The following is a 144179-nucleotide window of genomic DNA, read 5'->3' on the forward strand; positions in this document are numbered from 1 at the left end:
AAATCCGCGCTGAAATCCTCTGCCGATGACGTGTCGCGCCGTCGCCGCTATTATGACGCGGCGACGGGCGCGACGCTGTCATATAAGGAATTCCACGCATGCGTCAAATCATTACGACGCGTGCGGGGAATCCCTTTAGACGGATGGATCCGGTAAGTCTGTACAGACGAGCGGATCCATCCGTTGGAATGGATTCCAGCAGATGGATTTGTTGTGCATGTCAGCAAATATCCATCTGCTGGAAATCCATCCCAGGGGAGATTTCTCTGCGGATAAATATCCGTTGGCGTGTACACACCATAGGATCTATCCGCAGAAACCCATTTGATGGGATTTATCTGCGGATAGATTCTATGGTGTGTATGGGGCCTTATAGATATTAGTCCATAAAAAAATGCATCAACAATTTGGTTATTGTATGCTTCCTAGACCCTATTAAATGTATAAATCTTGGGACGCTAAACAGTTATTGATTTAGACGATTTTTGGCTGATTAGTGGAATGTTGCTTATTGATGAAGCTTAAATGAATCTTTGGTCTTCATATTGATTCAATTACCAATGCACATACATTACAGACCAAAAGTTTGGACACACCTTCTCAATCAAAGAGTTTTCTTTATTTTCATGACTATGAAAATTGTAGATTCACACTGAAGGCATCAAAACTATGAAATAACACATGTGGAATTATACATAACAAAAAAGTGTGAAACAACTGAAAATAAATTTCATATTCTAGGTTCTTCAAAGTAGCCACCTTTTGCAGCAGACACATCTCTATAACTGGTAAGAGGAGACTGTCTGAATCAGGCCTTCATGGTAGAATATCTGCTAGGAAACCACTGCTAAAGAAAGGCAACAAGCAGAAGAGACTTGTTTGGAATAAAGAACACAAGGAATGGACATTAGACCAGTGGAAATCTGTGCTTTGGTCTGATGAGTCCAAACTTGAGATCTTTGGTTCCAACCCCTGTGTCTTTGTGCGACGCAGAAAAGGTGAACGGATGGACTCTACATGCCTGGTTCCCACCGTGAAGCATGGAGGAGGAGGTGTGATGGTGTGGGGGTGCTTTGCTGGTGACACTGTTGGGGATTTAATCAAAATTGAAGGCATACTGAACCAGCATGGCTACCACAGCATCTTGCAGTGGCATGCTATTCCATCCGGTTTGCTTTTAGTTGGACCATCATTTATTTTTCAAGAGGACAATGACCCCAAACACACCTCCAGGCTGTGTAAGGGCTATTTGACCAAGAAGGAGAGTGATGGGGTGATGCGCCAGGTGACTACCTCTTGAAGCTCATCAAGAGAATGCTAAGAGTGTGCCAAGCAGTAATCAAAGCAAAAGGTGGCTACTTTGAAGAACCTAGAATATGAAATATATTTTATTTATTTTTATATTTAGTTTTGATGCCTTTAATGTGAATCTACAATTTTCATAGTCATGAAAATAAAGAAAACTCTTTGAATGAGAAGGTGTGTCAAAACTTTTGGTCTGTACTGTATGTGAATGTATGCTTCTCATTTTAGACTTAAATGTTTGGGGTTTGTCTTATACCATGGAAAAAAGTGAATGGAATTGTATTTTTTTTTTGGCCTCTGTGCCACATTTAATCTCGATCTTCTCTTTATCTCCTGCGTCTTTCATGTACTTGAGCAATAATCTCCTGGCCTTTATTGACACCCCAAAAGGACCTTGCAACTCCACTGTTATGACCAACACATAAACTGCATATGTAAACCATTTGGAAATAAGATGACACTTGGAAAGTTTTAATTTGTGTTGACATTTTTTAATCAGATCTAAGATAAAGCTAAGAAATGTTCCTTTAAAAAAAGAGTGTCTCAAACATCCATAACTGTAATTTTCATAAATGTGATAGCATGACTGAAATAAAAAATAAATGTATTATGATTGCCAAGAAAGAATACATTTGCTTATAAAAAGATAAAATAATTGATATCTTGGGGCACACAGTAAAAAAACCTGGACACATGCCTTGGGTGTCAAGGTCTAGTAACTCCCCTGGTCATCACTTCCTATATTTCTTCTATATTACCTTTCTTCTCAAACGTTCTTGAACTATTTTATGAAGAGCTTGTCTAATCTCATGGTTTCTCAGGCTATATATTATGGGATTCACCAACGGGTTCACTACAGTGTACAACAAAGAACTGTACTTGTTTACGGAAGGTGACTTCTCATCGTCTGGAGTCACGTAAATAGTGATTATGGACCCATAATATGCAGCCACAGAGATCAGGTGGGCACTACATGTAGAAAAAGCTTTTTTCCTGCCAGCGGAGGATGAAATTTTGAGAATGATAATAAAAATGTAGATGTATGTCCCAATGATAAATGTAAGAGCACCAAAAAAGAAAAGGATAGAGCATGTAAGGTCAAACCATTGTAACACAGATGTGTCCGATGTAGACAATTTCACAATTGGACCTACATCACAAAAGAAGTAATCAATGTCTCTGAGGCCACAGAATTCAAACTGTGCTACTAAAATAATTTCAATTGTGGATAGAGTCCACGTTATTGCCCAAGAACCCAAACCCAACAGGAAGCAGATTCTGTGGTCCATAATTAAAATGTAATTTAAGGGATTAGAAATAGCGACATATCGATCGTAAGACATTATAGCAAGGATGAAACATTGCACAAAACCAAAGTTCAAAAAGGAGTACAGCTGCAGGATACAGCCGTCAACAGACATTTCTCTCTTTGTCTTTAATATAACCTCTGCCATCAGTGGTATGACGCACGTGGCAAGGAGGACATCTGCGAGAGCTAAGTGCTGAAGGAAGACGAACATTGGAATTTTGAGATTACTATTGGTGGACACTAGAAGGATGATTAGAATGTTTCCAGTCGCTATTGCAATGTAAATTAGAAGTAAAAGAGCAAAGAATAGAGGTTTGAAGTTTTCGAGACCTTGGAATCCAAGAAGATAGATCTCTGAGACTTGTGTTTGATTATCTTGACACATTTTAAGGAGCTTGACCCATCAGGAAAAATAATAACAAAAATAAGTATATGGATAATATAAGAAGATAATGTCTAAGACACAAGTTCTAAATCAATCACTGAATTCTCCCCTTATTATATTACAAGTATGTTTACCTCAGAAGTTTATTTTAAGAAGTTTACTCAATTAACCATAAGCCAAAGTTTTACATATCATACATTGTAGCTCAATTAGCCAGACCCCTAACATATCTTCTTGGAGAGTCCTCTGTTCCTTCTGTGCTGTGTAGCCTGGATCTCAATGGACTTCAGAGGGTGACACATGGATCTTTAAAACAACTGATCTGCATTTTCTCTTGTTCAGATTCACTGCAATTTGGAAAAAAGGGTGTTATCAAGAATTACATTGAAAAGGTAGACCATGAACAAGACAAAGACCATTAAAAACTATCTGTTGTTAATCTCTGAAATAGAGAAATGAACAAAGCGCATCACACTTTATGCCACGTACACACGATCGGTCCATCCGATGAGAACGGTCTGATGGACCGTTTTCATCGGTTAGCCGATGAAGCTGACTGATGGTCAGTCGTGCCTACACACAATTGGTTAAAAAAACGATCGTGTCAGAACGTGGTGACGTAAAACACAACTACGTGCTGAAAAAAACGAATGCGTCGACTTGATTTTGAGCATGCCTGGATTTTTAACCGATGGACGTGCCTACAAACAATCGGTTTTGTTCTATCGGTTAGGTATCCATCGGTTAAATTTAAAACAAGATTGCTTTTTTTTTTAACCTATGGATAAATAAACGTCGGAGCCCACACACGGTCAGTTTGGTCCGATGAAAACGGTCCATCAGACCGTTCTCATCGGTTTGACCGATCGTGTGTACGCGGCATTAGTGTGTACTAGCCTCAATCCAAACCACCTAGTGTAATTCTTCTCTCATCTCTCCCCCCTCTTCTATCTGCATGAGTCTCTTCTGATAGGTTGGCACTAGTCCTCCTCCAGCACAGAAAATGTGATTGACAGATTCAGTTGTGCACGTTTCCCTATGAGACTGTGTAGAGGAGGGTACGACATCAGATTCCAACCTTCTGCCTATCCGGAGCTGAGAAATAGTCTTTGATCTTTGACTTTGAACAGCGGGGAGGAGGGCTGCAGATACCTTTCTTCAAATTCTCTGTAGCCAGCGATCTGAAATTATTGTTGGGATGGAGCAGCCATTGGGACCAACCATTTCTAGTGCCATGGGAAGAAACGCAGTCCTAGTCTTTTGGGCCACACATGCACAATGTGTACTCTCTCCCGATGATAAGCTCAGCAACTGTGTCAGCAGAGAGTTCACACTGCCCCTGTGAAGCCCAAAATAACAGGATGGGGCTCCCTCCAATGGCATTTGGGGGTGCTGATTCTATTGGCTACACTTTGCCTGCATTAACTTGGAATGGAGCCACCATTGGCTGCTGGGAATTTGACTCAACTAGCTGTCTCAACTCTCCCAGGCCTATGGACATGGAACCTGTCCTCCAGCATGGAGTACTGTCTCTTGAGCAGAGTATGCTTGTTTCCTAATGGGAGCCCACACATGTCCACTGATTGGGTACTCTTGTCCCCTGGATGGAGCACATACCTGTCTCCTGGAGGGGCCTCCCTTATAATAAGTACTAGCACACTCACGCAGCCTGCAGGTCTCCAGTAAAACTTGGCACGTGATTGGAGGCTTCTTTTCACCCAAAACTCTTTGAAGCCCCCGAAAAAAAATAGACCCTGATCCAGGATAACAAAACCCAGAGAAAATTGCAAACCCAGCCTCCTTTGCTCAGACACAACACTCCAGAGCCCCTCAAGCTGTATCTTTGAGAACCCTGTCTTTAATATTGATTGGACCCTGGGCGAACAGCTAAATACATGGACAAAATATGTATAATGGAATAATGGAGCTGTTTTACCTTCTTAGGAATAATATTTCTGTCCATCCAGTCGAGTCCCGAAAATAACATGGCGCAGCCCTATGGGATAGGGACAAAGACAAGATTTTTCTCTGCTGCAGTTAAGTAATACATTTAAGTCTTGTTTCCCTCGCCACAAACAAACAGCCCACCACCCCAGCTAATGGCTGGACAGTAAACAGTAAAGCAGTACATTGCTTAGCTCAACTCTCTCTCATGCTCCTTCTATCAGTATGCTCCTTGCAAGCATGGCAGCACATTTTATTGGCTCATTGTGCTGCTTCTTCCTTCCCTATCTGAGTTCTGCTGTACATGGACTGTAAAAGACTGATCTCAGATCAAATGCAGGTACTGCTTTTAATGCCTGTGTTAAAAAATACATTTAACAATTAATTAATAAATACAGCCTTGCATTAATGTGTGCCTTTCTGGGCGGCCTGGAATCCCTTTATATCTGCCTGGTTGGTATAAAGCTGTAAAGAGCTACTTACCTTCTTGGCTTAATGGAAATAAAAAAAATGATCAAGCATGAAGATGCACACTCTGCGATCTTGAATTATGTTCGTTGCTTTGATCTTTTTATAGTTAAGGAATAAATTATTGAGTCTGATGGGATTGCTATCAAAGGTCCTTCCGTGCGTCATATTATCAGCTGGGACTTCATCTCTAAAGCTGTGCAATTACCAGTAATGAGAGTTAAACACAATTCCATAGAAGTCAATGGAGTTTATAGGATAAAACACATTGGGTTTGATTTACTAAAACCAGAGGGCCAGATTCACAGCTGAAATACGCCGGCGTATCTACTGATACGCCGGCGTATTTTCAAATTTGCCGCGTCGTATCTTTAGTTTGAATCCTCAAACCAAGATACGACGGCTTCTGGCTTCGATCCGACAGGCGTACGGCTTCGTATGCCTTCGGATCGTAGGTGTAATACTTTGGCGCCTGCTGGGTGGAGTTTGCGTAGTTTTCCGCGTCGGGTATGCTAATTAGCTGTTTACGGCGATCCACAAAGTTACGCGCGGTCGTCGCATTCTCTTACGTCGTCGCTAGTCGGCTTATATTTAGACTAGCCATGTTAAAGTATGGCTGTCTTTCCCGCATCGAATTTTAATTTTTTTTTTTCGTAAGTTGTCCTTGAATAGGAAAGGACGTAACGCACGTCGCCGTTCAAAAAATTACGTTGGTGCGACGTCATTTCGCGCAAAGCACGGCGGAAAATTTCAAAACGGAGCATGCGCAGTACGTTCGGCGCGGGAACGCGCCTTATTTAAATGATACACGCCCCATTTGAATTAGGCGGGCTTGCGCCGGACGGATTTACGCTACGCCGCCACAAGTTTACAGGCAAGTGCTTTGTGAATCAAGCACTTGCCCGTAAAACTTACGGCGGTGTAACGTAAATGCAATATGTTACGCCGCCGGAATTCTACCTGAATCTGGCCCAGAGTGTGCAAAATCTCGGGCAACATAGAAACCAATCAGCTTCCAGTTTTATTTTTGTCAAAGCTTAATTAACCGCTTCAGCCCTGGAAGGTTTTACCCCATTCCTGACCAGAGCACTTTTTGCCATTCGGCACTGCGCCGCTTTAACTGAAAATTAAGCGGTCGTGCGACGTTGTACACAAACGAAATTTGCATATTTTTTCCCACAAATAGAGCTTTCTTTTGGTGGTATTTTTTTTCTTCTTTTTTCTTTTTTTAATTTTCTTTATAAATTTCTTTATTACATTTTTTTCAACATTACAAACAAATAAATAAATACACGTTATACAAACATACATACACAGTCTCAGTATAACTCCTTCATAAAATCTAACTGGTGTCTATATTATTTATAAGTTATACAGTAGTTACATTTTGGTGGTATTTGATCATCTCTGGATTTTTTTTTTTTTTTTGAGCTATAAACAAAAGAAGAGCGACAAATTTGAAAAAAATAATGCAATATTTTTTACTCTTTACTATAATAAATAACCCCAAAAAATATATATAACATTTTTTTCCCTCTGTTTAAGCCGATACGTCGTATTCTACATATTTTTGGTAAAAAAATAAATAAAATTACAATAAGCATATATTGATTGGTTTGCGCAAAAGTTATAGCGTCTACAAAATAGGGGATAGTTTTATGGCATTTTTATTATTATTATTTTTTTTTACTAGTAATTGCAGTGATCTGCGATTTTTATCCTGACTGTGACATTATGATGGACACATCGGACACTTTTAACTCCATTTTGGGACCATTGTCATTTATACAGCGAGCTATAAAAATGCACTGATCTCTGTGTAAACAACACTGGCAGGGAATAGGTTAACCACTAGGGGACGAGGAAGGGGTTAAGTGTGTACTAGGGAGTGATTCTAACTGTGGGGAGATGGGCTACAAGTGACACGACAGTGATCACTGCTCCCGATGACAGGGAGCAGAAGATCAGTGCCCTGTCACTAGGCAGAACAGGGAAATGCCTTGTTTACATCTCCCCGTTCTGCCTCTCCATGACACGATAGCGGGCCGTTGGCAAACATCGAGTTCGCAGAGCCCACGAGCACACGCGTGGTTTCCTAAAGGGGACGTACAGGTACGTCCATTTGCCCACCGCTGCCATTCTGCCGATGCATATGGGCATACAGCGGTCGGCAAGTGGTTAATTAAAAAAGCTGAGGTTAGAAGCTGATTGGCTACCATACACATCTGCATAAGATTTTGCACTCTGCAATTTCAGGAAATCTGCCCCAATATTCAATATTGACAAGTAAATGCAATAGTTAGTTACATAGTAAGTTGGTTAAAATAAAATAAAAAAAGAGAGACAAAAAAGTGCATCCAGTTCAACCAATAGAAAAAAATATATATATATATAAAAAAAAATACATAGAATATATACATAGAAAATAATAGAAAACCTCCAGAAACAGAACTCTATACCCACAACTAGAGTTGAGCGGACACCTGGATGTTCAGGTTCGGCCGAACTTTGGAAAAAAGTCCGGGTTCGGGACCCGAACTTGACCCGAACTTGACCCCGAACCCGAACCCCATTGATGTCAATGGGGACCCGGACTTTTGACTACTAAAATGTCTCTAAAAAACGAATGGAAAGGGCTAGAGGGCTGCAAATGGCAGCAAAATCTCGGTAAGAGCATGGCAAGTACTCTACAAATAAATATGGAACGGGAAATAACTTAACATAACATAAAAAATAAAAAAAATCTTGACCTAGGAGGACGAGGTCCATATGGAGTAGGAGGTCGAGGGTTAGGGTTAGGGTTGGGGTAAGGGGGTTAGGGTTAGGGGTTAGGGTTGGCTAGAGGGCTGCAAATTTCAGCAAAATGTCAGGAAGTGCATGGCAATCTAATTCTCTACCTATAAGAACAAGCAGGAACCTTGCCCTAAACTATCTAATGCAGAGTATCTCACAGAAAGAAATGCAGTGCTGGTGCAATATGCAGAGTATCTCACAGAAAGAAATGCAGTGCTGCTGCAATATGCAGAGTATCTCACAGGAACAGATGCAGTGCAGCTGCAATTTCATTTGTGAACCAGGACTGACTCCTATATAATTCTCTCCCTATAAGAACAAGCAGGAACCTTGCCCTAAACTATTTAATGCAGAGTATCTCACAGAAAGAAACGTTGCTGGTGTAGATTTCTGAAGCAGGATAGTCCTATCTAAATCTCTCCCTCAGATCAGCTGCAGCCTTTCCCTACCCTAGCTAAAGCAGAGTGACGAGCTGTGCTATGTGCCTCTAGCTTATATAGAGGCTGGGTCACATGCTGCACTGGCCAATCACAGCCATGCCAATAGTAGGCATGGCTGTGATGGCTTCTAGGTAAAACAAGTAAAACAAATAGTGATTGGCTGCCCTGCAGCGCACCATTACATTGCCGAACACCGGACCCAAACCCGAACTTTCAGCAAAATGTTTGGGTTTGGGTCCGGGTACAAAAAAAACCAAAGTCCGTACCGAACCCGAACTTTACAGTTCGGGTTCGCTCAACCCTACCCACAACTAATCCAGAGGAAGGAAAGAAAATCTTAAAAACCATGGTCCAATTTGCTCCTGGGGGAAAAAAATATTTTTCCTGATTGCCAGAAGGCAATCATATAATCCTGGGATCAACAATCGTTGGTGTTATCACCTATAAACGTTAATAGCCAATCATAGGTGTGCGCAGCCTATTGCATTAGGGCGTGTACCCCAAAGCTCAAACACACACTACCGATCGCTCCCAATCTTCATTTAGAAAGGGAAGGGGCCAGTAAATTACATATTTACTGGCCCCTTCCCCCACTCATTATAAAACATCCCCACAGCAACAACCGGCGGGAGAGGAGAGGAGGGAAGCTGGAAGCGCTGTGATGGAGGAAGGGGAGGAGCTAGGGCAGTAGGGGGAATTTGTGCTGCACAGGGTGATTAGGGTGTGCCTGGGCACACCCGGCACACCCTGTGTGCACACCTATGTAGCCAATAACATTTTATGCATTTAGGAACAATTTCTTGAGGGAGCCCATTTCACACGGTCCTTTCCATGGTTGGCCCAGTGTGGTTTTGCAATAACAGTGCCCTGTCGCTGTGTAAAGTGCACACACTCACATTTACATTTGCAAGCATTAGGGCTGATTTACAATAGTAGTTCAGCACGTTCACTTTGCACATTGAATTTTCACTAAGCTTAGGGTTTGGGTTAAACAAATGAATACAAAAAACATTTTTTTGCTTGCATATGATTGGACTTCAGGTTACTGCAATGGTTGATACCCTGTGTGCATTCTTTGCACAGGCATCTCAGGGACAAAAAGTGAGGGGAACATTTCTGGGCAAAAGCCTCTTTCAATCACCCATGCGTTTTAGCCCTATTTATTCCTCTAGATCAGCCAGTTCTCAACCTTTTCAACACAGAGGAACCGCTGAAATAACTTTCTGGCCTCAGGAAACCCCTGCTAAACATTACAATATGTACACCTCCATATACATTAGTGTGATGTAGCTGACAATTCCACAGTCTACAACGTGGTACCCAAACAATTGGTGTCCTCCCCCCCCTCCCCCACAAATAGAGCTTTCTTTTGGTGGTATTTGATCATTTTTTGCGTTTTTTATTTTTTGCGCTAGAAACAAAAAAAGAGCGTAAATTTTGAAAAAAAAAAAAACACAATATTTTGTACTTTTTGCTAGAACAAATATCCCCAATTAAAAAAAAAAACAAATGTCTTCATCAGTTTAAACTAGGGTTTTCCCGATACCGATACTAGTACTTGTACTTTACCGATACTTTTTTTTTTCGAGAACGGGTGGAGAGGGGGCGGAGAGCGGAGCAGAGCAGTCCTTGTATGGAGGAGAGGAGAGCTGCTTCCGCTGCCGCCTAGTCCCCTAAGAGAAAGCCAAGTCCCCCTCCCTCCGCCACTGCCGATATCTAGTTGATTTGCGCTTGGGGAACATAACAGCTTTCATTTGAATAGCTGTGTGTTCCCCGCTGCACCTCGTCATGTATAGCCCCTCCCCCTTGTCCGGAAACTTTTATAGACAGATCACCCGTCCCAGGATTGGACGGGTGATCTGTCTATCAAAGAGCCGGGCAAGGGGGAGCTATTTAAATTAAAGCTGTTATGTTCCCCCAGCGCAAATCAACTAGATGTCGGCAGAGGTGGAGACTTGGCTTTCTCTTTGGGGACACAAGGCTGAATTTAGGGACATGGCTGCATTAGGGACATGGCTGCATTAGGGACATGGCTGTATTAGGGACATGGCTGAATTTAGGGACATGGCTAAATTTAGGGACATGGCTGAAATTAGGGACATGGCTGCATTAGGGACATGGCTGCATTAGGGACATGGCTGAATTTAGGGACAAGGCTGAATTTAGGGACAAAGCTGAATTTAGGGACATGGCTGAATTTAGGGACAAAGCTGAATTTAGGGACATGGCTGCATTAAGGACATGGCTGATTTTAGGGACATGGGCGAATTTAGGGACAATGCTGAATTTAGGGACATGGCTGCATTTAGGGACATGGCTGCATTAGGGACAATGCTGCATTTAGGGACAAGGCTGAATTTAGGGACAAGGCTGCATTTAGGGACAAGGCTGCATTTGGGGACACAAGGCTGCATTTTTTAAAAAGTATCGGTAATCGGTATTGGCGAGTACATGAAAAAAAGTATTGGTACTTGTACTCGGTCCTAAAAAAGTGCTATCGGGACAACCCTAGTTTAAACCGATATGTATTCTTCTACATATTTTTGGTAATAAAAATCGCAATAAGCGTTTATTGATTGGTTTGCCCAAAAGTTATAGCGCCTACAAAATAGGGGATAGTTTTATGGCATTTTTATTATTATTATTATTTTTACTAGTAATGGCGTTGATCAGCGATTTTTATCGGGACTGTGACATTGCGGTGGACAGATCAGACACATTTGTGGGACCATAGCATACTAGCTCATTATGATTGACTTACCTGAGATCCAAACCCTGAAGTTCTCCTCCGTGCCCTCCGCCACCGCTGCCATGTCTCCTCCGATCTTCTTCCTGTTATCTCCGCTCTGGCGCTGTGATTGGCCGGAGCAGCGATGACGTCACTAGTGGTCAAAAGGCAATAGCTACGACAGTTTGCTCAGGGGAGCCAACCTGCCGCAGTATAACTGGGAAGGGGTTAAAGGCCACACTTTCCCTGACAACATGCTTCTGGCAAACGTCCCCGATCCTTAAACCGAATAAAGATCGCACCCTTCCACAAAATTATCGCTCTATCTCAGTTATCAACTATGATCTTACATATTTTCGCCATCTTTTAGCAGATAGGCTTTCCTCGATTATAACAAACCCTGATTTTCCCAGACCAGACAGGCTTTATACCATCTAGACCAGGCATGTCCAAAGTCCGGCCTGTGGGCCAATCGTGGCCCGCATTCTGGTTTTGAACGGCCCGCCGGGTTATTTAGACATATATATCTTTTGTGGGGCCCAACGATCTCCCAGCACTGGGGCCACAAAAGATGTATATGCCTTGGAACGGGACAGGGAGGAGGCAGGACGAGCGCCGCCGCCGCGGTACACACATAGGAGTATTTCCTGTTTACGTGCGGCCTCTGTAATAGGAAGTCCCGCGCTGCCACTGTTCTGTCCATCAAAGGAGGCGGGACTTTCTATTAACCATTTAAGGACCCCTTCACACCGATTTCCGTCGGCAGAATGGCATTCTGACATTGAATAGAAAGAAAAGAGGACCAGGGGACCCAGATAAAGGTATATCTTTCAGAAGAGTCTCTTGCGATGTGGGGGAGTTCTTCCATGAGACTAACTTCAGAGACCTTTTGTAGCCAGGATTTAGCCTTGAATATTATTTAGGATGCTGACTTTTTTTTCCACGCAAAGCGCTTTTATTAAGTCTTGACATCCATAAGGGTTTTTTTTTTTAATTCAATCGTTTTTATTTATTTTCATCAAAAGTGAAAAACAATACAACAGTGCAATAATTCGCAGATACAGTAGTAATATTAATCAGAATATGACCATGTGAGATATCAACTTACATTAGTTAGTCACAGTTCAAATGTTTCGATAGTAACCACCATAAGGGTGACCTATAATCAATTGTTGAACGCGACCAATAGTAGGAATTGATAATAGCAGGACATCAACCGAAGCGTCCAGTTCACACCTGAGGGTGTTGGCTCGCTAGTTACCGGTAGATTGGATCACCACTCTCCCCTGAGGCCCCTCACGGGAACTTACTTCCCCCGGTGGGGAGTGGTTCTCCTCCATTGAAACAAGAAGAGGCTAATAGTCCCCCTACAGGTTTATAATACAGGAAATTCCTTACTAATGGCAAACCAAGTCAACCATGGAGACCACAGAGCTTTAACTTTTGTGAAATGTCCTTGTGAGGACGCCAGGAGTAGTTCATGAGTGCAATGCAGGTTAGTCAAGTCTATTACCTCAGTGATCGTCGGAGGAAGGGGGTTCTTCCACTTCCTTGTTATTGATAAGCGAGTTGCTAGAAAAAGGTTGATGACCACATGACGTAGGTCAGTCGGGATTAGCTCTATCCCTAGGGAAAGTATTGCAAGTGCCGGGTCTGGCGTGATCTTGGTTCCCATCATTGTAGAGACAATGTGGAACACGTGTCCCCAGTATCTTTGAAGTTTGGGGCAGCTCCAAAGTGTGTGGACGAGATCCCCACTCCAGCCGCATTGCCTCCAGCAGGAATTAGGGATTTGGGCCTTAAACCTGGATATCACCGCTGGTGTATAATACCACATCCATAAGGCTTTTGATAGCCTATTAAGGCCTTATTTAGAAAACATTTTGACAAAATTCGGATTCCAAGGTACTTTTGTGCATGGCTTCAGAGCTCTTTAGCACCATCCATGCACACGTATTTAACAGCTAGGTTGCAACTCTGAGGCCTCGTACACACGACCAAGGAACTCGTCGTAAATTAAACATAACTTTCCTCGACGAGTTCCTTGTTAGGCTTGTCGAGAATCTTGACAAGCTTTCTTTGCATACACAGCGTCAAGACAAAATCTCGTCATTCTCAAACACGGTGACATACATCACATACGACGGCACTATAAAGGGGAAGTTTGATTCCACTGGCGCCACCCTGGTGGCTGCTTTTGCTAATCTCATGTTACTGCGTGTTAAGTAAAAGTTTGGTAAGAGACGATTCGCTCTTTTCAGTCTGTTACAGCGTAACGAATGTGCTATCTCCATTACAAACGCTACTTTTACCGAAGGTATGCTCCCATCTCATACTTTATTCTGAGCATGTGCGGGTTTCTAAGCATACACACAAACGTGTTTCTCTTCGTAAACCAGCCCGACGAGAAACGCGACAAGGAAATTGAAACTCCCGTCGAGGAAAAAGAGAACTTGTTCTCTTTTTTTCTCGTCGAGTTCCTCTACAGTTTTCTCGATGAAAAACATACACACGACCGTTTTCCTCGGCAAAAAAGCTCTGCCACCAAGTTTCTTGATGGATTCTGTCGAGGAAAACGGTCGAGTGTAAGAGGCCTAAGTACTTCACTCTTGGCCTTGGAATGAGGCATAAAAATGCCATAAAACTATCCCCTATTTTGTAGATGCTCTAACTTTTGCCCAAACCAATCAATATATGCTTATTGCGATTTGTTTTTTACCAAAAACATGTAGAAGATTACGTATTGGCCTAAACTGATGAACACATTTTTTTGAGCGATATCTATTATAGCAAAAAGTAAAAAAAAAAAAAATATATATATATATATTTTTTTTTATAGCGAAAAAAAGAAAAACCGCTGAGGAGATCAAATACCACCAAAAGAAAGCTCTATTTGTGGAAAAAAAAAGGACAATCCACACTTTATTCTAGATTCCCATACTATTGTCTTGCGTGGCATATTTGCCGATCACTTAGGCCATATTCGGTTCTGTTCTTATTAAGAAAATTAATAAAAAAACAAATGCACAAGCTCATTAACCACTTGCATACTGGGCACATATACCCCCCCTCCTGCCCAGGTGAAATTTCAGCTTCCGACACTGCGTCGCTTTAACTGACAATTGCACAGTCGTGCGACGTGGCTCCCAAACAAAATTGACGTCCTTTTTTCCCCACAAGTAGAGCTTTCTTTTTGTGGTATTTGATCACCTCCGCGGTTTTTATTTTTTGCGCTATAAACAAAAAAATAGCGACAATTTTGAAAAAAAAAACAATATTTTTTACTTGTTGCTTTAATAAATAGCCCAATTAAAAAAAATATATATATATATATATATATATATATATATATATATATATATATATATTTTTTTTTTTTTTATTTATTTTTTTTCTCAGTCTAGGCCGATACGTATTCTTCTACATATTTTTGGTAAAAAAATAAAATAATTATTATTATTTTTTTATTTTTATTTTACTAGTAATGGCGGCAATCTTCGATTTTTATTGGGTCTGTGACATTATGGCGGACACATCGGACACTTTTGATACATTTTTGGCGCCATTCATATTTATACTGCGATCAGTGCTATAAATATGCACTAATTACTGTATAAATGTGACTGGCAGGGAAGGGGTTAACACTAGGGGGTCAGGAATGGGGTTAAATGTGTACCCTGCATAGTTTTTCTAACTGTGTGGGGAAGAGGATTGACTGGGGGAGTGGACCGATTTGTGTCCCTATGTACAAGGGTCACAGATCGGTCTCCTCTCTCCCTGACAGGACGTGGATCTGTGTGTTTACACACACAGATCCACGTCCTTGTCTGTGTAACCGCCGAACGCGGGTGCCTGGCGGACATCACGGCCGCCAGGCACGTGCATCGGCATCTCGGCAATTGCCATTCACACTGCGGCCGTACAAAGTCATACGACCGGCAGGAAGTGGTTAAAGGATTTGTAAAGAAAAAAAAATCACCTTAATGCAATCTATGCAAAAAAAGACGTGGATCGGGGCCACTCTGTGCAAAACGAACTGCACAGTGGAGGTAAGTATGACATGTTTGTTATATTAAAGATTTTTTTTTCCTTTATTAACCCTTTAATTAAGCATGGTATTGTTCACTTTTACCACTAGGTGGAGCCCAAGACAAGTTAAAAGGGTAAGCAACAAACTATTGTATATAGCATATATGTATGTTTGCGGCATGACAGTGGCTCTTCAAGAGTTTGCACAGGCATCTTGAACCCTTTTTTGACTGGATGCCTAGATATCCAGGTCAAATTTAGCAGTGTTAGTATGCATTGATTAACTTGATGACAATTCTATTACAAATGTACATATCTAAATTGTTTCCCATTTTTATGAACATGTAAGGCTTTTCTTTGATACAGTTTCACTGTCATCTATAAATCACTTAAAGGGGTTGTAAAGGTAATTTTTTCCCTAAATATCTTCCTTTACCTTAGTGCAGTCCTCCTTCACTTACCTCATCCTTCCATTTTGCTTTTAAATGTCCTTATTTCTTCTGAGAAATGCTCACTTCCTGTTCTTCTGTCCGTAACACAGTAATGCGAGGCTTTCTCCCTGGTGTGGAGTGTCGTGCTCGCCCCCTCCCTTGGACTACAGGAGAGTCAGGACGCCCACACGCAGCTCCTTTCTCTATCTGCAACATAGAGAGCTTCCTGACTCTCCTGTAGTCCAAGGGAGGGGGCGAGCACGACACTCCACACCAGGGAGAAAGCCTTGCATTACTGTGTGGAGTTACAGACAGAAGAACAGGAAGTGAGGATTTCTCAGAAGAAATAAGGACATTTAAAAGCAAAATGGAAGGATGAGGTAAGTGAAGGAGGACTGCACTAAGGTAAAGGAAGCTATTTAAGAAAAAAAATGTACCTTTACAACCCCTTCAAAGGGGTTGTAAAGGTAAAAAAATGTTCACATTAATGCATTCAATGAATTAAGTTGAAAAAACATCCAGCCCCCCGTTATACTTACCTGACCCCTCAAAAGTCCAGCGCTCGCCCCCGACATCCTCTTTGCCGCTCAGCCTGGCCGTTGATTGGTTACAGTGGATGGATTGAAAGCAGTGCAGCCATTGGCTCACACTACTGTCAATAACAGGGGGCGGGGCCGAGTGATACAGTGAGCGGCTATGGCCGCCGTCTGTATCATGGGAGAGCGCCCGCAAGAACTTACCACCATGCAAGCATGCTCACATGAGGGTGTTGATACCTTGCAGGAGGAGCCGAGACAGAAGACCGGGTTCGGTGCCACTCTGTGCAAAATAAGCTGCACAGTGGAGGTAAGTATAACATGTTTGTTATTTAAAATAATATATATATATATCTTTAGTGATCCTTTAACCTTTTCCCTACCAGCCCATAGTCATATGAAGTCCACAGATGGGATCTCCCATCCTGGGTGGACGTCATATGACGTCCTGGGTTTCCCGGCCGTCTAGGGGGCGCGCACCCGCGGCATCGCTCGGGACCCAGTGTGCGTGCCCGGTGGCCGCGATGTCTGCCGGGCACCAGCGATTGCCCGCAATCACAGCAGGACCGTGGATCTGTGTGTGTAAAACACACAGATCCATGTCCTTTCAGAGGTTTGCAGACCGATGTGTGTTCCCAGTACAGAGGAACACACATCTGTCTCCTCCCCTTGTGAGTCCCCTCCCCCTACAGTTAGAATCACTCCCTAGGGAACACATTTAACCCCTTGATCGCCCCCTAGTGTTAACCCCTTCCCTGCCAGTCACATTCATACAGTAATCAGTGCAGTTTTATAGCACTAATCGCTGTATACATGCCAATGGTCCCAAAAAGGTGTCAAAGGTGTCTGATGTGTCCACCACCATGTCACGATCACAATAAAAAAATCGCAGATCGCCGCCATTACTAGTAAAAAAAAAAATGCAATAAATTTTGTAGACACTATAACGTTTGCGCAAACCAATCAATATACACTTATTGCAATTTTTTTTACCAAAAATATGTAGAAGAATACGTATCGGCCTAAACTGAGGAAAAATATGTTTTTTTTTTAATAGATTTTTTGGGGGATATTTATTATAGCAAAAAGTAAAAAATATTGAATTTTTTTCAAAATTGTCGCTCTATTTTTGTTTATAGCGCAAAAAATAAAAACCGCCGATTTGATCAAATACCACCAAAAGAAAGCACTATTTGTGGGAAAAAAAGGACGTCAATTTTGTTTGGGAGCCACGTCGCACGACCGCGCAATTGTCAGTTAAAGCAACGCAGGGCCGAATCGCTAAAAAGTGCTCTGGTAAGTAAGGGGGTAAATTCTTCCGGGGCTGAAGTGGTTAAGAGGGAAAATCTCTTGGGGCTGAAGTGGGTAAGCTTGGTACAATATAGTCTGGCATCTATCAGTTCAACAAAAAAAAAAAGACTGACATTAGACATGTGCATTCGTTTTCGTCCGAATGCATTTTCGTCCGAGTTTTAATGTATTTTCGTTATTGTAACAAATTTAACCAACGATAACGAAAGCGCAGAATCCGAAAACCGAAAGATCCGACATAAACAAATGCTTTATTTTCGTTTTCGTTGCTACAACAATTCGATATAGATATAGATTTAACATGATGGTGACAACAGCAATCTGAGGCCCCGTACACACGACCAGTTTCATCGGCAGAATTCAGCTTCCGACCGAGTTTCTGGCTGAATTCTGCCGAGAAACCCGGCCGTGTATAAATTCGCAGAGGAAGCCGACGAGGAGCTCGACGAGGAAATAGAGAACATGTTCTCTATTTCCTCGTTGTTCTATGGGAGCTCTCGGCCCGCCGAGCTCCTCGGCGGCTTCAGGGCTGAACTGGCCGAGGAACTCGATGTGTTTGGCACGTCGAGTTCCTCGGCCGTGTGTACGGGGCCTGTGTCTATTGAACCTGTGGCTGAATGTGCCGGACCTTAACTCTATTAGTCCGAGATTATTCTACATAGTGAGAAAAGATTCAACATAGAGAGAAAAGATTTGACATTATAGAGAGAAAAAAATTGACATTATAGAGAGAAAAGATTCGACATTATAGAGAGAAAAGATTCGACATTATAGAGAGAAAATATTTGACATTATAGAGAGAAAATATTTGACATTATAGAGAGAAAAGTTTCGATATTATAGAGAGAAAAGATTTGACATTATAGAGAGAAAAGATTTGACATTATAGAGAGAAAAGATTTGACATTATAGAGAGAAAAGATTTGACATTATAGAGAGAAAAGATTTGACATTATAGAGAGAAAAGATTTGACATTATAGAGAGAAAAAGATTCAACATTATAGAGAGAAAAGATTCGACATTATAGAGAGAAAAGATTCGACATTATAGAGAGAAAAGATTCAACATTATAGAGAGAAAAGATTCGACATTATAGAGAGAAAAGATTTGACATTATAGAGAGAAAAGATTTGACATTATAGAGAGAAAAGATTTGACATTATAGAGAGAAAAGATTCAACATTATAGACAGAAAAGATTAAGCATTATAGAGAGAAAAGATTCGACATTATAGAGAGAAAAGATTCGACATTATAGAGAGAAAAGATTCAACATTATAGAGAGAAAAGATTAAACATTATAGAGAGAAAAGATTCAACATTTTTGAGAGAAAAGATTCGACATTATAGAGAGAAAAGATTTGACATTATAGAGAGAAAAGATTCGACATTATAGAGAGAAAATATTCAATATTATAGAGAGAAAAGATTCGACATTATAGAGAGAAAAGATTCAACATTATAGAGAGAAAAGATTCAACATTATAGAGAGAAAAGATTTGACATTATGGAGAGAAAAGATTTGACATTATAGAGAGAAAAGATTCGTACAATTTAGCTGCTCCGTCGAATCTTCTTTGAACATCCGACAGACACCATAAGCCTTCGACCAATTAATTCGGATTTTCGGATGAATGCAATTTTTAACAAAATAGTTAAAAACAAATTTCGGGAGTAACTAAATAAATGTATTTTTTGTACAAAAACAAAATTCCGAAAAAAAATATTTCAGTGTGCACATGTCTAGCTGACGTGCGCCATTTGAGCATACCAGCCTGCCAAAAGGCCAACTTCTGTCGAACAGACATGCTGGAAAAACAGCATCGGATCAGCATCCAATCAGTGCTGGCAGGCAAGGGCTGCGAGCGATGAACGGTGCGTTCTGGCGGGGGGACTAGGGTGACCACATTTCCAAACTACCATTCAGGGACACCCTCCTTCCCAAAAATCAGCTTGTGCTGTAACAAATCAAAGCACAGTGATTGGACACAAGAGGCGGGATTTATGATTTCTCCAATCACAAGCAAGGGGCAAGGATTGTGCTCCTCCAGGCATAACCGGACAGGACAAGTACTGTCAGTGAGTAAAGCGGTGATGTGGTGGCCATTTTTGAGGGCATCAGATTTGCCCGGGGGGTGGCTGTGTCAGTTTCATTCCAGGACACTGTATTGTCCTGGAATGAATGTGCATGGGACAGACCTGCAAAATACGGGACTGTCCCAGGCAATCCGGGACACGTGGTCACCCTAGGGGAAACACGCTGTCAGAACACAATTTCTCAGTGGGGAGATCTCTGTACTAACATCAGATGGTTAGTACAGTTAGCTCCTCCAGAGCTCCTCAGTTTTTTTTTTCCTTCAGCCCGCTGGGTTGTGTATATCGGGCTTTAGGAGCTAATAACTGACAAAGCCTATAAAACAGTAAGAATTTTCTTTATCATTTCAAAGGACATGAATTATGCGTATATGAGTTATGGGTGTAGTATATAGCCACCTTGTAAATTCCACAGAGTTAAGTTATCAGATAAGTCTAATACAAGAAGAGAACAAAGTAAAACGCTCTTCCAGCACTAAAACTATGACGGCAGCAAAGTTGCTCTTGAAAAATAATTGAATCTCTCATGCCCCGTACACACGATCGGAATTTCTGATAGATTTTCCGATCGTGTGTAGTCCCATCTGAGTTTTTTCATCGAAAATTCCGATGAATTCCATCAGAGTTTAGATATAGAACATGTTCTGTTGTTTTCCGATGGAATTCTGATGTGATTTGGCCGGGCAAAAGCCCGACCGTGTGTACGCGGCATTAGGCTTCGTGTACACAGGACGTCTTTACAACCTCTCCTGATTGATTTAACTTGACAGAAAGCAACCCACGTTTAACCACTTAAGACCCGGACCAATATGCAGGTTAAGGACCTTGCCCCTTTTTGCGATTCGGCACTGCGTCGCTTTAACTGACAATTGCGCGGTCGTGCGACGTGGCTCCCAAACAAAATCGGCGCCCCTTTTTTTCCCACAAATAGAACTTTCTTTTGGTGGTATTTGATCACCTCTGCGTTTTTTATTTTTTGTGCTATAAACAAAAATAGAGCAACAATTTAGAAAAAATTCTATATTTTTTACTTTTTGCTATAATAAATATCCCAAAAAAAGATATAAAAAAACAATTTCCTCAGTTTAGGCCGATACGTATTCTTTTACATATTTTTGGTAAAAAAAAAACGCAATTAGCGTTTAATTGATTGGTTCGTGCAAAAGTTATAGGCCCGGATTCACAAAGCACTTACGCCGACGTATAACAAGTTACGCCGACGTAAGTGCAAATGTGCGCCGTCGTATCTGTGCGCAAGACCCACAAACAGAGATGCGCCTAAAAACAGGCTACACCTCGCCAACGTATCTTGCTTACGTCGGCGTAGAGTGGGCGCACATTTAGGCTGGGAGCATGGTGCCGCTCCCATTGATTAGTCATTCAAACATGCAAATGAGGGAAATATGGCGATTCACGAACCTGCGTGCGCCCGACGCAGGCTACGCGAGGTGCGCGTAAGTTGTACGTCCGGCGTAAAGTTAAGCCCCCATAAAGGAGGTGTATCCCAGCAGTAGACATGGTCTGCACCAGGGAACACAACCCGGCCAAGCCAGCGTATTTTACATTGGACGTGTGTCTGGCTGGGCGTAGGTTACGTTCATGGCGTATGCAGTGATCCGGCGTATCTTAGGCAGTTGTTCCGACGTGGTTGTGAGCATGCGCAGAGGGATGCGTCCGCGTCCCGGCAAATGCGCAATTCGTGATACGTATCTGTCTGGCGCTCGGACCATCATTTGCATGGGGTCACGCCTCATTTGCATGGCTCAGGCCCACTTCCACCTACGCCGGCATACGCCTTCGAAACCCAGCGCAGTTTTGGGAGCACTGGCTTTGTGAATTCAATGCTTGCCTCTCTGCGCTGCGTCGGCGTAGCATATATTATTTGTGCTACGGCGGTGTAATGTGCACCAGCTCTCTGTGAATCTGGGCCATAGTGTCTACAAAATAGGGGATAGATTTATGGCATTTTTATTAATAATTTTTTTTTTACTACTAATGGCGGCGATCATCGATTTTTTTCGTGACTGCGACATTATGGCGGACACATTGGAAAATTTTGACACATTTTTGGGACCATTGTCATTTTCACAGCAAAAAGTGCTATAAAAATGCATTGTTTATTGTGAAAATGACAATTGCAGTTTAGGAGTTAACCACTAGGGGGCACTGTAGAGGTTAAGTGTGACCTCATATGTGTTTCTCACTGTAGGGGGGCGGGGCTGGACATGTGACGTCATTGATCGTTTTTCCCTATACCAGGGAACAGACGATCAATGACGCTGCCACTGTGAAGAACAGGGAAGGTGTGTTTACACACACCCCTCCCTGTTGTTCAGCTCCTGTGACCGATCGCGGGACACCAGCGGCGATCGGGTTGGCGGGTCCCACGGCCACGGTCACGGTGCTTTGCCGTCACGAAGGCACGCACAACCCACGGCTGGGCTCTTGAAGGCGACGTACCTGTACGTGCCTGTGCCCAGCCGTGTCATTCTGCCGACGTATATGTGCAGGAGGCGGTAAGTGGTTAAAGACCGGCTCAATACGTCGGGAGAATGGCACGGCTGGGCAAAGTGACGTATGTTTACATCACTTTGAATTTCCTGCCCCTGCCGCAAGCTCCGTGACCGTGCCCGCGGGACCAGCAGACTCGATGCCCGCCGGTGTCCTGCGATCGGGTCACAGAGCTGCAGAACAGGGAGAGGCCAGTGTAAACACAACATCTCCCCGTTCTTCCTAGTGACATGTTACTGATTGTCTGTTCCCTCTCATTGGGAGCAGCAATCAGTGACATGTGTTTACCAATAATATGTAGAAGAATACATATCGGCCTAAACTGAGAAAAATAATATTTTTTTATATATATATTTTTTGGGGATATTTATTATCGCAAAAAGTAAAAAATATGAATATTTTTTTCAAAATTGTCGCTCTATTTTTGTTTATAGCGCAAAAAATAAAAACCGCAGAGTCGATCAAATACCACCAAAATAAATCTGTATTTGTGGGGAAAAAAAGAACATCAATTTTGTTTCGGAGCCACATCGCATGACCGCGCAATTGTCAGTTAAAGCGACGCAGTCATGAATCGCAAAAAGTGGCCTAGTCTTTGGCCAGCGAAATGGTCTGGGGCTGAAGTGGTTAAAATGTCCATTTACATGCCGCGCTTAGCGGTGTTCTGCTGCATTTGCGTTTAGAAGCGTTTCTAAAAAATTAAAAAAATTAGCAAAAAAGAATAACTATTGTAAACGAAACACGGCTAAACGCGGGTTACCGCGTTTAGCGGCGTTTAGAAGCATTTGGCACTTGAAATGCCTCTAAACTCAGCATCTGAACTTATTTTTTTTTTCCAAAAAAAGCCTCTAAAGTCAACTGCCTAGAAATGACTGTAAACGACCCTGTGTACATGTACTGATAAGATAACATAGAGGAGAGGTCAGGGGCAGCTAAAAAAATGCCCAACTGCTTCTAAAAGTCAGTTTACCAGCAGCAGTGTGAATCCTCGTGTCATCTTCCACCATAAAGATGTGACCAAACAATGAAGCAAGATCAGTATGCCCTTATGGAGTGGTCCTTTAAGGCTCCATGCACACAAGCTTAACCACTTGACCGTCAAAAAGATTTACCCTCCCCTTCATGGCCAGGCTATTTTTTGCCATACCGCACTGCGTTTCTTTAACTGACAATTGCGCGACCTGTACCCAAATAAAAATGTATGTCCTTTGTGCTTTCTTTTGGTGATATTTAATCACCCCTGAGTTTTTAAACAACAATTAAAAAAAAAAAACACAACCTTTTTTTTTCTGCTATCAAATGTTGAATAAAAAAAAAAAAAAAAAATTCATAAAATTTAGGCCAATATGTATTCTGCAGAAAGTAGACTATAACGTTTTTTTTTCAATAGTTTTTCTTTTTTTGCTTATGTTGCTAAAAATAAAAACCCCAACGGTGAATAAATACCACCAAAAGAAAGCTTTAATAAATGATAAAACAATCAAATGGGTGCAGCTGAGAAAATTGTAATTTAAAGCAGAGTTTCACCCACAAATGGGACTTCTGCTGTCCAGATCCCCCCCCCCCTGTGTCACATTTGGCACCTTTCAGGGGGAGGGGGGAACAGATGCATGTCTAATCCTGGTATTTGCTCCCACTTCCAGCAAAAGATCGCTGCAGTATCAGCGGCGATCTACGCCATGTCCCGCCCCTCCTCCGCCCCCCCCCACTGTCATCTGGAAGACACACAGGTCCCAGAAGATAGCAGGGACCACTTGGAACATGCAACGGAACTCGCGCATGCGCAGTAGGGAACCAGGCTGTGAAGCCGCGAGGTTTCACTTCCTGATTCCCTTACTTTAAGCAGATTTACACCCAAAAATGGATCTTCCACTTTAAGTGAAGGTGACCCCCTTACATACCACATTTGGCATGTCATGTTCCAGCTCCCACTTCCTCCCGGGGCTCCGTGGCCCTGGAAGGAAGTTCAACTATGCCCCCTCCCTCCATGCAATCTTCCAGGGACACTTCACAGGTCCCAGAAGATTGCCTGGCCAATCACAGCGCGCGGCTCGCACATGAGCAGTGCATGCCCAGGTGTGAACCCACAGCCGGGTTCCCACAGTCAGAATGTCGGCACCGCGGAGAGGAGGGGGAGAGGAGCGGGGCTTCGTTCGCCCCCATCGCTGGACCGTGGGATAGGTGAGTGTCTTATTATTATAAGTCAGTAGCTACACTTTAAGATGCCGTCGCCTCCATCCGGGAGTCAAGGGACGGTTTGGCTTCAAGTGAGAACATTGCGGGCTCCCTGGACAAGTAAGTGTCCTTATTTTAAAAGTCAGCAGCTGCAGTTTTTGTAGCTGCTTACTTAATTTTTTTTCAGGTGGACCTCCGCTTTAAAGTGTGAAGCCTCGTACACACGGCCGAGGAACTCGACGTGCCAAACACATCGAGTTCCTCGGCCAGTTCAGCACTGAAGCCGCCGAGGAGCTCGGCGGGACGAGAGCTCCCATAGAACAACGAGGAAATAGAGAACATGTTCTCTATTTCCTCGTCGAGCTCCTCGTCGGCTTCCTCGGCTGAAAGTGTACACACGACCAGTTTCCTCGGCAGAATTCAGCCAGAAACTCGGTCGGAAGCTGAATTCTGCCGAGGAAACTGGTCGTGTGTACGGGGCCTCAGAGCGCTGAAAGCTGAAAACAGGTCTGGGCAGGAAGGGGGTGAAAGTGCCCTGTATTGAAGTGGTTAATAAAGCCCCTTTTCAGGCTGGGTTCACATTGTGTGGGGACAGCAGGGTATGGTGCAGCCCTGTTCTCCATTTCAGGGACAAATCAGGTCCAAATTTTATTGCATGGGGAAGACACATGGCGTGAGTGATATAGGTGCTGCCGCCCCAAGTGGATTACAAAATGGGAAGGGTCCCCCAGTGGGGTATTGACGCAGCAAAATTCACAACTTAAAAAGAGTAGTTAAGAAAAATGTCTTTATTGAAAAAAAAAAATCACAATATGGAATGAGGCTCTAATTGGCTTCAAGAAAGGGTTGGCTTGGGGGGGGGGGGCAGAGCACTGCGCCCTGAGCCCACTTAGTTGTGTGAAAATAGCCAATTAATGTTCAATATTGTTTTACTGCTTTTCCTCCTAGCCAATCAAGAAGCGGGTTTTAAGACCCGATTGGCTGAGAGGAGAAGTGATTGTATTTGCCAGGAGCAGGGGGAGAGGTGCCAAGGAAGAGACGCAGGAGAAGCCGCCAAAGCCTCCTGTGGCCTGGATGGGGGAAGTGTGGGGCTGATGGGCAGACAGAGAGACAGGCGACGGGGGCTGTGGGGAGTTTGACTGATCGACCTAATGAGCAATGGGGGGTTTTGACCGAACAAAAGTGTGTGGGGGGTGGTTTGTTTGCTCCACTCCCCCCCAAAAAAAGGTTGACATATAAGAATGGATAATATAAGGGCTTGTATGCCTGGAGGGAGTGCATCTTCCAAAAGCAGGCTATACACAGGTCGAATTCTGAACAAATTTTCTTTCGAAAATCAGAAATTTCGAATTTCGAATGGCTGATCGCCTCCATGCCACGCCACATTGATGCAGTCATTCATGCAAAAGAAGCCCAACCAAGTATTGAGTGCATAATATACTGTACATGGATATGCTTTTCAGTAAGACACCATGGCCCGGATTCACAAAGCACTTACGCCAACGTATCTCGAGATACGCCGCGTAAGTGCAAATATGCGTCGTCTTATCTGTGCGCCGTGCCCACAAAACTAAGATACGCCTAAAAACAGGCTTCATCCCACCGACGTAACCTGCCTACGCCGGCATAGAGTGGGCGCATATTTACGCTGGACGCATTTGTCGCTCCCATTGATTTCCTATACAAATATGCAAATGAGGGAGATACGCCGATTCACGAACATACGTACGCCCGACGCAGTGCGCGTAAAGTCCTACGTCCGGCGTAAAGTTATGCCCCATAAAGGAGGTGTAACTCAGCAGCAGACATGCAAAGGTCTGCACCAGGGAACTCAAGCCGATGTATTTTACGTAGTTTACATCGGACGTGAACATGACTAGGCATAGGTTACGTTCACACCGTAGGCAGTGATCCAGCGTATCTTAGGCAGTTGTTCCGACGTGATTGTGAGCATGCGCACTGGGATGCGTCCACGGGACGGCGCAAATGTGCCATTCGTTATACGTATCTGTCTGGCGCTCGGCCCATCATTTGCATGGGGTCACACCTCATTTGCATGGCTCACACCCACTTTCACTTACACCGACTTACGCCTTGGAAACCCAGCGCAGATTTGGGAGCATTGGCTTTGTGAATTCAATGCTTGCCTCTCTGCGCTGCGTCGACATAGCGCAAAGAAGATACGCTACGGTGGCATAAATATGCGCCAGTGTCTGTAAATCCGGGCCCATTTCTGTATTAAAAATCCTTTTTTTATCGTTTTTTGTTTTAAATACAAATTTTCGGAGATACAGAATTTTGGGTTGTCACTATCTGTAAGCCATAATCATCAAAATTAAACGAAAAAAAAAAATGCTTGAAATGTATGACTCTGTGTAATGCATCTATATACAATACATGAGTTTCACTTTTTGAATTAAATTACTGAAATAAATTAACTTTTTGAGAATATTTTAATTTTATGTGTATATTGTATTGCATTTGAGTATTTACCTACATAGTGGAGTTTAGCTTCAAATTACTGTTCTACTCACCGCTTATGATGTGATATATTAACAACAAATTATTTCTATTTCTCAGAACTTGCAAATTATTATTCCCACAGGGAATTTGGTTGACATTTGTTTTTCTTTTGGGAATTGCTCTAATCACTCTATACATACTATATATAACTCTTGGATTTGATTCTTTTAGCAATGTTGCTCAAGTCTGCAGATAGTCTGCCTGCACAGCCAGTATTATCAAGGAGATGCTTTGGAACATCTGTTAATGGTATAGTCATGATTTCATTTTTATCTTAATTGTTTTTATTATTAATTGCATACAGGATTAAATTATATAATAGGGCAAAATTCAATAGTTTGCAAGAGTTCCCTTTTCCCTTCCATTCAGTAATATAGCCTGGGAGGACACTAGCATGTGGTTAAAGCTGAACTTCTGTCACATATAAAAGTCAAAAATTCATACATTTTTCATCGTTAAATTCGTTTTTTTAACCACTTCAATTGCTCAGGACAATTTTCAGCTTTCAGCACTGTTACACTTTGAATGACAATTGCACGGTCATGCTACACTGTACCCAAACTACATTTTTATAATTTTCTTCCCACAAATAGAGCTTTCTTTTGGTGGTATTTGATCACCTCTGGGGTGCTAAACAAACTAAAAAAGACCAAAAAAAAACCAAAAACGTTTTTCTTAGTTTCTGTCATAAAATTGTGTTTTCCCCTTCACTGACGGGCACTGATGAGTTGGCACTGATGAGGCGGCACTGATAGTCACTGATGAGTTGGCACTGATGGGCATTGATGAGGAGGCTCTAATATGTAGAATTGATGGGCACTGACAGGCAGCAATGATGGGCACTGACAGGCGGCTGTGATGGGCACTGACAGGTGGCACTGATTGGCACTGACAGGTGGCACTGATGGACAGTGCCGATGATGAGGTACTCATTCGTTATTGACAGGTTTTACTGCTGGGCACTGATTGGCACTGTGGTGGGCTCTGGTAGACTTTATTATGGGGGCATTGCTGGGCTGTGCTTATAATCAATGTGCTGATTATCAGCACAGACCCCCCCTCTGACAGGGAGAGCCGCCGATCGGCTCTCCCTGTCAACATGAACTGAGGAATGCCATTTACGTCACTTCCTGGTTCATGCGATGATCAGCTGTGATTGGTCACAGTTGATCACGTGGTAAGAAGCCTCTGACTGAGGCTCCCTATCGCGATTGGAGATGCGGTGTGTCAGACTGACACGCCGCGATCGCCACGCTGCGTGCCCCCACAGGCGCGAGCCGGCTTGTTATCCTGATGGACATCATATGAATCCCAATCAGGATAACAGAACCACTTTCCGGCCGTCAATCTGCTATAGGCCCAGGCAGGAAGTGGTTAAGTAAGCAATGTGTGTCGCTGAAATTGATCTGGCACAAGGGTGAGGTTTGGGTGAGGAATCTCCTTGGGTTTGAAGTGGATCTCACAATTTCATTGTTCTGGGAAACTCCAAATTTATGGAAAAAATGTGCACCTGAACCCATGATTCAATGCATAACCTTTGTCTCTGTTCAAAGTAGCCCTGTGAGTCAATAATCTGTAAGAATGGACAAGTCTACCATCTTCCTTTTAAAGCAGGGGTCTCCAAACTTTCTTAACAACATGCAAGTTTACTGTCCTTCAGACTTTAGGGGAGGCTGGACTTTGACCATCGGGAGTACAACACGTCCCATCATTGGTGTCATTGGAAGGAATTGTGCCTCATCATTGGTGTCATTGGGCCCCATTGTTGGTGTCATTGGGAGAACTGTACTACATTATTGATGTCATTGGTAGGAATCATGCCCCATTGTTGATGTCATTGGGAGGAATTCAGCCCTTCATTGATGTCAGTGAATTAAATAATGCCCCAAGAGCCAGATAAAAGCAAGCTAAGAGCCACATCCAGCCCTCAGGCCGCAGTTTGGAGACCACTGCTTTAGGCTCCCAGCAGGTACAGTATCTCACAAAAGTGAGTACACCCCTCACATTTTTGTAAATATTTTATTTTATCTTTTCATGTGACAACACTGAAGAAATGACACTTTGCTACAATGTAAAGTATTGAGTGTACAGCTTGTATAACAGTGTAAATTTGCTGTCCCCTCAAAATAACTCAACACACAGCCATTAATGTCTAAACCACTGGCAACAAAAGCGAGTACACCCCTAAGTGAAAATGTCCAAATTGGGCCCAAAGTGTTAATATTTTGTGTGGCCACCATTATTTTCCAGCACTGCCTTAACCCTCTTGGGCATGGAGTTCACCAGAGATCACAGGTTGTCACTGGAGTCCTCTTCCCCTCCTCCATGACGACATCACAGAGCTGGTGGATGTTAGAGACCTTGCGCTCCTCCACCTTCCGTTTGAGGATGCCCTACAGATGCTTAATATGGTTTAGGTCTGGAGACATGTTTGGCCAGCCCATCACCTTTACCCTCAGCTTCTTTAGCAAGGCAGTGGTCATCTTGGAGGTGTGTTTGGGGTCTTATGTTAGAATACTGCCCTGCGGCCCAATCTCTGAAGGGAGGGAATCATGCTCTGCTTCAGTATGTCACAGTACATGTTGGCATTCATGGTTCCCTCAATGAACTGTATCTCCCCAGTGCCGGCAGCACTCATGCAGCCCCAGGAGGTGAGCAAACCAGGGTCCAGTAGCAGATATAACAGGTAGGGATCAAGCAGAAGCATAGTCAGTAAAAAAGTCAATTATTGATGTAGCGCCTGGTTACTTCCAAGTACCGGTGCAATTGAAATTTAGAGGGTGATCAGAGTATTAGTAGACTCTGATCCAAATTGTTATGTTCAAAACAGGGTCTCTGTCTCAGCTTGGCTGTGCTGTGGGCTCATTCTGTCATTGCTGGGGTGATGTTCCACCCCAGGACGATAGGTGGCAGCAGTGGAGTCGAGACTTGGGTGCTTTTTCCCAGCAGCCAATCAGGAGGGAGTTTCCTCGCTGGGCATGCTGGGAGAGGGTATTTATGGGACAGGCGCCATTGAGTCTGGGTCTTCTTTGTCCAGTGTGGCACCCACCTATAGGGTGGCCACATCAAAACGCCCCAGCGTTATGGCCTTCCTGGTTCTGGGACCATGTTGGTCCGTAACATTTGAGCAGTTGCGGGGACCCAGTGATCGACTGGGTTCCCATTTCTTGAAGGTCCCAAGCGGTATTAGCTGTTCAGTGGGGAGTCCATCAGTGGAGAGCCAATTAGAGGCTGATTATCCAAAAGGATTACAACAAACCACCAGGGATCAAGGTAGCCGGACACTGAAGGATTGATCACCTGTCAGTCGGTACCTGGGTGACTATAAGAAGGAGATCCCTACGTAATTCTTCAAGGAGGATTGTCTCCGTAATTGCAATCAGTGAGAGCCTGTGGCAGAGGTTTCTCCCAGAGTCCATTTCAGAAGGGTCTGTGGCAGAGACTTCTCCTCAAGTTCAAGTTCATACCAGGAGGGTCTGTGGCAGAGACTTTTCCCAGAAAAGGTTTGAGTGATACTCTGGCTGCCAGGTCAGTGAGAAAGGCCTGGAGGCAGGAGTGGTGCAGAAAGTGTTCATATGGGAGCAGGACAGTTTCCAAATACTACGCCTGAATCTGCTGTTCTTCTTCCTTCAACTCTATCCTTTCATCACCAGTTTATTGTTTTTATCCGGCTGGGTAATAAAGAGCACAGAAAAGACACCTGTTGTGGACATTCCTTTAGTACTGCTATATGCATCATACACCCATAGGAATTCAGAGAGCCACGAGGTAAATGTGCCACCCAAAACAAACCAGCAGCTCCCCCCGGGGGTAGTGCTACATTGATAACAAGTGGTTGCAGGTAGGGATCAAGTGGAAGTATAGTCGATGAACAAGCCAAGGTCAGTAATGAGTATTAGTGAAGATACTGACAGCAGCTAAGGAGACAAGAGAGTGAGGGCACGCTAATCTGGCAAACAGGAAGTGCAAAGGTGTGACTTAAAGTGGTTGGATACCCCACTTTTTTACTTTTACCTACAGGTAAGCTTATAATAAGGCTTACCTGTAGGTATAAAGAATATCTCCTAAACCTGTACGGTTTAGGAGATTTTTCCCCCACAATGCGCCGCAGATTGCAGCAGCCAATTCGCAGTGGGGATCCTAGGCTAAAGGGCCGGCAGGTGCCGGACCTTGCCGATTTGAAGTCTCCCGCGCGCATGCGCGGGAGTGACGTCATCGCCGCTCCAGCCAATCACAGCGCTGGAGCGGCGATACCCGGAAGACACGCCGGAGCAAGATGACATCTCGCTTGGCGTGGACCAGGTAATTTCTCTTCACCTCGTTTTAAGGTAAGTATTTCATAATGAGCTAGTATGCGGTGCATACTAGCTCATTATGGATTTTCCTTTACAGGTGTACAAAAAAATAAAAAAAATAACAGGGTATACAACCGCTTTAAATAGGAAGTTATTGGGAGGAGCAAGGAGTTCATGGTTCACGAAAAACAAACATGAGGCAGCATCGTCCAATAGATAAAAACAGGGTATCTCAGATGGCTCAGCAAGAAGAGATACTGCCAGATGCAGCAGAGGTTGTGGTTTCCGATCCCGGTCCTGACAGCTCCTCATACACAGCCAGCATGAGTAGGACACTGTCAACTACCACTGTGGAGGGGAGGTATCACTTTTTCTCAATGTCCCTCTCATTCTGGCTATGACATTGGAGACTCACATAGGACTAAATGGGGAATATATTTTTTACAGGTTACCAGTTTAGAGTTACAGACGAGGTCTAGTGCTAGAATTGTTGCTCTTGCTCCAACGCACGCAGCGATACCTCACATATGTGGTTTGAACGGTGTTTACATATGTGGACGGGACTTACATGTGCGTTCGCTTGAGTCCAAGCTACCGGGGACATGGGTGTTTTAAAGCATTTTTTTTACCTTTTTTTTTTTACACTTTTTTTTTATTTTTTATTAAATTTTTTTATCGCTTTTATTCCTATTACAAGGAATGTAAACATCCCTTTTAATAGGAATGGTGTGTGACAGGTCCTCTTTATGGAGAGATGCGGGGTCAATAAGACCCCGCATCTCTCCTCCAGGCTGGAAAGCATCTCATGCTTACTAGCCACAATCACGGCTTTGTTTACTTCCGGGTACCTGGGAGTGAAGTCATCACATCGTGCCCGGGCCTCCGACAGTCATAGAGATGACTGGTGACCATCTGGTCACCAGTCATCTCTATGCTTCCCATCCCGCGCCGGACAATTCTTTCTCCAGGCCCCCGATGGCACGGGAGAGCCCGGAGAAGCCCCCACCCGCCACCTATAAGATGTCCCCTCCCGCCACCTATAAGAAAGATCAAGCGGTGGAACTGCCGCTATGATTATTCTTATCATGCACAGAATCGCGGGCACAAAAGAATGATATCTTAATGATGCCTCTCGCTGCAGGCATCATTCAGATATCCCCTCACAAAGCCTAGGACGTCATATGACGTCCACCCAGGATGGGAGATCCCATCTGTGGACGTCATATTACAATGGGCCGATAATCAAGTGGTTAAGGCCGATACACACGATCAGACTTTTTGACAACAACGGTCCAAAAGACGTGTTTTATCCGACAATCCAACCGTCTGTATGCTCCATCGGACAATTGTGTTCGGTTTTTAATCGGACAAATGTTCGCTGTGAATGCTCTCAAACATTCTGGCAACATTTGTCCGATGGAGGATCATCCAATCATGTGTACACAAGTCCATCGGACTAAAGTCCAAAGTATAAACACACATGCTCAGAACCAATGCTAAACATCAGACAATAGCAGAAGTTGCCCAAAGGGTGGCGGTAAAGAGCAGAAAAAACCTGTAGTACGTCTGTTACGTCACTACGTTCGTGTTTGTTGCCGTGTGTATGCATACCAAGTTCACGGACAATGCCCTTAGGAGCAAAATCCACGTAAAAGTCTGATGGAAGTCCAATCGTATGTATGAGGCTTAAGATTCATCAGTCGGCAATAACTGCTTTCTATTACAGGACCTGTGAAACGATTTCTCCGGTAATATGTATGGTCAAAATCAGACAAGAATTGCTGAAGTTCTGCTTCTAGGTTTCCAGAACACTCATCATCTGAAAGTTTTGCTCTTCGTTATCTTTCTTCTGATCTACATGGTGACAATAACGGGGAATTTTCTGATTGTAGTATTGGTGTCCGTTAATAGCCGACTGCACACTCCTATGTATTTCTTCCTCAGCCTTCTGTCTTCTTCTGAAGTCATTTCCACCACCAACATTGTGCCCAAAATGCTTTCCGTCATCATGAAAGATGGTGGCTCAATGTCTTTTTCTGCTTGTTTGACTCAGTTTTACATCTTCTCAGCTTCAACCAACTCTGAATGTTTTCTTCTCACCGTAATGTCTTTTGACCGATACTTGGCCATTTGTAACCCATTGAGATACGTCTCCATCATGGACTTCAAGCTTCAATTCAACTTGGCATTATGGCCTTGGTTAACCGGCCTCCTGGTAACTTTACTTATCACCATTCTGGTTTATAACTTGCAGTTCTGTGGACCCAATGTAATAGATCACTTCTTCTGTGATCTGTCCCCCATATTACAGCTTTCTTGTTCGGACACGACCACGGTAAAAGCCCAGGCCTTCATATTTTCAGTTCCTGTCATTGTCTTGCCATTTATTTTCATTGTTGCCACCTATGTCTTCATATCTTTTGCCATCTTGAGGATAGCATCACACAACATGCGTCAGAAAGCCTTCTCCACATGCAGTTCCCACCTGGCTGTTGTCTGTATGTATTATGGGACTCTAATGAGTGTTTACCTTTTCCCATCAACAGGTCATTCTCCAAGTGTGAGCAAAGTTCTCTCTTTACTATACGTAATAGTGACCCCACTTTTTAACCCAATCATATACAGTTTAAGGAATCGGGATATCCTAGTAGCTCTGAGGACCTCAATATGTAAGACAACATATGACATAAATGAAGGTATACAGTAACTCTACGGCCCCGTACACACGACCAAACATGTATGCTGAAACTGGTCCGCGGGCCAGTTTCAGCATACATGTTTGGTCATGTGTAGGCGCGGGCCTTTTTCCAGCGGGCAAATATTCCTGGACGTGTTTTAAAACCGTCCGCTGGAATCCTGCCCGCTCGGACATGTACGGTCGTCAGTACAGACCTACCATACATGTCCGAGCGCCCGCCGTCCCTCGCATGCGTCGAATGACTTTGACGAATGCGTGGAAGCCTTTAAATGGCAGGCCCACCCACGTCGCCGCGTCATCGCCGCGTCATCGTCGCGGCGATGACGCGGACACGCCCCGCGTAGTGTTTACGCGCGGACTTCTGTACCATGGTTAGTACAACCATCGTACAGAAGCCCTCTGGCAGGCATGTACGGTGAAAACGGTCCGACGGACCGCTTTCATCGTACATGTTTGCTCGTGTGTACCGGGCCTTACTGTTCTCCAGGCCAAGTTTAACCATTTCAATACCGGACATATTTACCCCCTTCCTGCCAGGGCCGATCCTAGGGTCACAGACGCCTGGGTGCAGAAATATTTCTGGCGCCCCCACATGAATGTGGTCATCTTACCAACTCCTCCCCTGTACAAGTGTTTCTATGGCAACGACTCAAACACAGAGCTGCTCCCCTAACACGGACAAGGAGAACACATCAGGCACGGACTGCCCCCCCCCCCCCCAGTGACGTCACTGCATGGCTGGTCTCTCTCACAGAGACAGCAGCTGCTTCGCTCTCCTCCTCTGACAGAAGGAGGGAGGGGGGACGGGCTTGGGCAGGAAACACAGTGGCGGCGGCGGTGACTGGCTGAGAGAGCCGCCTCTGGACACGGACAAGGAAAGGAGGAGCAGGAGGGAGGGGAGCACTCTTATGCTTCAGTCCCCCCACCTCTGTGGCACCTGGGTGCACTGCACCCCACGCACCTGCCTAGGATCAGCCCTGCTTCCTGCCCAGGCCAATTTTCAGCTTACCGCCCTGTCGCACTTTGAATGACAATTGTGCGGTCATGCAACGCTGTACCCAAACTAAATTATTTATTATTTTGATTACGCAACTAGAGCTTTCTCTTTGTGGTAATAAAATCACCATTTGGGTTTTCTATTTTTTGGAAAATAAATTAAAAAAAGACTAAAAATTTGTTTTTCTTTGTCTCTTTGTTCTTTTCCTCAGAAATTTAGCCCAAAATGTATTCTGCTACCTTTCTTTGGTGAAAATAACCCACATTATTGTATATTATTTATGCCATAGGAAAGTGAAGTCCACAAACTATGGTATATAGCTAAAAATCCTTATGTACTGATGGACTAATTTCACGAGGCTCTAAAATGTCAAAACGGTACAAATACCTCCCAAATGGCCCCTTTTTGGAAAGTAGACACCCCAAGGTATTTAGTAAAAGGCATTGTGGGTTTTTGAAGTCACAATTTTTTGGAAAATTAACCGCTTTCCGACTGCCTAACGCAGATATACGTCGGCAGAATGGCATGGGCAGGCAAAGCAATGTATATATACGTTTGAATCCTGTCCCCTAGCGAGTGCGCGTGTCCGCCACAGTCTCCGTGTCCGTCCCTACGGAAACCGCAGACTCGATGTCCACCGGTGTCCCGCAATCGGGTCACAGAACGGCAGAACGGGGCGATGCCTTTGTAAACAAGGCATCTCCCTGTTCTGCCTGGTGACATGTCACTAATCGTCTGCTTCCTCTCATCGGAAGCAGCGATCAGTGATGTGTCACATGTAGCCACACCCCCTAACAGTTAGAATCACTCCCTAGGACACACTTAACCCCTTTCTAGCCCCCTAGTGGTTATCTCCTTTACTTCCAGTCACATTTATACAGTAAACCCCTATTTTGTGGACGCTTTTGCACAAACCAATCAATATCCGCTTATCGCAATTTTTTTTTACCAAAATTATGTAGAAGAATACGTATCGGCCTAAACTAAGAATTTTTTTTTTTATTGCTTTTTTTTTTTTTTTTTAAATGGTGGTATTTATTATAGCAAAAAGTACAAAATATTTTTTTTTTTTCAAAATTGTTGCTCTATTCTTGTAATAAAAACCGCAGAGGTGATCAAATACCACCAAAAGAAATCTCTATTTGTGGGAAAAAAAGGATGTCAATTTTGTTTGAGAGCCACGTCGCACAACCGCGCAATTGTCAGTTAAATTGACGCAGTGCCCAATCGCAAAAAGTGGCCTGGTCTTAGGTCAGCCAAATGGTCCGGGGCTTAAGTGGTTAAGAAATTAAAATCATCATATAAGTAGTGTGGTGGTGATTAGGGACACTGAATGGTGACATACATTTTGGTTTTAAAGAAATAGTTTGGTGGTTTGGAGCATTGTTGAAAATGTGGGTGCGTTTCTACAATGTAACTGTTCAGCAGAGGCGTTGCTAGGGAGGTGCGGGGGTGCGGTCCGCACCGGGTGACACCCGCTAGAGGGGTGACACCATCCCATTTTTTTTTCTTTTCTTTTTTTTTTTAGCTGACATGCCCAGCCTGCCCTGTGCAATCCCAGCCTGCCCTGTACCACCCCAGCCTGCTCTGTGCCACCCCAGCTTGCCCTGTATCACCCAGCCTGCCCTGTACCACCCCAGCCTGCCCTGTACCACCCCAAACAGCCCTATACCACCCAGCCTGCCCTGTACCCCCCCAAACAGCCATGTACCACCCCAGCCTGCCCTGTACCACCCCAGCCTGCCCTGTACCACCCAGCCTGCCCTGTGCCACCACAACCTGCCCTGTACCACCCCAGCCTGCCCTGTACCACCCCAGCCTGTCCTGTACCACCCCAAACTTTCCCATGCCACCCCAACTTGCCCTGTACCACCCCAATCTGCCCTATGCCACCATAACTTGCCCTATACCACCCCAACCTGCCCAATGCCACCCTAACCTGCCCTGTACCACCCCAACCTTTCCCATGCCATCCCAACTTGCCCTATGCCACCCTAACTTGCCCTATACCACCCCAACCTGCCCTATGCAACCCTAACTTGCCCTATCCCTTCCCCAAACTACCCTATATCAACCCAACATGCCCTATACCACCTTAACCTGTCCTATACCACCCCACTACACCAACCTGCCACTAAACCACTCTATACTCTATACTACCCTAACCTGCCACTATACTGCCCTATACTATCATTTACAGGGGCTGGTTTTGGGTGCGCCCCGTGCCCGTGCGCTGCCTGCTTGGTGCTGGGCAGCCTAGACAGAGGGGGGGTGACACCATGTTTTACCGCACCGGGTAAAACCAACCCTAGTGACACCACTGCTGTTGAGCCTGAACATATGAACTCCTACCATATGAGCTTGTTCCAGGTTGGTGACACAAAAGGTAGTGAAGCGAGGATCAAGATGTTAACTCCAACTCCTGACCATATAAAACTAATTTAATAAAGGAAACTCCCTAATTTTTTCCTTAGGGGCTCACAAGTATGTATGTATAGCCAAATGGTTTATTTTTTAGTTTTAGAGTGTGAAATTATTAAAACCCCTACTGTGTTATTTATTTATTTTGTTGTCTATGTACCATTGGGGAAATTTACGTTCACCCCCTGTATTAGAGATTAGAGATTAGAGAAGCAATAGGAAGTTAGATATCTCCCCTCTTTGACAGTTGTCCCTGGAATAGGTGTCGTCATTAGAAGTTTTCCCCTTAACTCTCGTTCTAGGGACCAAAGTTTGGATTTCCTTTTTTCTTTCCTTCTGACAATGGTCAGACTTTCTGACAAAATGTTACTTCTGTTGTCTCAGATGATACATTATATTACCAAAAGTATTGGGACACCTGCCTTTACACACACATTAATGGCATCACAGTTTTAGTCCGTAGAGTTCAATATTGAGTTGGCCCATCCTTTGCAGCTATAACGCCTTCAACTCTTCTGGGAAGGCTGTCTAGGAGGGTGTCTATGGGAATGTTTGACCATTCTTCCAGAAGCACATTTGTGAGGTCAGGCACTGATATTGGATGATAAGGCCTGGCTTGCAGTCTCCTCTCTAATTCATCCAAAAGGTGTTCAGGTCAGGATTCTCTACAGGCCAGTCAAGTTCCTCCACCCCAAACTCGCTCCTCCATGTCTTTATGGACCTTGATTTGTGCACTGGTGTGCAGTCATGGAGGGGCCATCCCCAAACTGTTCCCACAAAGTTGGGAGCATGAAATTGTCCAAAATATCTTGGTATGATGACGCCTTATAAGTTCCCTTCACTGGAACTAAGGGGCCAAGCCCAACCCCTGAAAACAACCACCACACCACAATCACCCCCTTCACCAAATGATTTGGACTGGTGCACAAAGCAAGGCAGTAACCCAGAAGTGGCAACTTCGATAAATGGTCAGACTTTTAAAAAGTTCATGAAAAACTGATACATTTTTGCTCCTGAATTTATAAGGAAGCAAAAAAATAGGCTTTTATTTCCTGTGCTGTCCTATGGTAAAAAAACAAAAACAAACAACGGATGTCCATAAAAAGTTCGATAAAGTATTTAGGATGCATCTGATGCTCTCACTGGTAATTATCAGCTGTCAAAATGACAGCCAGTAATTGCTTTAAATTATATGGCAGGAGCTGTGTACATAGGAGCAGCTCCTCCTATGTAAAATGACACTTGCACATAGTCTGCAAATACACTGTAACAATGTATTATTTTATTTTATTTTATTTAATATTTCTTTCTTTCATTTTTTTTTGTCAGTAGCGTTTTATTGAAAATATACAACGGTACAAGCCAAAAACACATACAGGCAGGGCTTTTTTTCAGGGGGAACTTGGGGGAACTCAGGGCCAAATCATCAAAAGAGATACGACGGAGTAACTGCTGTTACTCCGTCGTATCCCTGGTCCTAACTATGGAACTGATCCACAGAATCAGTTTTCCATAGTTAGGGAGAAGATCCGGCATGTGTAATTGAATTACACTGTCGGATCTTAAGGATGCAATTCTAGGCCGGCCGCTAGGTGGCGAGGCCATTGCGGCCAGCCTAGAATATGCAAATGAACACTTACGGCGATCCACGAACGTTCCGACAGGCCCGTCGCGCTAATTCTACGTCGTTTACGTCTAGTTACGCCGCGTAAAACTAGGGCTCAGCCCTAGCTCTCTTAAGCCATGTTAAGTATGGCCGTCGTTCCCGCGTCGAAATTGAAATTCTACGTCGTTTGCGTAAGACATTCGTAAATGGCGCTGGACGCCATTTACGCTAACGTCTAAGCAAATGACGTCGGAGCGACGTCAGTTAGCGCAATGCACGTCGGGTAAGTTACCCGACGGAGCATGCGCAGTACGTCCGGCGCGGGAGCGCGCCGAATTTAAATGGGAATCGCCCATTTGTATTAGGAACGCCTTGCGCCGGACGGAGTTAAGTTACACCGCCGCAAATTTCCAGGTAAGTGCTTTGTGGATCGGCACCTAACTTGGGAGATTTGCGGCAGTGTAACTTAACTCTGAAAAGTTAAGTTGCCCTCGGCGGCTGTGGATCAGGGCCCTCACTTCCTCCACCTCTGGCTCAAAATCACTTGTAATCACAGAAGTCTGGTTTCTGTGTTTACAAGTGACAGCTCTGCACTCTGTGTGTAACCCCCCCCCCCCTAAACTCTGCACTCTGTATGTAATGCAATCCTGGTATTTAATGCCTTTTTACGACCCTTCTACAGTTTTTGAAATCTGAACGGGGTCGTGGTTGAGTTCCTGCACCTATTTTCTGAGAAAAAAAGCTCTGCATACAGGTACACACATGTACAAAGTACAAGCACAATACAAAGCGACAAATCAATCATAAAAGCCAAAGTACAAAGTTGCATATAAAACTTCAGCAATATGCAGAACACAAGAACGCCCAGTATGGCAGATAGAGAGAACATTTAGAGGGTAAAGGTAGGGTGACCACATTTCCAAACGGCTATTCATGGACCCCCTTCCCAAAAATCAGCTTGTGCTGTAATGAATCACAGCACAGCTGGGGCGGCGGACGCGCGCTCTACCCACAAGCACTGATCACGCCACCTTACTCACTGACAGCACTTGTCTTGACTGGCCGAGACCCGTTTTACCTTGTTCCAACACTGGCTTTACTCCGCCCTGCTGTGATTAGACACAAGAGGTGGGATTTATGATTTGTCCAATCACAAGCAGGGGGCGGGATTGTGTCTCTCCAGACATTCCCGGCCAGGACAAGTGCTGTCAGTGAGTAAAGCGGCGATGTGGTGGCCTTTTTTGGGGGCAACAGATAGAGGGGAGGGGATTTGGCTGTGTCAGCTTCATTCCGGGACACTGTATTGTCCTGGAATGAAGGTGCCCGGGACCTGGGACAGACCTTCAAAATATGGGACTGTCCCGGGCAATCCGGGACACTTGGTCACCCTAGGTAAAGGAGAGCAAGGAAGGGAATAGAGTGTGAAGGAAAAGGGGGAGAGAGGACAGGGGAGAGGGACTAGATGAGAAAGAAGGAAGGAAGGAAGAAAGGAAGAGGGAGGGGTGGGGGGGAATAGCAACAGCAACCATCCAATCACGTAGAAAGGAAATTTTATTAACCACTTGAGGCCCAGGGAAGTCATATGACGTCCTGGGCTCTATGGGGGATATCTGAATGATGGGTGCAGCCAGAGCTTTTTTTCTCAGAAAATAGGTGCAGGAACTCAACCACGAGCCATTCAGATTTCACAAACAGTAGGGTCTTAAAGGGGCATTAAATACCAGAATTGCATTACATACAGAGTGTAGAGTTCAGGGGGTTACAAAGCTGTTACTTGTAAACACAGAAACCAGACTTCTGTGTTTACAAGTGATTGTGGTGAGCAGACACCAAAGGGTCTGAGCCAAAGGTGGTGGAACTCAGTTCCCCCAAGTTCCCCCTGAAAAAAAGCTGCAGCTACAGTCATCATTCAGATATCTGCATTTTCAGCCGGCGATTCCCTACACCATAGGAATGATCATAGTGGCTGTTCATCGTTCCTACGGGCGGAAAAAGGGGACGCCCCCCCCCCTTCCGCTGCCTTCCGGTGCTTCTACCGACTCACCTGTGCGATCAGTGAGTCAGTGACAGGATGTGCCGGCCCCGGATGCTGATCATAGAGCTTTCCAGCAGACCAGATGGTCGCCGGAGTCTCTATAATCGTTGGAGGCTGGGCACGATGTTATGACGTCACACCCGGCCTCTGCATTCAAAAAAACGCCGCCGCTTCGGCTGTGAAGTGGTGATCGTTTTTCTTTTTTTTTTTTTTAGGCCTCCCAGCCTAGAGGTGAGATGTGAGGTCTTATTGACCCCATATTTCACTGTAAATAGGTGCTGTCATGCCATATTCCTATTACAAAGGATGTTTACATTCCTTATAATAGGAATAAAAGTGATACATTTTTTTTTTAAAGTGTCAAAATATAAATAAATTAAGTAAAATTAACAATAATATATATATATATATATATATATATATATATATATATATATATATATATATATATATATATATATATATATATATATTTAAAGTGCTCCTGTCCCCGTGTGCTCGCACGCAGAAGCGAACGCATACGTAAGTCCCTCCCACATATGAAAATGGTGTTCAAACCACAAATGTGAGGTGTTGCAATGAACGTTAGAATGAGAAAAATAATTCTAGCCCTAGACCTCCTCTGTAACTCAAAACAAGTAACCAGTAAAATTAAGCGTTGCCTATGGGGATTTTTAGGCACCGACGTTTGGCGTCATTCCACAAGCGTGTAAAATTTTGAAGGGTAACTTCATCTTTCACATTATGTAAAAAAAAACAAAAAAACTTTACTGTTTTTTTTAAAGCATGTTTTTTTTCCCAAAATAAACGCGTTTGAAAAAATTGCTGTGCAAGATAAAACGTTGCAATGACCACCATTATATTCTCTAGCGTCTCTACTAAAAAAAACATATATAGTATTTGGGGGTTCTATGTAATTTTCTAGCAAAAAAATGATGATTTTTACATGTAGAAACGAAGTGTCAGAATTGGCCTGGGCCTGAAGTGGTTAATATTTAGACTGAAGGGGCCAGATTCAGAAAAGAGATACGATGGCGTATCTCCTGATACGCCGTCGTATCTCTGAGTCCGGCCGTCGTATCTATGTGCCTGATTCATAGAATCAGGTTACGCATAGATATCCCTAAGATCCGACAGGTGTAAGTGTCTTACACCGTCGTATCTTAGGCTGCAATCTCATGATGGCCACTAGGTGGCGCTTCCGTTTGTTTACGGGAGGAATATGCTAATTAGTAGTTACGTCAGTTCAGAAACGAACGACCGCCCGGCGTTTTTTTTAACGTCGTTTGCGTTCGGCTTTTTCAGGGGTGAAAAGTTACCCCTGCTATAGGAGGGGTATGTGCGGCATATCCTATGTTAAGTATGGCCGTCGTTCCCGCGCCGAGTTTTGAAATCTTTACGTCGTTTGCGTAAGTCGTCCGTGAATACGGCTGGACGTAATTTACGTTCACTTCGAAAGCAATGATGTTTTGCGGCGGATTTTCGAGCATGCGCACTGGGATGTTTTCACGAACGGTCAAGCCCAATTTAAATAAAACACGCCCCCTACATCCCCATTTGAATTACGCGGCCTTACACCGCAACACATACGTTACGCCGCCGTAACTAAGGGCGCAAGTTCTTTCTGAATAAAGAACTTGCGCCCAATGTTACAGCTGCAGGTCTGTAGACCACCAAGCTCTGAGGAAAGGGGTATGCCCCTGAAACGCGTCAGCCCTAACATCGCTCGTAGATTCAAGCGAATATCGCATCCTGCTGATGTTGTTGGACTTCTGCTGTATTGTCTTTCAAGGCTTGATTTTAAACTCCACTTTGTGAGTACAATGATTTATTTTAACAATTTTAATAAAATTCATTTAACAGTATCACACTAGGTCGGTGCACCCTCCGTTCTCTTTTTTCTCACAAAGACAACAAACCACTCCCTCTTCATGTGTACAAAGACAACAAACCACTTCCTCTTCATGTGTACAACGATAACAAACCACTCCCTCTTCATGTGTACAAAGACAACAAACCACTCCCTCTTCATGTGTACAAAGACAACAAACCACTTCCTCTTCATGTGTACAAAGACAACAAACCACTCCCTCTTCATGTGTACAAAGACAACAAACCACTCCCTCTTCATGTGTACAAATACAACAAACCACTCCCTCTTCATGTGTATAAACAAAGCGAACCACTCCCTCTTCATGTGTAAAAAGACAACAAACCACTTCCTCTTCATGTGTACAAAGACAACAAACCACTTCCTCTTCATGTGTACAACGATAACAAACCACTCCCTCTTCATGTGTACAAAGACAACAAACCACTCCCTCTTCATGTGTACAAAGACAACAAACCACTTCCTCTTCATGTGTACAAAGACAACAAACCACTCCCTCTTCATGTGTACAAAGACAACAAACCACTCCCTCTTCATGTGTACAAATACAACAAACCACTCCCTCTTCATGTGTATAAACAAAGCGAACCACTCCCTCTTCATGTGTAAAAAGACAACAAACCACTTCCTCTTCATGTGTACAAAGACAACAAACCACTCCCTCTTCACGTGTACAAATACAAACAACCACTCCCTCTGCATGTGTATAAAGACAACAAACCACTCCCTCTGCATGTTTACAAAGACAGCAAGCCACTCCCTCTGCATGTGTACAAAGACAGCAAACCACTCCCTCTTCATGTGTACAAAGACACCAAACCACTCCCTCTTCATGTGTACAAAGACACCAAACCACTCCCTCTTCATGTGTACAAAGACACCAAACCACTCCCTCTTCATGTGTACAAAGATTAAAAAAGAAGGAGTCGCGTAAAATAACACAAAAAAATGCTTATTATCCACTATGTGACGTGGACACAATACTAAAGGAATATCTGTTCAGCATATAAAAGCTATCAGAAATATGAGCACAAAGTATAAAAATTGAAAAAGTGAAAAATAAACACAGTCCATTAATAGACACAACAAGAGATAGTAAGTCCCAAGTGTGAAGCAAATCCACATGCGATGTGATTGTTGACGAACAGAAGACCTCCACCAACAGAAAACACTGACCCTTACCAGAGTCAAAGATCTCATAGAGATCAGATATAGCGTAAATATAATGACATCCACCATCCACAGCGAGAATGCAATCAAGCCTCCGTCCAGTGCAGTCAGAATAAGTAGTTAATCACTATCCCAATGGTCACCCGATAACAGTAAGCAATCTCGTAGTAAAACAGCATAAAATAACAGCCGGCCGGCTTGTAGGAGCGTGTACCCGTCTCTTCCGGGTCCTCACACGTATACGCGGTGACGTAAGAGCGCCGCCTCCCGACGTTTCGTCACAAAAGGGACTTGATCACGGGATGAGGAGACGCTCCGAGTCACCGCATAAATTTAAACAGAGGGAGGGGCTAGCCTCGAGATGAGTCTAGAACAGCCGCACATCCGCCATCTTGACTTCTGGAAAAGCCAGCCAGCTCTAATAAAAACATATACAATATCTCCACGCAGAGTAAGGGCAAATAAGAACAATATATTGGTATTAACACTGATCAGTTCAAAACCGACAGCAACCAATATAAACAGAACGTTACACTATATAAACGGCACAGAGCACAGGAATGATACCAACACCCGCAATGTTAATGAAAGTGAAGTGAATACACAACACCTCATGTAACCATCACTCACGGCTGTATGTTAACCCATGAGGGTGCTCGAATGCATTCACAAAATAAAAAATAGAAAAAAAGTAAAAAAAATAGTCATAATCAAGGACTTAAAAGAATATATAATAAAATGATAACCATTATAAAAAATAGGATGTGCACCTGAGTGGGACCCATCTTGAGTTTACAGTTTTTACAGACAGACTATAAATATAGCCACTCAAGCCACCTTGGTAAGTAATAAGTAACATACTATGAATATTGTAAATATCGACAACATTATATAATATAAATGTGAATACATATCCATAATGATTGCACATCAACTAATATTAATATTACAAATGGATACCAATAAACCACAATTACGTCAAATCGTATGAAAACCCATGATTGATCAAAAGTTGAATTATGAATTATCAATTATGAATTATCAGTTCACATCGACCTCAATATTGAGGCCATAAGGGGTGTAGCATTTTATTTTATGTATCCAAGACATTTCGACCTGGAAATACTTCTCACTAGGTCACTCCCCCTCCAGTGGGCATTACATTTGTCTATACCCAAAAAAACAGTGTTTTGGGGATTTTTAACAGTCAAATAATGCTTTGAAACTGAATGTTCCATGAAGCCACTTTGAATATTAGCAATGTGTTCATTGAGCCGTATGTGTAGAGGGCGTTTGGTCCTGCCCACATATTGAAGGCCACAAGGGCACATTAGAAAATAGATAACCCCAACAGTTGAGCAGTTAATAAAGGGCTTGATAGTAAAGCTCTTAAGAGTGAAACTAGAGCTGAACTCAATAGTCCTTTTGGATTTACATCCGTTTAAAAGGGCAACTCTGACACCTACCACATTTGTAAAACCCTGATAGGCCCGCAAGAAACATCAATGGTATTTTCAGGGGGTTTAACACATTAGGAGCTAATTTGTCTTTCAGGGAAGGGAGTCCCCTGAACACAACCTGTGGTCTCTCAGGTAGCAAACCTTTGAGAACATTGTCGTTCTTTAGGATATGCCAATGTTTGGAAAACATATGCTTAACATTGGCATACTGACACGAGTAATCTGTAACAAATGGGATCTTAAACTTATTAACAGAATCAGAGCATGGTTTATCCTTTAACAGAACCGCTCTGTCTATACCAATCACATGGTCCAAAGTATCGGATAAAAAATTTGGGCAATAGCCTTTCGCTTGAAAACGTTCTGTTAAAATGTCTGCCTGTCCCAAAAAAGTAGCATGTTTAGTGCAATTCCTTTTTAGCCGTAGGTATTGGCTCTTCGGTATGGACTCAAGCCATGAAGCATGGTGACAACTATCTCTAGAAATATAAGAATTTTTGTCAGTAGTTTTGAAATGTGTTGATGTCACAAAATTGCCATCCTCAACAGAAATGACCAAATCAAGAAAATTGATCTATGTTTTGCTGGCCTCATAGCTCAAAAAAATCCCTCGCTCATTAATATTAAGTGATTTAATGAACAGGGATAAATCACTCTCGGTGCCATCCCATAGGAGGAGGATGTTGTCAATGTATCTGCCCACAGAAGAATCTGGGGCCTAGACTGAACACAGACGACATCCTCCTCCCACAAGGCCATAAATAAATTCACAAGGCTAGGGGCATATTTGGCTAGCATAGCCACCCCACGATCTTGCTTATAAAATTGCCCATCATGCCAAAAAAAAGTATGAGTAGTGGCAAATTCTAATAATTCCAAAATAAAGGAAATTTGTTCTGCGTCCAAACCACTATCCCTATTGAGGTAATGTGATACCGCATCCAAACCTAAACTATGTGGAATAATAGTGTACAGCGACGTAACGTCCGCTGTCACCAACCAAACATCCGAAGGAGGTTTCAGATCTGAAAGTAAATTAATGACATGCTTCGTGTCCTTAATGTACGAGGGCACCTTTCTCACAAGGGTCTGTAGGAAGAAATCTATGTACTTGCCCACCCGGGACGTAATTGAGTCAATCCCACTCACAATGGGACGACCCGGGGGGCAAGTAGAGTTCTTGTGTACCTTTGGGAGGTAATACATAATAGGTGTTCTCGGGGTCTTCGGGATCAAGAAAGTTTTTTCTTTCTCATTCAGAATTTTTCTATGAAAACCTATATTAACAATTTTAATCAGGGCTTTCTTATATTTTTATATTTTTCCCCAGGGTCCAGTAAAAGGGGGACATACGTGTCTCTGTCTCCAAGGATGCGTTGCATCTCTTGTAGATAATCGGCCTTATTAAGGACAACAATCCCTCCACCCTTATCCGCTGGGCGGATCACTTAATTGTTATTTTTACATAGAGAGTCAATACCTTCTTCTATTTTTTATCTATACCGTACTTGTTTTACGTTCATAGTATCAAGGTCCTTCAGGGCCAGATCTCTAAAGACCCTAAGGGCAGCTGGCAAATGGCCAGGAGGATTATATACAGAGGCATTGGCCAAACCAGAGTGTACATAATTTAAAGAAGAGGTTACAGAAGGATTGAAGGGATTAGAGGCAATGTATCGTTGAATATTGAGCTTACGGACATACTTGTGTATGTTCATATATGTCCTGAATTTATCAATATTTTTAGGGGGAACATATTTAAGTCCAAAACAGTCAATTCGGATACACTCACGGTGTGAGAGATCAAGTTAAAGATACCATCTCCTGTTAAATTCTCGATCTTTTTGGACTTCCTAGCCCTCCCCCTCTAGTTCCTCTTTTAACTCTGCGACTCTTTTGATGCCTTGGCCTACCCGGGGAAAACCCCAGTGGGGTTGGTCAAAGTCTATGGATTGGTTAGGGTCACTGCCCACACCATAGCCAAATTCATAAGGTCCCATGTTTTCACTAGCAAAAGAACTAGGTCCTGAAATTGGACCATAAGCCCCCTCTTCATGATTCGTTACATCGCCAAGAGGTAAAAAATTGTTATGCGTTAGTATGTTATATTCAGGCTCAAAGTTACCCGTATAGTGGACCACCTCAGGACCCCCAAAGGTTGGAGGCGGGCCATAATTAGGCCCTTTGTTGGTCTGATATTCTCGCGTGCCACCATATTGGTTATTATAACCAGTGGTATAACCATGATTCAAAGATGGTGGAGGGCCTGAGGAAGATCCTCTCCCACGTGTTTTAGGGGGACCAAGCATTTGGTATTGGCCCCAACCCTGGGGTTGAGAGCCAAATGAAGGAGAAAATTGCCCACGGTGGCTAGAACCCCCTCTGCCACCATTGGATGAATGTGGTGCAGGGAATTATTATTTTTTTATTATTCATGTGTATAAGGATAACTAACCACTCCCTCTTCATAAGTACAAAACAACAAACTACTCCCTCTTCACGTGTACAAAGACAACTAACCACTCCCTCGGCATGTGTATAAATACAACAAACCACTCCCTCTCCATGTTTACAAAGACAGCAAGCCACTCCCTCTTCATGTGTACAAAGACAGCAAACCACTCCCTCTTCATGTGTACTGTAACGGTCACCACTAATGTCCCTTCTCTTACGATTGCAGGCCGATCTCCCCCGGCTCTCCAGTAAGTCCTTGAGGGAAGAGAGCTTCAGCCATTCATACAGCGTCTCCATTATCCTGTGTCCTTGTAGCCGTCCTTCTGCCGATGGAATTATCCCACTGCTGTGCCACCACTGTAACGGTCACCACCGTTTACGACCTTCCATCCCATCCACGACAGCTCATCTGACACACAGACAAACCAGCAGGCATCCGATTTCCCCAGAATCAAGACGAGACACGCAGCTCTGTACTTGTTTCAAATGAAGACAATTTTAATGGTTTCTTCTCAGCTTATATACATTACAAGGCATTAAAGGAACAATCAACTACCCACCCGCACACTAAGGCTAATTACTAAACATTCCTTCATTAACAGCATTACAAACAAAACACCATCACACAATGCTCTATTTCTAATCCACATCCCCAGACAGACGTTCTGTCTCCAACAAGTACATTCCACACATAAACAGTATTTAGCATATATAATTAGAGGTCTGGGAGCAGACCTGGATTAACACCTGTCCGTTACAACACCTTTACACAAGGACAATGAAATGTCTTCCAGGCCCTGACTCAATTAGCATGTCACTAGTCAGGGCTAATCATAGAATGAGTCACTATTGACTGGTTGGGCCAACATCTTGCAGTATCTCAAAATCCTGCAATACAAACTATCAGTGATGTCCCATCTTATGTAATACATGAATTATGATTCACTTGCCACCCCATGCCCAAAGGGCACAGGGTGGACTCAGACCCAAGAGTTATCAGTGACGCTGACACAGGAGTATCCCCCATCCTCACAAAGTCTCTGGGTGTCCCGGGTCATTCCGTTACATGTACAAAGACACCAAACCACTCCCTCTTCATGTGTACAGAGACACCAAACCACTCCCTCGTCATGTGTACAAAGACAACAAACCACTCCTTCATGTGTACAAAGACAACAAACCACTCCCTCTTCATGTGTATAAACAAAGCAAACCACTCCCTCTTCATGTGTACAAAGACAACAAACCACTCCCTCTTCATGTGTACAAAGACAACAAACTACTCCCTCTTCATGTGTGCAAAGACAACAAACCACTCCCTCTTCATGTGTACAAAGACAACAAACCACTTCCTCTTCACGTGTAAAAAGACAACTAACCACTCCCTCTGCATGTGTATGTAGCGCTCACCCCCGAAGGAGCCGCTGGTAATTGATTGGGCCTGTACTCTGCTCTAACACCCCCAATAATTTGGTCTCACTCCCCTTGACACAGCTGTGGTGCAGTGCTCGTGTGAAGCTCAATATTAAAAGACAGGTGAATAGACACAGAGTATATTCACTTTATCTGTGTTGTCACCCCGGGCATACACTGCTACACCTGTTTGGAGAATTAACAAACCTCACAACAGATTGTGTTAAAGAAAAAGGTAAATTTACTAGAACAGGTTTTATCGTTAACATGGAACCACAATTGGTATACAATAATGAGACAAGAGGTTGTAAGTAGCAATTGCCTGGGAGCCACCTGTATTACTTCAGCAGGAGTGTCTCCAAGTGGGACTAATGCTCAGGCAACAACCTCAGCACTGGGCACCTTCCCACTTCCAGCACACCATGTAGACACTATTAAACCCACTATGCGGCACATAGTATTCAGCAAGAATTATATATCACAGTATAATTAACTCAATATTCCCCCTACAGTCTCTAGTAAGTGGTAACAGCACCTCAAGGCCTTGCGGTAAGAATACAGTATAGTCTCTGGTCTTCTTTCTTCTGTCTTCTGCTAGCTATTGTGAGACAAAGATTGTAATCCAAAGGGTTCTCTGATCAATAAAGCAATGTTGAACAGCATAGAACAGTAGCTTAAATTGTGAAAAGTATCTGTGCACTGCTTCCTAGAAACGCACCTCCAGCGGCAGTCACCAAATAGTCAAATCAGGCTTGAGGCCTATGCACAGGTGACTCTATTGAACTGAACTGTTCCGTGGAACTACCGGTCCCAGCAACACTATGCAATCAGTCTAGGTGTGTGAAAAGCAGTACAAAGTTCTGGGCATCAGCCCTCTCACCACACGAGGCTCAGACAGATGGATGCCTCCGCTCCACAGGATCTCAGTCTGTTTGCTGTCACGTTGTTCTGTTTCACAGATGACCGGGAGTCCTCAGTTACCACCTTCAAGGGTCTCTGGTTCAACCACACTGCTGATCCAGCACGCTGTGGTGTAAAGCAGAATCACAGGCTGCTGTTCTCCTCTGCACGATGTAGGCCCGAGCTCTATGAAACACACACACATACAGAGCTCTGCTGGCAGGCCATGCGTCCCAGGCAAAAGAGACCCATCCTGGGTCACCACAAGGCCTTTAATATCCTACCCAGCATGCATTTCAGCCCCCGAGTGTTCATGGGTAGGTTCTTTGCATAATATTTCACCGTGCTCTTGAAAAACAAAATAAATGAAGTCCATTTCACGTTTTAGCCACTAGATGGTGCCAAATACCAATTTATAGCATTAGTCATGAAACAACACTGCACAACATTAACATAATATTAAAAGGCAAAAATGCCTGCGCTACATGTATAAAGACAACAAACCACTCCCTCTGCATGTTTACAAAGACAGCAAGCCACTCCCTCTTCATGTGTACAAAGACAGAAAACCACTCCCTCTTCATGTGTACAAAGACACCAAACCACTCCCTCTTCATGTGTACAAAGACACCAAACCACTCCCTCTTCATGTGCACAAATACAAGAAACCACTTCCTCTTCATTTGTACAAATACAACAAACCACCCTGTCTCCTTGTGTACAAATAAAACAAACCTCTCTCTCTCTCTCTCTCTTCGTTTGTATAAATAAAACAAACCCCTCCTTCTTCCTGTAAATAAATACAGCAATCCACGCCCCTTTCTGTGCAAAAATACAACAAACGGCTCCCTCTTAATGTGTAAAAATAAAGCAAACAACTCCCTCTTCATGTGTACAAAGACAACAATCCACTTCCTTTTCATGTGTACAAAGACAACAAACCACTCCCTCGTTTTTTGTGCAGATAAAACAAACCACTCCCTCTTCATGTGTACAAATAAAACAAACCCCTCCCTTTGTGTTTAGAAATAAAATAAGCCCCTTGCTCTTCATGTGGATAAAAACAACAAGCCACTCCCTCGTCATGTGTACAAAGACAACAAACCACTCCCTCTTCAATGTGTAAATAAATTAAGCCACTCCTCAGTATAAATACACTTAGCTACTCCCTCTTCCTTTGTACAAACACAACAAACCACTCCTACTATAAATAAAACAAGACATTTTCTATTTCTGCGTAGGAAAATAACAAGCCACTCCCACTTCCTGTGCATAATTTCACCAAGCCACTCCATCTTTCTGTGTAATAATAAAATAAGTAATTCCCATTTCATCTCATAATATATGTATTCACCCTGCTCAACATGTTACATGTTACACTCATATTCAGGGTGTAACATCTTACTACGATGGCGCTGTGGAGTGCTATGGTAGTTCATTCTTTCTTACTGTCAGATTATACCTGCTTGCCAGTAAGGGATGTACGGTCATTTGTCATCTGTACTGTCCTGGCATTTTAGGGCCTCAAGAAATTGGAAAGACCGTCAGTACATCAGGATTGATCAATTTTCAATAATACATAGAATAGCTTGCATGCTCACAAACCAATAATCATACACTTATTAGGACTTTTTTGTTTTACCAAAGACATGTAGCAGAGTACATTCTGGCCTAAATTTACGACGACATTTGATTTTATTGAATATTTTTTTTAACCACTTCAGCCCCTGGAAGAATTTACCCCTTTCCTGACCAGAACACTTTTTGCGATTTGGCATTGCGTCAATTTAACTGACAATTGACGTCTTTTTTTCCCCACAAATAGAGATTTATTTTGGTGGTATTTGATCACCTCTGCGGCTTTTAATTTTTTGCACTATAAACAAAAAAAGAGCAACGATTTTGAAAAAAAAAGGAAATATTTTTAACTTTTTGCTATAATAAATATCCCCCAAAAAAGATATAAAAAAAATCTCAGTTTAGGCTGATATTCTTCTACATATTTTTGGTAAAAAAAAATGCAATAAGCGTATAATGATTGGTTTGCGCAAAAGTTATAGCGTCTACAAAATAGGGGATTTTTTTTATGGCATTTATATTATTATTATTATTTTTATTAGTAATGGCGGCGATCTGCCATTGTTATTATGACTGCGATATTATAACGGACCCTTTATTTTGGGACCAGTGTCATTTATACAGCGATCAGTGCTATAAAAATGCACTGAATACTGTGTAAATGACACTGGCAGGAAAGGGGTTAACCACTAGGGGGCGAGGAAGGGGTTAAAGGGGTGTTCCAGACAAAAAATAAAAAATAAAAGCCAGCAGCTACACATACTGCAGCTGCTGGCTTTTAATAAATGTAGACTTACCTGTCCTGGAGTCCCTCGATGTCGGCACCGTAGCTGATGTTTCCCATCAGCTGTCGGGTGCTGCCGTCACCATTGCGGGTAAGGGAACCTGGCAGTGTAGCCTTTCGGCTTCACGCCGGGAACCCTACTGCGCATGCGCGAGGCCCGCTCCTCTCTCCTATTGGACAAAATGTCACGGACAGGCTGCAAGCTCCGTGACTGCGTCCGGAGAAGGTCAATAATGCCCATCTGCAGCCTCACTGTGCCCATTTGCTGCCTCACTGTGCCCATCTCCCTGCCTCACTGTGTCCATCTGCAGCCTCACTGTGCCCATCTCCCTGCCTCACTGTGCCCATCTCCCAACCTCATTGTGTCCATCTGCAGCCTCACTGTGCCCATCTCCCTGCCTCAGTGTGTCCATCTGCACCCTCATGTACCTTGATCTCCAGAACACCAGTGCTGTGACATGCAGTTAGTCTAGTCGGCGGACGTCCCGTGTAACCAAGCCCCGCCTCCTCCTCATCCATGATGGAACACTGATTCTGTTTTTCTCAGCAGTGAGTCAGTGTCCTTTGTTACATTGCACGACCGCTGACTAGACTGACTGCATATCACAGCGCTGGGATATCAGGCGCATGGGGCTGCAGATGGACACAGTGAGACTCGAGTGTAAGCCAAGGGGGGCATTTTCAGCACAAAAAAAATGGTTTTTAATTTTTCGTATGGTTAAAAAAAACGATAGAAAAAAACGATCGTCTGTGGGGAAATCCATCGGTCAAAAATCCACGCATGCTCAGAATCAAGTCGACGCATTCTCGGAAGCATTGAACTTCATTTTTCTCAGCACGTCGTAGTGTTTTACGTCACCGCGTTGGACGCAATCGGATTTTTAACCGATGATGTGTAGGCAAGACTGATGAAAGTCAGCATCATCGGATATGCGATGAAAAAATCCATTGGATTAGATTCCATCAGATATCCGATCATGCGTACAGGGCTTTATAATCTAGTATATACAGTATATCAATTTCATGTATGTACAGCGTTGCATGACCACGCAATTGTCAGTTAAAGTAATGTAGTGCCAAAAAGAGGTTAAAAAGGTTATAAAGGCAAATCTTCCGGAGGTCAAGTGGTTAATAAAAGTTTTTGGAGCAATCTTATAACAGTGTGCTGCGTCCACTTTATGTTTGAAGCTTCCTCATTTTCTGGCACCTTTTGTAAAGATTTTTGGAGCCGATAACGGTCAAACCGACCTGGAACAGAGTGTTACTATCGTTGGACTCGTTCCAGATGTTGTGTTGAAGGATAGGAGGCAAATACAATGGGCTTTAGTTTCTTTTTTAATATACATTCAAAATTTGGGGCTAGATCTAGACTAAGTTCCTTTGTTTAAATGCAGTTTACAGAAAGGTCTTAGGTTTTCCAGTGTTTTTTGCCTTTTTCTTGGTGTTTTTTCATTAGCTAATGGAGAAAACTATCATCATTTGTTGCTAGGTATTTCAGCTTTTTTAGCTTCTTTTTTTATTTTTTATTAATTTATTATTATTTTAATGTAAGGTAAGGTAAGGTAAGGTAAGGTAAGGTAAGGTAAGAGAGAAGAGAGAAGAGAGAAGAGAGAAGAGAGAAGAGAGAAGAGAGAAGAGAGAAGAGAGAAGAGAGAAGAAAGAAGAAAGAAGAAAAAAGAAGAAAGAAGAAGAAAGAAGAAGAAAGAAGAAGAAAGAAGAAGAAAGAAGAAGAAAGAAGAAGAAAGAAGAAAGAAGAAAGAAGAAGAAGAAAAAAGAAGAAAGAATAAGAAAGAAGAAAGAAGAAGAAGGAATAAGAAAGAAGAAGAAGAAGAAGAAGAAGAAGAAGAAGAAGAAGAAGAAGAAGAAGAAGAAGAAGAAGAAGAAATAATAAAGAAGAAAGAAGAAGAAGAAAGAAGAATGAAGAAAGAAGAAAGAAGAAATAATAAAGAAGACGAATGAAGAATGAAGAAATAAGAATGAAGAAAGAAGAAGAAAGAAGAAAGAAGAAGAAAGAAGAAGAAGAAGAAAGAAGAAAGAAGAAAGAAGAAGAAGAAAGAAGAAAGAAGAAGAAGAAGAAAGAAGAAAGAAGAAATAATAAAGAAGAAGAAAGAAGAAAGAAGAAATAATAAAGAAGAAGAATGAAGAAATAAGAATGAAGAAATAAGAATAAAGAAGAAGAAATAATAATAAGAAGAAATAATAAAGAAGAAAGAAGAAGAAGAAGAAGAAAGAAGAATGAAGAATGAAGAAAGAAGAAATAAGAATGAAGAAAGAAGAATGAAGAAAGAAGAAGAAGATAGAAGAAAGAAGAAGAAGAAAGAAGAAGAAAGAAGAAAGAAGAAGAAGAAAGAAGAATAAAGAAGAAGAAAGAAGAAAGAAGAAGAAGAAAAAAGAAGAAATAAGAAGAAGAAAGAATAAAGAAGAAGAAAGAAGAAGAAAGAAGAAAGAAGAAGAAAGAAGAAAGAAGAAAAAGAAAGAAGAAAGAAGACGAAAGAAGAAAGAAGAAGAAAGAAGAAAGAAGAAAGAAGAAAGAAGAAGAAAGAAGAAAGAAGAAAGAAGAAGAAAGAAGAAAGAAGAAAGAAGAAAGAAGAAAGAAGAAAGAAGAAGAAAGAAGAAAGAAGAAGAAGAAAGAAGAAGAAGGAAGAAGAAGGAAGAAGAAAGAAGAAAGAAGAAGAAGAAGAAGAAGAAGAAGAAGAAGAAGAAGAAGAAGAAGAAGAAGAAGAAGGAAAAGAAGGAAGAAGAAGGAATAATAAAGAAGAAAGAAGAAGAAGAAAGAAGAATGAAGAAAGAAGAAAGAAGAAATAATAAAGAAGAAGAATGAAGAATGAAGAAATAAGAATGAAGAAAGAAGAAGAAAGAAGAAAGAAGAAGAAAGAAGAAGAAGAAGAAAGAAGAAGAAGAAAGAAGAAAGAAGAAAGAAGAAGAAGAAAGAAGAAAGAAGAAGAAGAAAGAAGAAAGAAGAAATAAGAATGAAGAAAGAAGAAGAAGAAAGAAGAAAGAAGAAGAAGAAAGAAGAAAGAAGAAATAAGAATGAAGAAAGAAGAATGAAGAAAGAAGAAGAAAGAAGAAAGAAGAAGAAGATAGAAGAAAGAAGAAGAAGAAAGAAGAAGAAAGAAGAAAGAAGAAGAAGAAAGAAGAATAAAGAAGAAGAAATAATAATAATAAGAAATAATAAAGAAGAAAGAAGAAGAAGAAGAAGAAGAAAGAAGAATGAAGAAAGAAGAATGAAGAAATAAGAATGAAGAAAGAAGAATGAAGAAAGAAGAAGAAAGAAGAAAGAAGAAGAAGATAGAAGAAAGAAGAAGAAGAAAGAAGAAGAAAGAAGAAAGAAGAAGAAGAAAGAAGAATAAAGAAGAAGAAAGAAGAAAGAAGAAGAAGAAAAAAGAAGAAATAAGAAGAAGAAAGAATAAAGAAGAAGAAAGAAGAAGAAAGAAGAAAGAAGAAGAAAGAAAGAAGAAAGAAGACGAAAGAAGAAAGAAGAAGAAAGAAGAAAGAAGAAAGAAGAAGAAAGAAGAAAGAAGAAAGAAGAAGAAAGAAAAAAGAAGAAAGAAGAAGAAGAAGAAGAAGAAGAAGAAGAAGAAAGAAGAAAGAAGAAGAAGGAAGAAGAAAGAAGAAGAAGAAAAAAGAAGAAAGAAGAAGAAGGAAGAAGAAAGAAGAAGAAGGAAGAAGAAAGAAGAAGAAGAAAAAAGAAGAAAGAAGAAGAAAGAAGAAAGAAGAAGAAGGAAGAAGAAAGAAGAAGAAGGAAGAAGAAAGAAGAAGAAGAAAAAAGAAGAAAGAAGAAGAAAGAAGAAAGAAGAAGAATGAAGAAGAAAGAAGAAGAAGGAAGAAGAAAGAAGAAGAAGAAAAAAGAAGAAAGAAGAAGAAAGAAGAAAGAAGAAGAAGGAAGAAGAAAGAAGAAGAAGATGAAAGCAAAGTTATTTGGCTGAGAAACCTAGACCACAAGCCTGCCAGAGTGAAGCAGGTGAGTAGGTAGGTAGGTACGGGCAGGTAAAACCAGTTTACGTAGATCAGCGGTCACTGAGATCTCAGATATAATATATAAATTGAAACATTTGGATACACCCAGCATTCTGTACATAGCTCTTGCTAGCTTTACATTGACACTTGCATCATTTACGGCACTGAAACTTTTATTGCTCCGGCATTATCCTGGAAATGCTGAAGGTTTTTTTTCCCTTTACTGTATTCTCTCTTGTATTACAGCTTGTCCTCCATGCTGTCCTAGATACGTTTGTTATGGACTGGTAACATTGAAGAATATGAGGAATATGAGGAAACCGGGTGTCTTTCTCTGTGCATTAGTCATCATCTTCTTTATGGGGGTAAGTCTAAGATTTATTATGTATATCTTCCAGTCAAATAGAACTAATTTCTTGTTGGAGTTTTGAAATATTAGGTTTCAATGTAAAAGAATCAGATAGAATCAAAAGAATCAAAAGAATAAGATATTTCAGGTTGTGGTAGACTCTAGAGATCGATTTATAACTTAAGGACCACACGGAAGGGCTTTGCATATCACAAACACAAGATTTCCCAGCACACTTACCAGCTAGCCTGCAAAAAATAAATAAATACTGTAACAATGCACAATTTGCCTAACCAAGGCTCCTCTATAAAGGTTTTCAATTTGAGTGTTTCCAAGTGGCAGCAGATGTAGCAGTAGATAAATTAACCATAGGTTGGACTTGATGGACTTGTGACTTTTTTCAACCTCACCTACTTTGTAACCACTTGACCTCTGGAAGTATTACCCCCTTCATAATCAGGCCATTTTTGCGTTACTTTAACCACTTCAGCTCCGGAAGGATATACCCCCTTAATGACCAGGGCATTTTTTGTGTGTTGTTTTAAATGACAATTGCATGGTCGTGCGACGCTGTACACAAACAGCATTGATGGCCTTTTTCCCCACAAATAGAGCTTTCCTTTGGTGGTACTTGATCACCTTTGCGGTTTTTTTTTCCGCTATATGCAATAAAAAATAAAAATTTTGAAAAAATAAATATTTTTTACTTTTTGCTATAATAAATATCCCCCCCAAAAATAAAAATGTGTTTAGGCTGATGTGTATTCTTTTACAAATTTTTGGTAAAAAAAAAAAAATCGCAACAAGCGCATATTGATTGGTTTGCACACAAGTTATAGCGTCTACAAAATAGGAGATAGATTTATGGCATTTTTATTATTATTATTTTTACTAGTCATGGTGGCGATCTGCGATTTTTAAAAAGGATTGCAACATTGCGGCAGACAGATCGGATATTTTTGTCATTTTTCTGGGACCAGTAACATTTATACAGCGATCAGAGCTAAAAATAGCCACTGATTACTGTATAAATGTCACTGGCAGGGAAGGGGTTAACCATATGGGGCGATCAAGGGGTTAAGTGTTCCCTGGGGAGATGTTTCTAGCTGTGGGGGGAGGGGACTGACTGGAGGAGAGAGGAGGAGAGAGATCGTTGTTCCTGGTTACTAGGGACACACAATCTGTCTCTCCTCCCCTTTCCGAACGGGGATCTGTTTGTTTACATTGACAGTTCTGTCTCTCTGTGGAGCGATCGCGGGTGGCGATCTTCTTCTTCTCCCCTTTCTTCTTCTCCTTCTCCCCTTTCTTCTACTCCTTCTCCCCCTTCTTCTCCTTCTCCCCCTTATTCTCCCCGTTCTCCCTCTTCTTCTCCTCCTTCTCCCCCTTTCTTCTTTTCCTTCTCTCCCTTCTTCTTCTCCTTCTCCCCCTTCTTCTCCTTCTCCTTCTTCCCCATCTTCTTCTCCTTCTCCCCCTTCTTCTTCTCCCCCTTCTCCCCCTTTTTCTCCTCCTTCTCCCCCTTCTTCTCCTCCTTCTCCTTCTCCCCCTTCTTCTCCTTCTCCCCCTTCTTCTCCTTCTCCTTCTTCTCCCCTTCTCCTCCTCTTTCTTCTTCTCCTTCTCCCCTTCTTCTCCTTCTAACCTTTCTTCTTTTACTTCTCCCCCTTCTTCTCCTTCTCCCCCTTCTTCTCCTTCTCCTTTTCCCCTTCCTTTTCTCCCCCTTCTTCTCCTTCTCCCCCTTCTTCTCCTTCTCCTTTTCCTTCTCCCCTTCCTTTTCTCCCCTTTCTTCTCCCCTTTCTTCTTATTCTCCCCTTTCTTCTTCTTCTTCTTTTTCTCCCCCTTGTTCTTCTTCTTCTCCCCTTTCTTCTTCTTCTCCCCTTTCTTCTTCTTCTCCCCTTTCTTCTTCTTCTCCTCCTCCTCCCCTTTCTTTTTATTCATCTTCACCCCTTTCTTCTTTTACTTATTTTTCTCCTATTTCTCCTTCTTCTTCCCCCTTTTCTTCTCTTCTTTCTTCATCTTCCCTCTTTCTTTTTCGTATCCCCTTTATTTTTCTTCTCCCCCCTTTCTTTTTCTTCTTCTCCCCTTTCTTCTTCTTCTCCCCTTTCTTCTTCTTCTTCTTCTTCTTCTTCTTCTCCCATTTCTTCGTCTCCCCTTTCTTCTTCTTCTCCTCCCCTTTTTTCTTCTTCCCCCACTTCTTCTTCCCCCCTTTTCATCCTTTTCTTCTTCTTCCCCCTTTCCTCTTCTTCTTCCCCCCTTTCTTCTTCTTCCCCCCTTTCTTCTACTTCTTCCCCCCTTTTTTCTACTTCTCCCCCCCTTCTCCCCCCTTTCTCCTTCCCTTTCTCCTTCTTCCCCCCTTTTTTCTACTTCTTCCCCCCTTTTTTCTACTTCTCCCCCCTTTCTCCCTCCCTTTTTCCTTCTTCCCCCCTTTTTTCTTCTTTCCCCCTTTCTTCTTCTTCCACCCTTTCTTCTACTTCTTCCCCCTTTCTTCTTCTTCCACCCTTTCTTCTACTTCTTCCCCCTTTCTTCTTCTCCCCTTTCTTCTTCTTCTCCTCCCCTTTTTCTTCTTGTCCCACTTCTTCTTCCCCCCTTTCTTCTTCTTCCCCCTTTCCTCTTCTTCTTCCCCCCTTTCTTCTTCTTCCCCCCTTTCTTCTACTTCTTCCCCCCTTTTTTCTACTTCTTCCCCCCTTTCTCCTTCTTCTTCTTCCCCCCTTTCTTCTTCTTTCCCCCTTTCTTCTTCTCCCCTTTCTTCTTCTTCTCTCCCTTTCTTCTTCTTGTCCCCTTTCTTCTTCTTCCCCTTTTTTCTTTTTCCCCGACACCGGCTTAGGCGTTATGCACGCCTGCTTTTGCTCTTAAGGTTGATTACGACGGCGTAAGTTCAAGAATGCACCGTCGTATCTATGCGCTGTATTCAGCACACAATATACGCCTGAATTTTGCAAGATACGACCGACGTAAGTCTCCTTACGCTGTCGTATCTTGGGTGCATATTTACGCTGGCCGCAAGGGGCGCTTCCGTAGATTTACGCGTCGAATATGCAAATGACCTAGATACGGCGATTCACGAACGTACTTGCGCCCGTCGCATTCAGCTACACCGTTTACGTAAGGCTTACGTCCGGGGTAAAGTTACCCCTGCTATATGAGGCGCAGGTAATGCAAAGGTATGGACGTCGGAACAAGCGTATCTTTTTACGTTGTTTACGTAAGTCGTACGTGAATGGGGCTGGGCGTAGGTTACATTCACGTCACAGGCATTGAGCCCGGGTATCTTAGGGAGTAAATTTGACGTGAATCTGAGCATGCGCGCGCATGCGCCGTTCGTTCGGCCATGCATTTACATGGGGTCACGGTTAATTTAAATACAACACGACCACTGCCTTGCTGCTTTGAATTACGCGGGCTTACGCCGGCCCATTTACGTTACGCCGGCGCACATATGGGAGCATGTGCTTTGTGAATACAGTACTTGCCTCTCAATGTTACGTCGGCGTATCGCATATGAGATGCGCTACGCCTAACTAAAGATGCGCCCGTCTCTCTGAATCTGGCCCAATATTTTTTACTTTCTGCTATAAAACATATTCAATAAAAAAAATAAAAAAAATAAAATTTCTTTATAAATTTAGGCCAATATGTATTCTGCTACATATGTTCTCCCTCTTCTTCTCCTTCTCCTTCTCCCCCTTCTTCTCCTTCTCCCCCTTCTTCTCCTTCTCCCCCTTCTTCTCCTTCTCCCCTTCTTCCCCTTCTTCTCCTTCTCCTTCTCCCCCTTCTTCTCCTTCTTCCCCTTCTTCTCCTTCTCCCCCTTCTTCTCCTTCTCCCCCTTCTTCTCCTTCTTCTTCTCCCCCTTTTTTCTCCTCCTTCTCCTTCTCCCCCTTCTTCTCCTTCTTTCCCTTCTTCTCCTTCTCCCTTTCTCTTTCTCCTCTTTCTTCTTCTCCTTCTCCCCTTCTTCTCCTTCTTCTTCTCCCCCTTCTTCTCCTTCTCACCTTTCTTCTTCTCCTTCCCCCCTTCTTCTCCTTCTCCTTCTCCCCCTTATTCTCCTTCTCCCCTTTCTTCTTCTCCCCTTTCTTCTCCACTTTCTTCTTCTTCTTTTTCTCCCCCTTGTTCTTCTTCTTCTCCCCTTTCTTCTTTTCCCCTTTCTTCTTCTTCCCTTTCTTCTTCTTCTCCCCTTTCTTCTTCTTCTCCTCTTTCTTCTTCTTCATCTTCACCCCTTTCTTCTTTTACTTATTTTTCTCCTATTTCTCCTTCTTCTTCCCCCCTTCTTCTTCTTCACCCATTTCTTCTTCTTCTTCTTCTTCTTCTTCTCACCTTTCTTCTCCTTCTCCCCCTTCTTCTCCTTCTCCCCTTTCTTATTCTCCTTCTCCCCCTTCTTCTTCTCCCCCTTCTCCCCCTTTTTCTCCTCCTTCTCCTTCTCCCCCTTCTCCTCCTTCTCCCTTTCTCCTTCTCCTCTTTCTTCTTCTCCTTCTCCCCCTTTTTCTTCTCCTTCTCACCTTTCTTCTTCTCCTTCTACCCTTCTTCTCCTTCTCCCCCTTCTTCTCCTTCTCCTTCTCCCCCCTTTCTCCTTCTCCCCTTTCTTCTCCACTTTCTTCTTCTTTTTCTCCCCCTTGTTCTTCTTCTTCTCCCCTTTCTTCTTCTTCTCTCCTTTCTTCTTCTCCCCTTTCTTCTCCTTCTCCCCTTTCTTCTTCTTCTCCCCTTTCTTCCTCTTCTCCTCCTCCCCTTTCTTCTTATTCATCTTCACCCCTTTCTTCTTTTACTTATTTTTCTCCTATTTCTCCTTCTTCTTCCCCCCTTATTCTTCTTCACCCATTTCTTCTTCTTCTCTCTTTTCTTCTTCTTCCCTCTTTCTTTTTCTTCTCCCCTTTATTTTTCTTCTCCCCCCCTTTCTTCTTCTTCTTCTCCCCTTTCTTCATCTTCTCCCCTTTCTTCTTCTCCCCTTTCTTCTTCTTCTTCTTCTCCCCTTTCTTCTTCTTCCCCCACTTCTTCTTCCTCTTCTTCCCCCCTTTCTCCTTCCCCCTTTCTTCTTCTTCCCCCCCCTTTTTTTTCTTCTTCTTTTTCTTCCCCCTTTATTTTTCTTCTTCACCTCTTTCTTCTTCTTTCCCCCTTTCTCCTTCTTCTTCTTCCCCCTTTCTTCTTCTTTCCCACTTTCTTGTGCCCATCAAACGCGCAGCCACTGTGCCCATCAAGCTCAGTCACTGTGCCCATCAAACGCAGTCACTGTGCCCATCAAACGCAGCCACTGTGCCATCAATTGCAGCCTCACTGTGCCATCAATTGCAGCCTCACTGTGCCATCAATTGCAGCCTCACTGTGCCCATCAATTGCAGCCACTGTGTCCATCAATTGCAGCCACTGTGCCCATCAAACGCAGCCACTGTCCTTATCAAACACAGCCACTGTGCCCATCAAACGTAGCCACTGTGCCATCAAATGCAGCCACAGTGCCATGCCATCAATTGTCACCACTGTGCCATGCCATCAAACTCAGCCACTGTGCCATCATTTATCGCCACTGTGCCCATTAATTGTCACCACTGTGCCATACCATCAAACGCAGCCACTGTGCCATCAATTGTCACCACTGTGCCATCAATTGTCACCGCTGTGCTCATCAATTGTCACCAATGTGCCCATAAAATGCAGCCACTGTACCCATCAAATGCAGCCACTGTGCCCATCAATTGCAGCCACTGTGCCCATCAAACGCAGCCACTGGGCCCATCAAACGCAGCCACTGTGCCATGACATCAATTGTCGCCACTGTGCCATGCCATCAAACGCAGCCACTGTGCCATCATCATTTATCGCCACTGGGCCCATCAATTGTCACCACTGTGCCATGCCGTCAAACGCAGTCACTGTGCCATCAATTGTCGCCACTGTGCCCATTAATTGTCACCACTGTGCCATGCCATCAAACGCAGCCACTGTGCCATCAATTGTCACCACTGTGCCATGCAAAACGCAGCCACTGTGCCATCAAATGCAGCCACTGTGCCATCAATTGTTACCACTGTGCCATCAATTGTTACCACTGTGCCATCAATTGTCACCACTGTGCCCATCAATTGTCACCACTGTGCCATCAAACGCAGCCACTGTGCCATGCCATCAAACGCAGCCACTGTGCCATCAATTGTCGCCACTGTGCCCTGTAACATGCTGTCAGATTGCCCCCTCCCGGTACACCGGCACTTACTTTTCTGGGGTCAGCCATCCTCCTTCCACCATCCCTCGAAGTCTTCTCCCGCCCTCGATGACGCTTCAGCCAATCAGGTTACCGGTAACCAGAACCGGTGAACCTGATTGGCTGAGATGCCTGTCAGTGTTAGCCAGGGAATGCACCCCCCTGGTTAACTATTTGGAAGCCGATTATAGCCCTCAGGCTGTAATCAGAAAGCCTATCAGAGCCGCTGGCTCTGATAGGCACTTCCAAAGCTAACCAGCTGCCGTTATTCAGATGGCCGGCGCTCACCAGGGGGGCGACCATCTGAATAGTGGGTGGCAGCGACGATACATAGATTCATGCAATGCATGAATATGTGTATTGTATTCAGTGGCGGTGCAAGAGCGAGAGGGGGTGGCGCTCCTGAGCCCTCTATGGACGCACGGCCACTGTTTAGGAGTGTGCCTATGGGAATGTTTGGCCATTCTTCCAGAAGAGCATTTGTGAAGTCAGGCACTGATGTTGGACGAGTAATCTTGATTTTTAGACTACACTCTAACTCATCCCAAAGGTGTTCCATCAGGTTGAGGTCAGGACTCTGTGCAGGCCAGTCAAGTTCCTCCGCCCCAAACTCTCTCATATTATTATTATAATTTTTTTTTTATTTATCTTTTATGGACCTTGCTTTGAGCACTGATGCGCAGCCACGTTGGAACAGGAAGGGCAAACAGGAAAAACCTGCTCCAGGTGTCTGAGCCACAAAATCTCCTCCTCCATCAGGTGCCAGTGCTGGCTCAGTATGCAAGTGGCATACAAAGAAACATTGAATCCAGTTGGCCGCACTCCAACGATAATATCCTTATTAGTAAAAATCCATACAGCAAAAGAGAAAAATAGATCGCTAACATGTTTCACACCATAACTACTAGTGCTTGCTTTTTAGCTATGAGTAAGCACCAGTAGTTATGGTGTGAAACATGTTAGCGATCTATTTTATCTTTTGCTGTATGGATTTTTACTAATATATTATCGTTGGAGTGCGGCCAACTGGATTTCTTTCGAACAGGAAGAGGCCATCCCAAAACTGTTCCCACAAAGTTGGGAACATAAAATTGTCCAAAATGTCTTGGTATTCTGACGCCTTAAGAGTTCCCTTCACTGGAACTAAGGGGCCAATCCCAACCCCTGAAAAACAACCCCACACCATAATCCCCCTTCCACCAAATGATTGGGAACAGGGCACAAAGCAAGGTCCATAGAGACATGGATGAGCAAGTTTGGGGTGGAAGAACTTGACTGGTCTCAGCTCAACCCGATAGAACACCATTGGGATGAATTAGAGCGGAGACTGGGAGCCAGGCCTTCTCATCCAACATCAATGCCTGACCTCACAAATGCTCTTCTGGAAGAATGGTCAAACCTTCCCATAGACACACTCCTAAACCTTGTGGACGGCCTTCCCAGAAGAGTTGAAGCTGTTATAGCTGCAAAGGGTGGGCCAACTCAATATTGAACCCTACGGACTAAGGCCTCGTACACACGATCCAATTGTTGGCAGGGGATTGTCTGATGAAAGACTGTTGTCCTAAAATCTGACCATTAGTACGCTCCATCTGACAATTATTGTCCAGCTTTCGGCCAACAAATGTTGGATGACAGGCTAGTAAATTTTCGCCGGACACCGGTCTGTATGGTCGGTACGCAAGTCCGTCACACAAAAGTCGAAAGTACAAACACGCATGCTCGGAATCAATGCTCATCAAACACGAAATTAGCACAAGGGGCCCAAAGGGTGGCGCCCAAGAGCTGAAATTCCTTGTAGTACGTCACTATGTTTGTGTTTGTTGGCTGACAATTGTGTGCCTTTAGTAGGCAAGACAAGGTCCAGGAACACACCCATAAGACAAAAGTCGGATCGTGTGTACGAGGCTTAACCACTTAAGGACCGCTTAACGCCGATATACGTCGTCAGAATGGCACAAGGGGGCGCTCTTTGCGTCTAGAGGAAAAGAGATTTCATCTCCAAATATGGAAAGGTTTCTTCACAGTAAGAGCTGTGAAAATGTGGAACAGACTCCCTCCAGAGGTGGTTCTGGCCAGCTCAGTAGATTGCTTTAAGAAAGGCCTGGATACTTTCCTAAATGTACATAATATAACCGAGTACTAATATTTGTAGGTAAAGTTGATCCAGGGTAAATCCGGCTGGGCATTATACAATCACGTACAGGAACGTTATTGTGCCCAGCCGTGGGTCGCGGGCACACACCCACGTCGCGCACCCGCGACCCGGTCCAAAGCTCTGTGACCTTGGCTGCGGGACTCGCGGACCCGATCGCCGCTGGGCGATCTACTGTGGAGGAAGAGGTCCTCTGATGCTGTGAAAGAAGAGGTCCTCTGATGCCGGCTGTTGGGAGATCTATTGTTGCTAAAGCCTCATACACACGATCGGATTTTCCACGGACAAAGCGTAGGACTTTTGTCCGAAGGGCGTTGGCCAAAAACTTGCATACAAGCTACATAGTTACATAGTTAGTCAGGTTGAAAAAAGACACAAGTCCATCCATTTCAACCACAAAAAATAAAAAAAAACAAAATAAAAAACACAATACAATCCCATACACCCAACTCCATACCCACAGTTGATCCAGAGGAAGGCAAAAAACCCCAGCAGAGCATGATCCAATTTGCTACAGCAGGGGAAAAAATTCCTTCCTGATCCCCTGAGAGGCAATCGGATTTTCCCCGGATCAACTTTACCTACAAATATTAGTACTCGGTTATATTATGTACATTTAGGAATGTATCCAGACCTTTCTTAAAGCAATCTACTGAGCTGGCCAGAACCACCTCTGGAGGGAGTCTGTTCCACATTTTCACAGCTCTTACTGTGAAGAAACCTTTCCGTATTTGGAGATGAAATCTCTTTTCCTCTAGACGTAAAGAGCGCCCCCTTGTCCTCAGTGTTGACCGTAAAGGGAATAACTCAACACCAAGTTCACTATACGGACCCCTTATATATCTGTACATGTTGATCATATCCCCCCTTATTCTCCTCTTCTCAAGAGTGAATACATTCAGTTCCTCTAATCTTTCCTCACAGCTGAGCTCCTCCATGCCTCTTATCAGTTTGGTTGCCCTTCTCTGCACTTTCTCCAGTTCCCCCGGTATCGTTTTGAGAACTGGGGCCCAAAACTGAACTGCATATTCCGGATGAGGTCTTACTAGCGACACACAATTATCAGCCAACAAACACAAACGTAGTTACGTACTACGTGGTTTTTCAGCTCTTTAGCGCCACCCTTTGAGCACCTTCTGCTAATGTTGTGTTATGGTGAGCATTGCTTCTGAGAATGCGTGTTTGTACTTTGGACTTTTGTGTGACGGACTTGTGTACACATGATCGGATAATCCGACAACACACAATTGTTGGCGGACAATTTTAAAGCATGCTATCCCACATTTGTCTGCAGAAAATCCGACAAGAATTGTCCAATATAGCGTACAAACGGTCAGATTTTTCGATCGTGTCATCACAAAATTCCCATGGATTATACGATCGTGTGTACAAGGCTTTAGCCCCCATTCCAATTGTCAATGGGGGGCTTATGCTTGCATTATTTACTGCACTGAAAATTGATTGTTCTGACACGCACCTGGGAATGCTGATCAGATTTTTACTCCTTTGTATTCTCTGCTTTATAACAACATCAACAGGACGCAATCTGATATGGACAGATAACACTTCTAAACCTCCCTCGAAGAATATGAGGAACCGTGGCGTCTTTCTCGGTGTACTGGGCACCGCCGGCTTCATAGGGGTAGGTCTAAAATTTACCATACATCATCAAATAGAATTGATTTCTTGATCTCCGGTTTCAGTGTTAAAAGGTCCGCCAACCTCAAAGCGGATCTCTGCCGAAAAAAAAATATTAAAAGCCGGCAGCTACAAATACTGCAGCTGCTGACTAATATTAGGACACTTACCTGTCCTGGAGTCAAGCGCTGTCGTCACTTTGCTGCCCCCACCGCCATCCTCAAGGAAGGAATCAGGAAGTGAAGCGATCCGGCTTCACTGCCCGATTCCCTACGGCGCATGCGGGAGTCTCGCAGTGCCGTCCTCACTGGTCCCCGTTGTGTTCTGGGAGCCGAACACAACAGGCAGGGGCGGGAAATGATGCACTACCCGCCGAATCCCTGCAGTGAGGACTCCCGGAAGAGGGTGCAAATGTGACACCGGAGAGGGGGAGGGTTCCGATGAGCAGAAGTTCCACTTTATGGTGGAGCTTCGCTTTAAAGCAGAACTTTTCTTTCATATTTCCATCTACTAAATCCTCTGCCCTTGTTGTTTTAACCACTTCAGCCCCGGAAGATTTGGCTGCCCAATAACCGGGCCATTTTTTGCGATTCGGCACTGCGTCGATTTAACTGACAATTGCGCAGTCATGCGAAGTTGCACCCAAACAAAATTGACGTCCTTTTCCCCCCACAAATAGAGCTTTCTTTTGATGGTATTTGATCACCTCTGTGTTGTTTTTTTTTGCGCTATAAACAAAAATTGACAGTTTTGAAAAAAAACACAATATTTTGTACTGTTTTTCTGTAATAAATAGCCCCTTTTTTTAACCACTTCCTGCCGGCCGTACGACTTTGTACGGCCGCAATGTGGATCCCAATTGCCGGGAGGCCATCTATATGCGGCCTCCAGCCACTGGGGGGCGCGCGCGTGCCCGCCGCATCACTGAGATCCTGATGTGCATGCCTGGCGACCGCAATGTCCGCCAGGCACCTGCGATCGGCGGTTTCACAGACAAGAACGTGGATCTGTGTGTGTAACACACAGATCCACGTCCTGTCAGGGAGACAGGAGACCGATGCTGTGTCCCTTGTACATAGGGACATAGATCGGTCACCTCCCCCAGTCACCCCCTCCCCCTACACTTAGAACATTCATTAGGCTACACATTTAACCCCTTCCCTGCCAGTCACATTTTTTTCTCAGTTTAGGCCGATTATGTATTCTTCTTCATATTTTTGGTAATAAAAATCGCAAAACGTATATTGATTGGTTATAGCGTCTACAAAATAGGGGATAGATTTGTGTCATTTTTTTTTACTAGAAATAGCAGCAACTGCTAATTTTTATCGAGACTGCGGCATTATGGCGGACATATCGGATACTCTTGACACATTTTTGGGACCATTCACATTTATTCAGCGATCGGTGCTATATAAATGCACTGATTACTGTATAAATGTCGCTGGCAGGGAAGGGGTTAACACTAGGGGGTGATCAAGGGGTTAAATGTGTTCCCTAGTGTGTGTTCTAACTGGGGGGGGCTGACTATAGGAGATGACAGATCGTTTGTTTACAGCTTGTAGGAACTCACAATCTCTCTTTCCTCTCCTTACAGAACTGGGATGTGTGTATTTACACACACACACACACGTCCCTGTTCTACCTCTCGTGCTCGCGATCGCACATGGCGACCGCCGGTCATGAGAATCGGCACCCCCGCTGTGCTATCCCGCTTAAAGGGACCGACGTACAGCTACGACAATAAAATATATAATATGTGCCGTGCTAACTACCTGTGTATCCCACCGAGATACTAATGTGAAATAAATAAATTAACAAACTCAAATATATGCCGTGGCTAATAAGTAATCAGGCTTAATCCATATAAAGCATAATGAACAAAGTGAAAAAATATATATGAAGTGACATTCAATAGAGTGTTTAAGTACCAAATCCACTGTGCTGCCTTAATCGCATGAAGCAGCACAGCCCAAAATCACATGAAACGTCTTTCTTTGATGACAGATCTATAGATCCATCGGTGCAATTCAAACAGTGCTGTGATTCCACACACAGGTGCTCCCCACCCTTAGGTAATAGCCACCTTAGAGCATGTGACCCTGCGTTTAAGCTTAGTCAAAACACGCTTCTGAATCACCACTGGATTCTGAGTGTGCTGCGGGGTCCCAAACTGTTTAGGATCGGTGTCTCCTGCTTTACGATGCTGTCTCCTCGATACTGGGATAACGTATCTTCATCAGGGGGATATCCCCCTGATGAAGATACGTTATCCCTCTATCCAGTGCTTTAAGTGGGCCAAAAGAGGTGCCGGTACTCTATTAGGCGCCGGTGCTCCCCCCCCCCCCAATACTGATATATATATATATATATATATATATATATATAATGAGCTCTCATGGAGGTAACATGGAGGGAGGGAGCTAACAGAAATGAAAATTGTCCATCACCACCAATAAAATGGTATTTCCAATTGCCATCAAATTACGTTTTTTCCTGACCTACCTTGTGGCAGCAGGCACTGAAGTCGGCGGGCAAATGGGAGGTCTGGTCTAGCACGCGGCCTGGCTCCGCTGCTCTCACAGTAACTGACTGACTCGTCTCCACCCCCCGGGAGCAGGCTGAGCTTGACTCAAGCACGTAGCCGACGCCGCCCGCACGGCCGCGGAGACTACAACTCCCATGATAATTAGCGGCACTGTGGCGACGTCACATGACAATAACAGCCATGATTCCGTCATTCAGCGCCGCAGACGGATCGCGGACAGCCGCGGCGGCTATTGTTTCGCGGTCTGTCTGCAATACAAACAGACAACATTACCTGGGGGGGCACACAGTAAAATTGGGGGGGACATGGCCCGCTCAGGCCCCACCCTGGAGACGCCCCTGACTACAATGCTGTAGCTAGCTCTCCACTGCGTTCCGGTACCGGAAACCCACGTACTGGGCGCACGGAGAGGTGCTGGTACTCTCCAGGGCCATTTTTGGAAGTGGCAGTACTGAGTACCGCCGCGTTCCAGCCCACTTAAAGCACTGCCTCTATCCCTCTATCAAATGTGCGTAGGGGAGGGGACAGGATGGTGGAGAAGGCAGCAGGTCTGCCTACAGAGGAGGAACATCCGATCGCACACACATCCCCAGAGTTTTTAATGCCTCATACAGAGCAGTGAACTGACGCACCTTTATCATGTGAGTACCCCATTTAAGGGCTTTTTTCTTAGACAAATTTTTATACAAACGATATTACACCATTGAGCCTCTTCTTTTTCCATTTGTTTATAAGAAGACAGTGTTGTAAAGCAGGAGACACTGATACTAAACAGTCTGGGACCCCGCAGTACACACAGAATGCAGTGGTGATTCAGAAGCATGTTTTCACTAAGCTTAACTACTTCCCACCCGGCCACTGCACATGTACGGCTGGGTGGGTGCTTCCTCCTTCTGAGTGGATGTTCAGGAATGTCCCTCAGAAGGAGGGGGATAGCGCACGCGTGTGTCAGCGCATTGGCGCAATCCTGATATGCTCGTGTCACCCGGACAAGGCGCATCTCTGATCGCCAGGAGGGCTCTATGAATGGCCCTCCTGATCACATGACGGCTGTGCCTATGGCGTTTCCTGTCTCTGGCACCCGCAGGTATGGTCGTTATATCCGGCGCACTGTCTCCTGGGAGCTACGTGTCTTTATTCCCAGGAGTCAGTGCGGATGGCCGGCGCTAATTCTTGCAAGCTTTGTTTATCTTCGTTGCCATCACAACGGTGCAGGCACTTCCGACGCCGACGCCCGTTGTGATGGCAACGTCGGAGGTTTACGGCTGTGCGCCGTACATAATGCGCATGCGCAGGAACGGGAGCGGTGCATGCTGGTAGCTCAGCATCACCACATCCTGAAACTGTCTGCTTGTTGGCTTCACATGCCCACGGGCAAGATGAAAAACGGGCAGGAAGAAATTATATAGCTTTGTTTTTTATATACGAAACCGGACATCGGGGGATATTTTGGAAAAAAAGATGTAAGTGTTACATTTCAAATATATAAACTTACGTATTGTTTAAAAAAAAATTGATGTTGGAGCTCTGCTTTAAGTCCAGTAAACCTGTACTTTTCGTTTTTGGACAATTTGTTTCAAGTATTATAAACTATTTTATCAATATTTCTTTCCAGTTTATTATCCAAATTTTATGGAGAGGCTCTTCCATAGTGGACAGTCATCCAGCTGCATTGGAAACAACATCTACACCAACATCTCCACCAACATCTCCAGTAATCGGCCCGCAAAGTGAAGAACTCACCAATCTTCTGAAGATGATTGAATGGCCCCTGGCTCCAACCAACGTATCCCTGGAATTTTCCACCTACCCAAAGACTTCTGAATACTTTATAATCAATCCTCGGGCTACTTATATGATTGGTGAATCACTGGAGGTTCTAATTATTGCTAAGGACCACAAAGGACGGACAAAGAACTATGGTGGAGATTATTTTCATGTGAAGCTTCACTCTTTGAGTCTGAAAGCTGGAGTGAGCGGCTCTGTTACAGACCATAATAATGGTTCCTATACAGCAAGGTTTATTCTTCAGTGGTCTGGAGAAACTATGATCTCTGTTAGACTCATGCATTCCAGTGAACTTATTGCAATTTTACATCAGCAGAGGGATACTCGACCAGACAAGGTAATATAATTGCTCGGAAAATTGTAAAAGTAACATGGTTTGCTTAATCCCTTCACATCGTAGGTAAATATGCGGCTTTTTCTGTGGGGCCGCATATTTGTGTATATCTCTCTTTGTGCTGGGAGCGCCCATGCTCCTACCACGGAGACCGGGGTCTCAGCGGGAACCCTGTACTAGCAATCTTAACCTGGAACTCACAATTTCCGGTCACCTGATCTCTGTGATAGCCACTGATTGGCTATCACAGTGATCAGTCACTGTGTAGCCCACTCTCCATGTTTTCTTTCTGGAGGAGAGGCATACTTAGTATGTATCTCTCTCTCTCCCTGCAGAGAAAAAAAGCAGCGTGTGTAAAAAAAATAAATAAAACAATAATAATAGAAAAAAAAAACAATACCTAGATCAAGGTTTGATCTAGATCACAGGTGGCAACACAAGGCCCGCGGGCCAAATCCGGCCCGCCAGCCCTTGTCATGTGGCCCGCACAGTAGCCTCCGGCTGCTACCTCTTTTTCTCACCACCTCCTCCTCAGTCCCACGAGCGGCCGCGGCTTTGTATTAGCGCATTTGCGTCCGGTCTCCATGAGAGCAAGACTAAACATCTCCCCCTCCGCTCTTTCTCCGCCTCCACCCCTGCCTCCACCTCCGCCGCCACTCTGTCTCCGCCTCTACCCCCGCCTCTGCTCTGTCTCTGCCTCCACCCCTGCCTCCGCTCTCTCCCCACCCCGGCTCAGCTTTGCCTCCGCTCTGTCTCTGCCTCCGCTCTTTCTCTGCCTCTGCCTCCGCTCTGTCTCTGCCTCCGCTCTGTCTCCGCCTCCACCCTCGACTCCGCTCTCTTGTCTCCTCAGTCCCTCCAGCGACGCCGACTTTTCTGCGAGCTGAACGCATGCGCGGTCAGCCCAGCTTAGTGGCAGAGATTACCGACAGCTCTGTTTTTTTTACATCCAGCGGGCTGCATCCTGAGGGCGGGTTTTTTAAGCACTTGGGGGGCACTGTGGAGGCAGATGTGTGCAGAGGTGGGGGATGGGAGGAGATTGATGGGTGCAGAGGTCAGAACCCAGGAGAAGGGGTGGAAATGTGATGTTGCACACTGCATAGTACACGCCTGACCCCTCCACTCTGTACGAAGCGCAATCCTGACTCCTGCACTCTCTACGTAGGGCAATCCTGACCCCTGCACTCTGTATGTAGCGCAATCCTGATCCCTCCACTCTCTACGTAGAGAAATCCTGACCCTGCACTCCCTATGTACCGCTTTCCTGACCCCTGCACTCTCTACGTACTGCATTCCTGACACCTGTACTCTCTACCTAGTGCAATCCTGACCCCTCCACTCTCTACTTAGTGCAATCCTGACCCCTCTACGCTGTACGTAGCGCAATCCTGACCTTGCACTCTCTACGTACTGCATTCCTGACCCCTGCACTCTCTATGTAGTGCAATCCTGACCCCTCAATGCTCTTCATAGCGCAATCCTGACCCTGTACTCTCTACGTACCGCATTCCTAAACCCCTGCACTCTCTACGTAGGGCAATCCTGACCCCTGCACTCTGTACGTAGCACAATACTGACAACTCCACTCTCTACGTAGCGCAATCCTGACCCTGCACTCTCTACGTACCGCATTCCTGACCCCTGTACTCTCTACGTACTGCAATTCTGACCCCTCCACTCTCTACGTAGTGCAATCCTGACCCCACCAATCTCTACTTAGCGTAATCCTGACCCTGCACTTTTTACGTACCGCATTCCTGACCTCTGCACTCTCTATGTACCGCATTCCTGACCCTTCCACTCTCTTCGTACCGCATTCCTGACCCCTCCACTCTCTACGTAGTGCAATCCTGACCCCTCCACTCTCTACGTAGCGTAATCCTGTCCCTGCACTTTTTACGTACCACATTCCTGACCCCTCCACTCTGTACATAGCGCAATCCTGTCCCCTCCACTCTGTACGTAGCGCAATCCTGACCCTGCTCTCTCTACATACCGCATTCCTGACCCCTGCACTATGTACGTAGCCCAATCCTGACCCCAGCACTCTCTACATTCCGCATTCCTGACCCCTGCACTCTCTATGTACCACAATCCTGACCCCTCCACTCTGTACGTAATGCAATCATAATAAAGAGTAGATACATAGTCCTACAGATACAACCGGCCCTTTGAGGGCAACCATACTGCTGATGCGGCCCCCAATGAATTTGAGTTTGACACCCTGCGGTAGACAATGTCCTCTTTGAGCAACGCTGACTCTAGTACAAGAAGGATAGTAGCAGCACACAGTCACTGGGATCTCTAATGTCCTTGGATAATTGAGTGTCTTCTTCTAATATCCTCCAGACGCCCTTTCCATATTTCTCTAGACCAGATCTCAAAAAGAAAACCTCTCAGTCAGCTCCAGCAAACTTTTAGCAGAACAGGACAACCCAGCAGAAAGACAATAAACAGCAGACACATGGTAGGTCTGCCCGGAAGGGCAGCAGACCTCAAGGCTGGGATCTTCACTTCCAGGACAAGAACCCCTCTGTCTAAGTCTCAGAATATCTATGCTCCCTCCCAGACACCATCTGGGCACCTCTCTCTGGCGATTGGCTAGGGCTGCATAAATATTCAGCTGCTGATTTGACTCTTCAGGGTCACTTTCTTCCAGAACCCTTCAGACAATGAAACACAGAACAGACTAAAACAATCACATGCAGCTCAACTTAGTACAGTGAGGCAGTAATTAAATGTACCTAAACTAAAACCTATGTAGGAGGGTGCTACACTTAATAGAGCTTACCCATGCCCTTCAAGTAAAGAACGCAGATCCATGTAGTTACTCAACAAACATCAGGAGGTCTATTGTAGACCAGATGGTTCAAATAAATGGGTATCAAATTCCGCCTTATTGCACTTAACCTGATTCATCAGATTTAAAATAGACTTCTTAATGTTTGGTTTTCGACCATGTGGACCTGTCTAATCTTCTTTACTCGCTTTAACCTGCCTTAGCAACAGGAAAAAGAGAAGATGGTTGTAAAGAGAGTTTAAATAAGCAAAAAGTCTTATGCCCATACCTGAGGGACACCTACTAACAAACGTATGTAGGCATAGGATACGCCCCCTGCCACACCCCCTTAAAAGAGAATTAACCAAAAAAAGTTCATTAAATCCACAAGGGCTTTTTTTACCACTACTATTCCTTTATGATGGCTTTTAAAATGTACAAATCCAGCAATTTAAAAATTGGATGAAAAGTTTAGCGCTAGGAAACACTTTTGAAAGGTAAAAAGTGCATTTAATATACAACTATATAGATCAGACCAAAATGAGGGACAAATGGGGGAGAAAAAGGGGCAGAGGGACATTGTTCCAAATCAGAGACAGTCCCTCAAAATTAGACATGTGCACTGCCAAAAGTATTTTTCGTTTGTTATTTTTTTTTTTTTTTTTCGGAAATTCGGGAAATTCAAAAAAAAAAATCGTTTTTGTTTCATTCGTTTTTTAAATTTTTTCGGAAATTCGTAAATTCGGGAAAAATAAAATAAAAATTTGTCTGTTTTTTTATTTTTGGAATACTGATTTCCGAAGAAGCAAAAAACAAAAAAAAACAAAAAACGAAATTTCCGGAAAAAAAATTCCCATTTTTGAATTTTAGATTTTCGAACTTTAGATTTTTGAAATTTAGAAATGTCGATTTTTTTAATTTTAGAATTTTCGCTTTTTTAATTTTAGAATTTTAAAAAATTTTATTTCATTTTCGAAAATTCGAAAGTGAAAAAATCGTAAATTCGAAAAATTCGAAAATTCGAAATATCGAAATTTCGAAAAATCGAAATATCGAAATTTCGAAAATTCGAAATATTGAAATTTCGAAAATTCAAAATATCGAAATTTCGAAAATTCGAAATATCGAAATTCGAAAATGTGAAATTTTGAAAATGAAAAATTCGAAATTTCGAAAATTGAAAAATTCGAAATTTCGAAAATTTGTAAATTCGAAATTTCGAAAATTTGTAAATTCGAAAAATAAAAAAATCTAAAATTCGTAAATTCGAAAAACAAAACATTTTAAAATTCGAAAATTTTAAAATTTGAAAATAAAACAAACGTAAAATTTTCGTATTACCGAATTTCCGAAAATTCGGAAATGAAAAAATTCGGAAATGAAAAAATTCGGAAGTCCAAAAATTCGGAAATAAGAAAATTTCGGAATTACGAAAATGTCAGAATTACGAAAATACGAAAATTTGAATTTTTGGAAATCCGAAAATTCGGATATTCGGAAATTCGAAATTTTCGGAAGTCCGAAAATTCGGAAATAAAAAAATGTGTTAATACGAAAATTCGGAATTAATGAATTTCCGAATTTTCGTTAAAAAACGAATTAGAAACTAAACGAATTGCACATGTCTACTCAAAATCAGGGACAGTTGGGAGCTATACAAACTGAATGTCAGGAGTAGGGATGAGCTTCGAGTTCAAGTCGAACTCATGTTCGACTCGAACATTGCCTGTTCGGCGAACAACGAACAATTTGGGGTGTTCGCTGCAAATTTGAAAAGCCGCGGAACACCCTGTTAAAGTCTATGGAAGAAATCTAGTCAGGAGACATTGGACGGTTCAATAAAAAATGCCCGACATTCAGCCCGTGTCTATGTCAGGAGGTCTGACAATGGGACAAGCATGCTGGAAAACCAGCTGACTGGCTCCAGATATGTGTTCTCAGCCAATGCTTGAGAGCACTGACCGGAGTGTTTGGTTGGGGGGGGGGTGAGTCCCCGAGTAATAGAAGTCAGCAGCTACACTTCTACACTTTTTGTAGCTGCTGACTTTTATATTGGTGGAACTCTGCTTTAACCACTTCCCCCGGGTTGAAGCCATATGACTTTGGGGACTTGAAGTGTCCATATCTGGACGATCATTTCTGCAGCTACAGGCATCATTCAGGTATCTTTTTTTCCATAAGGTGATTCCCTGCAATGTAAAAGCCATCATAGCAGCTTTTTTGCTTTTACAGGTGGCGGGAGGGGGGACATCCATCACAGCCATCTCTTTGACCCTCTGAGACATTGGCGGTGCTTCCACAAAGGGCACAGGAGCGCCGCCCCTCTCTCCTGCACCGCTCTATCACCAATAGATAGATTTATGCATCGCATGAATCTATCTATTGTCGCCCCCTCTGCCGCCCCCTATTCAGGGATCCAGACCATTTTCGGGCACTGGGCATCTGAATTTCAGCGGCAGGGGTGTTTTTCTGGAAGCGCCTTATTAGAGCTATTGGCTCTAATAGGCGTCCTGATTAGAGCTTTAGGCTCTAATAGGCTTCCAAATTGCTTCCAAACAGCGGGTGCAATGCTGTGTGTTCGCTGTTTACACAGTGCTGTGTTAGGGAAGCAAGTAAATCACTTTCCTAACACTGACCCGCCTCTCTGCCAACCTGGTGCTTCGATCTGGTTACCCGTCACCTGATTGGCTGAAGCGACAGGCGCTGTGATTGGATGCCTATCAGGCATCCAATCATAGCAGAGGACGGGAAGAGGATGGGAGAAGACATTGAGGACTCGGATCGTGGAGGACAGCACCGAGACAGATAAGTGCTGGGCGGGGGGCACACTGGCAGCATTTGATCGGCCACAGTAGCGGCAATTGATGGGGCACACTGGCGGCAATTGATGGGGCACACTGGCGGCAATTGATGGGGCACACTGGCAGCAATTGATGGGGCACACTGGCAGCAATTTTTGGGCACACTGGCAGAAATTGATGGGCACAGTGGTGGCAATTGATGGGGCACACTGGCAGCAATTGATGGGCACAGTGGTGGCAATTGATGATCACACTGACAGCAATTGATGTATGTGTAGCGCTACCCCCGCAGGAGCCGCTGATTTGTTTTTGGGATCAGCATATTGAGTTACCTTGATATGGCCCAGGGGTGCAGTTGTAGAACAAAACAGTGAGCGAAGGTCCAGACAGTGAATAAAGGTTTTTTCCAATGCTTTATTTTCCAGCCAACATCAACATCAATAGGAAGAACAAGGTTGATGAAGAAAGAGAGAGGGAGAACTTTGCAGTATCAGGCCTGGATATTAAATGGAGCAGTCAGTACTGCTCTGTATAGTACCAATTTGTAACACGTCGCCACTCCAACTGAGTGGGTAAAGTGCCCCCGGACAGACCCTTTTTTCCACAAGCCTGGCAGCCGAAGTGTCACTCTGCATTGGTCACCAATTGACAGCAAACATACCTGTCAGCACTCTAGTCACCAGATCCCCAATTGGTTTGTTCAGGCTCTGTTGGAGGACCTGCCTCCGGGTTCTCCTCAAACCGACTCCCCCAATCGTACGACACCCAGCCTGGGATCCTTTCAATAGAACCGGGAACCCAGCAAGTCACTGGGGTCCCCTTGTACCTCCGGATGAGGTTCCAAGTAGTCTGCAATTTCGGCCAGGAGGGCCTCGCCAGCGGGGCCAATGGATGCGCGCACCCTGAAGGTGGATGCCGCACCTGGAACGGGGACCCTGCGAAGATTTTAGAACACATGACACCTGTCACAGATATACTCCTCTCCAGCACGCCTCTGTGAGGGAAAAAGCTCCTCTGATTGGCTGCTGGAGAAACTTACTCCGCCAGAACCCCTCTGGCGCCAACTGCTGGCCAGGGATCGCATTGCATCCCTGGACCACAGACTGACCCAGTGGACATTTCTGGAATGACAGAAGTCCCAAAATGTAAACAAATTGTGAATGGCAGGCAAGGTAACTCTCCCATTCCCCACTAACTTTAGCGTAGTGCCCATACTGAAAGTAAGGGGGCGCTACATATACAGTAGCTGCGTTTGATGGTACAGTGGCGACAATTTATGGGTACAGTGGCTGTGCTTGATGGGCTCAGTGGCTGCGCTTGATGTCTTTTTTTTTAGTTTGTTTGCGCTCCCCCCAAAAAAAATTGAGCACCAGACGCCACTGCTCGGAGATGTAAACACTGCCCTTTTTTTTTGCTGGTTTTTATTTTATTTTAGGCTTTCCATCATAGAGGAGAGATCTGGGGACTTACAGACCCAAGATCCATGCCTCCCAACTTTTTGAGATGGGAACAAGGGACATCTATCAGCAAAAGTATGTAGGCATAGGACACACCCCATGCCACACCCCATTTAAGGTGAATTAACCTCCCAAATAAATAATTAAAACCCACAAGTGTTTTTTTTTTTTTTGTTGCTACTATTCCTTTATATTAGCTTTTGAAATTTACAGATATAGCAATTTATTAATGAGATGAAAGGTTTAGCACTGGGAGACACTTTTTGAAAGATAAAAAGTGCTTTTTATTTACCACTCTATAGATCAGACCAAAATGAGGGAAAATTGAGGAGGAAAGAGGGACATTGTTCCAAATCAGAGACAGTTGGGAGCTATGCAGATCTCTCTGTAAAGAGGACCTGTCATGCCATATTCCTATTACAAGGGATGTTTACATTCCTTGTAATAGAAATAAAAGTGATAAAAAAAAAAAGGAAAATTAAAAAAACAAAAACAAAACAAATATAAAATAAAAATAAATAAATAAAGCGCCCCGTCCCCTCATGTTTGCATGCAGAAGCAAACGCATACGTAGGTCACGCCTGCATATGTAAACGGCATTCAAACCACACGTGTGAGGTATCGCCACGATCGTTCGAGCGAGAGTGATTTTTCTAGCACTAGCCTTTCTCTGTAGCCCTAAACATGTGAATGAATGAATGAATGAATGAATGACTTGTATAGCGCAACGCATGCGAACTGAACCGCCTCTGGACGCTTTTTCCAGCCAGTATCTGCTTGGCTGGTGCGGTCATTTTTACCCCGTAGGATCATGACACGCTAGGGACACACAGTCATACACACATATATACATATAGCATGTATACATGTAACCTGTAAAACATTTTAAAGCGTAGCCTATGGAGATTTTTAAGTACAGAAGTTTAGCGCCATGTTGGGTATCTATTTACTCGGCGTAACACCATTTTTCACATTATACAAAACAATGGGGGGGGGGGGGGGGATTGTGTTATTTTTTTCTTAATTCATGAAAAGTGTTTTTTTTCTTTCTAAAACATTAATATTTGAAAAAATGCTGCGCAAATACCATGTGACACAAAAAATTGCAACAACCACAATTGTATTCCCTAGGGCCTCTGCTAATATATATATATATATATATATATATATATATATATATATATATAATGTTTGGGGGTTATGAATAATTTTCTAGAAAAAAAAAAGATTTTTACATGTAGAAGAATAATGTCAGAATGGGCTTGGGTGGCAAGTGGTTAACACTTTGTTAGAACTGAATGTGCTTAGTTTTGGCTTACAGGTGTTCTTTAAAGGCTACTTTGAGAAAAATGGAATTCGTGAAGTGGTCGAGTGCAATTTCGATCTACCTGGGCAGGACGTCTGTGAATATTATGATCGGCAGAATCAAGAAAAGTGGGTGTGTCAACGGCCAAAAAATCTCCCTTGTGACTCATACCGGGACCACTCCTCGGGAGGAAACCGGAAAATCCAAAGCGAAGAAGAGAAACCGTTCTTCTCAATGTAATTCATTTTTTGTTCTTTCTATCTTCACTTTGTACTGCAATAATGTTCTTGAATCAATCAGTGTTTTGTCCCCACCATCTAGTAAGGTTTAGTTAAAGCCCAACTACTGTACAGCTGTACTGGCTTCACTGCCAGTTTACCTTACGATGGAAGGGAGGTGGCAGCACCCAACCCGAAAACCAGCTGTGGTGCCGACATCGCGGGCTTCCTGGACAGATAAGTGTCCATATATTAAAAGTCAACAGCTGCAGTCTTTGTAGCTGCTGACTTTTATTTATTTTTTTCCCCAGGCGGAACACCACTTTAAGCACTAATATTTATAAAAAAAATAAAAATGTATTTCAAATAATATTTTACTAGCTTCTTAAAAAAAAAAAAACAGCACACAGACCAATCCAAAGGTTTTCCTTAAATATGTATCAAGTTTTTTATTTATTTTGGGTGCCTTTGAAGAGTTCCAGGATGCTGTTTTTTTTTTGTTTTTTAAGCTAGCAATGAAATGTCATTTGCTGCCATTTTTTTTATGTGGACAAGGGAGTCTCCCCACAACCTTGGTTCCAGTGGTTGTGGTGTCTGAGGCAGGAGAGCTTTTTCAAATCTGGAAACCCCATTTAAAAATAAGGGAGTCCCCCATATACCACCACACACCCCACATAAATGATTAAAGGGTAGCCTCACTCACAAAAAAAATGTAACATAGAAATAAACATACCTAAATGTTTGACATGTCCTCTGTATAAAAAATTAAATTAAAATCTCCCCAAAAAGTCCCTTGTAGAAAATCCATCCTTAATCGCTTCAGCCCCTTAATGACCAGGCCATTTTTTGAGATACAGCAGTGTGTTAATTTAACTAACTTTTGCGCGGTCGTGTGATGCTGTACCCAAATAAAACTTTTTTTCTCCACAAATAGAGCTTTCTTTTGGTGGTATTTGATCACCTCTGTGGTTTTTATTTTTTTCACTATAAACAAAAAAAGAGTGACAATTTTGAGAAAAAAAATGCAATATTTTTGACTTTTTGTTATAAAACACATCCAATAAAAAAACATAAAAAAAAAAAAACAAATTTCTTAATCAATTTAGTATTAATATTATTTAATAATAGTATTTATATATATTTATATTTAGTATTTAATATGTAATCATATTTTTGTAAGCATATTTTTGGTAAAAAAAAATCCCAATACGTGTATATTAATTGGTTTGCGCAAAAGTTATCGCGTCTACAAAGGATGGGATATGTTTATGAAATTATTATTTATTTTTTACTAGTAATGACGGCGATCAGTGATTTTATCATTTAAATGTTTTATTGTTTAACAAAAAACAACATACAGTAAAATCTTGATTTGCGAGCATAATTCGTTCCAGAAACATGCTTGTAATCCAAAGCACTTGTATATCAAAGCATTATTTTTACAGGGTATAAAAGAGTAGAGAGGCGCCTCTAAGAGTAGCAATAAGTTGCTAAATTTTGTACCTTAATTAAATGTAACCATATTGCTACACTTAGAGGCTCCTCTCTTCTTTTTTATACTCAGTTGTGACGTGACTCTACTCTTACATCAAGACATCGCTTGTATATCAAGGCAAAACGTATTAAAACATTTTGCTTGTCTTGCAAAACGCTCTCAAACCAAGTTACTCTCAAACCAAGGTTTTACTGTAACAGCAAAAATAACAATGAAGTCTCATAATGCAACCGTAGGCTACTGATTGACATACCGGTTATTCATTTAGGGAAAACTAAGTTAGAAACTCTCATGTTTAGTATACTTCAACAGTTCGTTGTCGCAAGATACCCGGATCTCCTTCCACTTTGCTCTAATTAAATCAGCAACTGACAGGTGACCAACGTCCAGCTTTTCAGAACCAAAGTGTCCTCCGATGAATGGATAGGCCTCTCCTGAAACACCAGCCTTGTGCTTGATAACCTTTGAACAGGCTCCTCATCAGTCAGCTTCCTCCAATTGGAAGGACAGCTCAGGGCCACTTTCAAATTGGGGACCCAGTCGACTACTGGGCCCACACAGCAGATCAATTGCTCTGAGCCAACGTGGTCCTGGAACCAGGAACACTGCGACACATGCACACCCTGGACAGGAGGACCATTCGTGGGGGTGTGGTGGGATGGCTACCCAGATGGTGAGCGCCACATGAGGGAGAGACCCAATACCAATGGTGTCTGCCAGTTAAATACCCCTCCCCAGCATGCACAGCGAGGCAGCCACCCTCTCTGATTGGCAGCCAGGGAGAAATATCCAACCGCACTTGACCCTACTGCTGCCCCTTTCAGCCTGGGGTGGAACTCACTTCCCAAGCAACGACAGTATGCACAGACAACACAGCCAATGCTGGAGCAGAGGCCCCAAATTTAAACAATTAAACAGGTTCAGAGCCAACTACATCTCTGAACTTCCCCTAAATTCCCAAATAGCACTGGCTCTGAAAATAGCCAGGCGCTACTAGACATGTGCATTCGTTTTCGTCCGAATTTCAGGTATTTTTGTTATCGTTTTAACAAATGAACACAAACACACAGAATATGAAAACCGAAAGATCCGACATTAACAAATGCTTAATTTCCGCTTTGGTTGGTCGAATGTGCCTAACCTTAACTCTATTAGTCCAAGATTATTCTACATAGAGAGAAAAGATTTGACATTATAGAGTGAAAAGATTTGACATTATAGAGAGAAAAGATTCAACATTATAGAGAGAAAAGATCGCTGCTGGAATTGGGTGGGGGAAGTAAAATAAAAATAATGATGATGATGATGAATGTTATTGGCTGATTGTAACCAAAGTGGAGGAGCAGTAAAATAGCTAGACCTAACTTGACAATTCAACATGAACGATGAAGATTTGACAAAGCATCGAAAAACATACAAACGTCAAATCTGTCATTGAAGGCTTATGGTGTCTGTTGATAGTTCTAAGAAGATTCTGAGACTGAGCAGCTAAACTGTAAGACGCCACAATCATATATTTCCGGTCAAATGCTCGGCCCATAGGCTATAGAAAAATTCTAATGTTAGTAATAATAATTAATAAATATAATTATTACTAGTCATACAACATTAGAATTCTACTATAGCTTGTAGGCGGAACATTCGACTGTTTGTCTCCCTTTCGTGAAGCCAGATGGGCCCGGGTGGATTAGAGAGGGCATTATGTCAACTAGCCTGGTTGGAATTAATTTGGCGTACATTTTAGCGTCAATATTAAGAAGCAAAATAGGCCTGAAGTTTTGTGGTGAGGTAGGTTTCTTACCTGGCTTCTGCAGAGTAATTAACAATGCTTTTAACATTTCTTGCGGGAGAGAAGAGGATGAGGCAGCGTCATTACACATTTGTGTTAAAAAGGGTGCTAGTGTCATTCGAAATTGTTTGTAATACTCTCCCGGGAGACCATCCGGTCCCAGGGATTTGTTGGCTGGTAGCTTTGCGATAGTCTCTAGAATTTCCATCTGAGTGCATGGAGCATTTAGTTTAGATAAATGATCGGTTGATAACTTGGGAAGATTAAATTTCACTAAGGAAGGAGACTAAAGTCTTCTTCTGATGGCTGGGGGATAGAAGGGTCATCCTGTAGGTTGTATAGAAAATTGTAGTAGTGGCTAAACGTGTCTGCTATAGCTTGAGGATCTATACATTTTTGTTTGGAGGTAGGCTGGTATAGGTGAGTGACTTTGGTTTTAAGGTGGTGTCCTTTAATTCTAAGGCCCCATACACACGGGAGTATTTATCCGCGGATACGGTCCAGCGGACCTTTTCCGCGGATAAATCCTCTCGAGGATTTCAGCAGATTTCTATGCGATGGCGTGTACTCACCATCGCATTGAAATCCGCGCCGAAATCCTCTGGCGATGACGTGTCGCGCCGTCGCCGCGATTATGACGCGGTGACGTGCGCGACGCTGTCATATAAGGAATTCCACGCATGCGTTGAATCATTGCGACGCATGCGGGGGATCCCTTCGGACGGATGGATTCGGTGAGTCTGTACAGACCAGCGGATCCATCCGTTGGGATGGATTCCAGCAGATGGATTTGTTCTGCATGTCAGCGAATATCCGATCTGCTGGAATCCATCCCAGGGGAGATATATCCGCGGATAAAGATCCGCTGGCGTGTACACACCATAGGATCTATCCGCTGAAACCCATTTGCTGGGATTTATCTGCGGATGGATTCTATGGTGTGTATGGGGCCTAAGGGCCATAGCTTTCCCTGCTTTGTTGCCGGTAGAGTAGTGTTTAGCTTTGAAATATTTTTGAGATTTTTCATAGGATTCTAAAAGCAGAGTCCTTAATTCTTGTCTGAGGATTACTAATTTATCCTTGAGTTTTGGATCAGGATTGGTTTGGTTTTGGTCTTCCAAATTTTTTATAGTGGAAGTGAGTGTGTCTAGACGCTGTGATTTCCTCTTTCTCTCCCTAGCACTTTAATAACAATTCCTCTCACAAACGCTTTATGAGCGTTCCACAATATAGTGTCAGTAGAAGTTGTTCCTTTGTTTAGATTGAAGAATTATTCAAGTTTCTTTTGAACAGAGGCAGAGTGTTAAGGAGAGTGGAAAATTGAGTAATTGGCTCTCCATATCCTGGTGCGTGGTTGGGTAGACATTGCATCTGTGGTTATCGAGAATGGGGCGTGGTCCAACCACGTTATCGTAGCTATAGCCGAATCAATAATGTTAGATAGTGTCCATTTGTCCACTAAGAAAAAGTCAATCCTGATATAAGAATTATGCCTGTGAGGCCCCGTACACATGGCCGAGGAACTTGACGTGCCAAGCACGTCGAGTTCCTCGTCGAGTTCTGGGATGAAGCCGCCGAGGAGCTCGGCGGGCCGCCTTCTCCCATAGAACAACGAGAAAATAGAGAACATGTTCTCTATTTTCTCGTCGAGCTCCTCGGCGGCTCCATCGAGCCAAAACTGTACAGACGACAGAGTTTCTCGGCAGAATCCGGGTTTTGACCGAGTTTCTCGGTGAATTCTGCCGAGAAACTCTGTCGTGTGTACAGGGCCTCAGAGAAAAAGGAATAGTCCCATTTCTTCGGAGGGTTCCAATGAAGACTTTTGTCGGATCTGTATACTTCGGATGCTCTTAGAAAAAGTAGTGAGGGTAGAGCTGGAACAATAAACTTAATAGGTTATATAAACAGTTGTTAATCTATCATTGAAGGCTTATGGTGTCTGTCGAAAGTTCTAAGAAGATTCGATGAAGCAGCTAAACTGTACGACGCCGCTATCGTACATTTCCGGTCAAATGCTCCGCCCATAGGCTATAGAAGAATTCTAATGTTGGTTAACTAGTAATAATAATTTATAAATATAATTATTACTAGTGTCATACAACATTAGAATTCTACTATAGCTTGTAGGCGGAACATTCGACCGGAAATGTACGACCGCGGCATCGTACAGTTTAGCTTCTTCGTTGAATCTTCTTAGAACATTCGACAGATACCATAAGCCTTCAATGACAGATTGGACCTTAAAGCGGAGCTCCGACGTAAACATTTTTTTTTAAAAGCAAGCAGCGACAAATACTGCAGCTGCTGACTTTTAATAATTAGACACTTACCTGTCCTGGAGTACAGCGACGTCGGCAGCAGAAGACGAGCAATCGGGAACTGACGCACTACCCTCAGGTCCCCGCAGAGTCTATGCCAGGAGTGGGTGCAGATACCCGTCTTATACAGGTATCTGCACCCCCTCCCCCTGAAAGGTGCCAAATGTGGCACCGGATGAGGGGGAGGAATCTGATCAGCGGAAGTTCCACTTTAGGGTGGAGCTCCGCTTTAATTAATTCGGATTTTCGGATTAATTCATTTTTAACGAAACAGAATAAAAACAAATTTCGGGAGTAACTAAATCAATGTGCTTTTCGGATGAAATTGAGATTCCGAAATTAAATATTTCAGTGTGCACATGTCTAGAAATCAGTGCATTTTTATAGCACTGATCGCTGTATAAATGACAATGGTCGCAAAATAGTGTCAAAAGTGTCCGATGTGTCTGACGCAAGTCACTGTCACGATAAAAATCTCAGATCACCGCCATTACTAGTAAAACATAAAAATGGCATAAATATATCCCTATTTTGTAGACAATGGGCCAGATTCATGTACAATGGCGCATCTTTGGACCGGCGTAGCGCATCTTTTTTACACTACGCCGGACCAGCGCGGAGAGGCAGGTAGAGAATTCATGAAACTTTTTCTGTGCTAGATGCCCCAGCGGGGCGGATTTTAGACGGCGTAAGGCGGAGTAAATCCAAATGGGAGTCACCCTATGCAAATGAAGTGCCGACCGTGGCGCAGGGGTCACGCTGGGGCGCATCTTAGACCGCGCATGCGCAGTGACCTCCAGGGGGTAAATGCCCCAATCTGCACATGCTCAGAACTGCGCCCTGGCGTGACCCCTGAGCTACGCCGGCCCACTGCCTACGCCCAGGCCATAAATAAGCCCAGACTTCCGCCCTACAGGTGCAAATGTACCCAAGCATGTTTTCTTCCTGCTAGGTCGTTTGCTATTGTGTGCTGGGGCAATTATGGCTGCTGAAGATTCCTCAGGTGGGCGGATGACCAATTTCAGCCCAGAGGAGAGGGCTGTAATAATCGACGGGCTCTCCCAACATGGGGCCCGCCTCTATGGGCCACAGAGTGGCCACACTGGAAAGGCTGATAAAGCCAGAATTTATGCGGAAATCACAACCCAGGTCAATGCTTTGGGGGTGGCGGAGAGGGAGCCAAGCACATCCGCAAGAAGATCAATGACCTGCGGAGACTGGTGAAAGAGAAATTGGTGGCCAGGAAAAAACACGCAAGTGGAACAGGTGGAGGACCAGCCACCAGGATCACCCTGACACCGGAGGACCTTGTCGTGGCCAGGTTCCTGGATAGGGAGCTGGTGGAGGGCCTGGAGGGCTTCGATTCTGGGGATCAGCCCTTGAGGACAGGTAAGTGTGTTTTATCTTTTTTCGGGTGTGTTGCATGTGTGTGTGTGGGGGGGGAGGGAACAAGTGTCAAGTGTGTGGGTCCACCAACATCTGAATGTTTTGTGTCATCCACAGATGTGTAGGATGGAGCTGGTCCATCATCGGCTGCAGGGCGACCCACCACATCCATGGTGGAGACTGCCCCTACCTCTGTGCTGGAGGAAGTGGAGGAGGAGCAGGTCGTGGTAGAGGAGGATACTATTTATTTGTTGGTGGAGACCCCCATTCCTGCCCCCTCCCAAACCTCCCCCTCATGATAGTTACCCCCTCAGGGCTCTCAATCCCTATCAGGGATTCCCCATCTAGGGACACCAGCCCCTCCAGGGCCAGCTCCTCACGGGACATCAGCCCCTCCAGGGCCAGCCCCTCCAGCCGGCCTCAAGCCGCTCCTGCCCCTAGGATGGCTTAAAAAAAACGAGGGGAGTCCCTGAGGAGTTGGAGGTCAATCTGGCAAGGGACCAAACCAGACAGACCCGCCATATTGGGACTCTTGCGGGGGATCTGACACGGGTCGCAGCTAGCCTGGCGTCCTCTGCCGAGAGCCAGGCTGCCTGCACTGTGGCAGTGCAGGAGGCCGTTACGCAGCAGGCTGGGCAGAGTCGGCTCATAAACGAAAGTCTGCAGGACGTTGTGGGGAACGGGGCAGCCTTTCTGTCCTGTCTGGGGGACCTGCAGGCCACCACATCTGACCTGGTCTCTGAGGTCCGGAGCCTGGCAGGTGCTGTCAGAGAGGAGGGGAGGCTGACACGGTGGAGGGCCTGGAGGGCTTCGATTCTGGGGATCAGCCCTTGAGGACAGGTAAGTGTGTTTTATCTTTTTTCGGGTGTGTTGCATGTGTGTGTGTGTGTGGGGGGAACAAGTGTCAAGTGTGTGGGTCCACCAACATCTGAATGTTTTGTGTCATCCACAGATGTGCAGGATGGAGCTGGTCCATCATCGGCTGCAGGGCGACCCACCACATCCATGGTGGAGACTGCCCCTACCTCTGTGCTGGAGGAAGTGGAGGAGGAGCAGGTCGTGGTAGAGGAGGATACTATTTATTTGTTGGTGGAGACCCCCATTCCTGCCCCCTCGCAAACCTCCCCCCTCATGAGAGTTACCCCCTCAGGGCTCTCAATCCCTATCAGGGATTCCCCATCTAGGGACACCAGCCCCTCCAGGGCCAGCCCCTCACGGGACATCAGCCCCTCCAGGGCCAGCCCCTCCAGCCGGCCTCAAGCCGCTCCTGCCCCTAGGAAGGCTTAAAAAAAAAGAGGGGAGTCCCTGAGGAGTTGGAGGTCAATCTGGCAAGGGACCAAACCAGACAGACCCGCCATATTGGGACTCTTGTGGGGGATCTGACACGGGTCGCAGCTAGCCTGGCGTCCTCTGCCGAGAGCCAGGCTGCCTGCACTGTGGCAGTGCAGGAGGCCGTTACGCAGCAGGCTGGGCAGAGTCGGCTCATAAACGAAAGCCTGCAGGACGTTGTGGGGAACGGGGCAGCCCTTCTGTCCTGTCTGGGGGACCTGCAGGCCACCACATCTGACCTGGTCTCTGAGGTCCGGAGCCTGGCAGGTGCTGTCAGAGAGGAGGGGAGGCTGACACGGCGCCAGCAGCGCAGCACTACCACCCGCCGGCTGCAGATGCAGGCTGCAACCAATAGATACCTCCACCGGCTAGCCGTGGCAATGGAGGGCAGGCAGGCAGATATGGAGAGACTGTGGGAGACTTCCACCACCAGCCCCCCTAGCTCCACCAGCCCCCCCCAGCTCCACCAGCCCCCCAGCCCCGGCTCGCCCCAGGCAACTGTGCCCCAGGAGCCTAGGGACAAGAAGGAGCCCACGACAGGGCCGTTGATTATTTTTCCTATTAATTTTATCCTCTGGTTATGAGTTTTTTTCCTACGTTATTACTCAGGTTATGAGTTTTTTTCTTTGATATCCCTGCACACGGGGAGTAGTGCAGGCTTCAGTGTGAATGGTGTGTGAATGTGGGGGGGGGTGACACTCCTGCCATTAAGGTTTGTGACCCTCAGTCGTTGGTGAGAAGTGATCCCCACGACCCGTGTGAAAGGTGTATGAATGTACAGCAACATAATTGGAGCCTTGGCGCGGCATTGCTGCTCCTTAGTATCATGGGGGGTACTTCGGTCTAATCCAATTCAATGTGGATGTGGGGTGTATGTGCTAGGGACTACAGTGTTGTGCATGCATGCATTCTCATTGTGCCATGTTTAATGTGTGTGTTTAACATGAAAAGAAGCGTTCCACGAGGCATCTCCTGACTGCTCTTCCCTCAGCAGACGGGGTAGCCTCTGGCAGGGGGGGTTATGTGGTCCGGGGGTCAGGTCATCGCGTAGCTCAATCTGCAGGCCCCTTCTCACGGCAAAGTTGTGCAGAATGCAACATGCCCCGATGATCTGGCACAAGAAGTTTTGGGAATACAACAGGGTACCCCCAGACTTATCCAGGCATCGGAAACGGGACTTCAGGAGGCCAAATGTGCGTTCCACCACTCCACGGGTATGTGCGTGTGCTTAATTGTATCTTCTCTCTCCTGGGGTTTGGGGGTTCCGGAATGGAGTCATGAGATGGGGTCCCAGTGCATATGCCGCGTCACCTGGAAGGGAAAAGCCAGGAGGATGTTAGTCGTGCATGTGCCCCTCGTGATGTCTGCATCATGGGGGGGGGACAGTCATACCTGACACCCATGTCACTCACCAGCCAGCCAGGTGTCCCCATACACGTTCTGTTCAAATTCTGTTGGGATGTTGCTTTGACGGTATATGAAGCTGTCATGGCTGGATCCTGGGTGTTTGGCACGGACGTGCCATATGAGGTATTGGGCATCCACTATCACCTGTACATTGATTGAATGCCAATGCTTCCGATTGCAGTATATGTGCTCTGTTTCACGGGGGGGCTGTAGTGCCACAGGTGTGCAATCAAGGGCCCCCACGGTGCGTGGGAATCTGGCAATTTGGTAGAAATCTGTCATTGTCTTCATCCGCTGGACCTCCTGGGTGGGTTTGATGAAGTGGTGGGACATGCGTCTGAGTATTGCAGGGACAACCTGGTGCACACATCTGCTCATGGTGGATTGTGACATCCCAGCCACCACTCCACTTGTTCTTTGAAAAGATCCACTGGCGAGGAAATGCAGTATTGCCACTACCTTGACCAGTGGCTGCACTGCATGTGAGCGGTGTGTCTTGCTGGTGATGCTGCAGGGTTCTGGTTAATTCCAGGATGGCTTCACGGCTGAATCTGTAGATGCGATACACCTCCGATTCCCCATGGCAAAGACGTCAATGCGCGTGCGGAATATCCTCTCCCGTGCCCTCCTACGTGCCCGTCGACGCAGTAGTGCTATGACCACGGCTGCCCCTGGCATGTTGGCACACAGATGTGTTGTCCAGCAAGTGTGGTTTCTCAGGTCGTCTGTAGCGGTGCTGCTTTAGCTGCTCTCCAGCTGACCTGTTTAAGTCTGGTGCAAAGTTACCCCTGCTTTATGAGGGGTAACTTTGCGCCGGAATTTCCAGTTACGCGCACCGGGAGTAGCCTGCGCCGATCATTCGTAATTTGGTGAATCGGCCCAACTCCCTCATTTGCATATTTAAAACACAAAAACCATGGCCGCGCCAGATCCGACCAGCGTAAATATGCGCCAACGCCGCACCGGCGTTGAAATGTTACACCGAGACGAAGAAGTCTATTTTGAGGCGTATCTGGTTCTGTGGGTACGGCGCAGAGATACGACAGCGCAAATTTGCACTTACGCCGCGCATCTCGAGATACACCGGCGTAAGTGCTACATGAATCTGCGCAAACCAATCAATATACGCTTATTGCAATTTTTTTTTACCAAAAATATGTAAAAGAATACGTATTGGCCTAAAATGAAGAAAACATTAATATTATATATTTTTTTTAAATTGGGATATTTAGTATGGCAAAAAGTAAAAAATATTGGGGCAGATCCACAAAGCGAGTACGCCGACGTATCTACTGATACGCCGGCGTACTTTCAAATTTCCCGCGTCGTATCTTTGTTTTGAATCCTCAAAACAAGATACGACGGCATTTGGGTTAGATCCGACAGGCGTGCGGCTTCGTACGCCTTCGGATCTAAGATGCAATTCTTCGGCGTCCGCTGGGTGGCGTTCCCGCCGTAATCCGCGTCGAGTATGCAAATGAGCATTCTTTTACCGCGTCTCTAGTCGGCTTTTTCCGGCGTATAGTTAAAGCTGCTGTTTGGTGGCGTATAGTTAAACCTGCTATGTTAAGTATGGCCGTCGTTCCCGCGTGTGACATAAAAAATTGCAATAATTCCCACAATATTTTCTCTAAGGTCTCTGCTAAAAAAAAAAAAATGATATAATGTTTGGGGGTTATAAGTAAGGTCTTCAAGTGGTTAGGAACCATTGACAGTGAGAAGCTGTCATATATAGAAGCACTGGAAATACCCCTTCTATATATGAAGCTCGGCTCCCACCAAACAGGGAGCTGAATGGACAAAATTCAGACATTCATTAAAACACCTGGGGCCGGATTCAGAAAGAGATACGACGGCGTATCTCCTGATACACCGTCGTATCTCTGAGATCCGACGGTCGGATCTATGCACCTGATTCATAGAATCAGGTTCCGCATAGATATCCCTAAGATCCGACAGGTGTAAGTGACTTACACCGTCGGATCTTAGGCTGCAATCTCACGCTGGCCGCTAGGTGGCGCTTCCATTTGTTTACGCGAGGAATATGCAAATGAGGAGTTACGCCGATTCAGAAACGAACGACCGAATCGGGCTTTTTATTTACGTTGTTTGCGTTCGGCTTTTTCCGGCATATAGTTACCCCTGCTATATGAGGGGTAGCTAATGTTAAGTATGGCCGTCGTGCCCGCGCCGAGTTTTGAAATTTTACGTCGTTTGCGTAAGTCGTTCGCGAATACGGATGGACGTAATTTACGTTCACGTCGAAAGCAATGACGTCCTTGCGACGTCATTTAGAGCAATGCACACTGGGAGATTCTACGGACGGCGCATGCGCCGTTCAAGTAAAACGTAAAAAACGCAGGGTCAAGGGAAATTTAAATAAAACACGCCCCCTACATCCCCATTTGAATTACGCGGCCTTACGCCGCAACACATACGCTACGCCGCTCTAACTAAGGGCGCAAGTTCTTTCTGAATAAAGAACTCGCGCCCAAAGTTAGAGCGGCGTAACGTATCGGAGATACGTTACGCGGGCCGGACAGATACGCCATTGTATCTGAATCCGGCCCACGAACATCGAAAGTTTGGCCTAAACCTTGGTTTGGAATGAACTCTTGGCTCATGGAACATGTTTAATGTGGGGAAAAAAAAGAAAAGAAAAATACAAAGTAACAAAATTGTCAGCAAAAGACATTTCCTTGCAAATTATGTAACAAAAATAAATAAACACATACAAAAAAAATCCTTTAATAATGAATAGCTTTGATAATAAATAAATAAATAAATAAATAAATAACAGCATTTCAGCTTTTATTTTTCTTTGGCCCTATCAGGTCACTGATTGACCAAGAAATCCCATCAAACCTTGGATCACTTAATGTCTTACCTCTGAAGAATGTCACAAATGGTAAGTGTTTTTGAGTAAAAAAAAAAAAAAAAAAGTTTCTCATTGAATGCAACTTGAGCCAGATTCTCGTAGAATCGTTCAAAACTGCAGCGGCGTAACGTATGACATTTACATTATGCCGCCGCCGCAAGTTTTACAGGCACGTGCTTTATTCTCAAAGAACTTGCCTGTAAAGTTGCGGCGGCATAGCATAAATCCCCTGGCGCAAGCCCGCGTAATTCAAATGAGCCGGGTAGGGGGCATAGAGCATTTAAATTAGGCGCGTTCCCGCGCCGAACGTACTGCGCATGCGCCGTCCCTAAAATTTCCCGACATGCATTTCGCTAAATGACGTCGCAAGGACGTCATTGGTTTCGACGTGAACGTAAATGGCGTCCAGCCCCATTCACGGACGAGTTACGCAAACGACGTAAAATTTTCAAATTGCGACGTGGGAACGACAGCCATACTTAACATTGGATACGCCACCTAGGGGGTATGTTTATCTTTACGCCGCGTATCTCTTATGGAAGGGGCGTAAATTTACTGCGACGGGCAAGCGTACATTGGTGAATCGGCGTAACGACTCATTTGCATATTCTACGCCGACCACAATGGAAGCGCCACCTAGCGGCCAGCGTAAATATTGCACCCTAAGATACGACGGCGCAGGCTGTCGTATCTTAGGCATGTTTAAGTGTATCTCAGTTTGAGAATACATTTAAACATACGACAGGCTTAGATTCGGAGTTACGTCGGCGTATCTACTGATACGCCGGCGTAACACTTTGTGAATCTGGGCCCATGTGTCTACATTGTGTACAGAATTCCAGGGATGGGTCCTGGACAGGAGATATATTTACTCACTATTTGGGTTGTGGACTATTTAACCAGTTAACCACTTGCTTACCGGGCACATATACCCCCTTCCTGCCCAGGGGAAATTTCAGCTTTCGGCACTGTGTCATTTTAACTGACAATTGCGCGGTCGGGCGACGTGACTCTCAAACAAAATTGTCGTCTTCTTTTTCCCTACAAATAGAGCTTTCTTTTGGTGGTATTTGATCATCTCTGCGGTTTTCATTTTTTGCGCTATAAACAAAAATAGAGCGACAATTTAAAAAAAAAAAGCTAATTTGCATACCCAAAGCGGAAAACGACGCAAACTCTACCCAGCGGGCGCCGAAGTATTGCACCTACGATCCGAAGGCGTACGAAGTCGTACACCTGTCGGATCGAAGCCAGAAGCCGTCGTATCTTGGTTTGAGGATTCAAACTAAAGATACGACGCGGCAAATTTGAAAGTACGCCGGTGTATCAGTAGATACGCCGGCGTACTTCTTCTGTGAATCTGGCCCAATATTTTTTACTTTTTGCTATGATAAATATCCCAATTTTTTTTTTTTTATATTTTTTTCTCAGTTTAGGTCGATACGTATTCTTCTACATATTTTTGGTAAAAACAAATTGCAATAAGCGTATAGTGGTTGGTTTGCGCAAAAGTTATAGCGCCTTCAAAATAGGGGGCAAAATTATGACCTTTTTTTAAATTTTTATTTTTTACTAGTAATTGCGGCGATCTGCAATTTTTATTGGGACTGCGACATTGCGGTGGACACATCGGACACTTTTGACACATTTTTAGGACCATTCACATTTATACAGCGAACAGTGCTATAAATATGCACTGATTACCGTAAAAATGTGACTGGCAGGGAAGGGGTTAACCACTAGGGAGCGAGGAAGGAAGTGATTCTAACTGTGGGAGTTCCACGTCCTTGTCTGTGTAACGGGCGATCGCGGGTACCTGGCGGACATCGGCACCTCAGGGACACGGCGGGCACGCGCGCCCCCCAGTGGCCGGAAGAGCCGGGATGTCAATATACGTCCTCCCGGCATTGTAGAGCCACCTTGTGGCCTTCAATTTACAATGGCTGGGGCTCCAAGTGGTTAAGGACCGACTCCTGTACATTTACGTTGGCAGAATAGCATGGCTTGGCAAAGTAACATATATTTATGTCACTTTGAAATTCCCCCCGTGCGGGCACACACACCCTTGCCACAAGCTTTGTTTCCGTGCCCGCGGGACCCGCAGACTTGATGTCCGCTGGTGTCCCATAATCGGGTCACAGCGCTGCAGAACGGGGAGAGGCAAGTATAAACAAGCATCTTACCGTTCTGTCTAGTGACACTGATCGTATGTTCCCTCTCATTGGGAGTAGCGATCAGTGATATGTCACTTGTAGCCACGCCCCCTAACAGTTAGAATCACTCCCTAGGACACACGTAACCCCTTTAGCGCCACCTAGTGGTTAACCCCTTCACTGCCAGGGGTCATTTACACAGTAATCAGTGCATATTTATAGCGATGATCGCTGTTAAAATGACAATGGTCCAAAAAAATGTGTAAAAAATGTCCAATGTGTCCGCCATAATGTTGCAGTCACGATAACAATTCCAGATCGCCGCCACCACTAGTAAAAAAATAAATAATAAAAATTCCATAAAACTATCCCCTATTTTGTAGACGCTATAACTTTGCGCAAACCAATCAATATAGGCGTATTGCAAGTACGTTTTTTTCGATATTTTTTGGAGATATTTATTATAGCAAAAAGTAAAAAATATTGCATTTTTTTTTTCAAAATTGTCGCTCTATTTTTGTTTATAGCACAAAAAATAAGAACCACAGAGGTGATCAAATACCTCCAAAATAAATCTCTATTTGTGTTTAATAAAGGACGTCAATTTTGTTTGGGAGCCACGTCGCATGACCGCGCAATTGTCAGTTAAAGCGACGCAGTGCCGAATCGCAAAACTTGCTCTGGTCTTTGGCCAGCGAAATGGTCCGGGGGTTAAGTGGTTAAGGGAGAGTTCAAGGGACATTTTGTAGTATTTAGGGGTTGTCACCCATGCAGAGTGAGGTGTTTCTGGGGTTAGTCCAACCCTTCCCTTCTTCATTCTGCTACTGATGGCCTTTGCAATAAAATTGCACCACTGTCCTCCTCCCTGGAAGCACTTTCTCCTCTTTCTACACGCAGAACCAGGCCTCGTCTGCTACAACCCTGGCAAACAGACGACACCAGAAGTCTCAAGAGACACAGTCGTGCTCTTGAGCGAGTGTGGCGTGAATCTAAATACTTGCAAGACTTTACCCTCTACAAATCTGCCCTTCTCAAATACAACTCCTGCCTCCACTCCTCTAAACAAACCTACTACAACACTCTTATCAAAACCCTCTGATCCAAACCTTGTCAACTTTTCTACCTTTAATTCCTTACTTAACCCCCCCCCCCCCCCCCCCCCCACTGCCTCCACCCACCAATTTTACCAACCGCCCAGGAGATTGCCAACCATTTCAAAACCAAAATCGACACAATTCATGATGAGATGTCCAGCATCCGACTCCCCTCCAACCAACACATCAGGTCCAACACTGCAACACTGCACTCAATACTTTCCACCTTAAGCCCTGTTACCACCGAGGAGGTTGCCAAACTCCTCTCCATGTCCCATCTCACCACCTGTCCCCTCACAATTACTGCGACCACCTTACAACTAGACATGTGCACAGCAAAAATGTTCGTTTATTTCGGTTTCGTTTCTGTTCGTTTATCGTGATTCGTAACGAGTCGTAATTTCGTAAGATGTTAGTTATCGTATTTTCGTAACACTCTTTTTTCCGTTTCCGTTTTTTTCTGTTAGTTTATTTTTCGTTGAATCGAGATTAGTATTTTCGTTATATTTTGTATTCTGCCGCGTTCGTATTTTTAAAATGATTTTATTCGTTCCTTCGTTTTTAGGTTAGTTTAATTTTTGTTGTTTTGCTATTCGTATTTACATTATATTTTCCATCATGCCGCGTTCGTATTTTCGTAAGAAATATATCTTCGTTGCTTTATGATCATTCGTATTTTCGTGTCTAATTTCCTTTGATTGTAAAAACGTACTTTTGTAGATTTTATTGCATTCGTAATTCTGTTAGAATACATTTTACGTTTATTCGACACACTACTCGTCGTAATTTTGTAATTCGTACTTTACTGTGATTGACTTGACTGTCTTAGGCCCCTTTCAGACGTCCGCTCCGCCTGTCCGTAATTACAAGTCCGTTAACTGACTTGTAATACATCCCTATGGGATCGCGTCCGTTAGCGGATGGAGCATCCGCTAACGTCCGCGTCCGTAGGGATCCGGTTTTCGGACGGAAGAAAACCCTATTTTTCTTCTGTCCGGCGGAACGGAACTGATGCAGACGGACAGACGGTCCGTCTGCATCCGGATCCCCATAGGGCAGAGCGGAGCTGAGACAGGGCGGTCTCTGCACTGTGTGCGGGGACTGCCCTATCCGCCAACAGCTCAGCGGGGATCCCCGCTGAGCCGACGGAGACACACGGAGCGGACCCAGAAACGGTCCGCTCCGTGTGAAAGAGCCCTTAGTTAGCACACACACCCTGTCTAGAATGAAATCTGACGTAGAAGAAAACTAAAATATGTCAGATATTACAAATACAAATCTAGAAATGAGATGCACTGCAGTCTAACACAGAAAAAGACACAAGGAGCCAGGAGGTAATGAGAAAGAAGCTCATTGGGGGAAGGAACAAACCTCTTCAGAGGAAAGAGACAGCGCTCAGTGGCTATTGGTCAATGTCCAGAAATATTTCAGTACTAACGAAAGCTAATTTTCGTTGTTTTCATTTTCGTTGTTTTCATTTCCGTTTTCCGAAGAATCGTAATTTATTTTTCGTTAGTTTTGATTTTCGTTTTTTATTCTTTGTTCGGCATTTCGGTTGTTTTCTATTCGGTCTTCGAATATTAGTACGTTTGCATTTTCGTTCATTTTGTTTCTTCGTAATTATTATTTTTTTTGGGTTCGGTATTTTCGTTGTTTCTATGTTTTCGTTTCTTTCTTCTTTCGTATCTTCGTTGTTTTTCATATTCGTTATTTTTAAAATATCGTTATTCGTTATTAGTTGCGCTAAACCGTTCGTTCATTCGTATGTTAACGAATCAACTAAAATAACGAAAATTTACGGAAAACGTATTCGTAACTTAAAAAATTGCACATGCCTACTTACAACTATATCCTAAACTCTCTAACGCACACCTCAACCTCTCCCTCTCCTCTGTCACCTGTCCCTCTCCGCTCAAACATACACTGGTTACTCCAATACCAAACATGCACTGGTTACCCCAATACCAAACATGTACTAGTTACCCCAATACTTAAAAAGCCCTCACCGGACCCCATCTGGTTGAATAATTCAAGACCCATCTCCCTGCTCCCGTTTGCCTCCAAGCTCCTCAAACGCCTTGTCCATGACTGTATGAGTTGTTACCTCACTGACTACCTCACTTCCTCTTTCTGTTGGGGTACCCCAAGGCTCTGTCCTTGGGCCCCTCCTACTCTCTCTCTATAGCTCTCACCTGAGCCAGTTGATAACCTCTCATGGCTTCCAATTCCACCTCTATGCCAATGACACCCAGATCTATCTCTCCACTCCTCAACTCACCCCCTCAATCTCCTCACGGATCACAAACTTACTGAATGACATATCGGTATGGATGTCACACCACTTTCTCAAACTCGATCTTTCTGAAACTGAGTTTGTAATATTTCCTCCTCCCTGATCCCTTCCCCATGAGTTTATCATTAAGTTCAATGGCAGAACCATTGATCCCTCTACCCATGCCAGGGTGCTGGGTGTAATCCTAGACTCTGGTCTCTCCTTCAGCCCCAATATCCAATCACTGGCTAAATCTTGCTGCCTTAACCTCCGCAACATCTCCAGAAATCACCCCTTTCTGTTTGACGACACCACAAAGCAACTTATCCACTCCTTGGTTATTTCTGCCTCGACTGATGCAACTCTCTCCTCAATAGCCTACCCTTACACAGACTATTCCCCCCTTTAGTCTATTATGAATGCTGCTGCTAGACTCATACACTTTACTAACCGATCCATGACTGATGTTCCTCTCTGCCAATCCCTTCGCTGGCTTCCACTGCCCAACCATATAAAATTTGAAATAATAACCAAAACAAGGCCATCCACAACATTGCCCCCAGCTACATCACCAGCCTCATCTGCAGATATCGCCCAAATCTTCCTCTCCATCCCTCCCAAAACCTCCTTCTCTCTACGTCCCTTGTAACCTCCTCCAATGCTCGACTCCTGAACTTCTCAGGAGCCTCTCCTATCCTCTGGAACTCCCTTCCCTTGTATGTCCAGTCAGCCTCTTCTCTATCCACCTTTAGGAAATCCCTGAAAACAAATTTATTTTGAGAAGCCTATCCCGCACCCACCTATGAACTGTACCCAAGCCACCCCCATCAGACCATCCCCCGCAGCTATTACCTTTTGTACCACACCCCTTTAGAATGTAAGCTCCATAAGCAGGGCCCTCCTGTCCATTCTGTATTGAACTGTATTGTTATTGTGCTGTCCCTTTCTACATTGTAAGGTGCTGCACAAACTGTTGGCGCTATATAAACCCTGGATAATAATAATATTAATAATAATAGTCCGGTAGGAGAGGGGAGGACTGATTTTAGTACTCTCAGGATTATTAAGGGCTGGATTCACAAAGAGTTACGCTGGCGTATCAGTAGATACGCCGACGTAACTCGGAATCTAAGCCCGTCGTAAGTTTAAGTGTATGCTCAAACTGAGATACACTTAAACCTAGCTAACATACGACGGCCTGCGCCGTCGTATCTTAGGGTGCAGTTTTTCCGCTGGCCGCTAGGTGGCGCTTCCGTTGATTTCGGCGTAGAATATGTAAATGACTGGATACGCCGATTCACGAACGTACGCTTGCCCGTCGCAGTAAAGATACGCCGTTTCCGTAAGAGGTACGCCGGCGTAAAGATAAAGCTGCCCCCTAGGTGGCCTAGCCAATGTTAAGTATGGCCGTCGTTTCCGCGTCAAAATTTGAAAATTTGACGTTGTTTGCGTAAGTCGTCAGTGAATGGGGCTGGACGTAATTTACGTTCACGTCAAAACCAATACGTCCTTGCGGCGTACTTTGGAGCAATGCACACTGGGATATGTACACGGACGGCGCATGCGCCATTCGTAAAAAACGTCAATCACGTTGGGTCACCAATCATTTACATAATACACGCCCCCCTCATCCTCATTCGAATTAGGCGCGCTTACGCCAGCCCCATTTACGCTAAGCCGCCGTAAGTTAGGAGGCAAGTGCTTTGTGAATACAGCACTTGCCTCTCTGACTTAAGGCGGCGTAGCGTAAATACGATATGCTACGCCGCCATAAAAATGCGCCGATCTACGTGAATCCAGCCCTAAGTCTTTATTTGTGACCCAAAATTCTGAGACTTGGAGAGACTTTGGATGGGAAAGAGCCTCTAAACTCTGATTACAGGTACTTCAGTCTCGAAATAGTTAACCTACCTGCATGGGAGGATGGAAAAGCAGCAGGAAGGGGTTAGAACGTGTCTATGAGGTAGCGTTGAGTAGTTCACAGCTGTGAAAAAGTGTGGAGGCTGAGACTACTTTTCATGTAAACCCAAGCACACTGGAATCCTAAACCCATGTGTGGGACTGATATATTGGTAGTGAGCTGTTACGTTCTTTAATCATACCAGGATAATACCAAGATAATGGACTATTTGCTTTATTTGTTTTTATCTGTTTTTTGTTTTCTTGTTTTGAGAGTCCCATAAAGCTCCTTACTTTATTTTATAAGCGGCTGGCAGGTGATCCCAGGTTCTCCGGAGTAGATCTGTTTAAAGACAGGTATTTATCACGCACTGCGCATGTGCCGTGACGTGGATGCATGCACAGCACCGCCCTGCGGCTGCTCACAACCACGCCGGCACAACTGCCTAAGCTACGCCGGATCACCGCGTACGCCGTGAACATAACGTACGCCCAGACATACACACGTCCAACGCACAATACGCCGGCTTGTGTTCCCTGGTGCAGACCTGTGCATGTCTGTTGCCGGGTTGCACCTCATTTATGGGGAATAACTTTATGCGCATCTTGCGTAGCATGCGCCGATCATTACGCACGTTTGTGAATCAGCGTATTTCCCTCATTTGCATGTTTGAATGGCTAATCAATGGGAGCAGCACCATGCGCCCAGCCCATATGTGCGCCCACCCTACGCCGGCGTGTGCAAGCTACGTCGGCGGGGTGTAGCCTGTTTTTAGGCGCATGTTGGTTCGTGGGTCTGCCACACACATACGCCGGTGCATATTGGCACTTATGTCGACGTAACGTGTTATACGTCGGCGTAAGTTATTTGTGAATCTGGGCCTATCTTTTTATATACATAATTGTTGACTCTTATGCTTAAGAGAGATTTCCAAACTCAAGCAAGTATGTAATTTTCTGTTGGGCGTGAACAATGAAAAAACCTGATCTACCAGTGCCATTTATAGATGTGACTAATAGATGGGGAGTTTAAAAACACTCCTGGCTGGCAAGGCAAGGTGAATTAATAGATCAGTGACTTTGAGACTGGTGACTGCTCTTAAAAAAAAAGTTCTGCCTTGGCACAGACAACATTGGGTGCCTAGTATTACCTCTAGTAGACAGAAGCCCTTATTTGCTCTCCCCTCTGCTCTAATGTTCACATTCTAAACCCTTTGACTTTCCCGACTTGCAGGCTAAGCCCCATATACCCATCCTCTCCCAGTACAATAACAGCAGCACCCATATTGGCCATTGAGGTGCTCTTATTAGACCAAGGTGGTAAGTATTTTGAAATGATATACAGTTGGTTCAAGTTAGCTAATTTCATGTGTTGCACATTGAGAAGCTGGATAACGCAATGTAGGGTATGAGATAGTAACAAAGTCATTGGCATTCAAAGTGCGACAGCGTTAAATCTGAAAATTGGCCTGGGCAGGAAGGGGGTGAAAGTGTCCGTTATTGAAGTGGTTAAGGATAATAATCATTCATAATTTAAAAATAAATATCTGATGTTAGTGGCATCATAAGAAAGGTGATTTTGATTATTTTTCTCTAGGTACAAATGTTGCATGTATCGCTGGGCTAAAGAACCCAAACCCCTCAGGATTCTATTACCAAGATGTCTGGAAATCTCTGGTCTGCTCCAATAAACACTTTGATAATCATACTATGGCAACAAAATGCCTTGCTGGGAAGATGGTCTACATGTTCGGAGACTCTACAATGCGACAGTGGTGGGAATACCTTGTGGATTTTATACCAAGTATGTTACATGACAGGGAATAAGTAGAACCCCTGTCTGGTATTTATTGTTATTGGTGTCCTGTTCTAGCGACAATGTTTTCACTGTGGAAGGAAATAATGGCAAATCTCCAATGGGGACACATTCAGGAAAGAAAAGTTAATGTTGGGTCAAGAAAAAAAAGGGGAAAAAGAAACTGCGCTAAGATCAAAAGCGGGCTCGTAAGCCCACACAAATGCCTGAAGCTCACGCGTAAAGCAGCGACTCTTCTGTAGACTACAAAACAGTGGACGGAAATTGGAAAAAATATAAAATTGCGCTAAACCTACATTGTGACAATATACCTAATTAAGGCCTCGTACACACGATAGGTTAGCCAGAGGATAACGGTCTGATGGACCGTTTTCATCGGTCAAAACCGATCGTGTGTGGGCCCCATAAAAAAAGCCAACTTGCTTAAAAATTTAACCGATGGACGCCTAACCGATAGGTGAAAAACAATCGTTAGTATGCAAAACCATCGGTTAAAAACCCGCGCATGCTCCGAATCAAGTCGACGCATGCTTGGAAGCATTAAACTTTGTTTTTTTCAGCACGTCGTCGTGTTTTACGTCAACGCGTTCTGACACAATCGGTTATTTAACATATGGTGTGTAGCCGTGACGGACCATCAGTCAGCTTCATCGGTTAACCTAAGACAACGGTCCTTCACACTCTGGTTAACCTATCGTGTGTACAGGGCTTAATAGATGTGAACATAAACACATATGATAAATTGGCATAAAGCAAGTGATTAATAATGAGAATTAACTTAAATAAATATAAATTTTAAGGAAACACCCATAAATGAAAACAAGTGAAATTAATATAAAATTAAAATAATATAAAATATCAATGGTGGAAGTCCATGAGTTTTCATAAAGTTAATATATGAATGATCTATCTGTGGCATCAACAAGTGTGCACAAAACCTTGAACAAGTGACATCCACTCTCTTCAATCGTTAAAAAAAATGCAAAATGGTCGGCTTACCAGAGCCCCGTGGTCCCCTATTACAGAGGACCCGAAGGAGCCTTTAGTAAATCACAGCTAGAATGTGGCAACACTGAGGACCCTCCGCACCGTTAATCAGCATACTCCATAATAGTAGAGACCAAATGGCAATGATGTGGCATGTAAGAAACAAATTGCCTTGATAGTGTAAAACCTTAGCATCTTATTAGAGTAAAAAATGTGTTGCACTAACAATCTTAACCACTTAAGACCCGGACCATTATGCAGGTTAAGGACCTGGCCCCTTTTTGCGATTCGGCACTGCGTCGCTTTAACTGACAATTGCGCGGTCGTGCGACATGGCTCCCAAACAAAATTGCCATCCTTTTTTTATTTATTTGATTACCTGTGCGGTTTTTATTTTTTGCGCTATAAACAAAAATAGAGCAACAATTTTGAAAAAAATGCAATATTTTTTACTTTTTGTATAAAATAAATATCCCCAAAAAAGATATAAAAACATATTTTTTCCTCAGTTTAGGCCGATATGTATTATTCTACCTATTTTTGGTAAAAAAAATCGAAATAAGCGTTTATCGATTGGTTTGCGCAAAATTTATAGCGTTTACAAAATATGGGATCGTTTTATGGCATTTTTATTAATAATTTTTTTTTTACTACTAATGGCGGTGATCGGCAATTTTTTTCATGACTGCGTAATTATGGCGGACACATCGGACACTTTTGACACATGTGACACATGTGACACAAGTGCTATAAAAATGCACTGATTACTGTGAAAATGACAATGGCAGTGAAGTGGTTAACCACTAGGTGGCGCTAAGGGGTTATGAGTGCCCTAAGGGAGTGATTCTTACTGTAGGGGGTGTGGCTGTAGGTGTGACGTCACTGATCGTCATTCCCTATATCAGGGAACAGACGATCAGTGTCACTGCCACAGTGAAGAACGGAGAAGGTGTGTTTACACTCACCTCTCCCCGTTCTTCAGCTCCTGTGACCGATTGTGGGACACCGGCGGCGATTGGGTCCAGGGGTCCCGCGGGCGCGGTCATGGAAATACTTCCCGGTGTCGCGCGCGCGACCCACGGCTGGGCTCTTAAAGGCAACGTACAGGTACGCGCCTGTGCCCAGCCATGCCATTCTGCCGACGTAAATGTGCAGGAGGTCCTTAAATTGACAAATAAGCCGTAAGCCTGCTGTACCAGCCGGACGCAAACAGGCAAACCCGTCCGTCTGGAAGTCAAGCAGTAGTGGATGGTGACGTCAGCGCGCCACTCATTCCACCCTACTAGTTTCGTGATAGGTCACGTCGTCCAGGAGCACCGTTCACATCTATTACAGTAATTAGGTATATTGTCACAATTTAGGTTTAGCGCAATTTTATATTTTTTCTAATGTTGGGTCAAACCTTTGTCCACACTACAAGCTATGTCTTTTAACCACTTCCGGACCACCACACGCCGATATAGAACAACTGTTTGAAGAATGATATCTTTGTTATGGCAGCAGCTAGCTGCCATATCCCCAGTATCATCTTCTTCAGCAGGCGTTCCGGTTTCCAATAATAGTGGTCTGTGTGGCGGATTCGCCGCAAGATCACTTTTATCGGCAGCGGGAGAGACCCCCCTCCCGCCACTCTCCCGATAACCCAGGTATCCTCTTCTTCAGCGGGCAGTCTACTTTCTGAAAATAGTGATCTGTGTGGTGGATCCCCTGCAAGAGGGCCCCCCTCCCGCCGTTCTCCCATGCCCTCCGCCGCTTCGGCAGCGGCAGAGGCGATTGGGTCCTCTTCCATGTGTACTATGGAGACGAGTGAGGGGAAGATGGCCCCCACCTTTCTCCATACCATTGCAGAGTCGAAGCGGCATTTTAGTGTAAATATGAGATGTGAGGTCTTTTTGACCCCATATCTCATATTTAAGAGTTCCTGTCATGCTTTTTTCTATTAAAAGTAAACATTTTTTTTTAAAGAACAGTGTAAAAAAAAAATGTAAAATAAATAATAAAAAAAATGTAAAGCTTGTGTGAAGAAGCGAACGCATATGTAAGTAGCGCCCACCTATGAAAACGGTGTTCAAACCACACATGTGAGGTAGAGCGAGAGCAATAATTCTAGCCCTAGACCTCCTCTGTAACTGAAAACATGCAACCTGTAGAATTTTTTTTTCAACGTCGCCTATGGAGATTTTTAACCACTTGACAACTGGGCACTTAAACACCCTTAATAACCAGACCAATTTTCAGCTTTTGCTGCTCTCACATTTTGAATGACAATAACTCAGTCATACAACACTGTAACCAAATGAAATTTGTGTCCTTTTTTTCCCACAAATAGAGCTTTCTTTTGGTGGTATTTGATCACCTCTGCGGTTTTTATTTTTTCCGCTATAAATGAAAAAAGAAAGAAAATTTTGTAAAAAAAATGAATTTTTCTTCATTTCTATTATAACATTTTGCAAAAAAGTATTTTTTTTTTCATAAATTTGGCCAAAAATGTATACTGCTACATATCTTTGGTAAAAAAAAAAAAAAAAAATTGGGTTATTATTTAGTCTGGGTGAAAGTTATAGGGTCTACAAGCTATGGTACCAATTACTGAAAATTGATCAATTTGATCACATCTGAAGTACTGACAGCCTCTCTCATTTCTTGAGACCCTAACAAGCCAGAAAAGTACAAATACCCCCCAAATGACCCCTTTTTGGAAAGAAGACATTCCAAGGTATTTAGAAAGAGGCATGGTGAGTTTTTAGAAGTTGTAATTTTTTCCCACAATTCTTTGCAAAATCAAGATTTTTTTTTTTTTTTTAACAAAATGTTCATATTCGCCGGTTATTTCTCACGCATATGCATAACACTAATTACACCCCAAAACACATTCTGCTATTCCTCCCGAGTATGCCAATACCAAATGTGTGAGACTTTTACATAGCGTGGCCACATAGAGAGGCCCGACATGCAGGGAGCACCATCAGGCGTTCTGGAACACCCAGACCAATTCTGACATTCCTCTCCTACATGGAAAAATCATAATTTATTTGCTAGAAAATTACATAGAACCCCAAAACATTATATATTCTTTTTTTTGCAAAAACCCTAGAGAATACAATGGCGGTCGTTGCAACTTTTTATCGCGCACGTTATTTTCGCAGCAATTGTTCGAATGTGTTTTTTTGGAAATAAAACGGTTTTGTGCTTTTAAAAAAAAAAAAACATTAAAGTTAGCCCAATGTTTTTGCATAATATGAAAGATGAAGTTACGCCGAGTCAATAGATACCCAACATGTCACCCTTCAAAATTGCACACGCTTGTGGAATGGCGGCAAACTTCGCTACTTAAAAATCCCCATAGGCGACGCTTTAAATATTTTTACTGGTTACATCTTTTTAGTTGGAGAAGAGCTCTAGGGCCAAAAGTATTGCTCTTGCTCCAACGTTCGCAGCGATACCTCACATGTGTGGTTTGAACACCGTTTTCATATGTGGGCGGGACTTGCGTGTGCGGTCGCTTCTGTATACGAGCACGCAGGAACAGGGGCGCTTTAAAAAAAAAAATATTTTTATTGTTCATTTCACTTTATTTATTTTAGTTTGATACGTTTTTCCCCAAAAATAAATGTTTTGATCACTTTTATTCCTATTACAAGGAATGTAAACATCCCTTGTAATAGGAATATAGCATGACAGGTCCTCTTTACAGTGAGATGTGGGGTCAATAAGACCCCCACATCTCACCTCTAGGCTGGGAAGCCTGAAAAAAAATTAAAAAAAATAAAACGATCCTGGTTTTCGATCGTAGCGGTGAGTCAGAAGAGGCACCGGAGGGAGAAGGGAGGGGAGACGTCCCCTTTCGCCTCCCGTAAGAACAATCAAGAGGCGGAACAGCGGCCATGATCATTCTTATGGTGTAGGGAATCGCCGGCTGAAAAAAATGATATCTGAGTGATGCCTGTAGCTGCAGGCATCATTCAGATATCCCCGCACAAAGTCAAGGACGTCATGACGGCCGGCGGGCGGGAAGTGGTTAAAATGCATTTTTTCCCCAGAGTATTTTCTGGGTACTGCAGAGTATTAGCCGGGGTATTGCAGAGTATTAGCCGGGGTATTGCAGAGTATTGGTGTTGGGGAATTGCAGAGTATTGGTGTGGGGGTATTGCAGAGTATTGGTGCGGGGGTATTGCAGAGTATTGGTGCGGGGGTATTGCAGAGTATTGGTGCGGGGGTATTGCAGAGTATTGGTGCGGGGGTATTGCAGAGTATTGGTGCGGGGGTATTGCAGAGTATTGGTGTGGGGGTATTGCAGAGTATTGGTGCGGGGGGTATTGCAGAGTAATTGTGCAGGGGTAATGCAGAGTATTGCCGGGGAGTAATGCAGAGTATTGCCGGGGAGTAATGCAGAGTATTGCCGGGGAGTAATGCAGAGTATTGCGCAGGGGGGTATGCAGAGTATTGAGCAGAGGGGGTATGCAGAGTATTGCGCAGGGGGTGGTATGCAGAGTATTGCGCAGGGGGTATGCAGAGTATTGCGCAGGGGGGTATGCAGAGTATTTCGCAGGGGGGTATGCAGAGTATTGCGCAGGGGGGTATGCAGAGTATTGCGCAGGGGGGTATGCAGAGTATTGCGCAGGGGGGGTATGCAGAGTATTTCGCAGGGGGGGGGGTATGCAGAGTATTTCGCAGGGGGGGGTATGCAGAGTATTTCGCAGGGGGGAGTATGCAGAGTATTTCGCAGGGGGGGGGGGTATGCAGAGTATTTCGGAGGGGGTATGCAGAGTATTGCGCAGGGGGATACGCAGAGTATTGCGCAGGGGGGTACGCAGAGTATTGCGCAGGGGGGTACGCAGAGTATTGCGCAGGGGGGTACGCAGAGTATTGCGCAGGGGGGTACGCAGAGTATTGCGCAGGGGGGTACGCAGAGTATTGCGCAGGGGGATATGCAGAGTATTGCGCAGGGGGGTATGCAGAGTATTGCGCAGGGGGATATGCAGAGTATTGCGCAGGGGGATATGCAGAGTATTGCGCAGGGGGGTATGCAGAGTATTTTGCAGGGGGATATGCAGAGTATTGCGCAGGGGGATATGCAGAGTATTGCGCAGGGGGATATGCAGAGTATTGCGCAGGGGGATATGCAGAGTATTGCGCAGGGGGGTATGCAGAGTATTGCGCAGGGGGGGTATTGCAGAGTATTGTAGGGGGTATGCAGAGTATTGCAGAGTATTGTAGGGGGGGTATTGCACAGTATTGCAGGGGGTTTCAGGGATGGCTGAGCAGGGATGGATGGATCTGTGACTGCAATAGTCACAGATCCATCCACAGCGCTGCTGACACCCGCGCTCCCCCCTCTCACACTGTACCGCTCGGTACAGAGAGAGGAGGGAGGAACCGGCGTCATCAAAAGACGCCGGTTTGTTTACATGTGATCGCTCCGTCATTGGACGGAGCGATCACATGGTAAACGGCCGCTATCAGCGGCCGTTTACCGCAATTCGTGATCGGCCGGGTCCTCTGGACCCGGCGGTCACGAATGTTCCCGTGTGCGCGCCCCAGGGGACGCGCGGGAGACGGACTCTGGGAGGACGTACATTGACGCCCTCCTAGAGTTAACCACCCGCCCTGTAGACGTATATTGTCTATGGGGCGGTTACCAAGTGGTTAAAGGGTAAATGTTTGTTGCCATTCCACAAGCAGGTGCAATTTTGAAGCGTGACATGTTGGGTATCATTTTACTTGGCGTAACATTATCTTTCACAATATAAAAAAAGGGCTAACTTTACTGTTGTGTTATTTTTTATTTTAAAAAAAGTGCATTTTTTTGCAAAAAAAAAGTGCGCTTGTAAGACCGCTGCGCAAATACGGCGTGACATAAAGTATTGCAAAGACCGCCATTTTATTCTCTAGGGTGTTATAAAAAATGTATAATGTTTGGGGGTTCCAAGTAATTTTCTAGGAAAAAAATACAGTTTTTAACTTGTAAACAACAAATCTCAGATAGAGGCTTGGTCCTTACAGTAAGTGCTTAATTTCAGTTGTGTGCCTGTTAGAGAGATTTATCCTAAGGGCCCTTTCACACATGTGGACAGTATGTCCGTATTTCATCCATCCGTTTTTGGATGAAATTCGGACATACATGTATCCCTATGGGATAGCGGGTGTCAGCGGATGAACATCCGCTGACACCTGATTTCATTGGTCCCTGCTATGGTCTGATTTTTCAGACGGAGGAAAATCCTATTTTATACCTGCGGATCGGGTGAACACGGACAGATGGTTCGTGTTCATCTGATACCCCCATAGGGGAGAGTGCAGATCTAACAAGGCGGTCCCTGCACATTGTGCAGGGACCGCCCTGTCATCTGCCGGCTCAGCGGGGATCAACGGAGCGATCCCCGCTGAGCAAGCGGATAAGAAATGTATGGATCCTCACGGGATCCATATGTTTGAAAGGGCCCTTACTTCCTGTCCTTGTTGGTAATGGCGAAAATGTTTCCAAATAGGGTGTAAGAGGGGCTTCGTGGTTGGCTAGAATTAGTGGCAAGAGTGCAAGTCCCTACCCACGCTCCTGTCCTGCTAGAACATTGTCCTCCCCTGCTTAGAAATTCCTGGGCATTGACCCATTCATTCACAAAGGAAGGAATGTCCACACATAACCTAGTTTGCTGCACTTTACTGATGGAATTATGGAAATGTCATAACAGATCAACATACAATCCGGAGTCACTTGACATTACACAGCCAATCACATTTAGTGAACGGACCGCAGTAGTCACATGTGAAAGCATATACAGCTTCTTTATCAGCCATCTCCCTATAACAGTTTCTCCTTCCACCTAGGGTCATTAGTACTTACAAGATTGTACTTTCTTTAGTCACCTCCTCCTTAGGTACACCTTTCCTAGGACCCTCCAGGTAAGCAGCCTCACTTAAGGAACTCCTGGCCTGGCCTGAAAGACCTTTTGCAATCTACCATAGCCCCCACCCCCATAAGGGACATAAAGTCTACAGCCGGCTTTTCCTGTGTGCAGTTCCACGCCTTTTACCCTGTCCAGGGCCTACATGTGCTGGCTACATCCACATAAGGTTGGAATGTTTATCTTCCATGCCCCAAGTGTGTGTGTTCCTCCCTATCTGACTTATATATGGTTGCAGGGGCGGACTGACCATTGAGTCACTCGGGCACTGCCCGAGGGCCCCATGCCACTAGGGGGCCCCATTAGGGTTGCCAGGCTCAGTAAAACCAGGGACAGTATGTAAAAATCTGTGGTTTTTTTACATCTGTCCCTGATATGTCCGAAACTAACATGCATTTGATGTGAAAATCCAGAGATTTTAGCTGCCCCGCCTCTGCACTGCCTCCTGGTGTGGTTGCCATCTGTAAGCCCTGGGGGCCCCATAATCTTCTATTGCCCAAGGGCCCCATTAGTCGTCAGATCGCCCCTGTATGGGTGTTGACTCACCTCTGACATCACCGCAGGAGTACTCTACCTAAAAGAGGTCTAGCACCCAATGACAATGTCTGCTGTAACCAGATACTGTTTTGGTACAATGGAAACAAATAGCACAAATGTGTTACATATTACATTTCATAGCTATTACATTCATTTTGAATCACTTATTAATTTTACCTTGCATATTTTTCCAAAATCTTAGCTCTGAAGCAGATCAATCTTCACGTGATTCACCACAATCCAGGTCCGCTTCTAGCCACAGATGCAGAATTTAATTATTTGGTCCAGTGGAGAGCCCACCAGAAACCTTTACGCATGGAACGTAGTGGAATACAAGAACTACGCTACATTTCCTCAGAGTTGGATCGATTGGGGAACCGGAAAGGGATGATCATCGTGATAACATGCTGGAGCCACTTTCTTACTTACCCTGTTGGAGTATATATCCATAGGTTACATCACATTCGAGAAGCAGTAGTTCGACTGTTAGAGCGCAGCCCCGAAACAACGATCCTCATCAAATCGGCCAACACTGGCTACCGGTTTGACCATGGAAGTGACTGGTTATCAGTGCAGCTGGACATTTTGATGAGAGCTATGTTCTCGAAGCTACCGGTTACAGTTCTTGATGTTTGGCAGATGACCTCTTGCCACCGTGAACCGGAAAATCTCCACCCTATAAAAGTCATTATTAAAAATGAGGTAGACTTGATGCTTTCATTTATATGTCCTCATTAACAATCAGTGGCATGTTTCTATAATGTTTATAGCACATTATTCAGTGGGAAGTCCAAGTCTAAGTAACACCTTCTATATATAGAGGACAGAAAATGTTATGAACTGCTTTGGTTGAAGATGGACAAATCTACCGAGTAGATAACTAAATATGTAGGCAAGTGTAAAGAAGACTACCACGGATTGGACTGCAGCTTTTATTTATATGCCTCTCAATGTAAACTTAATTGTTTGATTAAATTAAATATTGTATTTTTCATCTTATCTATTTGAAGTGAATGTAATCAGCATCAAGGAATAAGGATTATGTAGAAGTGGACATTGTGAAACCTACTTGAACCCTTTTATTGCCACCAACATATGTCATACGTCACTGGCAGTGGGGGTTTTACACACACTGCAGAAGCTGACTGCGGTCTTAGGGTCTAAGACAGTGATGGTGTACCTTTTTGAGCCCAAGTGCCCAAACTGAAATAAATAAGTTGAATTTGTGTTGCAAAGTGCCAACACAGCAATTCGCGAGAGAGGGGGGCTGAGCGAGAAGAGGGGATGTGTGTGAGAGAGAGAGGTTGTGGGTGAATGAGAGAGAGAGGTTGTGGGTGAGAGAGAGAGGGGTTGTGTGAGAGAGAGAGGGGGGTTGTGTGAGAGAGCGAGGGGGGTTGTGTGAGAGAGAGAGGGGGGTTGTGTGAGAGAGAGAGAGGGGGGTTGTGTGAGAGAGAGAAAGGGGGTTGTGTGAGAGAGAGGGGGGGTTGTGTGAGAGAGAGAGGGGGGTTGTGTGAGAGAGGGAAAGGGGTTGTGTGAGAGAGAGAGAGGGGTTGTGTGAGCAATTGCGACCTTAGGGGGGCCTGACCCCCCAACATTATGCTGTGCCCCACCATGTGCCCCCCCCCAAAAAAGAGAGGGGGGTTGTGTGAGAGAGAGAGTGGGGTTGTGTGAGAGAGAGAAAGGGGGTTGTGTGAGTGAGAGAGAGAGAGGGGGGTTGTGTGAGAGAGAGAGGGGGTTGTGTGAGAGAGAGAAAGGGGGTTGTGTGTGAGAGAGAGGGGGATTGTGTGAGAGAGCAAAAGGGGGTTGTGAGAGAGAGAGAGAGAGAGAGGTTGTCTGAGCAATGGCAACCCTAGGGGGGGGGGGGGGACCCCCCAACAGTATGCTGTGCCCCACCATGTGCCCCCCTAATGTTGTATTTTGCTTGGGCCGCCGCTGGAGTAACAGTCTCTCCTGAGAGGGAGAGCGTCCCCAGTCAGTGACCTGCTCCTTCACTTGCATGCTCATTGGCACGGAGAAGAGTGAGTTGCAGAAAGGACTCCATGAGCACTGTGGGGGGGGGGGGGGAAGCCTTCATCTCAGTTACTGAAAAAACAGACTGATTTCTCCCGTCCTTAGGACAGGAAGACAGGAGAAGCAGCCTGTAAATTCCGAGAGTGGTGACTGCAAGCTGAGCCGAGTGTCAGTCTATGACACTCTTTTACAGCCCAGCAAGTCCAGCCACCTCCCCCCCTCACTCTCCTCACATATGAGCAGGGAGGAATACAGCACCTCCTCCTTTCAGTCCCGCCCACACTATCCCGGTGTGCTGTATCTGAAGAGAGGGGACGTGTGGACGGGAAATATGAAAATTAGCAGCATTCCTGGCTGTGTGTGAATGATGCCTGGGATTCTAGCCTGGACCATGGGTAAGTGTGTGCACTGCAGACTGCAGTACACTGTAATCACTGAACTGCATTATCTCCATCCCTTCTCTCCCCCATCTGTCTCCCTCCCCCTCTCCTGTTCTTTCAAGACATTCACAATTTACTTTCACTTTCAGTTAGGCAGATAATATATGGTGCAAATTTCTTTCCTGCATCCACAGATTGCAGGAAATAAACTTGCATGATTCCCCCATCAATACAGACAGTGCTGACAGGGGAATATCCCTCCTGCCCAGCAATTATATTTTCCTGACAAACAGTGATTATCACTAGTGGCTATACAGCAACCACTAGTGATAATCATAGGAGAATCTGCTCATTAATGGTTCAAATCTCAGCCAGTTCCTGCTGAACCAGCTGAGATTTAAACTGTCTATGGCTGGTCTTAGCTTTTAGGCAGCCCATATATTGATCACTTTTTTTCCATTCAACTATTAGGTTGAATGAAAAAAAAAAAAAGAAATGATCCAATTTCCCCATCTACACATTATAGGTGGATGGGGGAATCCTCCCAGTGTGGACCAGTGCTGGAACAACCAGAGTTGCTGTCCTGTCCCGGCTATTCACAGCGCTGGTCTCTGTCTCCATGGCAGCGGCGGCAGCACATAGGAACCCAGTGCTGGTTACATTATGGGGCTGATGTACAGGAGGGCCAGCACAATTTGTTAGTAGAGATGGGCTGGGCATGTTCAAAATTCCACATGCCAGAGCCTGCCAGGAAGCCCACACTGCACAGCGCTGCACAGGCAGTGAGACATTTCCCGGTCCGAAGCTGCACAGATCAGGACTGTCTCAGTGGCTGTGATTAGCACTGTGGAGTGTCGGCTTCCTGGCGGGATTGGGCATGTGGGATTTCAAACACACCCAAGCCCATCTCTATTGGCTGTACACAGTTGAGCTCCCTGCAGGTTGCTTAGCAGCAGTGGAGCCTTCTCTGACAAGCTGATCATGATGCAATCCAGGTGATGCTCCTAGTCAAATCCTAGTGTTAAATATCAGTGATTTTATTGATCAAAGCCCACACTTTACAGGCATAGAGCCCACATGGCTTCAGAACATACGGTTGATTGTATATATGTGGTTGTACTCTTGATGCTAATAAATACTGTGTTTATTAGATCTGACTGGGAGCATCACCTGGATCACATCCCGATCAGCATGTCAACAGAGAAGGTTATACAGCATTACTGCTGCTACGTGACTAGCTGGGGGCTCGGCTCTCTATAACCAATAGTGCCAGCCTTCCCCTGCATGCATCCATAATGTCACCAGCACTAGGTCCTAATAGACTGCCGCCGATGCCAAGGAGAGAGATGCCAGAGCAGCGCTGTCAATAGCAGGGACAGGACAGCTGGGAACCCCACAGTGGCAGAACACCATGGCCCGGTGGCAAGACAACCTTTGCAACCCTGAGAGTTCTCCCACTGCTTTGGACCCTTATATTTTGTTGGTGTGCTGGTGACATATATCTCCCACCCTTTCTGCCACCCTGGGGGGCCCCCAGTATAGTAGGAAGGGAGCTCACTGCAGAACATGTGAAGGGCCCATTGTGGGATCGTAGTAAAGGGCCCCATGATATATATATATATATATATATATATATATATATATATATATATATATATATATATATATATATTGAGAAATTGAGACTCCCGTCAAGGATGATCCCTGACTTTTAGAGCTGCACGAATAATCGCGAAAATATTGTGATCTTGATTTACCCCCCTACAATCTCCACACTGGATGACCCGCGATCTTTATATGTAGCCACCGGTTCCACGTATCTAGCGTGGAGTGCAAATGGCGGATATCGGAACTGACGTCAGCAACTGGAACTGATGTAAAAAAATTATTATTTGTGAACAAATATCAGTAAATGCAAGCACCTCGTCCCGTAATAGATAAAAAGAATAAAGAAGGGAAGGGTACCTACAGAACCCAGGGACTATTAAATGGTGCTGATAGAGAATCGACAACAAGGAGATATAGAAAAATAGAAAAATATTTTATTTTAAACAATTAGGTATATATAAAAAACATCAATCAAGATGAATAAATGAGATCTCCAAAAGGTATGAAAGGAGGATCAATTGAAGCATTGGCTTGTATACTTGCTCGACATGTTTCGCTCAGTGTGGAGCTTCCTCAGGAGCTTTTAGGCAATGCTAGGCATCAAAGAAAACACGAATGATTAATTGACTACAATAAATACATTGAATATCAAAATAGATGCAGAAATTGACTGCATAACATTATATTGAAATGTAAAAAATATTTTTACATGATTTAAGTTAATCCAGAAGGTGTATGTTCAATACCTAAATGCAACAAACATTGGCAGAAGTTTAACTTACCACACAAATGGCTTTTTTCAGCCTAAACCAGGAAGAGGCAACACCAAAGGGAGCACTCCTAGACAAGCATCCAGGACACCCATCAACACTAGAGCCACTGCTGCGAAAGCTGCCTCTACGAGTGCATCGGGACTCCCTGATCGATCGGGTGGTATGATTAATATTTTTAACCCTTAAAAAATTCCACCAGCTGGCTCATCAGTGAGTAACCTTACATCAAACTCATACCAATTGGATTTTTGTCCGGTCCAGGTTCCCACTCAACCTGTATCGGACGTCAAAAAACAATTGACATCCCAATTAGCACCACCAAAATCCCAGTAAGTGGATTTCAAGTAATACATATATCCTCGGTTCATTTAACATCAGACCTAATTTCAGTTCTCAACCTGGGTCTAACGTTCTGTCCTGTACAGGACGTTGACAGTTTTGAATTGATCAAGGACCTCAATTTATTCTCTCGCAAATTAATGTTAAAGGTTCTATTTGACAAACCAAAGCCATCTATTGACCAACTTTGAGAAGCTCCTTTGGCATGAAATGACTTTAAAAGACATAAAAGCCTTGGAGGAGTTGACTGAACTATGGGAGGAGGGAGGTATCGACGAGACAGACCTCCTTGAGGCGAGTCTCCTCGAGGTGCCTCCACTTCCCCTCTGGCCTATTACCTCTAAAACAACTTTACCTATAAATCAGAGAGGCAAGTGCTGTATTCACAAAGCACTTGCCTCCTAAGTTACGGCAGCATAGCGTAAATGGGGCCGGCGTAAGCGCGCCTAATTTAAATGAGGATGAGGGGGCGTGTTTTATGTAAATGGGTGGTGACCCGACGTGATTGACGTTTTTTACGAACGGCGCATGCGCCGTCCGTATACATATCCCAGTGTGCATTGCTCCAAAGTATGCCGCAAGGACGTATTGGTTTTGACGTGAACGTAAATTACGTCCAGCCCCATTCACGGACAACTTACGCAAACGATGTAAAATTTTCAAATTTTGACGCGGGAACGACGGCCATACTTAACATTGGCTACGCCACCTATGGGGCAGCTTTATCTTTACGCGGCATATCTCTTACGGAAACGGCGTATCTTTACTGCGATGGGCAAGCGTACGTTCGTGAATCGGCGTATCTAGGCATTTGCATATTCTACGCCAAACTCAACGAAAGCCCCACCTAGCGGCCAGCGTAAATATTGCACCCTAAGATACGACGGCGTAGGAGACTTACGCCGCTCGTATCTTAGCCTAATTTAAGCGTATCTGGTTTCTAGAATACGCTTAAATTTACGACGGTGCAGATTCAGAGTTACATTGATACGCCGGCGTAACTCTCTCTGAATATAGCCCAATGAGTTTAACGTCTTTATGACGGAGGAGCAGAGGAATAGTTTGCAGTGGATACAATAATCTAGCAAAACTGACCATTTTTACAAGGTGACATCTTCCCAGGAGCGAAAGGGGCAGATCCAATCAGTTTACCAATTCCTGAGAGATTTTTGTAATCAGGGGGGGTAATTTAAATGGTACAAAGAGGATGGCAAGTTTTCTAATTTGATGCCGAGATAGGTGATGTGAGATCTAGCGACAGAGAAGATGGAGTGTTGGACCCAGGGGGGGTTTTCGCTCTTGCCGTAATTTATGCGGAGGCCTGAGCAGGACCTGAATTCATCAAATACCCTTTTGATGGTGGACATGTCAGAGGAGGGATTCGCCAAAAATATAAGGATGTCGTCAGCAAAGAGGGAGGAACGCAGATCATGTTTGCCAATCTGGATACCATGTAGGGGTGGTTCTTGAGTAAGGTGTCTGGATAGAGGTTCTAGGGCAATGTTAAAGAGTGGGGACAAAGGGAAGCCTTGTTGTGTACCTTTGTGGAGGCGGAATTCATCCGAGAGTAGGCCTGCTGCCACCAATTTAGCCGTAAGGGTCGTGTACATGGCGTTAATGAGGTGACAGAAGGGACCTGAAAAGCCCATTTTTGTCATAGTCATGGAGAGCCAATCGAAGCTAACATTGTCGAAGGCTTTCTCCACATCTAATGTAATGATGGCGAAGTCGCCATCTGGATTTTGTTTGGCATGTTCCAAAGCCAACATGACTTTGCAAATATTTAGAGTGGCTGTTCTGTCTCTCACAAAACCAGATTGCGCTGGATGGATCAGGGAGGGGATGATGGCAGCAAGCCTATTGGCAACGATTTTGGATAGGATTTTGACATCCAGGTTCAGTTGGGTCCTGGGGGTCCTTTCCCTTTTTTGAGAGTAATTTAATAATGGCCTGGTTTCACGTTTGTAGGTAAGGGCCGCCAGACCATATGCCACCATAGACGTTGTGTAGGGTGGGTTCTACTATATTTTGCAGGGTCCTGTAGAATTCACCCGTGAATCCGTTGGGGCCCAGGGCCTTAGAGGGGGTTAACTTACGAATGGTGTCTGAAACCTTGGAAAGAGAGATAGGAGCATTAAGAGCCTCTATTTGAGAGAGAGTAACTGTGGGAATGGCTAGGAAAGAACTTGCTGCCTGCTTATCAATGGGGTCTGGAGCATACAGTGCTGAATAGTATTGAAGAATTGCCCTATTTATCGTTTGTGGTGTGGTGTTAACGTTGCCTTTGGAATCTCTTAAGGATGTAATGTGAGTTGGTCGGAAGAATCCCTTGCAGAGTCTGGCTAATAATTTTCCTGATTTGTTTCCGAATTTGTGGAGGGTGGCATCTGAAATTGCTTTTTTAGTAAGTTCAAGTGTGTCTGCCCAAGTGTCGAATGACCTCTTAGCTGCGTGCCATTCGTCTCTGTTGCCAGGGGAGTCGGAGGTATATAAGGATCTTTGTGCCTGGCGTAATCGGGTGCTAGCTAGTTTGTATTTTGATATGGTATTTCTTTTGAAGGAGGTGGCATAAGAGATGATCTGCCCCCTGAGGAATGCCTTGCCAGCATCCCAGAAGAGGTTTGGGTCATCAGAGTGAGGGGCATTGGCTGAGGAATACTCTGTCCATGATTTTTCCATGAATGGCTGGAAATCAGCGTTGTAAAGATATGAAGGAAAACGCTAGATCTTGGGGTGGGGAGGTAGGTCGAGATTGTCAAGTTGGGCTGAAATCGGTGCATGGTCAGAGATAGCAATGTCAAGGATGTCAACATCAGATAGCATGGGGATTAGGTTTTCAGAGCCGAAAAAATAGTAAATTCTGGTAAAAACAATGTGGGTTGGAGTAAAAGGTGAATTCCCTGTCTGCGGGATTTAAGTGCCAAATGTCCTGAAGGTGGAAGGATTCCATGGTGGATGCAAAAGGTGAGGGAATGTTGGAGTCGGGTCCTGGCCTGGGGCGTTTAGGGGATGATCTGTCATCAATCTGGTGTAAAGTGTAATTAAAATCACCCCCAACTAAATGAGGGAGGTGAGTGTTTTGAAGTAACCAAGTAGATAGCTCACTATAAAAGTTTTTTTCCAGGACTGTTAGGGGCATAAATATTTGAAATTACTAATTCCTTAGATCCTATTCTGATATGTGCTGAAATTAGCCGTCCCTGGGTATCTGACCGTACCGCGAGGACCGTACAAGGGAGGTTCTTGTGGACCAGCAGGAGAACTCCTGCCTTACGGCCAATGGCCTCTGAGCCCAGGACTGTGCCTACCCAGAGTTTTTGCATGCAATGAAAATCAGGATTTGATAAATGAGTTTCCTGGAGTAGGGCAATATCAGTTTTAATTCTTTTAAGAAGACGGAGGATCTTCATACTCTCGTTAGGGGATCTAAGCCCTTTTACATTCCAATAAACTATTTTCATGTTAGGGGGTTTGGGAAGGGGGTTTGGGAAGAGGTTACAGATAAGTCACTGCATAGTTTGGATCGTGAGGGAGTTACCAGGGCAAGAAGAAGAACACTATTTTCACCACGGGAGACTGGTGTCAGAGAGACTAGTAACTTGCAGGTGCCTTAGAATAAAGAAGAAATAAGGTGGGGGGGGGGAGTAGGGGGGAAACCTGTAACAAAAATAACATAAGCAATTGCAAGAGCTTTGCTTCTTTCCTCATGGAGTCACTGTGTAAGCCGGCTCCCAGGTCACGACCCTGGTAGTATGACATCTGAGAGCCGTGATTGGGTAGAGGGTTCTATGCGGCTGGCATGAATCGTGAATGGGGGGAAAAATGATGTGACTGTACACAGTGAGGCCAGGAGGCGTGCGCATGGCATATTGAAAACCATTTGAGAAGACAGAAAAAAAAACCATATAAACAATGCTAGCTGAGCAAGGTTATCATAGAAGATCATAACTAGCTAAACAAATATACCGTAGAGCATAAAGGTACATAGAGGCTACCTTAACTGAGTGGCCTCAGGAAGTCGACACAGATTCTGAAGGTCAACAGAATGGGAAAAATTGATGCCAAGCGCCTTGAGGCGATTTAGTTCGCATTTGTAGCGCTATACAAGTTATTCACTCACTCAGATGCAGGAAGAATAAAAAGTCAGAAGATGTTTAAACCTAGTTTCAGTCAATGGCCGGAGTACTGCATTGTTTGCGACCATGAAGAAGTGAGTGATATGAACAGAGTGGATACATCCAGTTCATCTCGGGGTGGCCCGGGAAGGGTCCGGGACCGAAGACCTGAAATGTTTAGGGGAGTCCTTCCGTGGGCTTCTTTGGTCCATGGGACGGTTGATCAGAGGGGCTTTGGATGGAGTTTGGGAGTGCAGGCCTGCATGCTGAGACCGTAAGAAGGCTTCTGCCTCAGAGGGGTCATGGAATGACAATTGATCGCCATTAGGAGCTTTGAGGCGGAGAGTGGCCGGCAAGGCTAGAGTGAATTTGATTTGCTGTTTAAAGAGTTCCGTGCAGACCTGCTGGAAAGCTTTTGTTTTCTTTGACACCTCAATTGAGTAGTCAGCAGATATTAGGACCCTTATTCCATCAATTTGAAGTGAGTGGGATTGCCTGAACTTTTGCAGTATAAGGGCCTTGTCAGAGTAATTTAGGTATTTGGCGATTATCGGCCGAGGTGTTTTACGATCAGAGTTGAAGGCTCCCATGCGGTGGGCCCTTTCCACTGTGCAGGAGCCCGGGAGGCCTAGGGCTTCCGGGATGCGCATAGCACAGAAATCTGAGAGAGCAGGAGATTGCAGCGAATCCGGGACACCTACGAATCACAGGTTGCTCCTCCTGGACCTATTTTCTAAATTGTCCAGCTTTTGTATAATGTACTGGTTCCTCTTATCCTGGGCTTGCTCTGTAGCCTGCGCCTGATAAAGCTCTTCTTCCACATTTGATAGGCGGTGCTCTAACTCATTGAGTCTGGTGCTGTGTTCCCCCAGCTGAGATTTAATCTGTGCCATCCCTGCGTTTACAGCCTTCTCCACAGATGCAGCTATCATAAGGGATAGAAGAGCAGCCACAGCCTGCGCTATGCGTTTCGTGGTGTTGTCTCCAGCTTGCTGTGGCATGGAGGCATGTGGAGAAGGAGGGGGAGATGTGCAGCCGCTTACCTCCATCGCCGCCGACAGTGTAGCTGCGTGTGGATTCGGGTAGGCCGAGACCGGAGCCTCGATTTACGGCTGCGCCGTCTAGGGCGTTTGCATGCGGACGCTCGATTTTTCCACGAAGCGGTCTATGTGGAAGGGGAATGCGCCCGGAGGTGGAGGAGGGTTCGTGGGGCGACTCAGGCAGTATTTTTATGCTGATTTGGGGGTCGCACTGCGGGATTCGAGGAGAGGAGCAGTCACTCCATGCGGCACTAGAACCAGAAGTGATCTTTTATTTTAAAGGGTATCTATGGGAATAGATGTGGGCTTAGTTAGGGTATGATTCGAATTTCATTTTAAACATATTAAATTTTCTATAGCTTGTCTTGCACACAGATTTTTCTGTATGGCCAAATTAAACTCTTGGTTCCTCAAGCTGTAGAATATGGGGTTCAGTAATGGGGTGACGACAATGTGCATCAGTGATACCACCTTTTTCATAGCCAAAGATTGTCCTGAAGGCATTGCATACATGGCAATAAATTTGATGGTGCTCCTAGGGATCATCAAAGATTTGGATATTTTTTTATAACCTAACCCTGACTTGTACTTCTTAACAACATTGTCCCTTACTTGTTTGGAGAGTTTCTTGGTCTTCATGGCAGTGTTTGGTTAGTGGTGCCTCTTGCTTAGGTGTTGTTGCAGCCTTTGGGGCCTTTCAAAAATAAAGGTGTGTACAGTATATGTAATGATAGATCATATGACACTTAGATTGCACACAGGTGGACATCATTTCACTAATTATGTGACTTCTGAAGGTAATTGGTTGCATCAGAGCTTTGTATGGGCTTCATAACAAAGTATATATGTGTGTTACCACAATGCAGCAAACTCCCTTCTCCATCTCCCTATCCCACTTCTCATTCTTCAACTCCTTCTCTCTTGTTTCTTCTCCATGTTTTCTTCTCTCCTCCTCCCTCATTCTTCTTCTTGCCTTTTCCGTCTCCTTCCCCCCTTCTCCCCTTCTCCTTCTCCTTCCCTTCTTCTCTGTCTCCTTCACCATCTCCTTCTTTTTCTCCTTCTCCTTATCATTCTTCTCCCCATCTCCATCTCTTCTTCTCTCATTCTCCTTCCTCTCGTCTCCTGCCCCCACCCCTCCTTATTCATCTCCTTCTCTTCCCCTTTGCCCCCCCCCCTTCTCTCCTTCTCCGTTGTCTCTTTCTCCCTCCCCTTCTTTCCTTTTCCTTCTCTCTCTTTCCCTCTTCTCCCCCACTACTCTGCTTGGTGTCTTGATTGCCTTGAACCTTGAACCCCTTGCTCCTCCCATGAACTTCCTAAATAAGCCTTATCTCAGCACTTCCTGTTTACCAGATTATTGTGCCTTAGCAGCCAGTACCTTGCTATTTGTCTGCCCAGCTGCCATTTGTATTGGCTACCACTCGTGATTGACCCTTGGCTTGTTCCTTGACTACTCTACTGCCTGATCCCAACCTGCATCCACTTGTGATTGACCTCTTGGCTTGTTTATTGACCACGCTGCTGTTTAACCCTTATCTGCTTATCTGCTAATGGACCCCAGCTTGCTCACCTCCTGGTGGGGCGATCCTGAGGACCGCGACCTGGTGCTAACATGCAGCAAAATCCATCTCCACCATCAGGAGCTCTGGTGAACACCGGTTATCGCTTAGACTCCGCACCTCAGGTGAGCCTGTGTCATCTGCCAGAAGTGACTGTATACCTGTCTTCAACTGCTATAGCTACTGGCCTCTGAGCCCGACGCCTGATCGTGACACTTCTTCTCCTTTTACTGTTCTCTCGTTCTCCTTCTCTTGTGCTCTCCTTCTTTTCCTTCTGTTCTCTTCCTCCTTCATCTTCCTCCTTCCTCTTCCCCTCTCCTCATTTTCTACTCGCCTACAGCACATGCAATGAATAGGACATAGATTTTAGAAATAACAGTTCTTGGGCTTAGAATCCTTCAAGATTTTAAGTATTTTATTTTATTTTTATTCTACCTGGCAACCATAATTGGAAATGCTGTCATCATTTTATTGGTGTCGACTAATTATCGCCTTTAATCGCCATTGTACATTTTTCTGGGTAACTTGTCCTTCTCCGATGTCCTGCTAACCACAAGCATTGCCCTAGAATGCTCAATGTAACAATATTAGGGGTTAACACTGTGTGCCTTAGAAGCTGTATTGTGCAGTATTTAGTGTACGGAGGTTCAGCATGCATGGAGTGTCTTCTACTCACCGTTATGTCCTATGACCGCTACCTGGCCTTATGTAATCCCTTGCACTACACCACAATTATGGACCCTAAACTTTGTTTATATCTGGTTTTATGTTCCTGGTTATTGGGATTTATTGCAACACTCATCCCAGTATTGATCATGCAAACCTTGTGGTTCTGTGGACCCAATGTGATTGACCATTTTTTCTGTGATTTTGTCCCTCTCCTGGAATTATCTTGCTCAGATGTATCTGTAGTAAAGTATGTGGTGTTTTCCCTATCCAATCTAGCGACATTTCTACCATTCAGGCTCATCACCATCTTGTATGTCTGTTTTGGTTTGACCATCTTGAGGATTACTTCAGTCATCGAAAGATAGGAAACCTTCTCCACATATAGCTCCCACCTTGCCGTTGTATGTATCTATTATGGTGCACTGTTTGCCAATTGGGCACTATTAGGTGGCACTGCTGGGCACTGATTGGCAGCATTGGTGGGGACCATTAGGTGGCATTGATGGGCACTGGTGGGCACTGATAGGTGGCACTGCTTGGCACTGATTGGCAGCATTGGTGAGCACTGGTAGGTGGTACTGGTGGGCACTGGTAGGTGGCACTGATGGGCACTGGTAGGTGGTACTGGTAGTTGGCACTGATAGGTGGCACTGGTGGGCACTGGTAGGTGGCACTGGTGGGCACTGATGGGCATTTTTAACAAAACTAAATAAATAAATAAAAAATTTGTAAGTAACTAAATAATTGTATTTTTTGGATGAAAATGAAATTCCAATACAAAATATTTCAGTGTGCACATGTCTAGCGATTAGAGAAAGAGAGTAGTGGGATTATAACGGTGCTTAGTTATTGAGATATCAACATCATAATAAGTTTTAATTATTTATTAAAATATCATGAATTATACAAATCACATGACAATTTGTTTAAAAACATATATATTATTGCAAACATATTTAGATTTTCTGGGTCGCTGGAAATCCCGGCTTAGAATATACTGGTGGTCAGATATGATGTTGTTTCCCTATATATTTTGCCAAATTGGCTTCATCAGGGGTTACACTGTGACCATAAATTAGTATATGACAGCCAGCTCTATCAAAAATAGAAAACAACATGTAAACCAATAATACACACATATAAACATATAATATAATTTTCCGTATAAATATGGACAAGTGCTGGCCAGTCGCCCCAGACAGGACCCACCTTTATTCTGCCAAGACTGGAAGGAATCAGCATGTGACCTTACACATAAAGTGCAAAGTCCCAATCCAAAATTCCAGGGCTGTGTAGAGGCAGCGCTCAGCCGTAGGGGGAACTATAGGGATCCTTCCTACCTACTGATGTCTAGCGATTAGTGCTATAAAAATGCACCGATTACTGTAAAAATGTCACTGGCAGGGAAGGGGTTAACACTAGGGGGCGATAAAGGGGTTAACTGTGTTCCCTCTGCATGTTCTAACTGAAGGGGGGTGGGACTGACTAGGGCAAATGACAGATTGCTGTTCATACAAAATATGAACACATGATCAATCATTTCTCCCCTGAGAAAACCATGATCTGTGTGTTTACACGCACAGATCCCGGTTCTCGCTGTGTCAAGAGCGATCGCAGGTGCCCCCGGCAGGCATCGTGTCCACCAGGCACTCGCATCGGCTCCGTGGGCGAGCAGCGGGTGAAGCGACGCAACATAACGTTGTCACGCCAAGGCGAGCCATGCTGTGTCATGAGCGATCGCGGGTGCCCCCTGCAGGCATCGTGCCCGCCAGGCACTCGCATCGGCTCCGTGGGCGAGCAGCGGGTGAAGCGACGTAACATAACGTTGTCACGCCCAGCCAAGCTATGCTGCTCGGCTGGTCAGCAAGTGGATAAAGACGAGGATGAACGAGTTTGGGGTGGAGGAACTTGAATGATCTCGACCCGATAGAACACCTTTGGGATGAATTAGAGCAGAGACTGCGAGCCAGGCCTTCTCGTCCTGACCTCACAAATGCACTTCTGGAAGAATGATCAAACATTCCCATAGACACACTCCTAAACCTTGTGGACAGCCTTCCCAGAAGAGTTGAAGTTGTTATAGCTGCAAAGGGCGGGCCAACTCAATATTGAACCCTACAGACTAAGACTGGGATGCAATTAAAGCGGAGCTCCACCCTTTCAGGAGGGGGTGCAGATACCTGTCTAAAGACAGGTATTTGCACCCACTTCTGGCCACAGTCTGCTGGCAGACTGCGGGCAGGACGTCACCTCTCGTCACCACCCGTCCCCGTTGTGTTCTGGGAACACTCGGCTCCCAGAGCACAGCGGGAGCCAGTCAGCAGGCGCAGCGCAACTCGCGCGTGCACCGTAGCGCTTCACTTCCTGGTTCCCTCACCGAGGATGGCGGGCGGGGAGGGCAGCAGAGTGACGAGCGGTCGCTCGTCCTCTGCTGCGGATGGCGCTGGACTCCAGGACAGGTAAGTGTCCTAATATTAAAAGTCAGCAGCTGCAGTATTTGTAGCTGCTGGCTTTTAATATATTTTTTTCAGCCGGAGCTCTGCTTTAAAGTTCATGTGCCTATAAAGGCAGGCTTCCCAATACTTTTGACAGTATCGTGTATATTATTTTCATATTCATTTCTGAATGTTCACCTTAGATGGCATTTATACCTTCAAGGCAATTGCTCTGAAACAGCAACTATTGCGAAACACGTTAATAACATACGTCAATTTTATATAATTACTACCTGTCCAAGTTCTACAATTATGCTTCAGAAAAAACATACTCCTAGACGGGTTAATTAACTTGGGTAATGCCTGAACTGTGTGTTAAGCTGCAAGGAAACCACTGAGAAAAGGATCTGGGCAATCTACCTATCGGCTCCTATGGGGCGTTGTGCTACACATGCAGAGCAAGTATTAGGAAGGGAGGATTAAGGTGAGGACACAACTGCCCTATTACACACCCAATTCCTGGAAAATAATTAACATATTTTCTACAGAGAACTTTCTGTGCTACTCTCAGATGGTAGCCCTGTCTACATCATCTACATCTAATGCTTATAAATAGTTTGGGCAAGATTGAATTATATTATATATAACATATGACTAATGCAAAAGGTTTAACAGATCTGCAATTATTAAATGCCTTATTTTTAATTATGAATAATGCCCATACAGGGCTGAAACTTATAAGCGGGGAAGAACACTTGGCTTTTTAATCCTGTGCTAAATAAAGGAGTATCATAAATCCACCAACGTGTGTCAGTCTACAACTTTTCTGTTTAATTGTTTTTTTATTTGATTTTAAAATGACTTGGTACAGCAAGCAGATACTTAAACAGGTAACAGTATTACAGCATACAAGAATACATACGACCAAAAGGAACAGAAAAGGCAGCCACTACAGCCGATACTGGCCATATTCCTAACTTGTATACCCGAGGGTATCTGATGCCTGCTATATCTCCTAGCCATAAATGTATTCTTCCCCCCCCCCATCCCCCCGCCCTACCCCTGACTAAGGAAGCGTATTACCCCTTTTATTAATCTGCTGTGCAAGAAGACGAAACGAGAGGGGAGGAGACCCCTGCGCTTTTCTATATTCTCGTTGTGTTAATGTGGAAGGGAGAGTTCCCTTGGGTGCAGAACCCTAGCGTAGCTCCCGGCAGTCCCGCCCCGGCCATGATGGTAGCCTACAACTTTAGATGACTATATTTTACATTTTCAGAGTGCATAAAAAAAAACTTACAGTATTTCACAAAAGTAAGTACACCCCTCACATTTTTGTAAATATTTTCTTCTATCTTTTTTCATGTGACAACACTGAGGAAATTACACTTTGCTACAATGTAAAGTAGTGAGTGTACAGCTTGTATAACAGTGTAAATTTGCTGTCCCCTCAAAATAACTCAACACACAGCCATTAATGTCTAAACCACTGGCAACAAAAGTGAGTACACCCCTAAGTGGAAATGTCCAAATTGGGCCCAATTAGCCGTTTTTCCTCCTCAGTGTCATGTGACTCGTTAGTGTTACAAGGTCTCAGGTGTGAATGGGGAGCAGGTGTGTTAAATTTGGTGTTATCGCTCTCACTCTCCCATACTGGTCACTGGAAGTTCAACATGGCACCTCATGGCATAGAACTCTCTGAGGATCTGAAAAAAATATATGTTGCTTTACATAATAATGGCCTAGGCTATAAGAAGATTGGCAAGTCCCTGAAACTGAGCTGCATCACGGTGACCAAGAGACCATACAGCGGTTCCGAAAGAACGCTGGATTCAGGACAGGCCAGTAGCTCAATTGCATACTGTGCAAGCTCTGGCCAGTGATCCATCCTCAAGAACCAGTAAGCCAGAGGATTTTCGGTGGGAAAGGTATCCAAGTCTGATCTTGCCCCTAGGTATTCCCGCACCATGTAAAACAGATGCTGGCGATGGTTGCTGGAACCGGTCATATCTTGGAGCTGCGGACTAAAAAATTGTCTGAACGCATCGGTCAGGCGGCCACCTTCTCCACCACTCCTTCTGTGACTGACCGAAGCCTCAGCAACACGTTGTCCAGGACCAGGATTTTGTAACCTCCCAGTCTCTGGGAACGCATTGCACAGACCTTTCTGCAAGGCCTCCCGAAGATGTTTCATCTTCTGCTCCCTCTGCGCCAGCAAGATAAGGTCCGCAACCTTACCCTTGTAACGTGGATCAAGGAGGGTTGCCAGCCAGTAATGATCCCTCTCCTTGATAGCACGAATACGAGGATCCTTCTGCAGGCTTTGCAGGATCAGGGAGGCCATACAGCGTAGGTTTGCTGAGGCATTCGGTGCGGAGTCCTCTGGGTCACTGAGGACGACAGAATCAGCAGCCACGTACAAGTCCATGGTTTTTTTGTGACTGTAATTGATCCTTTGAAGACTGCTGCTGATGCTGAGTGATAGGCTCCACCTCCATGCTGACACAATCCTCCTCCTCCTCCTCCTCGTCCTCTTCCTGTGTGATAGGCAGGCAAGCAGGAACACTGTCTGGATAAAGGGGGCCTTGAAAGGTAAGGAAGTGCTCCTCTTCCTCCCTCTGTTCTGCCTCAAGTGCCCTGTCCATTATTCCATGCAGCGTGTGCTCCAACAGGTGGATAAGAGGAACAGTGTCACTGATGCATTCACCGTCACTGCTCACCATCCTCGTGGCATCCTCAAATGGTGACAGGGCAATGCATGCATCCCTGATCATGGCCCACTGGCGTGGGGAAAAAAAAACAAGCTCCCGGACCCTGTCCTGCTGCCATATTGGCACAGATACTCATTGATGGCCCTCTGCTGCATGTGCAGCCGCTGCAGCATGGCCAACATGGAGTTCCACCTGGTGGGCATGTCACAGATTAGGCGGTTCTTGGGCAGGCTGTATTCATTTTGGAGGTCTGCCAGCCGAGCACTGGCATTATATGACCGTTGGAAATGCACAGTTTCCTGGCCTGCTTCAGGACATCCTGTAAGCCCAGGTACCTTCCAAAGAACTGCTGCACCACCAAGTTAAGGACATGAGAAAAACAGGGCACATGGGTCAGTTGTCCCTGTTGCAGGGCAGAGAGGAGGTTGGCGCCATTGTCGCAAACCACCATTCCTGGCTTAATCTGGCGTGGCGTCAACAACCTCTGAGCCTGCCCCTGCAGAGCTGACAGAATCTCTACCCCAGTGTGGCTCCTGTCCCACACCACAAGCACACCAGCTCAAGTACTGCATGGCATCTCTTTGGCTGCGTACCTGCGTAGCCCCTTGAACGCCTACAGAGCACCGCTGGTTCCGAGGACACATCAGCACAGGAAGAGGCCACAGAGGAAGAAGAAGAGGAGGGGGTGGAGGAGAGAGGTGTGTCACAACCAGTAGTAGCATTTTAGAGGCGTGGTGGCGGAACAACCTCCAACACTACTGTACCTTGTCCTGCATCCTTCCCAGCTGCCAGCAGAGTCACCCAATGCGCCGTGAAAGATAGGTAACGTCCCTGTCCATGCCTACTGGACCATGAGTCAGCGGTAATATGCACCTTACCACTGACCGCCCTGTCCAGCGAGGCATGGACATTGCCTTCCACATGCTGGTAGAGAGCCAGAATCGCCTTCCGTGAGAAAAAGTGGCGTTTGGGAACTTGCCACTGAGGTACCGCACAGTGGCGTCTCCAGCTTTCATATTTAGGGGGGGCACATGGGGGGACAGGGACAAAAGTAGGGGGGCCAACTATAAAATGCAATTATATATATATATATATATATATATATATATATATATATATATATATATATATATATATATATCCTGGGGCCCTTTACTACGATCCCACTATGGGCCCTTTCACATGTTCTGCAGTGAGCTCCCTTCCTGCTATACTGGGGGCCCCCCAGGGTGGCAGAAAACAAGAGATATGTGTCACCAGCACACCAAGAAAATATAAGGGTCCAAAGCAGTGGGAGAACTATCATTGTTGTAAAGGTTGTCTTGCCACCGGGCCCTGGTGTTCTGCCACAGTGGGGATCCCCAGCTGTCCTGTCCCTGCTATTTACAGTGCTGGTCTGGCATCTGTCTCCTTGGCAGCAGCGGAAGTCTATTAGGACCTAGTGCTGGTGACATTATGGGTGCATGCAGGGGAAGGCTGGCACTATTGGTTATAGAGAGCCGAGCCCCCAGCTGGTCACCTAGCAGCAGTAATGCTCATAGTTGCCAACATTTGAAAAAAGATTCCAGGGACACTTTGCAGCACAGCTATGAACATGCCGCCCCGCTCGCGACCAATGGCTCCGCATCTTAAAGGGGACATACCTGGACGCCCATGTGCGCAGCCGTGCCATTCTGTCGCCGTACATCGCCATGCGGCGGTTGGCAAGCGGTTAATCCTTATCAACTGTCATTGCATGCATGCATTTTGTAAACTAAAAAAAACTGACTACGCTGACCTGACCACACTGACCTGACCTGATTACACTGACCTGACTACACTGACCTGATTACACTGACCTGACCTACATACACTGACTACACCGACCTGACTACACTGACCTGACCTGATTACACTGACCTGACCACACTACACTGACCTGACCTGATTACACTGACCTGACCACACTACACTGACCTGACCTACATACACTGACCTGACTACACTGACCTGACCTGACCACACTGACCTGACCTGATTACACTGACCTGACCACACTACACTGACCTGACCTACATACACTGACCTGACTACACTGACCTGACCTGACTACACTGACCTGACCTGATTACACTGACCTGACTTGATTACACTGACCTGACCTGATTACACTGACCTGACCTACATACACTGACCTGACTACACTGACCTGACTACACTGACCTGACCTGACCTACATACACTGACCTGACTACACTGACCTGATTACACTGACCTGACCTGATTACACTGACCTGACTACACTGACCTGACCTAACTGCACTGACCTGACTACACTGACCTGACCACACTGACCTGACCACACTACACTGACCTACATACACTGACTACACTGACCTGCATACACTGACCTGTATACACTGACCTACCTACACTGAGTTAGGGCTGTATAATGTACCATAGGGGCAGGTTAAGGCTTGGCTGTATAAAGTGAGTGACAATGTGCTCACTTACTGTGTAGCTGCAGATACAGACATTTGTAGCTCCTGTGTACGCTCCTCCTTCTCCTCCAGGATCAGCCAATGAACGAGCCTTTGGGTGGAGTAGAGGAGGCAGCCACACCCCCATCTCTGCCCACCAACTCCAGCTTACTCGGGAGGCATTGAAGATCGTGGAGGGACAACCCTGCCTGATTGGATGACTGGGGAGACAGGCAGCCCCCCTCCCCTGCACCGCTGGGCCCCCTGCCGACACACCCTGGACTGACACCCTCTTATGTGCGGCACCCAGGGTGGCCCAGGAATGGACTGTATATATGGGGTAACCCGCACTTAGGATGAAGATGTTAAAATATAATAAATATAAGACTGCAGCCCCCCCTATTATGTATCCCCCAGAGGAGATACAGAAAATGTAGAAAATGGGGTGTGGGGGTGGTGGCGCTGTCTCTACAATCCCTATATGTATAAGGAAGGGTGGGGGATGAGAATATAGATCAGACCAAGGGTGTAATTGTATAATAAACCCTAGGTAAAATCCTAGAAGGAAATTGCTAATATCTTTAAAGGAGAAATGAGACAAATAAATAAGTTTAGAAAAACTGGTGAGCAGTATATATGTATATGTGAACCACTAAGTTATGACACTAATGTGAAATCTGTGCTACTCATATCAGTACAATTACTAAATCAATGTGAACACGCACACATATATATGAAATAAGGGGTTCAGAATAAACCACCAAAAAGAAAAAGTGAAATAAATAATGAAACAATAAATAAATAAATAATGAAATAAAAAAATACATTATTTATTTCACTTATTCATTTTTTTTATTTCATTATTTATTTCACTTTTTGGTGGTTTAATCTGAACTCCTTATTTCATATATATGTGTGCGTGTTCACATTGATTTAGTAATTGTACTGATATGAGTAGCACAGATTTCACATTAGTGTCATAACTTAGTCCATGGCCAGTCCATCCATCCATCCATGTCCATGTCCCCGTCGCACTCCCCTACCTTAGTGTCACACAAGTCAAGCCGGGAAGCAGCATGGCACATCTTCTCCATCCAGTGTGCTTGCCAGAGCCCAGAGCACAGCGTGACATGGCTCCCCGCCTCCGCGCGCTGACTACAGAAGTCAACACGCTGAGGCGGGGAGGCGTGTCACGCTGTGCTCTGGGCTTTGGCAAGCACACTGGGTGGAGCAAGATGGCCGCCGCTCCGGAGCTAGGCCAAAGCCGGGGACTTTCCTAGGCTCCGGAGCGCTCCGCGGATCGATCGCGGGGTCCCCTACAACCGGGACTGTCCCGTTAAAAACGGGACAGTTGGCAAGTATGAATGCTGTATAACCTTCTCTGTTGACATGCTGATCGCCATGTGATCCAGGTGATGCTCCCAGTCAGATCTAATAAACACAGTATTTATTAGCATCAAGAGTACAACCACATAAATATAATGAACCGTATGATCAGCAGCCATGTGGGCTCTATGCCTGTAAAGTGTGGGCTTTGATCAATAAAATCTCTGATATTTATGACTAGGATTTGACTGGGAGCATCACCTGGATTGCATCCCGATCAGCATGTCAGAGAAGGGTCCACTGCTGCTAAGCAACCTGCAGGGAGCTCAACTGTCTACAACCAATAGAGATGGGCTCGGGTGTGTTTGAAATCCCACATACCCGATCATGCCAGGAAGCCGACACTCCACAGTGCTAATCAATGTATGGGCTGCCTAAGAGCTAAGACCAGCCATAGACAGTTTAAATCTCAGCTGGTTCAGCAGAAACTGGCTGAGATTTGAACCATTAATGAGCAGATTCTCTTATAATTATCACTAGTGGTTGCTGTATAGCCACTAGTGATAATCACTGTTTGTCGGGAGAATATAATTGCTGGGCAGGAGGGATATTCCCCTGTCAGCACTGTCTGTTGATGGGGGAATCATGCAAGTTTCTTTCCTGCAATCTGTGGATGCAGGAAAGAAATTTGCACCGTATATTATCTGCCTAACTGAAAGTGAAAGTAAATTGTGAATGTTTTGAAAGAACAGGAGAGGGGGAGGGAGACAGATGGGGGGGAGAGAAGGGATGGAGATAATGTAGTTCAGTGATTACAGTGTACTGCAGTCTGCAGTGCACACACTTAAACACTGTCCAGGCTAGAATATCTGGTTGTGTGAGTGCTCGCATTATGCAGTATCGGCGAGCACAGGGAGGGGGAGGAGTCCCCCGCAGAGCTGACTGGGGACGCTCTCCCTCTCGGGGAGCAAAATACAAAAATTGCAAAAAAAAAAAAAAAAAAAAAAATTTTTTTTGGGGGGGGGGGGAACATGGTGGGGCACAGCATGATGTTGGGGGGGTCAGGGCCCCCTCTGGTCCCCCCCTAGGGACGCCTCTGGTACCGCACATTCCACAAACTCATGGAAGCGCAGGATCTACCAACTGAAAAGGCAGGAGTTGAAGTGCTAGCAATTTAGCTAAGCTAGCATTCAACCGCTGGGCATGTGGATGGCTGGTAGAGAACTTCTTTTGGCGCTGCAGTAGCTGGGGCAGGGAAATTTGCCTACTACAATCTGATGTTGGTGTACCGATAGTAGATTGCCCGCAAGTACTTGGCTGTGACACACCTAATTCTACACCTTCAGTGCAGGCTTCAGAGAGGACTGAGGGTATAGTGGGGTTGGAGATCCCAGCTGATGAGGAGCAAGGAGAGGTCCGCTTTGTTCTTTGGTGTGGGTCATTGAGGTACGGTTGCCAACAAACTGCATGGCAGGTCGACATATGTCTGGTCAAGCATGTGGTGCCCAAGCGGGTGATGTTTTGGCCACGAGAGATACACTTGTGACATATGTTTCAAATAGCAGCGGTGCGATCTGATGCACTCGTCTCAAAAAAGGCCCACACCAAAGAAATGCGGAGCTCTGTGTTGTGATGCAGTCGGTGTGCTGCCCTTAAGCTGGATGGCATCCTGCCTCGTTGGAGATGTGCCTCCTCCTCCTCTCTCCTATCAGGCACCCATGTGGTGTCAGTGACCTCATCATCACCTCCCTCCTCATCACTGTAGAAAACCTGGCAGTATGCTGCAGCTGGGGGAACATGACTGCCAGATTGCTGTCCTTCTTGGGCACCCCCTCTCTCTGGGCTCACGTTACTGCCTTCCTCTAGCTGTGTACCATCATCAGAGCCTTCAAAATGCTGCACATCTTCCTGAAGCATGTACTTAACACTGTGGTCAAACAGTTCGGGGGACTCCTCAGGAGGACATGGTGGGGCTAGGGAAGGAGTGACTGATGCCATTGAGCAGAGGGAAGAGGCTGCGTTGGCAGCTGCTTTGCCAGACAAAGTACCCTGAGCCTGGGTGAGAGAGGATGAGGAGGATGAGGACGACTTGGTCATCTACTCTACCAAGTCTTCGGCATGTTGCAGAGAACACAGTACACCAAGTGAGAATACTTGCAGATCCCTGCCTGTGGTATTAATATGAGCATATCCCTGCCTGTGGTATTAATATGATAACACCAGCAAATCTATTGACATAGCTTTAGGTGCACACTGTGCAGAGGACACAGTACACCAAGTGAAAATACTTGCAGATCCCTGCCTGTGGTATTAATATAAGAACACCAGCAAATGTATTCACGTAGCTTTACATGCACAATGTGCAGAGGACACAGTACACCAAGTGAGAATACTTGCTGTTCAGCCACTGCCTGTGGTATTAATATGAGAACAACAGCAATTGTATTCACGTAGCTTTAGGTGCACACTCTGCAGAGGACACAGTACACCAAGTGAGAATACTTGCTGATCAGCCACTGCCTGTGGTATTAATATGAGAACAACAGCAATTGTATTCACGTAGCTTTAGGTGCACACTGTGCAGAGGACACAGTACACCAAGTGAGAATACTGCAGATGGCACAATCACCTGCCTGCCTGTCAGTATATTAGAAAGAGCGGATCTAGCTAAGCTCAATACAGTGTATAAATATATATACAACCCCTGGGATGCATATATATCCTCTACACACTGTGGGCCAGATTCACAAAGAGATACGACGGTGTATCTACAGATACACCATCGTATCTCTGACGTAAACTGGTCCTATCTATGCGCCTGATTCATAGAATCAGATACGCATAGATAGGGCTAGATCCGACAGTGTTACAATGTGTTACACTGTCGGATCTTTTTTTCAATTAAAAAATGGCGCCGGGGGCGTTCCCGCTGATTTACGATAAATAATATGTAAATCAGCGAGATACGCAAATTCAAATTCGGACCCGTCGCAGTGTTCTTACGTCGTTTCCGTAGCGGTTTTCCGTCATATACTTACCCCTTCTTTTATTAGGCGCAGCCAATGTTAAGTATAGCCGGCGTTCCCGCGTCGAATTTGAATTTTCCTACGTCGTTTGCGTACGCCGATTCACGAACACGCGCGCCGCAAGTCCCGCTCACGTCGCAACCACTGACGTCCTAGTGACGTCAGTGGGAGCAATGCACACCTGGAAATTCCCCGGACGACGCATGCGCATTTAAATCGGTGCGGGAACGCACCTGATTTAAATATGACACTCCCCTAGCCGCGGAATTTTAATTCCGCTGGGGGATTTAGGATCCGCCGTCGCAAGTTTGGAGGTAAGTGGTTTGTGAATTAGCCACTTGCCTCCTAAACTTGCGGGAGCGGATCTTAATTCACGTAGAACGAGTGGATCTATAGATCCGCTGCGCTACGTGAATCTGGCCCAGTAACTCTAACTGACTAGCCTGCCTGCCTGCTTTATCTAACTAACTTAAAAAAAATGACACTCTCTCTCCCTGTCCACTCTTAACCATTGCAACACACTACACAAGGCAGACTTCCAGGCGCTCCACCCCCTCCTCTTTTTCTTCCCCCATGCTCCATGGCCTCTTTCTCTATAGATTTGTCCTCGGAACCAGCAGGGGTCTGTAGGCGTTCAAGGGGCTACACAAGCACTCAGGCAAAAAGATGACATGCGGTGCTTGAGCTGGTGTGCTTTGGGGACAGGAGCCACACTGGGGCATAGATTCTGTCAGCTCTGCAGGGGCAGGTTCAGGTGATTGACTCACGCATGCTTCAGCCAGGAATGCGACAATGGCACCAACCTCCTCTCCACCCTCCGACAGGGACACTTGACCCATGTGCCCTGTTTGGCTCATGTCCTTAATTTGGTGGTGCAGCGGTTCTTGTGCAGGTACCCGGGCTTACAGGCTCTCCTGAGGCAGGACAGGAAACTCTGTGTGCATTTCCGCCAGTCATATAATGCCAGTGCTCAACTGGCTGACCTCCAAATGGAATACAACCTGCCCAAGAACCGCCTTATCTGTGACATGCCCACCAGGTGGAACTCAATGTTGGCCATGCTGCAGCAGCTGCACATGCAGCAAAGGGCCATCAATGAGTACCTGTGCGACTATGGCATCAGGACAGGGTCAGGGGTGCGTGGCTCATGATCAAGGATGCATGCACTGTCCTGTCACCATTTGAGGAGGCCACGAGGATGGTGACAGTGCATGCATCAGTGATACTGTTCTTCTTGTCTACCCATTGGAGCACAAACTGCGTGGAAAAATCTACAGGGCACTTGAGGCAGAACAGAGGGAGGAAGAGGAGGACTTCCTTACCTCTCAAGGTCCCCCGTATCCATACAATGTTCCTGCTGGCCTGCCGATCACACAAGAAGAGGAGGAGAAGGAAGATTGTGTCAGCATGGAGGTGGAGCCTAGCATTCAGCATCTCTTCGCTGACATGGTTTGTTACTCCACAATTGTTGGTGAGCATGCATCTATTATTATTATTATTATTACTTTTTACTGTTTTGTATTAATATAAGAATAAATTTATCCTATGCCGGTTAAACATTATATGTGGTTAATTTGTTTTCTTGTTTCACATATTATCAGATGAGAATGTATTGTAGATGAATGCGGCGCCCAGAAGACGCTCCCTTTTGCGAAACATGTCGGCGACTAGCATCTAACTCATCTAACTTTCATGTGCATCTCGTCTGTAACAGGGCAACCAATGATTTTATCATTGCATTCTAAATGTTTTCTTTTATGTATTTAAATCAATTTTGATATTTTTCTATACAAATGTTATACCTGGTATCATTGGCTCACCTACCCCTGACACGACACACCATAGAGTCCTATATCACTGATGCGGTTTCTATACAGAAACCCATGGACTTGTACATGGCTGGGAGGAGGTGGCTACGGATCATGTCATCCTTAGTAACACAGAGGACTCCGGACCGAATGCCTCAGCAAACCTATGCTGCATGGCCTCCCTGATCTTGCAAAGCCTGCAAAAGGACCCTTGGATTTGTGGTATCAAGGAGAGGGATCATTATGGGCTGGCAACCCTCCTTGATCCACGTTACAAGGGAAAGGTTCCGGAACTTATCCAGCCGTCGCAGAGGGAGCAGAGTATGAAACATCTTCGGGAGGCCTTGCAGAAAGGTTTGTGTAATGCATTTCCAGAGCCTGGGAGGTTACAAATTTCTGGTTCAGGACAACGTGTTGCTGAGGCTTTGGTCAGTCACAGAAGAAGGGGTGGAGAAGGTGGCTGTCTGACGATGTGTTCAGACAATTTTTTAGTCCGCAGCCCCAAGGTCTGATGGTGCAGGAATACCTAGGGCAAGATCAGACTTGGAGACCTTTCCAACCGAAAATCTTCTGGGTTATTGGGTCTTTAGGATGGATCACTGGCCAGAGTTTGCACAGTATACAATTGAGCTACTGGCCTGTCCTGCATCCAGCGTTCTTTCGGAACGCACATTCAGTGCTGCTGGAGGCTTTGTAACCGATCACAGGGTACGCCTGTCCACCGACTCGGTTGATCGGCTTACCTTCATAAAAATCAATCAGTCTTGGATCACCAGCTACCAAGCACCTGATGCTGATGTAACCGAATAAACAGAGGCGTGTAGTTAATTTTTTTGCTGTAATTTTTTGCAGCAGGGCTTGTTCCTGCGCTCAACCAGAGTATCTGTGAGGGGTTGCAGTGTTGTGGCACCAGCGCCTAAAGTCCAATTTTTCTGCCCCTGTTTAACCTCCCTGGCGGTATCCCCGAGCATGACTCGGGGTGGTTTTTCCATGCCAGGATCGGTATCCCCGAGTCACGCTCGGGGTAGATGTGCAGAGCGTGCAGCGGCGCGGCTTACCTGTTCGCTGAATCCACAGACAAGTTACTTACCTTGTCCCTGGATCCTGCGATGCATCCCCGCTGTGTGAGCGAGTGGGTCCTCGCTCGATTCACAGTGCCCCCGTGTGCCGCCGATCTCCGTTCCCTGCGACGTTACGACGCATGGGGCGGCGAACGGCGCCAAATTCAAAAAAGTAAACAAACACATTACATACAGTATACTGTAATCTTATAGATTACAGTACTATATTTAAAAAATACACATCCCCCTTGTCCCTAGTGGTCTGCCCAGTGCCCTACATGTTCTTTTATATAATAAAAACTGTTCTTTCTGACTGCAAACTGTAGATTGTCCATAGCAACCAAAAGTGTCCCTTTATGTCAAAAATGGTTTTAGAGCAGCTAGAAAACAGCGAGAATAAATTTGTGGGGAAATTCGCGAAATTCGCGAAATTTAGCGATTTGTGGGGAAATTCGTCATAAAAAAATAAAATTAATGCCAGCGACAATTCTGCAACTGAGCAAATTTCAGTGATTTTGAGTTGATTACATTATTGAATAATTTTTATTATAATTATATTATTATTTGTTATAATTATTTATAATTATTTATTATATATTATAATTTATAATTTTGTTTTTAAAAAAAAATCATACCCGGGATGCCTACTAGACTCTTGTTTGGTCAGATTTAAATGAGTTATTCCTAAGAATTGCAGGCCTACAGTATAAAACGCCAAATTCCCTTGCAAAATAATTGTACCGCTTTTGGTACGTAATTCCAGACAGAATCATACCGCCAGGGAGGTTAAAAGGAGCGTGTAATTACAATTTTTGATCTAATATTTTTACAGCAGGGTCCGTTCCTGCGCCCACCAAGAGTAACTGTGAAGGCTTACAGTGTTGTGACAACACCACCACACCACTGCCAAAGGCCTAATTTTGCTTCCCCTGTCTAACAGGGGCATGTAATTACAATTTGTTATCTAATATTTCACAACAGGGCCCATTCCTGCGCCCACCAAGAGTAAATATGAGGGATTACAGTGTTGTGGCAACACCACCACACCACCACCAAAGGCCCAATTCTTCTGACCCTGTTCAACAGGGGCATGTATTTATGATTCTTGATATAATATTTCACAGCAGGGCCTGTTCCAGCACCCACCAAGTGTAACTGTGAGGACTTACAGTGTTCTGGTATGCTAAGAAACATGTCCGCTGGAAAGCTGTCCGGCGGACATGTCCGCTGGTTAGTACACCTAACCAGCGGACAGATATCTCCCGCATGCGTCGAATGGATTTGACGCATGCATGGAAGTATTTTACTTCCTGGTTTGGTGACGTGGCAGCGTCAACGTCACCGCCACGTCACCACGCTGTCTGTCCATGCGGATTTCGGTTTGATGGTGTGTACAGCCATCAGACCGAAATCTCCGAGCGGACATGTCCGATGCTAATAAAAATAAAATATACACAGTAATGGCGCACGCTGCAGTTAGAGGATATAACACATTTCAAGTAAAAAAGTCCTTTGAGCACCAGGCTCTGGAGTGAGATAACAGTCTGTAGGATCTGGGCAGCATTGTGCAGGGAGCTGAAGCCAAACTCCAAACATGTAACAGAGAAGAAAACAAAAACAGGCACCACTTAGAAAAGACTGTAAACTTTTAATGTATAGACAGCATCAAGTTACTCACATAGAAGTTACTGTATTTACAGTAGGCATAAAGATGGGGTCCATGGGACAGTCAGTCTCTCGGCCGTGTTGGTGAAGTCCACTTGTAGCAGCTGCTGTGTGTTGCAAAGATGAACGCAGGTGCTTGTTTTTCCCATGCAGTAGGTTTTTGGGTAAACTGTGCGGCAGCTAGGTGAAGGGCTGGAGCGCACGCTGGGACACAACGGCGTGAAGAGGGGATGACGTCACAGGACGCAGAATGCAATGCGTTTCAGTGCTGGCACTGTGAGATCTGGGTAATCACAGCGCGCACCTTTCTCAAGCTAATTTGAAAGGCTGTGAACAGCCTGCTTTTGTATGCCTATGGGGTGTTGCCACCTAGTGGAGAAAAAGTGCAAAACAACCTCAACAAAGATGAGGAATTATGCACTAGTACTGGCAAATTGTTTGGAACAACAAGATAATAATGAAGTATGCACTCAGATATACAAGATGGATAAAAATACATAAGAAACATAAAAATACACATTAACGGACCCAGGAGAAATATATAAATAAATGAATATAAGGAAAGCTATTGCAAATTACAAAATTATTATGCAACACTGTTTTTTATAAAAAAGAGTATGGCCCGGATTCAGAAAGATGAGCGCATCTTTCTGCGGGCATAACGTATCTCCGATACGTTACGCCGCTGTAAATTTGGGCGCAAGTTCTGTATTCAGAAAGAACTTGCGCCCTTAGTTACGGAGGTGTAACGTATGTGTGGTGGCGTAAGCCCGCCTAATTCAAATGGAGATGTTGGGGGCGTGTTTTATATAAATTTGAGATGACCCCGCGTTTTTGAAGTTTTTTTTTAACGGCGCATGCGCCGTCCGTAAAATATCCCAGTGTGCATTGCTCCAAATTATGCCGCAAGGACGTATTGGATTGGACGTGAACGTAAATGACGTACAACCGTATTCGCAAACGACTTACACAAACAACGTAAAAATGTCAAAACTTGGGGCACGGGAACGGCGGCCATACTTAACATTAGCTATGCCTCATATAGCAGGGGTAACTATACGCCGAAAAAAGCCTAACGTAAAAAAATGTGCCGGCGGGACGTACATTTCTGAATTGGCGTATCTAGCTCATTTGCATATTCCTCGCGTAACTATACGGAAGCGCCACCTAGCGGCCAGCGTGAATATGCAGCCTAAGATACGACGGCCCCCCTTTTTAAAAAAAAACCTCCCCTCCCCTCCCCTTTTTTCCCATTCTTCCCTCCCCCCCAAAACTAATTTTCCATAGCCATCACAGACATCAAGACTGAACTGCTTAGGCTCTCAGAGCAGATGGTTGTCACGGAGCGTGCAGGAAAGAGGAGAGACAGGGCACTGCTGAGACTTGATGATATTTCTGCCAATCACTCCCAACATCTGATCGACATGAACAGACAGATCAAAGATTTGGATAACAGGGGTCGCAGGCACAATATCAGGGTGAGGGGGGTCCCAGAGACAGTGTCCCCTGTGCACGTGAGGCTGACCCTGTCCGCCATCTTTAACAACCTGTTGGATAGGCCGGAGCAATCCCCCATTGAATTCGACCGAGCGCACAGGGCGCTCAGGCCTAAAGCTCCAGACAACAACCCCCCTAGAGACATTATCTGTTGCCTGCCTAATTTTGGCTTGAAAGAGGAGATCCTGCACAAAGTGAGAAATGCAGACCAGATCCAACATGATGGTGCCACCATCCAGTTGTTCCAGGATCTTTCCCCGATCACCCTAAAAAATAGGAGAGCTCTAAAGCCCCTTCTCTCTGTCCTTAAAGAGAAGGGGATAAACTACAGATGGAAGTTCCCGTTTGCTCTGCAGGCCGCCTTCATGGACAAACAACATCTGCTCAGAGTCCCAGAGGATCTCCTGAAATTCTCTGAGGCCCTACAGATTGCTCCCGTAGAGTTACCAGAGTGGTAGGCAGAGTTTCTACTGCCACCTCTCATCAATAACCCCCAACACTCACCGGGTCCATCGTCTCTATTCTCCCCATTCCAACAGAGGAACCAACACAGCAATCCGAACAGACGACTCAACGACTCTCCGGCGCCTTCAAAAAGCTCAAAAAGCCAGAGGATGAAGGAAGCCCATCGTGTGTAAAACCTACTGTCATTGCTACATTGCTTCTGTCCTATATCTTACCTGCTTAATCGTTTTGCATAAACACAGGAGCAGCCCAGCGCCCAATATCTCAAAGTCCCCTCCTGGTTTCACCTAATTTTTAATTTTTAATTTTAATCTTTGATTTTTAAACTCTTTGTGTGGCACCCCCTTTTTTTCATCTCCACGTAATGAAGATGGAACTCTCCATTTATCCACTAGGTGGTGCTCTCGGCCAAGACTAGCTAAACCTTTTTTTTTTTTTCGGTCTCTTTTCTTGTCACACATTGAACTTCAGCTTGATGACGGAGCCTGCCAGTGGTCCTGCACCCTGCAGGATTACAGACCTTAAAAGCACCTTGTAACCAATTTTTCTTCCCTTATAGGTGTATAACATTAACTCTGTCACTTACTCCCAGGTCCTTGTTCCTCTTTACTGAGGGCTGTTCAACTGCAAGATGTGTTGTGAGCCCCAGAATAACTACAACATCTGGTCTCAAGATAGGCAAGTTACTGCTGATATCTGCCAATGTTCTCGGCTCTCCGCCGCTCTCCCGGTCGGGTTGAATGTGAGTACTTTGCTTCTTTATCAGGCTACCACGCATTAAGCTGTTTCTCCCTCAGCCCGGACATTGGAGGTGATATGACTCTGTTCATGCTCTTTACCTGCACATACACCTTAAGCCCTGTTGGTATGCAGCCTAGGTTTGCTGCATGTGTGATTGTGCACACGGCTCTATGCCTGCCAGAGAACCTCAGGTCCATCATTATTCAGCCTAGGTTTAACTACTATATGAATGTATACACGGCCTCCGCCTGTCAGTACACCTCAGGGCCTGTCATTATACAACCTAAGTTTATCTCATATATAAATGTGTACAAGACACATAAGATCAGGGCCGATCCTAGGCAGGGTGCACAGGGTGCATTGCACCCAGGCGCCTGCAGAGGTGGGGGCGCCAAAGTGCCAGAGTTCTCCCCTCCCTCCTTCGCTCCTTGTTTGTGTCCATCCAGAACTAGTGTTCTGAGCATAGGTGTGTGTTCGTCCAGAACTGATATGTGAGCATAGGGCAGCCTTCCAGCCTGGCAGTGCTCGGGGGAGGGGCCGCTCCTCTTCCTGACACGAGGGTTCTAGTTTTCAGTGGCTGCTGAGTGCTGATGTGCAGGAATGAATTCCTAACACTGGGAGTCTTGGATCCCGCACTGTCTCCACCAACTCCAGTCGGAATGTCTCCCACTCCCATCTCTATCTCAGGCTGCACAGAGAGAGAATCTAGGTGAGTCACAGTGTTCAATGTGCTGGGGGATGGCATTCCCAGCATCCCTTTACACGTGCTCTGGGCTGCCCCTGCTCTAGATGTTTTATGGCATGATAGATTGCATAGGATACACAGCCCCTGCCCATTCCTGTGTCTAGTCCATCTACAGATGTTATGTATAATGAGATGTAAAGGGGAGGAGTTAGTAAAAGGACAACGCCCATGTGGGGGCGCCAGAAATATTTCTGCACCCAGGCGCCTGTGACCCTAGGATCGGCCCTGCTTATGATATACCGAGGTACTGAGTTAAGTTTATGTTTTTTTCTTTGCAGGTTTCCTTCTTTTTTTGCCACACGTATTGTGTTGTTTCTGTGTGGCTGTGTCACTGCCTGTTTGGAGGGACAGACACGTAATGTACATTGCTATTGTTACATATCACGCCGACATAGATTAGCACCTCGGTCTTCGCATACTATTTACTGCCCCCAATCTATGGTAACCAAATAGGGGTATGCCCTCCCCCCCTTTTTTTTTTCATTATTTATTCCCCATTTTTACTTACCTTACTCTGGTCTCAGTGTACTATAATCCAGTCTTACGCATATTCCTCTCGGGCCCCGCGGCCTTGGTCCCCCCACGAACAATCCTATATTGTGATTACTTACTGACTATCACAATCTCTGTCTGTCACTAGTACACTGGTGATGGACCCTGCCCCGCTGTGGTCCGCGCTCACGTCTCTCACTCACCCCCAAGGGTACACTTTAGTTCTTAGTATTTAAGACACTAACTAACTCACCACCCTCTGGGTGTGTATTTGAGTAAAACTCACCCCCTCCTCTCCTATATACCCGACCTTGCTCTCATCCCCCCTCCCCCTTCCTACTTTCACCCCCCCCCCTTCCTCCTCCCGCACACACCCCACTGACTCAGCCTCTCCCCCTTAAGCTCTTTTAGAGAAAACCCCCCTCACAAAATGGCTTACGCCTTCCTAGGGAAGTCACCTACTATCATATCACATAATATCAATGGCCTAAATATCCCCGAAAAAAGGACAAAACTGCTAAAAGAACTTAAAAAGGCCTGCCCCTCCATAGTTTTCCTGCAGGAAACACATTTTAAGGGACAAAACATCCCCATAATCACAGATAACCTCTTCACGAAGGCCTTTCACGCCACCAACCCCCTCGCCAAAACCAAGGGAGTATTAATTTTACTCAACAAAAATGCACCTTTTGTACTTCTACATCAAATTGCAGATCCTGAGGGTCGTTATATCTTCCTGAAAGGCACATGGGGAGGCTCACCTGTTACCCTTGCCAATGTCTATTTTCCGAACACAGCGCACTTTACATT

At 44.8% G+C, this 144179-nt stretch overlaps 3 protein-coding genes across 5 annotated transcripts; 2 read left to right on the forward strand and 1 right to left on the reverse strand.

The window, feature by feature from the left end:
• Nucleotides 1–1780: 1780 nt before the first annotated feature.
• LOC120930981 (olfactory receptor 10A7-like) lies at nucleotides 1781–5703 on the reverse strand. Its single transcript, XM_040342113.1, has 2 exons — nucleotides 4936–5703; nucleotides 1781–3346 (listed from the first exon to the last, which is right to left on the reverse strand). The coding sequence occupies exon 2, from the start codon at nucleotides 2997–2999 to the stop codon at nucleotides 2055–2057; it is 945 nt and encodes a 314-aa protein (XP_040198047.1). The 5' UTR covers nucleotides 3000–3346; nucleotides 4936–5703; the 3' UTR covers nucleotides 1781–2054.
• A 27327-nt stretch (nucleotides 5704–33030) lies between these two features.
• Nucleotides 33031–33984, forward strand: LOC120930642 (olfactory receptor 11L1-like). Its single transcript, XM_040341819.1, has one exon. The coding sequence runs from the start codon at nucleotides 33031–33033 to the stop codon at nucleotides 33982–33984; it is 954 nt and encodes a 317-aa protein (XP_040197753.1).
• Nucleotides 33985–56734: 22750 nt separating this feature from the next.
• LOC120933624 (NXPE family member 3-like) lies at nucleotides 56735–111450 on the forward strand. Of its 3 annotated transcripts, XM_040346932.1 has the most exons (7): nucleotides 56736–57006; nucleotides 66862–66965; nucleotides 71125–71634; nucleotides 79987–80207; nucleotides 92748–92821; nucleotides 101807–102013; nucleotides 110654–111450. In XM_040346932.1, exons 2-7 carry the CDS (start codon nucleotides 66912–66914, stop codon nucleotides 111187–111189), a joined length of 1602 nt encoding a protein of 533 aa, XP_040202866.1. In that variant the 5' UTR covers nucleotides 56736–57006; nucleotides 66862–66911; the 3' UTR covers nucleotides 111190–111450. The 3 variants fall into 3 exon arrangements, with proteins under 3 accessions (XP_040202867.1, XP_040202866.1, XP_040202865.1); XM_040346931.1 differs by lacking the exon at nucleotides 66862–66965; XM_040346933.1 differs by lacking the exons at nucleotides 66862–66965; nucleotides 101807–102013 and having other exon boundaries at nucleotides 56735–57006.
• Nucleotides 111451–144179: the final 32729 nt, after the last annotated feature.

The sequence above is a fragment of the Rana temporaria genome, chromosome 3 (genome assembly GCF_905171775.1).
Source record: "Rana temporaria chromosome 3, aRanTem1.1, whole genome shotgun sequence".
Classification (NCBI taxonomy): domain Eukaryota; kingdom Metazoa; phylum Chordata; class Amphibia; order Anura; family Ranidae; genus Rana; species Rana temporaria.

Excerpts from the sequence above, each read along its gene's own strand:
- LOC120930642 (XM_040341819.1), top strand. The coding sequence starts at position 33,031 with ATGTATGGTCAAAATCAGACAAGAATTGCTGAAGTTCTGCTTCTAGGT.
- LOC120933624 (XM_040346931.1), top strand. The coding sequence starts at position 56,944 with ATGAGGAATATGAGGAAACCGGGTGTCTTTCTCTGTGCATTAGTCATC. Across the intron at positions 92,822-101,806 it reads TCTGAAGAATGTCACAAATG|GTACAAATGTTGCATGTATC; the intron begins GTAAGTGTTTTT and ends ATTTTTCTCTAG. Across the intron at positions 102,014-110,653 it reads CCTTGTGGATTTTATACCAA|CTCTGAAGCAGATCAATCTT; the intron begins GTATGTTACATG and ends CCAAAATCTTAG.
- LOC120930981 (XM_040342113.1), bottom strand. The coding sequence starts at position 2,999 with ATGTGTCAAGATAATCAAACACAAGTCTCAGAGATCTATCTTCTTGGA.